The sequence below is a fragment of the Thamnophis elegans genome, chromosome Z, assembly GCF_009769535.1.
Source record: "Thamnophis elegans isolate rThaEle1 chromosome Z, rThaEle1.pri, whole genome shotgun sequence".
Taxonomy (NCBI): Eukaryota; Metazoa; Chordata; class Lepidosauria; order Squamata; family Colubridae; genus Thamnophis; species Thamnophis elegans.
The window spans coordinates 99,750,368-99,872,263 of record NC_045558.1 but is presented as its reverse complement, the minus strand read 5'-3'; the positions used below and the strand labels follow the sequence as shown (position 1 = coordinate 99,872,263).

The window sequence follows — 121,896 nt, the reverse complement described above, 5'->3', positions numbered from 1 at the left end:
AAGAGTTATAAAATCATTTCCAAACAATTTAAAGTCCATCATTCTACAATGAAGACGATTATTCACAAGTGGAAAACATTAAAGACAATGGATATTCCAGCAAATTTACCCGAAGGTCAGACAGTGCACTCTTCAAAAAATTGAAAAAAACCCAAGAGTTACATCTCAGACTCTATAGGCCTCTATTGACATGTTGAAGTTCATGCTACAGTAGTACGGTTTTTAAAAGACTGGTTAAGTATGCCTTGTTTGGAAGGGTTGTCAGGACAAAGCCTCTTCTCTTTAAAAGGAATATAGCACAGCTTAGGTTTGCCAAGTTGCATGTAAAAAAACCACAAGACTTCTGAAACAGAGTCCTTTGGACAGTTGGGACCAATATGGAGTTGTTTGATCATAATGCACAGTGCCGCATTTGGCAAAAACCAAACAGCATATCAGCACAAACATTTCATACCAATTGCCAAGCACGATGGTGGAATGATGATGATTTCAGCTTGTTATGCAGCCACATGACATCTGGGCATATTGCAGTCATTGAGTTCAGCCATGAACTACTCTGTATATCAAAGTATTCTAGAGTCAAATGTAAGACCATCTGTACAACAGTTAAAGCTTGGCCAATATTGGCCAAGTTTTAACTGGACAATGTTCCCAAGCACACCAGCAAATCTTCAACCGAATGGCTGAAAAAGAAATGGTGTTGTAATGGCTCAGTCAAAATCTTGACCTCAACCAATTTAAAATGCTGTGGTGGGACCTCAAGAGAGTCTTGCATAAACAAATCTCTACAAAGTTCACTGAACTGAATGTTATAAATAAAAATGGGGCAAAATTCTTCCACAACAACATGAAAGGCTAATAAAATCATACTTCAAATTATTGCTGGTAAAGGTGGTTCTACAAATTATTGACTCATAAGGTATACTTAGTTTTTCATACATGGCTTCTCAATTTTGGCTTTCTTTTTGTAAAATAAATTATATGATGTAATATGTCAAGTTATCTGAGGCCATATACAGCATACTTAATAACTGCTAAGGATTAGATGATTTTTAATATGTCCTGATAGGTAAACCATAGAACTCATGGCTGCAAAGTTTTCCCTGGCAGTCATGTCTTACTCTTGGGAGAGGGGGTACTCATCCACAACTTACAGCCTGAAAGTATGGTGATTCAGATATTGACTGAAGATGCTTCTGTGGTCATGTGGCTGACATGATTATATGACAAAAATGCATGGAACACTGTTAACTTCCAACAAAGTGGTACCTATTTATCTAGTTGCATTTACATGTTTTGGAACTGCTAGTTTGGCAAAATCCAGAGTCAGTAATGGAAGCTCACTTCATCACATGGTACTTGGCCTCAAACTGCCAACCCTCCAGTCAACAAGCCCAGCATCTTAACTGCTTAGCCACTGCACCCTCATGCATGCATGCATGCATCCATCCATTTGGATTTCCTTTCTTCAGCTGCAATGTGCATTTCTATTTTCCTAGGTTTCTATTTTAATAGAAAATAAGAGTGTGTCCTCTTTGCTCCTGTGCTGTCCAAACCACAATACTATTCCTATTTAATTGCAGGTAGATTACAAGAATGTTTCAATAATATTAAATGTTTAATCAGTTCTGCCTGCAGAAGAATATTAATATGAAGCTTAACAATTCTTTTGGAATGGCCACTATCTATAGACAAATATTAGTGTACCTTCTGTATTTCATTTTCTACTTGAATGATCCAATGAACTTTGTGAGTTTTGTATTTGGTCATCTGAACAGTTTGTACCAACAAATAGTTTGTGAGTGGTCAAACATTCTTTTCCCCATGTAACACCAATAATCTATATATTAAAAATGTGTGTGTGTGTGTGTCTTCCAGCATAACTCTGGAACGCTTCAAGCAATTTCAACCAAACTTGGTACACAGATGTCTTACTTTCTGGAAACAAATACTGTAGGAGTAAGACACCCCTAAGACCCCTCAGGGTGTGTGTTCTGTTACTATACATTCTTCAAATGGCTTCTATTGTAGTGCCATAAAATGGCTTCTACTGTACAGCACAGTAGAGTTGACATGGTAATGGCTTTATAGTACTCCACAAGGGAGCTCCTTCTGATAAGGAGGAAAATTCAACATTAGAAATTATGTTGGGTCTGGACATTTCTCACCTATAAATAAATACTGGGACAATGCTCGATTATCAGCTAGTATTGCAATAAAATTCCAGATGTGCCCACTTGCCAAAATAGTTGGCCATTCCTGGCATAACATTTTTCTCAAGGTCTTATGGGAGCTGAGAAGTGGCCCTTGTTTCCTGTTATTGGTTTATATGTAGCAGACAATTGTTATGAATAAAATAAGAATGTGTCTGTCTGTATATGTGTGTGTGTGTACACATACACATATATACATACATACATACATACATACATACATACATACATACATACATACATACACCGTATATAACCATGTGTGTCTAGAAGGAGACTGGATGTAATCATATTTCTGTGTAGTTATAACAGAATAACTGAGTTGGAAGGAATCTTGGAGGTCTTCTAGTGCATAAGCAGGAGACGCTATACCATTCTGGATAAATGGCTGTTTAATTTGATCTTTCAAACCTTGAGTGATGGAGCAACCACAACTTCTGGAGGGAAGCCACTTACTGGTTAATTGTTCTCATTGTCATGGAAGTTTTTCTAGGTCTAGATTGCTTTTCTCCTTGATTAGCTTCCATCGCTTGTTTATTATCCTGCCTTCTGGTGCTTTGGAGAATAGGTTGACCCCCCTCTTCGTTGTAGCAGCGCCTGAAACACTGCAACTTGTTGCCCCTGGTTCTCCTTTTCACTAGATTAGACGTACCCAATTCCTGCAGCTTTTCTTTATATATTTTAGCTTATATATTTTAGATGACCCCTAATCATCTTTGTTGCTCTTCTTTGCACTAGTTTATGAATGATTTTCACACATGTACTTGATTTTGTAATCCAATCTAAAAATAAAGTTTATTTATATAAAATATTTCTATATCTGTTTAGTATGAATTCTTCCATCTTTTAGAATAATAGAAAATTGAGCTGGTGACTTATTATTTCAAATAATGAAAGTAGTTTAGATTATAGGCCATATTTGGCTGATACACCAATGGTTTCTTGAATAATGGTCTATTCAGTTCATTTTGTGCTGTTGCTTTACATGACACAATGAGACAACATGAACTTTTTAATTCAACATGGTAGACCAAAATATGGCAGAGTCCTCTTGATTTAGTGTGCTTTGTGAATGAAGCCATTATCTCTAAAAATAAACTCAAGCGACAAGGAGTAGTAAATATGGTGCTAATATGAAGCCACTGAGAAATGAAGAGGAAGTACAGAATGTCATGGTAGTCTCTGGTTTGTGTTTGCAACAGATTGACTATAATTCTACCTGTGTTACACAACTGCACACAAAAACTAACAAAGAGAGACAGAACCCTTTATTTCTTAGAGTTTAGCTTGACATCTGATAATTAGTAGTTGGAGATCTGCATAGCTTTCTCCCAACAAAAGATTGGTGTGTCCAATTTTGTGGCTCTAATTGGTGCTATTTTTTAATTGACCTGCAGAGGTCGTTTCAAGGCAAGGAAAATAGATCTTTGGTCTTTTTAGCTTCAAAATAAAACAAATTTAGTTAGCCTACCACACCTTCTACTCTAAAAACTGTTATGCCTCATCTCAGGTACAGAAAATGTTTCGGGGTATTTCCTGGTAACTAAACTATTCTCTCTAAGCAAAAAGTAATATTTATTCTGGTTTAGAACACAGAAGAGACTACAAATAAACATCACCAAATGTATTATACATAAATATAAAATTAATTCAAGACATTTTATGTTTATGTTGCATGTGTATGTGTGTGTGTGTATGTATGTATGTATGTATCTCTATATCTATCTATCTATCTATCTATCTATCTATCTATCTATCTATCTATCTATCTATCTATCTATCATCTATCTTTTCGTAGATATGGGTGTAGGCATGCTGGTCCTGTTGTATTCAGGTCTACAATCTCTTCCCCCCCCCCCTGTGTGTGTGTGTGTGTGTGTGTGTAAAGCAGTTGGTTTCTTTTTTCTTTTTCAGAAAGATATTGACATTATCTAAGTCTTTGGAAAATAATGATGGATTTGGTTAAAATCAGCTGCTAGCCTCATATAACCACAATGCCTGTTCTCTGGGGTAGGTGATGAAATGAAATGCCCCTCCAGATCTTATTAGGAAGAGAGGAGGCCAATGTTGCAAAGATAAAGGCAACTGTGCTTCTGGTTGCTAGGAGATGTAGGTCCCATCATGGCAACAGGGTCCAATCCCAGGAAATAACTAATCAGGGGGATCTGAATAACTGACAGGAGGAACACAGTGCAATGGGACATCTAAACAGTACCTCCGCCTCTTCAATTTTTTCTCTATAGAACAGCACTGACCATTAAGCAATGGCGACAGTTGCCATAGCAACAAACATATTGTTTTAGATGCTTAGCTGTGTAGGACTATAGGGGTACTATGAAAAGGAAGAAGGAAAATGAATGTAATAATACTGGGAGTTTTTAACACCAGAATTTCCTGGTTCCGAATTGGAGTCTATTTACAATATTCTGGTATCTAAACATACCTGTGCACATATTTACAGTGGGACACAACCACACATATGCATACTTGTTTTGAGGTTATTATCTATAGGAAATTGTTGCATATTTGTAGTAATGTTTATGTTTCTTTTTTACAAGTTAAATACTTAACAAACAAGCACAGAATCTATTTCCTTGAGACACTATCAACACATCTAGGATTTAGAACACAAGTTGTATACAATATGTCATTATAAATTCCTTGTAGTCTGATATAAAGCATCTTTTGGTGAGAAAAATATATTTCTAGCCTATCTCTTTTCTGAACCCAGAAAGATTATTTTTGTTTGTTTGTTTGTTTGGTCAGTTGGTTTAGCATAATTTGGTTCCAGTAATCTTGATTTCTCCATAGTTTAAAGATCATTATTTGTTTTGTTCATTCTGATGGTTGCAGTATTAAATATATTTAGAAGCAGTAGAAGGAAAAGATCTCTCCCATTTAAAACTTATTTTTTTTAACTCCAAAAGAAATGAAGAGGTTCATTCACAGCCAAAGAGAATGTTAGATTTAAGACTACACCAGCTCTTTAAGAAACTGTGGAAGGAGCCCCTGTGGACACTAATTGGCCTTGATAATATCTGGCAGACCAAAACTCCCTTGCTTTTTTTTAAAGCACTACACAATCCTTTGAAAAGTGCAATTGAAATCTTTGCAGTGTTTGTCCTAGGTAAGTGTGTTTAGCATCATGATGCCATAGCACTTCAGTAGAAGGTAGAATCAAATAACGTAGGAAGAGATACAGAATTCTTTTAAAAGGATTTTAGAAGGGAACAAGTAGCCCTTTCTAAGGTTTACTAAAATATTTAGCCATACAACTGCATCTCTACATCAGAAGATGTCAAAATGTGATCCAGCATGTCAGTAGGTCTTCTGTCAAGCTTCCTTTGTTAGTGGAATAGAGGCTGATGGGAGTTGTAACTGAACAGATCTTGGCTAGAGACACTATTTTATTCCCCTCCCCTCTAAATATGAAAAGCTAAGTGGGGAGGGCTGTGTGAAAAAGAACATGCAAACATGCTTACACTTTCCCTTCCAAAAAAGGTAACATGCAAATTAGCTAGATTTACAACATAAGTTGTGATTCTCACTGTGCCCCTCTTTCTAACATCATTCTTTAAAAGAATGTGAAGAGAACAGAATAGATAATATCTGATCCATTTTTACGTGCTTTCAAACTGCTAGGTTGGCAGAAGCTGGGACGAATAATGGGAGCTCACTCCGTTACATGGCACTAGGAATTCGAACTGCCAAACTGCCAACCTTTCTGATTGACAAGCACAGGGTCTTAGCCACTGAGACACCGCATTCCGTGTATCTAAAACCTTAGGATAATTTTGATTTGTAGAATTTATCCTTCCAGACAATCTAATTCAAATTCAATAAACCTGCATTTGAGATATTGTACTTGAGGGGGAGGGGTCTCATCACCAATTATTGCTCTATTAAAAAGACCCACAGTCTCCCACAGAAATACTTAAAGAATCTCCTTGTAATGCTTATTTTCTATAAGAAACACAACAGTTTTAAGATGATCATTCAAGATCATTGTATTGTTTCAGTAAAATTTGCCAAATTTAAGATTTAGAATTGGAAAAACAATTCCAGGTATATTTACCATGCAGGGGATTTACTTCTGTTAACATTTACACAATTGACAGGTAAAAGGCGATGGGATCAGATTTTGAAATATGTAGGACTAAGTTGCTAGTTCAGAGACATAACAGCATGTAGTGATTATTTCCTATATTAACTGTTACTTAGTTTAGTTCTATATTATTGTAGGGGCATTTTTCATAGGATAAACCTATTTCCTCATTAAAATATACAAAACTGCTCTTTAAGATTCCTTTTCTCAGTGTTTCTCAGTAAAAGAGCGGGGGATAGTTGTAATATAAGATCTTTCTACCCTGGCTCCATATCTATACAATTCACCAGTAGAACTGAAATTCTGGAGTGTAAGGCAGCGGACGAATTCCTGTTGCATCTGTAACAATATCTGTTCATATGAGCAAGAAAAAATCCCAAAAATAACAGTGCACAAAATGTTTAAATTTCAAATATATATTTTGGCTTTAAGACAATTGCTTTGCATTTGAAACAGACTGTCTAATCATTCTTAGACTGTTTAAACATTTGAAACAACTCTTAAAACACTTCAAAGCTGCTCAAAACCCCTAATGTCAAACATAAGCAACAGTTTCAAACATGAAGAAGTTCACTTTCAAAGTAATTGTATATAGAAATAAAGAATATTACTTACTTATATAAGATTATTTAGAAATAAAGAGTACTAATATGTATTGATTCTACTAGAGGCATAGTTACTGAAATCAGTTGAAAAGTTGGCCAACTTCTTCCTGTCTCCTTGAAATCTGTTCTACGTCACATCTGCAAATTTGGCTGGATTTATAAAGTACATAAAATAGCAGTTACATTCTTATTATACTGTAAGAATTTTACAGTATAGTACAGTATACAAAATAACTCATTCAGTCCAGCAAGGAGCATTCATGGCCTATAAATGTAGTCCAACAATAGATCAGTATTCACAACTCAGAGAGCAAAACAGGAATACAGAAACAAAGATCAGCAATATTCAGAGGGCTCAAAATTCCCATTCTGGACAAACTTTCTTATTTAATTTTGTCAAAATAGTTTGTCTTTTTAAGGAAATGCTTTCTTGCTATTTAGTGAGACCTTAAAGCATTTAATATATGCAACATTTATGTAGTGCTCTTAGAGGATTTACAATCAAATATCTTGTGATGGTTTATGACAACACTAAAAAAGGTGAGTTTTATAATGCTCGTATCATTAATTAGGGGCAGAGGCTGAGAGAAGCAGCAGTTGCCCAGGGCCAGTTAGAATGTGAAGTTAAACTTCAACCTTCTACATCATTGGCACGTTGACATCGGATCAAGTCAGCCCTCTATTTTACTTTAAAAGTGTCTTTTAAAATTGACTGTGCTCAGAGTTTTGTAAAAAAACCTGGACACATTGTTTACTTGATGGTGAACTGTTTTGAATGTTTCTGAAAACAAATCCCACATGAATAAGAACTAAATGTAACAAAAATGAGTTGCAATGAGTCTCATGGAGTGTATCAGAGGGTGATCGAATACTGGCCTGATCAAAGACATTAATGGTTATATGCCAACTCACAAATAGATCTTTTGAAAGTAGATTCATGTGTAGGATTTTGAGCAGGTAGGTTCAGTAAAACAGAGAGTGCCATTATGTTTTCCAAAATGGAGCCACCAGTATAAGTTTTTGGCCTCAGAAACACATTGGTTATATTGTCTTGATGAAAAAGGAAATGCTTTTTGTGTGCCTGTGTGCATTGATTTTATCACAGAACAATCTTAAGGGCAACTACCTTTCTAGAATTATACTCTTGTGTCAGAGAAAATGCAAGCTATCTATATCTCTGGCATCTTTTGTGTTAGAAAAAGCACCCTGGATTTGCAGTTTAAATGTGATGAACTGTCAAAATACATTAGATCCTATGTAGAGGAAAGATTGATGTTTCCTAATTAATTATTCTCTTCTTTCCAGAGTGGAAAAAAGAGGCCAATTTCCCAGAATGACCTCCTCAGCAGATTATCTGTTTTATAATAATTGTGTTCAGGAATTGAAAACCAAAATCAACTATAATTGCCATAAACTTAGAAATCATTTGTATACCCTCACTTGCACCTTTTAACCAAGGAAGAGAGAAAAGAAAAAATAAAAAAGAAAAGAAGGATGAGAAAATAACTTAATAAGAAAAAGCCTTTGGCTCTTACAGCAGACTTGAAAATATGCACACATATGCTCATATAGAATAGATGTAGCAAAAATCTCAGACTGAAGTTTTTTGAGAAAAAGGAAATAGCAAACTCAAGAAATAAATTTGACCAACAAAAAAAATTACCAATTGATATTAATTTGAATCCACTTGGAGAAGTAATTCTACTCTGAAGTGACATGAAGCTTCAGAGGGTGAATTTGAGGTGCTATTCAAGGTGGTAGGGAGGGCATTACTGATTCATAGACCATAATCCATTTGAAATTCTTCCATCCAAACCTCATCAAAATGATTGTTCACTGCTCTAGTGTTATTGTTGTCAACTCACATTAGTTTCAATGAGCCTTGCACTGGTAAATTTCCTGATGGATTATGTGACATGCTAAGTAGAAGAGAGGGGGATTCATTTAGATTTTCACTGCTTTGGATCAGTCCTATGGTCCCTTAATTCACATATATTCAAGAGTTTGAATATGTATGTAACAAGATGCCCATTGGCCAATGATATTAGTCTGAGGAAAATAAATAGAATATGACTGTTCTGATTCTGACAAGACATTCATAACATTACTGCTTTGAAAATATATCTGCAAGATTTCTGAATCAATGGTTGCATAACTGTTATTTATAAGGACCTTGAAAACCAAAATATTTCAGCTGTCAGAATATATAATTTTCCAAAAGGATAACTTTAAAAAAGAAATACGGTAGTAATAATAATATATGCATTTTAAGAAACAGGAAAATTGGTGCTGGTGGCTGTGAAATTTATGCACCAAATATCCTAAAAGAAAAAGTTGTGGCAAAAGGCTCCTTGGCATCAGTGAAAGCTCTCCGCGCTAGAGCGGAAATAAAAGTTTGGTGGTGAACAGCCCTGTCCTGAACAGGTGGGGAAGGAATTTTGGGGGGAAAGAGAGGTGACAGGACAAAACATGGCTGAGCTAGAATGAGCAGTCATATTAACTGTATGTCCAGAGTGATCACCAAGTTCCTTGTCAGCCCGAGGTTGATCTGTGGAACTTACAGAATCACAAGAGGTGGATCCCCTCCTCTCTTGGGGTTCAAAGAATTCCATGTCCTGGGAGGCAGTAGAAGGCAGAGAGCTGGTGAAGGCAGAAAAATCAAGGCTTGAGGATGCTGGTAGGCTGGGGAGCATAGGCAAGGAGGAAGCCAGAAGGCTATGAGGTGGCAGGGAAACTGAGGTCCGAGAAGAAGGCAATCTGCTTACAGGAGACAGGGAAGGCGATGTCTGCTCACAGCTGTGAAGGCAGACTGAGGTAGGGTTGGAAAAAGACTGAGTGGTAAGCTGGCTCTGAAGAAGATTCATGAGATGCTGTAACTCTTGGCTGAGTTGGGAAACTTCCCGATTCAGGTTGTTTATCTGTAGGGAGGCAAGAAAAATAAACAGAAAAGCAACACCACCCAGAATCTTTTTGGGGAATGTCATCAAAGCATTTTTATAATATGATATATTGGAACGATTATTTTATGCAGCACTAGTGGAAGATAAGCAACTAGCCTAAGATCTTTATATATCTAAGGGTAGAACATTAATATTCTTCAATATTAATTACCACAATTCTTCAGTCTATCATGTCCGTCCATGTTCATCTTTTGTATCAAAGAAGGAGGGCTAGTTTCTAGCTGAGCTGCATGATTATGCTGAACACTTTTGGACCTCATTTTCTTCCTTCTTGATTAGTGAAATAGGGCAGGTGCAACTGATATTAGGAGTAAGGTTAGTTACTCAAAAGCTGATAAAAAGTCCCCTGCTTTGATTCTTTTCTGGATGTACAATTTTATTTGTTCTACAGTGACTCTTATAGTGCATCTAGATCTTACCTTCTGTCCTACCTTATTTATCACTGTCAAATATAAGATTTTATTTAAGCATACTTACACATACATAAACTCATATCTCTATATATTCATTTAATAGTATAATACTCAGATTGTAGGATTCTGGTACTGAATTTTACTCCTTTTAAGTCTTTAAGTCCTTTTATTAGTCATTTACTCACTTAGGTTCTATTTTTAATACAATATCCTGCTGTCCATAATTATTGTATTGTACTGCAACAAATGACATATGTACTCCTATTGATGTTGTAGAAATGTTTCAGATCTTAAGGAATTTTACTGTGCTTCTAGATAACGCCAACCTTTCCTCTCTATGTTGTGGCTTTCTGTGCTTTGTTTTTTAATTCTTTTATGATGTTGACAATTTAATTTGACAGTTAGTGACTATTAAAGATAATCATCCATAGAATTTGTTTTTTGTCATCCAACCTTCTTTCTTTTAATAAATTTCAGTGGGCGGCAGTTTTGGTCACTTGTCTACCTTTCTTTCCTCTCGTAATCAAATCCAACCCAGACAGCACCCTTATCTATTTTAGCCAAAGTTCCCATTTTGAAATAAAATAAGGATTAACAGGGTATACAGTAAAGACAAATGCCTCTTAGCATGTATCACTAGAGTATACAGTAAAGCACAAATGCCCTTTCCCTACTCAATCAATCATTCAGTTAACTTCTCTGCAGAGTGGGAGGGTTCTTTCTAAAACTAATGACAAGTTAATCATACATAACTGTTCAAAAATTAAATGCTGCCTTCACTTTATGTTGCTTGATGATATTTGAAGATGGCAGCCTGATCAATTGAGAGGGACAAACTTTAAAGTAACAGCTGATGATATTAAAGCCTTCAATTTACCATAATCAATTCACACAAACCCTCTCACTTTTAGGGATGCTGAATGCATTAAAAATGGTCTCCTTTGTTTTGCCATTTCCACCTGGCCATCCTCTTCAACAGACTCAGCATAAGAAATAGGGAAAGCAACCAGCAGAGAGAAAGAAATGGGGTGTTGTGGGGCAATCAGTGCCAATGATAACTTTCATGTTCAAAGTCGAGTAAAGAAGTCACACATATTTTAAAAGTTATATGATTATTAAATTCTAGACCAGGATTTCTATTCATATCATCCTCTGTCCTGATGCCTGTAAGGCAATTATGGACAAAAGAACCCCCGGGAAGGAACCCTAGAAAGTGAGGCCTGGTGAAGACATGGGGACTCTGGATAATCTGAGTTTTTCCATAGAATGCAGAACACAAAGGCAATTTAGAAAGATAATGGGGGGAAAAAGGAATGGGCAGGCTCTGTTGCTAGGTAATTGTCACCGAATTTAAATTTTAAATTAAATTTTAATTTAAACTCTTACACCCACAGTCAGAAACGCCAACACAGGGGCTGTCTATGAAATTTACAGTCTCATCTTTCTTCATCTTGCCAGGGCAGAAAAAAAATACAACTGATCCAAAAAACAAATGTTGGATACAAGGAGTAATCTTTGGGGAGCATTTATTTTTTCCACAGCTTCAGGCATCAAGTGAGTGGGAAGGAGGAGGAAGGATCTTAGATCAGGGCTAGCTTTGCCATTAGAGAGAAGAGGCAATAGTCTCAGGTGGCAGATGCCAAAAAGCAGCAGTAGCAAAAATTGCTTGGTTTTGCTTAGTTTATTGGTTATCTATCTCTCTTGGAGCACTGATCTATCTACATCTTAAAAATAGGCAAGAAAATGGTAAAAGAAAACCTATCCACTCTAGATGTGTACAAATAACCAAGACCAAATAGATTATATTCCAGAGTTCTGAAGGTGCTGCCAGACATGGTATCAGAACTTCTAAACCATATCTGTTAAGGATCCTGGAGCACCAGAGAACTACCAGACTACTGGAACAGAAGCAAAGTGGTTCCATTCTTTAAAAGGGGGGTGGGGGAACTAGAGCCAGGAAATTACATACCAATCAGCTTGACATCTATACTTGGGAAGACCCTGGAAAAGATAATTAAGCAATGAACTGTGAAACACCTAGAAACAAGCAAAGTTATTACTAGAAGCCAACATAGTTTGTCAAAAACAGATTATGCCAGACAAACTTTTTGCATTCTTTGACAAATTACTGGACCAGTGAAATGTGTGGACATAATTCACTTGGACTTCAGTACAGCATTTGGCAAAGTAGACCACAACCTACTTCTTGGTAAAAATATGTGGGATAGACACATCACCACCAGATAGATTCATAATTGGCTGACCAACAACACTCCACTTGTAATCCTCACTGGAACTACAGCTACATGAAGGAAGCATGCAACGAAGTACCCCAAGATTCTGTCATAGTTCCAGGACTCTCCAACATCTTCATAATCTATTTAGAGGAGGGGATAGAAGGGGAACTCATCAAATCTGTAGATGACACCAAGCTAGAGGGAAGAGCTAACCCTTTAGAAGAAGGATCTTGACAGACTTGAACACTTGAACACTGGATCCTATCCAACAAAATGTAATTGTATTGGTGAGAAAAATAAGATTTTAGTCAAGAAAAATAAATTCACAGGTTATAGTACTTAGCTCAACAGCGGTGCTTGTGAGAGGGATCTAGATGTCCTAGTGAACAACTACTTAAGTATGAGCCAGGAATGTGCTGTAGCTGCTAAAAAAAGCCAATATGGTTCTAGGTTACATCAACAGAAGGACAGTATTAAGATCACATGAAGTGTACCGCTTTTTGCTACTTTGTCTTTATTTATACTTGATACTACTTTGGTAAGACCACATTTGGAATACTGTATCCAGTTTTGGCTATCACAATACAAAAAGATTTTGAGACCCTAGAAAGAGTGCAGAAAAGAACAACAAAGGGGGCTGGAGGCTAAAATATATGATGAATGGTTGCAGGAATTGGATACTTTAACTAAGAGAAGGACTATGAGTGACATGATAATAGTCTTCTAATATTTAAGGGCTGTCACAGAGAAGTGTAGAGGGGCGGGGTGGGGCAGTCAACTTATTCTCCAAAACATCCAAGGGCAGGACAAGAAGTAACAGATGGAAATTTTTGAAGATGAGATATAACTTAGAACTAAGCAGAAATTTCCTGATAGTGAGAACAATTAATCAGTGGAATGACCTGCCTCTAGAATTTGTGGATGCTCTTATCACTGCAGTTTTTAAAGAAGAGTTTAGACAGCCATTTTTCCAGAATGGTATAGGGGTTGTACTAGAAAACCTCTAAAGTCCCTTCCAACTCTGTTATTCTTGCTTGTCTTTTTTATCCAACTGATCTACTGTATTCTAACTGAAAGAACTTGCTCTCATATCACTAGTACTAAACTAAGATTCAACTGGTAATTCAGTTAACTTCTGTAATGTGTAATGCATATATATCAAATTTCTCAGATGGTAAAGTAAATGCACTTTGCACATATGCAGACGTATTTTCATTTCAAATGTAACTTTACACTTTTTACAGCAAAGTTTTGATGCAATGAACAGATTTTAGGATGAAATTCAATTGACTCTGTCCGCAAATTAAGGCTTGTGTCTTACCTCTTGATTCAGCTTTCTGATGTTGTGCTTTACCTCATCACTTTCAGTAGCTAATACGAGATTGGTTGGTCCTGTGAAGAAATCCAGAGAAATGAGGGATGCAATTGTAAATTGTTCACAGGTTGGTTTCTAAGTTATCTCTAATATCAGATTAATACTAAAGTGACTCTTTATGTATGGCTAAATAAGAAAGCCAAAAGACTAGGGTCATATATCATTTATACTGAAATGCAACATCTCTCCCATTGCATTATGTCTCACTTAATTCAAAGAACTGTGCCCCACTGACCAATCTGTTTGCTTTGTTTAACTACCAATAAATAACTTCAAACCTTTTCCTGCTTCTCTTCTGGGCTTGAATTGTGTATATTTCAAAGAGGTCGGCTTTGAACAAAGACCTAAAAGTAATTTATTTTAAAAAAATAAAAATAAAAAAATAATGTCCCAAGAAAACATAAGGCGATAACACAGAAGATAAGCCTGTTTTTTGGGGTGGTGGTGGGTGGCATCATTTTTTTGGGGGGGGGAATGGCATCATTTTTTTGGGGGGGAATAGCATCATGGGAGTTTTGGAGGTGGTTTACAGGAATATACAACATTTAAATCTCTATGCAGGGAAGAGGAAGAGAATGTTACAGAACCAGTTTCATTTCTGATGAAGAATTGATATTTGGGTGGAACACAGATAGAAGAGCTTTCAGTTATGTGAGCCTCCTCCAGCAGCAAAAAATTGGTACAGGCTGGACAGAATGTCAAATATTTGAAAAGAAAAGTTGAATCCCACAATCCATCTATACATTTTTCTATATATTTTATAACTTGTTGCCCAGAGTCACCTTATAAGAAAGATGGGGGGGGGGAGATAAAAATTTAGCAAATAAACAGACACACACACACAGAATAAAAATGTCAAGCAAGTCTAACTGCATGCCTTGATTTCACTTTTTTAATGGAGAAGAGTCAAGATCATGCTGGTACTCTTAGCAACAGAAGAGCAATATATTTAGAGAGCACCATTTAGGGGAAAGCAAATTTAATTTATAGTATTATTATTTATATTCCCTAATTTTTCTGCTAGGAAATGATAGGCTAACTTGGCATTATGTCCTATTTTATAGAGAGTAACCTGCCTGATGACTTCTGTTTCAAGGGCAATTTAATGTAAATCCCATTTAAAGGTAAAAATCGTAGAAATGGAAATCAGGGCTGTTGAAGTTGTTCATCAATAATGAAGACCTAGGCTGAATATGGAGACATGGTGGCTCAGTGGCTAAGATTTTGAGCGTGCTGATCAAAAAGGTCAGCAGTTTGGTGGTTCGAATCCCTAGCATCGTGTAATGGAGTGAACTTCCATTACTTGTCCCAGCTTCTGCCAACTTAGCAATTTGAAAGCATGTAAAAATGCAAGTAGAAAACTAGAGACCATCTTTGGTTGGAAGGTGATAGTGTTCCGTGTGCCTTTGGTGTTTAGTCATGCCGGCCACATGACCATGGAGACATCTTCGGACAGGGCTGGCTCTTTGGCTTTGAAGCAGAGATGAGTACTGCCCCCTAGAGTCAGGAATGACTAGTACATATGTGCGAGGGGAATCTTTACCTTTACCTTTACCTTAGGCTGAATATACACTCATAGATCACATGTTCACAGTTTTCCTTATTATGCACAGTAGTTCAGTTTAAATTATTTCTCATTTCAAATTGGTATATTATTTGGTATTTCCGTATATTTAATTTTGGGGCATTGACTATAACGAATTCAACTATACTAGTCAAGAGTTCTGCAGCATTAGTTTGCAAAATAGTCTCCCTAAAAGAATATAAATAATATCTTCGTGTATAGCCACACTAGACAATTGTGAAACAGATTGCAAACTACTTTATTAGCTATCTTGAAGCCATTGCTCTCCAACCCCCGTTTGAGCATATGAGGTAATCCCTATCAATTAGCATTATCCATCAATGCTCATTTAAACATAAAATCTGCCAGTCTCATTCAGCTATTGAAAAGGCATTGCTCTTGCACTTCAACTAACATATAGTTCTACAAACGTCAATGGTTTATTAGTGCCAATTAGCAAGCAGGCTGCATAACAGCTAGGTCATCTAACAACACTGTCCACTACCATTTTGGTTATTATTTTTCTATTTCATTTAACAATGGTAAGCTAGGAAGCCAAAACAAAATCATCCATTAAAACCTCCTGTTACCAAGATATATAACAATATTATATGAGGTTTTTCCTGGAATGCTTTTTAAATCAAAAGAGCTCATTCGGGGGACAGGACCTTGACATAGGTTTCACAAAGCAACAGATGGCAGGGCAAGATGAAAAGCCAGGGCAATAGTCACACTATGGAAAAATACAGAACTTTCCTGAATAGGGCCCTTCTCTCAGAGTTTTCTCAAAATTGACAAATATACAGTCTACTCTGAGGATTCTTTAGGACAGCACAAACAATCAGAAAATGTTTCCTGATGAGAAACCATAATCAAAAAGAAGATAATAAAAAATAAATTAATATACAATAAAACAAATAATATGCAAACAATAAACACTTTTACATCTATTCCTTAAAATATATAATTTCATCAACCAGATGCCTTTTGATAGGTCTGGTGATGTTTATCAAAACTTTGGTGCTTATATAAAACTAAGCATAGAAACAGAAGTATTATTTTTTTATGAGACTTGACATCTACGAGTTACTGACCAGTATTAGTGAGTTCCATACATATGAAAAGTGGAGAAAGAGAATTATTTTTGGCTATTGCTATTTACAGTGATTATGTTGAAGTCTAATTAATGGGTAAAACTCTATGGAAGTTTGTGACTGTGGAACAGAGAATTGGATTGTGTGATTTTTGTTAAATTTATTTTCTATATAAATAGTTCATTTACAGTGATAATTCATGAAAGCTATTTGACAAAAATAGTTCTCTAATTCACATTTTATATAAGATCCAAAAGGTTTTGGTCACATACGTGCTCCAGTTAGTTTATATTCAATTTCATTTGATTTTTTTTTGTAAGAATATTGACAATTTGTTATCTGGCTTTCTAGTTACCCCTCATTTTTAATATTAAAATTCTTTAACTTGCACTATTGCATTTTTAAATATGATTATAATTTTATTCCCTTTTTGTTGTTCACAATAGCAGCAAACTCAAAGAGCTAGCTTAGTAAGCCAAGTGCAATTGGCTATGGGCTACTGGCTTTTGGTTTCTCCCTTTCCAAACAAACAGAAAATCTTCAATTATTGTTTCCTATTTTATCAGATCTGTACAGCAATGAGGAAAAGATTCAAAATTAGCCAAACTCAGGCAATTTATTTTTCCATTTTTGTTCTCCCTTCCACTCTGCCTTCATGATTACACATCATAATTTGATGACAAATTGCTGGTTTTCAGTAAGTTGATTTTTCATATTTGTTGAGTCTAAATTGAGACTGTGCTCATGGACTTTTAGGGCCATCGTGGATTTTTAGGGCCAAGTATTTCCACCCATACATTTCACCTCTGATATCAATATAAGATCAGTATTATGCTTCCTGAAAACATTGGAGCCAAATTTTAGACAGAAAAAAATGCAAACTAAGTCTCATCCCACTCTAAATGCTCATAGTCATATCAAAGCATGGATGTTTCCAGAATTGGGAATCTTAGCATTGCTAATAAAAATTATCTCTATAGACAATTTCTCTTTTTCTTCTTAGGGGATTGGGAATGGGAGAAGTTAATAAGAAGGATGAGTGAAAAAAATATGAATTTTTAAAAAGAAAAATGATTTATTTTCTAAACTCATTTAAAATTCTATGATTGAGTTAGGACAAAAGAATATTAAAAACCTAGTCAAAAATGTTCCATTTTATATAGATATTTTAATAATTAGGCTTTTTTTTTGAGTTATTAACTGTGGTTTTTCAACTAGTTCAGTTTACTTAATTGAAGAGTTTCTCATGGGTCCTCACCCGAAAAAGAAAATGTCAAAAAAATTATCTGTTCATATCTCAGTTTATATATTTTTTATATTATTAAATATAAATAATATATTTTGTCTAAAATATATACTGCATAACATTTCTTCATTATAATAATATCCTGTCCTTTGCATATAGGTTCATGTATACTATTGCCCATTTTGAGATGCAACATTTTTGCAAAATCTGAGGTATCCCAACATTACACTGAGCCTTGACAAATAAACTACTAAAAGACAGTTGCATAGAATTAGAATGACCAGGGAAGAAATGCATGTTGAAGATGACTCTGAAAAGTGAAGCCAACATTTGCAACTAAGAACTGAGAGCTGGTGAATAGGCTTCAAGTTTTTCTGAATGAAGAGAGATCATGAGATCACCCAAGCTGTGCTCCTTATGGCTGTCTTTTTTGAGGACACTGCAAGGCCTGATCTCCAAAGGATGGGATGAGATAACCAGGAGCAGAGAGAACTTGCCATATTTACTCTAGCCATGAATGTAGCCTTTCAAAGGACTTTAATTTTGCAGTTCTTTTGCTAATCATTTTTTGGAAATTACCTGTTAATTGCTTTAAAGAAGTTATGAACTTACAAAATGATATGTTTGGATACACCAGAGAGTATCTTCCATCCCTAATAAATGTATGAGATGTACCTTTGTAATCTTTAAAAAATTAAAATAAACAGCAAAAAGTAAGACAATGTTTTGTTTCAGAAAATTTTGAAGAATTAAAGGCTCAGAAAACAACAGAATGCTGGATTTTGAATATTAACACTTTGAAATTACTTATAAAGAATAAATACATTTTAGTGGGAAAGAAAAACTTTTTGATATTGGAGACATAAAAAACAAGCAATTTATAATGGAGTGCAGGGAGATTTTTGAGGAACTACATTACGACATTGAATCAATAGTGTTAAAGTGTTATGTCTTCTTGGGAGCAGTCTGTTCCCCAAAGAAAATGCTACAGAGAAAGATATGCAACAAAGTTTTGAGAATAACACAAACAAAAATTTGAACAAGAATTTGTCATTAAACATTTAAAAAAATGAATAAAAATTAAGGAAATAAAATTGACACTCACAGCAATTGTATTTTGCTAGACTGTTTGAAGTTCTGAGGAAATTTGAAACAAAAAATAATAATCATTTGAATGGATTCAAGAGTAACACTGAAGGAATACAAACCTGGTTTACCTGTTCAAGGTTGAAATGGTTATTCTGGGTGAGTGTTTTGATTTGTGGCATGTGGACTATAAAAATATTGTGATTGCTTATAGTTACCATGGTGTTTAAGGTTTTTCCCCTCTAAATTACTTTAAGCATCCTATTCTGACAGCATCTAAAATGGCTTTGTATCTACAGTAACTGTCCTTTCATTTAAAATAAGGAATTTTTGTCAGTTCGTTCTCTTTAAACAGGAAACTATCATTTTTGCCATGTCAAATCTTAGTCTTTTGTTTATACTATGATTTAGGGATTACTTTATGCCTTCTAAATATGGATTTGGTTATAGTTAAGAATTGAGATATAGAATATTTATTTGAATGGACATGTTATTGGGAATGCTTCTCTTTTGACTGCTGATATCTTAAAATAGAAACATGTTGTCTATTGGATTTGCTTACATTAACATGATGTTTAAGCCTATTTCCCTATAGTTTCTTTATCCTAATCTTGTAGCATTTAAATTGGCTTTGATTCTAATTGTTTTTTTATTTGAAGTAAGGGATATTTATGAGCTATGGGTGTGAAGCCTTCTTTGAGCTGCTGAAAGGACTGTGTTTTTAGACTGGAGATAGATGATGTCATATCCCCAGCCCTTTGCTGAGAGAGGGCTCTTTAATTTTGACATAAATGACCTCTTTCAAATAAGTGTTTCTCTCTGTTCAAAATGTGAACTTTATCTTCTGATTTAGATTTAACTTCTGATCTGTAAAGTACTGAAGACCATCTCTTCAGTTGTCAAGGTTACCTGGTAGCATAGGATCCTGCACCAAAGTCTGCTGGGGTTGTTCCACATTAAAACTAAATGTTTGTGTCTCTGATGCTCTTCTGTCATCTTCAATGCCATCAACAATTCTAGAGAGGTGGGAACAGGGAATCAACCAAGAGTTATGGGACAAAAAATAAAGCTCCACATTCAAAAGCTCTTTTTCTATGAATGAGAGTAAAGAACAGGTGCCACCTTTCTCCCTTTCTTCCTGTGTGTCCCCTATGACAACTGGTGTTCTGCCCTTGTGCATAAAACACACAAAATTGATTTGCAAATTCAGATCTGCATTGCTAATGAAATGGATAATATATTATCCAAACCTGCATAATATGTAACCCACTGAGAAAAATTACTCATTCATATGAAGTGGGAAAGCAGACTTTAAATGGGGGCATAGTTATACATATCCACAAGAGATTAAAAAAAAATCTAGGTAATGCTGGCCCAAAATATTTGGCACATGTTGCAGAAAATCAAAATGGTTCAATCACTTTTTCTGGCTAATTAAAGTGGAGCATGACCTAAGCGGGGGTGTCAAACTGGCAGCCTGTGGTCCAGATGAGTCACACATAGGCCATGCCCACCCCTGCTCGGCAGAGGGTGGGAAACATCACGAAACATCACGTGACAGCAATGTGACGTGGTGAATTTGACACCTGTGATCTAAAGGATAATTATTAAAGAATATTACCATAAAGGGCCACCAGATCAGGAATGAGCTCAAAAGGAGTTACACAGGAGCTAATCATTTTTGACTGATTTCAAAAAATGAAGTAAAACCATAAATTGCATTGGAAACCACCAGGGCTGTGGGTTAGATTGGGATGTTGGGGAAAAAAAACATCCTTGAAAAAGTAAGTAGCAAACCCACTTCAATCTTCTTGTCAACAAAAGCACAACAGCATATCCATATTTTTTTTCTTTCTAGCATTTTGCCTACTACCATAGTGCAGGGCCTATATTGGGAGAAGGGGGGTATCAACTGAGCGTTGATCCATTGGTTGCACCAGGAACTGACTGACCTGCTTGTTGGATGAGCCTGGCATTTGGAGCTGAGAGTGATTGCCCAAAATCACCCAGCCAGTTTTCATATCTAAGGCAGGACTAGAATTCACAGTCTCCTCACTTGAATCAAGGAAGTATTTATCTGTACTTTAGAAAATGACATACAAGAGTATGTATGCTATTTGGCCAAATCCCATATTTTGAGAAATAGCTGCATTTTTAATAGGCTCTGTCCAGATCAAACACTGAGTGCTTTCCCTAGTGCTTTGTTAATGATTTAGAAATTTGTACTGGAACAGATCTGAAAAACAATACCGTTTTTTGCCAAGCTGCTCACATAAGGAAAATGTAAAATCAGAAGAGGAAGGATGCAGTAGTAGTATATTTATAACCCTTGAGTAAACTAAGTTATAAAGGAGTTTATGGGGGCTCTCTGACTATTAATTATTAAGTCTACCAGCCTGCAACAAAAGAGTTAAAAGAATATTGCTGCAATCTGTGGGATCCACACCAAATCATTATGACCTATGTTCATATTCTTTAAATCCCATCAATCATGATACATTACTACCTAAAGAAAATAATTATGGATTGTTCATCATAACTTCTCAGTTTCCTATACATTCCCTTCTGAGATTTAATAGGTTCCTATTGAGAAGCATGTCTAATAATTGTTTTGGAATTGGGCAATGCCAAATCAAAACAAATAAACAAATAATATTATTTTCATAACAAACTGCCAACTAAAACCATAGAAATAGAATGTGATAAAACTATCCCTTAAATATATACAATTATATCATAAATAAATGAACAAAGCTCCTGAAATTCTGAAGACTTCTTAGGGCTACTTCTGCCATATTCCATATTTATAAAAATCTTTTCCCCAAGGCATTCTCTTTTGGTAACCCCCTCCTAACAGTAAAACCTGCTTGTTCATAAAGATCTTGAATCTATCAAAATTGAACTTGACAAGCTTGATCCTTGCTGAAGGGGGAAGCTATGCCTGCAAATTTTCCCTACTTTTACTAAACAAATATAGGCAGCATTCATGAAAAAACATACAACAAAACCTAAAGCTCATTCACATATTTAATTGATACTTGGTGTTTTATATCTGGAGTAAATTTCCCTAGAAATTAAAATCAATTTGACCAAACTATTTTTTTAAACCTAGGAAGTAATAGAATCACTTAGATCACGGGTGTGAAACTCATAGCATTACGTTGCCATCACATGACAAATCGTGACATTTTCCCCCTTCACGGAATGGAGTGGGCATGGTCTGTGCATGTCACATCTGGCCCTTGGGCACAACTTTGACACCCCTGACTTAGATTTGCATTTGGGCCAAAATTTCTAAAACTAAAGAAATGTAAGCTGCTAGTTGAGGTTAAAACAGAACATTGTATTTGGATCAAATCTCTTCTACAGTTCAATCCACACTAAGAACAAATGGTGTATTATATTTATATTTCATGAATTAAATCAAGGACCATGATGAGACCCTCTTACCTGGGACTGAGGTCTGGAGGCCCGGAGTGTGTGAGAGAGGGAATGAGAAGTTTGTTAGGCTTCTGGCCAATGAGCTCCTCACTGTCAAAATGACGCTCCTCCTGACGGCTTCGTGGAGAAGGACTGCGGACCCGGTTACAGCGGACTGGAGACCGACAAGTTCTCCTCAGGGCAGAGAACTGACGCAAATCATCTCCCAGAAGACTGCTGAGAGAGCCCCGCCTCACTGGGCTGTTGAGGTTGGGCAACATGATTTTTCGACGTGTGATTGTGGCAGGTGATGGCTGAAAGAAGTCATCAGAGTCCTCACTGTACTCCTGAATGGAGGGTAGGGTCTTCTCGGCAGCAGTAGCACAACTTTGAACATGAGGCTGGCCAGGTGAGAAGAAGAAAAGTAATGGCTCAGGAAGAAGAAGAACTTGTAGACTTGTAGCCTACTTAACTTTAAATTCTTCTCTCATACTAGCTGGGTTCTTAGAGCATGCTCAAACAATTTGCTGATGTTCTAAAGTTTGTGTTGGTTGACTTTGGGTAGCGGTTGAGTGGCTTAACATGCAGTATTATCTAAACATAAGCCAAGTTGGATACTTTTTGATTCAGTATACTATGGAAACCAGAAAATGATTACCTGCTCTGAGTAATCAGAACCCAGCTATTGTGAATATAAAAAGTGGTACAGTACTTAAAATATAAATGATCTCCAGTAAGCAATTTGTGCGTGAAAATGCCCTTGGGTTTCAAATGTTCATTTATCGTTGTAGTCCACTTTTTATACCTTTTAAAGTATAGATATTGATCTTGTAAGGTTAGCCAATTTTTCTTCCCATTTTGTGGCTTTTTGGTAACCAGAATGAAGATAAATAATTGTATGAACAAACTAAGAATAGCACATGAAATAAATTGATATGCCAACCCAATCTTGAAAAAGAAATTTTATGAGAACAAAAGCAATTCTGGCTAAAAATCTGAACTCAAATCCATACCAGTTCGCAATCTAACACAAAAATTCACTTCACCATAAAATGTAGTTCTTTTAATATCAGATTTGTCTTTCAATTTTTTATTTTGGATAGAAAGAATAATTATAGGCAATCAAACTTGAGTCATCATTACAGTACGGTGAAATAGGATGAAAAAGATTCTGTGTCTGAATGCCCTTATCTGTGTAGGTCAGGCTGAGAGGACATTTTCAGGATATCCCTATGTGTTGCTGTTCATCAGTCTGGAAAATCTTCTATATCATTCTTCTGCAGTTGGATACTTTTCAGATGCATTGAAATTTTAATATGGATTTCTACACAGATATGAAGTTAAATGTAAAGGCCTAGATAAGATTGTAAGTACAACTCTCCACAAAGTAAATCCCTCAATTACCCCTTGCCCCCAGAATGACCATTCAGGGCTAAGTAACCCGATAGCCAATGCAACTGAGGACAGGCAAAGGAAATGGAAGAAAAAAGTCATACCATCTCTTCATTCTTTCTGTCACCACAGTTATATACACAGTTATATTTGCAGTTATATATGCCTATGAGGGTTTCACCTCATGTCCCTAGTCCCCCAAAATGTTGCCCCCTCCGTTTCTTTGCTTTCTGCTTCTAGCTGGTGATAGCTGACAAAACCAGATGAGGTGGTACCTATGGTGGCTCTTACATCACTTGTTTCCTCTTACCTACAATATGGGGGCTCCATGAGGGTTATCTCTGCAGTTGATTTGATTTGATTTGATTTAATAAATTTATAGGCCGCCCAATCCTGAAGGACTCCGGGCGGCTTACAGAAAATAAAAATTTAAAAGTAAAGAGTTAAAAACGGAGGAAAACAGATTAAAAAAACCCACATCATGCACCCAGTCTAATCGGGGCTGGACCTTGGTCATGAGGTCAACAGCCCCAGGCCTGCTGGAATAGCCAGGTCTTGATAGCCTTTCGTAAGGCCATGAGAGTGGGCAGGTTCCGGATCTCTGGGGGTAGTTCATTCCATAGGGTCAGAGCGGCTACAGACAAGGCCCTCCCCTGGGGAACCGCCAGCCGACATTGTCTGGCTGACGGCACCTGGAGAAGGCCCACCCTGTGCGATCTTATCGGCCGTTGGGAGGTGTGCGGCAGAAGGGTTTCACTATATTTATGCAAATGTGACTAAATATCAATTCTGTAATTTTATAACTTCCTCTATTCCCAGCCCAGAATTTCATTCATATCCACACTCTCCTCCAAATTCACCATAATCCAATGAAAAAACTTTGCCTACTTTTCATAAACTTTAAGTTACCTGGGATAAACGTGGAGATCTGGAAAACTGGAGAAGCCCCTGGAAGAAAAACAAAGACAAGAACATGAAAAGATTTAGTTAATTACTTTTCACAAACATATTCTTTTCTCCGTCTCTGTGTTGGAGGGGAGGTATGGGGTTTTTTTTTGGCACTAGTGTACTGTGAAATTCTTTGCCCTTGCCTGCTTTCATCTATGTCTGAATCATCAAACGCAACCAGTTTCTTCAACACAAGCTACATCAAAGTCATCAACAAGAAATCAAATAACATACCAATGATCTTCAGAAGAGATCCAGATAATTTCCTGTACTGGTGATGCAACAATTGTGGTAAGAGATACTGTAAACTGAGAGTCAGAGCTCATAGGGCAGAGATGTCACTTATGCCAACAACTAATTGGTTTCAAGGCCAGGAAGCACAAGATAAAGACTCTATTAAACCATGTGAAAGATAGGAAGAAGAAGGGACAGACCCCAGCTCTGTTATCCTATGTGTTATGGTTAAACATCTGTAGGTATAAGATGGGAATAGCAGCCTTTGCAAAAAACAGAATTGCTCTTCCATTTGGCTTTATGTTCTGTGTCATATAAGTCTGAGTTTAATAACCAGATTAAATGATGTGAAGTTAGGGGATTAATATTTATTGTGAGTTTGGCCTAGTGAACCCAATATCTACCAGCTGAACAGAGATGGCATAACTGGCCAACAGTGCAACAATGGGATGCAAGAATATTGCTGCTTCAGGACTAGTATAAGTAACACTTTTCTGGAAGTTGTTTTGATTGTCCTGCTTGCATGGAAATGTCAGATACATATCAAAATATAAGCCAATTATAGCAAACACTAATCTTTGCCTACTAATCCTGCTTTATTTCTTTCCTTTAGGCCAGCAGTCCAAACAAAAAGATTTTTTTAAATTATTCAGTGAAAACAATTGATCACCTAAAATAGTGTCTTATTAGTGAAGGTGGCAAATCAGATGAGAATTCTACTAATCCACACATTCTTTTAGAGTAGAAGCAGCAATTATGTTTTAAACTCTCCCCTTCCAATAGAGGTTCTGTTTGTTCATAATAATGTACTGTACACAGAGAGTTTCTTTGCTTTGTTTAATGAGCCTAGATTGAAGTTGCCATAATGCTAACTCTTCTCTTTCCCCATGTGCATTTATCCTAGCTGAACATATGACTTAACAAGATTTCTCTATTGCTAGTCTGCCCTTTCTTCTTGCAAATAGGTTTTCTCTTCTCTCACCAATTGCATTTATTCCTACCCAACAGCCTAATAGTAACACTTTGCTGTTTGGGAGCACAAACGTGTACCTTGTCATCATACCAGACAGGTGAAGGCAGAGAAGAATGTCCATATGCTATATTAAAATATTAGAATGAGTTAGAAAAAGGATGTTGGTAGTTATGAATTACATTACGTTAGCCCTGTACAACTCGTAGTGTGGGGAGGAGGTCCAACTGATAAATTAAAAATAATCACAGGCTTAAATTCTTGCTACAGAGAGGTCTAAAAATATAACAACTTAGTTTTTGAGAAAGGAAAACTGACCTGACATAAAGCAAACCAAAAGAGGTTAAGTTACTTTTGGTTGATTGACTGGTCCTGGATGAATCTGCCTGCCCATAATCTCCTGGTTGAGAATAGTCCCTTTGAGATGTTACTGGGGAGCATGTTCTCAATAACATACTCCCAAAGGCAAGGACAGAACATGCTAGTACATGGGAGCATACTATTTCTTTGCCTTTCAGAAGGTAATGCAAAATGTTCTCCTCCAACAAGCCCTGGGGGAAGAGGGAGCTGGTGAATTGGTGATAATTGCCCGGGGGGGGGGGAGGAGTAGAATTAGTAGAATTATTAGGTAATGCACTTTTCTACTTTGATGTTAGTAGGATTTCATTATTTCCAATAGAAGCTACCTAGAATCTGTAGAGTAGGTGTCTTATAAGAGAAGGAAAGAAGGAAGGAAGGAAAACATAGATAAGCTAGTTTCCCAAATCAAAATATGCTCATTGACTAAAACAGTTAAAAACTCTATGCCTAGTCATTTTGATGCAGAATAAAGCTATTAAATATTGCTATTTAAGATAACAATAGATTGTCATCAGGACAACAGGCAGCACACCATTTGGAATATCAATATACTGAGAGCAACTGTAAGAAAATTCTATTTACCTGATGTATAGCTTCAAACTATCTGAATATATATTTCCAAATATTCCCAAGTAGTCCATATTTAAAACCCTCTGATTTATTCAGGGTTTTCTGATCATCTGTGTAAGACTTATTCCCATTGATTAGATAAGTGTAAAGTAAATTCTAAAGTAAATTCTACTCTCAGCAAAAGTCTTTTTAGACCATGGGGTACAGAGCTTAGGCAATTCCTAGAAATAAATTCTAAATTCTCTTGCTGCATGAGAAATTTGAGATTTAGATGTTCAGATACAGACCTTGTTTGGATATGTGCAAATGTTTTTGTAGGTAAAACCCTAAATCTTGCATTAAAAGTTAAATTGTCAGATTGATTTGGAAACTCTTATACGAGGAGATTCAGTACTTAAGGACTTCAGGGCTCATTCCTAGATTATCAAGTCTCTCTCTTCCCTCTCTGCTATGATTTAACATAATGTAAAACTATAATTGCAGCTTTAATTAGATGAAATTTGTATAACTGTATGGCTACTTTCAGATATAACAGCAACATCAAATGTAACTATGCCAGCCCTGTGGCATTCTTGCCTCTCAAACAGGAAAAGAAAAGTATACTTAACATTGTTTTTGGAATCCTTGGTTGTAGGTTAACTTCAGTATGCATTTTCTTCCACGTAATGAAGTAATATATTAATATAGGGATGTTCCTAGTCTCTCTGCATCTGATATCTATATCTGTAAATTGTGCATGAGGAAACAGAGTGGGCTATACATCCTTTGCTCTCGATAACATAGCTAGGAGGGAATGAACTTATATACTGTATGTAATTTCTTTCCAACGTTTTGTTGGATTGTGAGAATAGCAACCAAGAATATTAACCAGAGAATTGTGGGTGTGCTGAAGTCCACATATCACAAAGGTTTGGAGGCTGAGAAACGATGGTCTGCATAACTATGGTAACCACACTGGAGTTGATATGGAATAAAATCAAATTCCCCTTTCCTGTTCTACTTCCTGTAAAGACAAAATATAAAAGAAGCAGAGAACTTCCTTTCCCTTATACATAGAAAAGCCCTGTCAGAGTGGAAGCACTAGAAGACTAGTGTCTTGGACAAAGAAAATTTCTGCGAAAGTCAAATGTTCTTCACTTGGAATGACTCACTCTGCCAGAACGAAGAGCTAGAGGCAAAGGGAAATGTCATCCTTATCCACCTACCTCAATCTCACTACCCTCACGTAGGTTGAAAGTGAGGTCCTGCTGGATGTCTGCCATGAATTTGGCAGAATATTCAGGGTACAACTCCAGAACCTCAAAAAGTCCACGTAGGCTGATGTATTGGAGGTCACAGTAGGTCAGTGCCTTAACATCTGCATTGGTCTTGATGACTTGGTCTTTACTGGGCAGGTCAGCACCAATAAGATCTCCTTTACCTACAAAAAGTCAAGGTTTGGGATATGTATGAATGGGTCAGGAGGCAGAGAGGCTATTGCAGCCTCTGCCTTTGTATACTCAAACAATACTTCAAAGTCATAGAATGACTGGCTCACAAGTTATGCAAAGCCATCAAATAATTTGCTTGGTTTTCATTTAGAGTTTTGGGCTATCCTCTATATAATAGGTAAATCATGGTTGATGACTTAATGGAATGTGTGAGTTTGGGCCACTGTTACTAAATCATTCCATAGTTGTAAATAACAGTTTATCTCTAAGTACAAATTCAGACACTGTCTGGACCTTTGGACAAGAATTTTGCCTGCTGAAGATGGATTGTTTTGCTATTCTTTCTTTTTGATTTTTATAATAATTGTAACAGTTCTAAATTGCCTGCTCTCTTAGTTCCTACCACTCTTTTCCATAGCTATGCTAAAACAGATGTACATCTGTGGGAAATATTTATTACAATTTCATTTTTACAAAAAAGAGGAAATAAAAACAAGAAACAAGTTTTACTCAGATTACCTTAATTTTTTGTTCCATGTAGTAGATCCCCAAAGCACTGAAAACTTGGGTGGGAGAATTTGACCTTCTTTTATTGTACAGAAGATTTCCCTAAACATGGCTTCTTCCCCCACCTGGCGATACTGGCTAGCAACTCTGGACATTACTCTCAACATATCTGGAGACTACTGTTGTAAAATAGTTGCAGAGCCACGCTGAATCACACAGGAGAAAACAAACTCCTAGAACGCCATAACATCCTGATAGGGCATAACATAACATTCTGAGATGTGCCTACCATTGACGTCCAGGATTTGACCATATATAGACTGAGCAGTAGATTAGAAATTGTACTTTTGCAGGCTGTATTTACTCACTTGCTATTGCTCCTCCTGCCTTTGTCCTAGCTCAATAAAAGGGGCTCTCAGACCCCCAATCTGGGTTGTTGCTCCATCCCGAGAAAGGTTGTCTCCTGTCTTTTCTCAACATTGGCCTCATGGGCGAACCACCAGACTACTGACACTCTGAATCAGTTTTGAAATTGACCTTTTGCTAGATGGTGAATAAGTTCACACATCATGCCAGCTAGAGCTTCTTTAATCAAGGTGTATTGAATGAGCACCAATGGGATGGATTCACACATTCATTTCTGAAACTACTGCCCAACAAGCCACTCAGATTTGCTCTTTTAAACGACTTTTTTAAAGCTAGACAGATTTCTCAAGCCTTGTTCTGTGAGTTCCTGTACTTGTTAGAGATGTCTAAAATGTATACCCGGCACCCACTTGTTGTTTTGTCAAAGAGCTTATCTGTAGTTTAACCATTTGCTGAACTTCACTTCACAGCAAACCAGGTCAGCATTCAATTACACTTTCTATAAGTCTTTCCAACGGTCATATTAATATGCTTTCTCCTTTCCTTGATTTGGGAGGAAAGTATATTGATATAAATTGTTCTGCCAACACAGCCAACATAGATTACCATAACCATTAACAATAAACAAGATTAGATTAACAATAAACCAAGTAATTTTGCTACTTGGACACAATTTTATGCTGGATATCTCCAAAGCAGTCTCAACTGTGCTCTCCGGTTGTCAGCAGCTAATGGGAAAAACAGCGACCTGTTGTATCCCTGAACATTGGGAATTCAAGCCTTACTTCTTTTCTATTTATCTGCCCTTCATTTTTGTTTTCTACAAAAATATCTGCATTCTTCTGACAGGATTATTAGTCTCATCTTTTGATAGAGAGATCTGATTCCCCCCTCTCTTTATATGGGAATATCATACTCCCATAAGTTCTATATTTTTGTCTGAGAAATGAGAGTCTCCTGTAATGATATCAAACAACATCTCCCAGCCCCAAACCTGCCTGAGTGCCCAGAAGAGCAAATTTGGAGTTCAGAGGAAAGGAGCCCAAAATAGCTCTCAGTGCTATTTTGCTTCTGGATCATCTTTTCCCTCTTGGAATCAATTTCCCCCATTAACCATTTTTTTTGTTAAAAACTCTTCATGCTCTCTTCCCTCTCCATTATCCTATGTTTTTGGAAGTCTGTCACACTTTCCCTTCCTTATGATCTCTGCAGTGCATGCATGGACACCCAGGAATAACTTTATCAGATGTAGCAATAGAAGATTTGCTGGCTGATCTCCAAATAATTCAATATTTCAGTATAAAGAAAAAAGATCAGGTGTCTGGTCTATCTCACTATCAAAGCCAAAAGATTCAACAATTGGATGTGGAGGTGTTTCTGCAGTAGTTTTGTAGGATCAAATGAACATCGGACCTAACAGCATTACCTGCAACTCCCCCCCCCCCAAGGTATTATAGATAATTCACATGGGAGGATTTTGTACTGAAAGAAGTAAGAAAACATTGCTTCTACATTGGAATAATGGAATGGACTTAGTGGATTTACAATGAGGAGGCAATGTCATGAGAAAAATGCCCCTGGAAAAAAGTTTTGTAAAGTGTCTTTTTGCTAAAAAGAAATAAGAACAAGCTCCAAATCAGGACCGTTGTTTAGTCCCCATTGTTCCCCGACCCAAGATCTATCACTCCCTGCCCAAATAGATGCTGTATTGCTTACTCTTCTTCCTAGGTCTTACCCAAAATGGCCAGCACAATGTTGTCCTTAAGGACTTCAAAGGATCCTGAGCATACAAAATAATTTGCTTGCAGGGCATCTCCCTGACGTAATAAATACTCTCCGGGTGCACAGAATGAGGTCTTGATATGCAGGGATAAAGCCCGCAGGCAGCCACGGCTGGCACTTTCAAACAACGGCAATTGCAGGATGTCCTTGTTCAAATGCATAGCAATATCAGCCCGTAGTTCATCTGGGAAATCATGCAGGAGCTACAGAGAAAAGGCGAGAAGGATGCTTTTGTATGGAGTTCCGTGTCAATTACATTTACTGCTAGACCAGTGTTTCTCAACTTTGGTAACTTTAAGATGTGTAAACTTCAATTCCCAAAATTCCCTAGTGAGAGGACTGGGGAATTCTGGAAGTTAGAGTCCACACATCTTAAAGTTGCCAAGAATGAGAAACACTGCTATTCTGTAATCTCCCATATTGCAAAGCTTTAATTTCCATTACTTCCAGCCTGTTTAAACTATCAGTTGCTCTCTCATTGGCTAACTCATCCATTTATCAATTAGATGATTGATAGATTGTCATTTTTGTGGTGGCAGCTGGAATTAGATGCAGGTGATTCCATCAATCTTTTCAGAATATCAGCTAGATCAGGCTCTTTCTTTCATTGAATCATATCTAACTGATGTTGTTTTAAATCACTTTTCCCTTCCTATGTGGCCATTGCTGAGAGTTGAACATACACGCATTGAGGTGGGAAAATATGATACACAAATCATTGCTACTCTTTAAGAATTTATTCTTCACCTTGATGGGTTCTATTTTTCATTTCCTTCCACCTCCCTCCTCCTTTTATTCTGAGAAGGAGCTTTAAAAATATTTGCCTTTAATCCATTTTTCATATGACAAATGGGATTTAAAGTGCTTTAAATAAATGAATAAGGAGCAGCTGATTTTATTCTCCCTTGTGAGGGGTTGATGAAAACTATGAAAGCTGAAGGATAAAGCATAAGAAATGTAAACCTATAGTCCAGAATCCAAGAAATTAGATGGGGAAAACTTGGATGGGATATACATGTTGGAGTCCAGTAATTCATTATGGAAAAAAATGGCAGGAAAACCCTGGGCAAATAGATTAAATTTCTGAAGCCAAGAAGAGAATAATGTCACCCATTCATCTCTTCACTTTGAAAATCTCTTCCTTTTGGAAAGCCAAAATATTCAAAGAGATGTGAAGCAGGAATGATTAGATTTTGATCAGAAGACACTTGGAAGGGTAAAGCAAAGAATTTGGAAAGTTTTGACTCCTCAAAAAATAACTGAAGTGGGGTGCAATATGGGAACAATTATTCTGGAAAAAACCTTTTAATTCTTCTTTTTGCTGTTTTCCTGGTCTAAAATCCCTCTCCCAAAAGTTGCTTTCATTCCAAGTAAAAAACGCAACGTTTCTTCCTCCATTACAATTGCTCTGAGCGAGTGTTTCTCAACCTTACCAGTTTGAAGATGTGTAAACTTCAACTTCTAGAATTCTAGGAGTTGAAATCCACACACTTTCAAACTGAAAGTAAGCTTTTTGTCTTCTACTTTCATTTTCTCTCCAAAAATTTTTAAATTATGCTTACCTCAGACATTTTTAAAAAGCCAAGGTTCAGGTAGTAACATTTTCAAAAAGAAAATGTTTCCATGATCCAGACAGGGTGCCTTTCACAGTTACTATAATGGAAACTGATAGTACAGTCTGGACACATTAAAGGAGGCTAAAGATTGATGTGCTGATGAGGGAAGAAGTTATTTTGTGCAAGCTATATTAAAATAAACCAATGATGGGCAAGATGAGTAGTGCCTTTCTCTGAATTTGTATCATTTCAACAGCAATCCTTTATTTCCTAAAGATTTCACAGTTACGGACTCTTTCAACCCATCAAATCCTATTATACTGACTTGATATTTGAGATTTTGAAACCTGCTCCTTGCAAATAAACAGGTCACAAATTCAGGTTTCCGCTGTCCTCTTTAGCCATTAGACAATGTTCCCTCCCAATCTCCCTCTAGAAAAATCAGTGAATGAGTTGCCCCACCTCATTTGCATCAATGCCATTATTGACAGACCATGTGGTCTGAAAGTATTCCAGCATACGCTGCTTGAGCTGCTGGGGCAGGCGGTGGACACGGATGAAGTCCTTGAGATCCTTCATGCGGGTATGATAGAGAGAGCGTCGTGAATACATGCGTTGTATGATGGCTGTCACATTGCCAAAGACCACGGCGTGCATCAGAGCTGAAGCAAGGAGGAGAAAGGAGGATATTTGGATATGGTGAATGACCCTTCTAATAGGAGCCCTGTTTCCAATAGTTACAAGCCCCTGCTTCAAGGAAATCAGCATGCAAAGATGGCATGGAAGGGAATAGCCTTTCCCTAGAGTTATAAAACATTTTGAATCATAGAGGCTTAATTTAATCATTGAAATGCAACTTAGTAGACCTTCCATTTCTTTTTTTCCTCTTTTTTTTCTCACAACTGCCCCTGCATAGTTGGAAATGTTTTGAGAATTTGGGGAGCCCAAACATCTAAGTTGGGAAAGATGGTTTTAGATGTCAGTGCCAAATTTTCTCCTATTAGGGCAGAAGAGAAGAGAACTATGTCTACACCCAGGATGTACTTACCACCAATGAGCATGGTGCAGATGGAAAAGATTTTCTCAGCATCTGTGTTGGCGCAGACATTGCCAAAGCCTACGCTGGTCAGGCTGCTGAGCGTGAAGTACAGGGAGGCAATATAAGCACTGTGTATGGATGGTCCACCCACAGAGATGTTGACATAGGGGGACTCAATTCGTTTGCCCAATTCATGGAGCCAGCCTGTGGGGCACAATGAGGGGTTAATTCTCTGGGTAGACAATAGTTCAGAGATTGCATGGCTAGGGTCATTTTTAAAATTGAAATGTAATTTGACTATCTTAACATAATATTTTAATTTTTTTGTTTACATCATCAAAGAAAGATTTTGATGATTTTGATGAACTGGTTTAAACATTGTTTTAAGTTCTGGTTTAAGTTTTACCATGTTTTGTAGAGTTACCCATAATAACTGGCTTTACATATTCCAAGTCATTGAGCATGGCTTGTTAGAAAAATTACAATTGCTTGCATTCATACATGGCAAGCTAAACAAACCATACTGATAAAGTCAACATGTGAACACAGCAGGGGTGGGTTCCTGCCAGTTCTAACCTCTTCTATAGAAGAGGTTCCACAAATCTACCATGCCATTTAGAACCGGTTCCAGCTCCTGTCTGCACCACACTTGCCCCGCCCGCTGCTCACTTATTGGCTGGCTCATCAATCGCCCCTCCCGCCTCTAAGAGACCTATTTAAACCTTAAAGTCTTAAAGCTGTCAAGTTTGAACATCCCTGGGGTTTTTTTTCTAAAGGGTTAGGGGTGCAAGGGTCTTGTAACTTGACAGCTTTAAGACTTGCGTGCTTCAAATGCCAGAGTTTCTGAGCCAACATTTTGGTTGCTAAGCAAGAGCATTGTTAAGTGAGTTTCACCACATTTTACAAGTTGGCCATGCCCACCCAGTCACATGACTGGCAAGCCACTACCACTCGGTCATATGGTTGGCAAACCACTCCCACCCGGTCACATGGCCAGCAAGCCACTCCCACAAAGCAGGCCACACCTACAGAAGAGGTTCTAAAAAAATTGAAACCCACCACTGGAACACAGCCAAATGTTTTACAAGGCTATGCTAAATATAATAAGGCACCTTAGGGTAGAACTTGAGATTCATAGGAAGAAACCTCAGAGGTCTGCTCTAAACAATTTTCTTGTCAAAGCAGAAGAGCAAGTTAAATGCCATACTTCAACTGATCAAAATGGGGAGGACCTTTATCATAATAACAATTTTGGCATGTGGCAAATTTTGACACACTCCCTGCAAAGTCCCATTTTACTCAGAGTATAGTAGAGAGTATATCTTGATTCTCCAGATCACCCTTCAAAGACTGTATAGCAATAGCGATTAGACTTATATACCATTTCATAATACTTTACACATCTCTCTAAGCAGCTTACAGAGTCATCCTAATGCCCCCAACATTCTGGGTCTTACCAACCTCAGAAAGATGGAAGGCTGGTTCAACCTGGAGCTGGTAAGGATTGAACTCCTGGCATTGAGCTGAATTAGCTCACTGAATTAGCCTGCAATACCACATTCTAACTATTTTGCCATCACAGCTTTTTTTCCCCATCATCTTTTTTGCATTGATGAGCCTATTTGATTACGAGGCCAATGGTGAGACATACTGTAAATAAGATGAAAAGTCTTCATATGTTGTCCCTATATTCCTTACTCATCTGGTCTATTGCTAGTTATGAATGAGTTACAAACAAGCTACTGGTAGTCTCTGGGTTTAGGAAAGAATGGAAATTTCCTAGTCCTCCCTCCCTGCCTTAAGTGCCTTATGTTCTTTAAAATCTAGTTTTTTAAAGTGAGATTTTTCTATTTTCATTTATTTAATTAATAAATCTAGCTTTTATGTCTAATATAATGACTGTTCATTAGGATTCACTGATAGTTGGCCTAAGCCATTTTCTTTAACAACAGTATATTCCTTGAGATAATGAGCATGGGTTTTTTAGTGGGATATCTTGCTACTTAATTACTCAGTATTCTTTCAATACTCTGCTTAAGTTCAGAAGTCTTCTAACAAAGGCTTCTTTGAACTTAAGTTTGAATCTATGACTTTTGATCAAATAGATGTTTTCTGCCCTAATGATCTCTTAAACCAAGGTTTTGCTTATTTAAGTATTCTGCTCAAGTAATCTTGCAATTCCATATATATTGCCTTCTAGAAGAATAATTGGGAAATAATATTGGGTTAGATGAGCAGCTTTATCATTGATTAACAAACTTTAAATTATAGGTTGATGATTACTATCCGATCTGAAACTGAGATTAAATAATTTTACCAAGGCAAGTAAATTGATTGATGTTAAAAAATAATCTATCATATTTGCTCCCCATTCACAAATAAACACGAAGCCAACTGAATTATCATGTGCTATTGTACCATTTAAAATTATTCAATTCACACTAGTACAAAGACTGGCTAAACAAGAACCTCATAGTTTATATTCAACTTTAGATTACCCGCCATATAAACCACCTGTTCAAGGTTTGCCAGAAAAATAAGGAAACTTGGCCACCAATGCTTCATTTTAGGACCCATTCAGTCATTTAATCATCCAGAATCACAACATGCATATGGGGGAATTTTAAAAGCAAATTGTATAATATTGTTCCAATTCTGCCCAAATATAATTAATCTGGAAATATTGAATTCCAATATTTCTAATACCTCCAATCCCAAAACTATACAATTTGCTTTTGGTGGAAAATAAATATTTATAATTATTACATCAAAAATTATTACATCAAACTTTAATTGGGTTATAATAGCTTATTGTTAATTGTGTTCTAGTAAGGCTGTAGATAATTTTATTTTAGACATTTTATTTAACCATGCTCTAACTTGGCAATATCATTATAAGACAATACTTCTGAAAGTAAAATCTGTTATGAGAGCCTTGCTTCAATATTTTTTACTTAAAATGAAGATTTATTCATGCAACAATACTTGCTTTTAATGCCAATATTGCGCCTCAAACTTTACATGGAACTCCAGTTTGGATCATATTTGCTAATAACAGTATAACACAACTGCAGGTGAATTTTTAAAAATATCTTTTGAGCGTCCTATACTAGGTTTCAAGTGCTGTTTTCTTGGAAACTGGGCAATGCATTTTGATAACAAAGACTTGGTTAGTACTATTAGTTTGGTTACAAATATGTCTTTCTTAAATAAGGAATAATTCTCCAAATGAATTATTTGTAAATATGTGATTTAAACAGGTGGCTCAAAATATTAGTTAGATTGGCATTGATCCTGATAATTTATTCTTCTCTGGTATGCCATCATGGTCAATGAACTGATTATGAGAACAAAGGCTATGGGATCATTCAGTATAGGAATTAATAGGTAAAGCCAGTGCATGGTGTTCACCTGCAATCATTGGAAATAATTATAGATATATATTTTCAACTCCCTAAATATTTGAATAGCTTCTATTTTATAGTAAACACAGAACATTCTTTTCAAAACTAGTTTAAAACAAGTGTTGCCGTCAAATATGCTATATAGTAGATTTTTAAAAATTCCCATCTCTCAAAGATTGTATCCCTGTAATGATGCTGGTCCTGAAATGGTGGAACATTATTTTATTGTATTGTGAATTTTGTAAGAGTCTCCAGCAGGAAGTTATCTGGTTTGTTTAAAATCGGTATATGTAAATTTTTCATTTGCAGATTAAAATATATTTATTTATTATATCTTTATTGCACCTTTATTACTTTTTAAGTATCTTGGTGGTGAACTTGCATAATACTCCTTCTTTTTTCCATTTTCCCCACAACAACAACCCTGTGAAGTAAGTGACTGGCTCAAAGTCATCCAGTCAGTTTTCATGCTAAAGTTGGACCTGGAACTCACAGGCCCCTGATTTTTAGCATTTTATCCATAATACCTAAATGGGTGTAGATTACAGCCTAAGATTACAGGGCAATTACAGATTTTTTTTTTTGCTATAAAAACATGATTTTAGTAATAAATTAATGGCCTGAGGTTTTAAGTGTATAATATATTATTAATTAAATATTTTACTTATTATTCAATGCCAAGTTTAGATTATGTTTCCAATTTGCTTTGGGGGCTTTTGACCATAAATAAATGAATAATAATAAAAGTTGCACCACTGTTCATGGGATTCTATGTGCGAGCATGAAGTGTTTTTGATGTTACTGGCATTAATGTTCTTATGCTCCAAAGTTGCTTTTCCCTAGATTAAACCAAATTGTGTTGCTACTGTTTGGCATAAGCTTGGCAAAGGTGGTGACCTAAAAATTTGAGGTGATACCACAAAGAAGAGGGGGTCAAATTCTACAAAGCACAGAGAACAGGATAAGAAACAATGTTTGGAAACGAACCAAAGAGAAAAGCAACACGGAATTAAGAAGAAACTTCCTAACAGTGAGGACAATTAACCAGTGAGGACAATTGCCTTCAGAAATCGTGGGCGCTCCATCACTGAAGGTTTTTAAGAAGAAACTAGACAGCCACTTTTCTGAAATAGTGTAGGTTCTCCTGCTTGAGCAGGGGGCTGAACTAGAAGACCTCCAAGGTCCCTTCCAGCTCTCTTCTATTCTAAATGTTGCATTTCTTTCCAAATCTTTCAAAAGTTTAGATTCTATCTTGCTGGAATACAGAATGTCCTGATTGTGAATTCTGTGAAGAGATTCTGTTTGGTGCAATGCACCAGGATTTATATGACAACAATCATATCCTAAGCTCACCAATGTCCCAGGTCTCAGGGTCGTTGCTCTCCTGCCGGCCGATGACATACCAAATGCAAGCCATCCAATGAGCCAGCAGGGCAAACATGGACATGAGCAAGGTCAGGACCATGGCACTGTACTGGGAATAGCGGTCCAGTTTCTGGAGCAAGCGGAGCAGGCGCAGGAGACGGACAGTCTTTAACAGGTGTACCAGGTATGTCTGGGAAAGATAGGAAGAGGAAAAACAGATTGACATAAAGCAGCAGGCCACTGGAACATTCAGCCAAACTCCATCTGGTCATAAAACTTAAGTGGTGATCACATTCATGCATAATATTAAACATTAATGTAGTGATTTTGGGTTGATGTATAAACTCAGCTACTATATATTTAATTTATGTTGCTTGTCTAAGAAATCATGGACTTGTGGGATCCAAACACTACTTTTTACAGTTTCCAACCCAATTACATTTTACAATGTGCCCAAGCTCTTCTCAGGAATGGGTAGGTGGGAAAAAATGACTTTATTTCTGGACCATGGCTCTCACAGCAATTCTTAGTGATGTAGCACAAATGGTACCACTGCATTAAAGCCAGGTCACTGTCATCAGAAAGAGAAAGTAAAACTGGCAAGTTCTGATTGGAAAGTAAGATACTGGACATTATTGATCCTCTTTTGCGCTCTTGTGTCGTAAGGTTGGCCAGTAACCTCATTAGCCAAGAGGCTGTATTGAAGGCTTCAAGTGCTTGGTCTTGATGGCATGCATATTTCAACCTGCCCACCAAAGGGTTGTACCAGAGAGACATAAAAGGCAAGAAAGAAAGGTGCATCCAAAGTGAAAGAGCTAGGTGAGATGTGGGATTTGCCAGAAGAAAAGAGTCTAAATGGAATTCATCTAGAATCAGAACAGTATCTAAAGCTGCTCTAATGTTCAGCTAGAGACTGAACTAGTCAACTAGTCAGTTCAATGCTGAATTTCAAAATGTTCAACTTTTCTGATTTTTTTTCAAGGCTTTGAGGAATATATAAAACTTAGGCTGCAATCATGGTGTAGCTGTGTTATTAAAGAAGACAAAGTTTTGCATTACTTTGCTGACTGGTACTTGAGAAATATAAAAAACACTCTAAGAAATTCTTGGATATGTGCCTAAAACTCACTATATTTTCCTGATAGAAACAAGTGAATGTAGATGACTATATATAATATACAGACAGTGATTTGTTCTCCTAAGTACTAATCATTATGTAACCCAGACAGTGCACTTGTGAATAAGATGGAAATGTGAACAATTCAGAGGACTTCAATTATGCAGAAGAATGTTGAACTAAAAGCTGACTAGTTTAATGTGCACGCAACAATAATTGTCCCTTAACAAAATAAAATGGGTCGGCAGGAAGAATGAAGTTTTTTGGAAAAGTGTGTGTGGGTGTGTCCCATTCATTACCACTTGAATCTCATTTCAAGAATCATGTTTACATCTTGTGTTCACTTATGTACTTGTTCTTCTAAATAAAGTACACAGTTCAAAGTATGTCTGCTTCCTGTTCAGATAATGTGCTGAATTAGTATGAAAAGCCTCAGCTCCAATATCTTCTGGAAGCAAAATTACATAAGGTGGATAGGGCTTTAGAAAGAGCAGATACTAGTATTAGAAAAGAGAGGGCTGCCTAGTTAAAATTTAAAATGGAAGCCTGTTGCAAGAGTTATAATTACTGTTTCCAGTAGGATAGCTTCATGTGACAGATTTTATTTTACTTTCTTTCACAATAATCTGTCCCAAAGGCCACTGGACTCAAACATCAAATGGGAGGATAAGGAGGAGCCCAAATCTATACCAAGCCTAAAATATAATTACAAAAAAGCAAGGTTAAAACTAGGGGTGGGTTGCTGCTGGTTTTACTATTGGTTCACAATTTACAGTGAACTGTGCATGCGCAGTCATTAAAAACCAAAATGGCGGCAGCCCAACATTGGCAAGGGAACTGGTTCGGGGACGTGGCAGGCCTGAGTTGCTGCCAGTTCTGCAGCAACTGGCCTGAATTCCACTACTGGGTCAGCCAAACTGGGAGCAACCCACCTCCGGTTAAAACCCAAAATAGTCAGCTGTGACTGAAGGAACAGTGAAATAAAACTTCCTGTCAGCCATTATTCCATCAGGTAGGTCTTACCTTATGGAATGAGAGAAGACTATAATCTCTCATCTCTGCAGAGGTGAGGGATTTTCAGCAGGCCATTTCTGCATCATGCCTAGCTAAGAGAATTCAATTCTGGCAAGATGTTGACAGGTTAGGTCATTTTTCTCCAATCCTTGAGACAGTGGTAAGGCTTTAAATTGGTCTTAATGGCAATAGATTTTTCAGCTGCTTCTAATAGCAAAATAAGCTGATGTATAAAGTTCGTGCCTCCCTCAGAACCTTGCTTCCACATACGCTAGCCACGCTCCTTAAATCTGAGTCTTTAAAATATATATTTATCTGTCACATAAACTAATGATGAACTGATTTTTCAACTTCATTTTGACATGGACAAATTATCATACTAAAAGGGTTGTTGTGGTAAAACCGGTCAACATAGAGATAAATAAATAAATAAAATATTGTTTTATTTAAAACAATAAAATTGTTTTAAAGGGGATATGAAACTTGTCGTATCTAGTGAGGAGAGAATATGCCCAATGAGTATGAAATGCAGTGGGCTGAATGATGGAGGGGGAGAATGAACGAAATGGAGCACACTAAAATAAAAACATGGCAAGCAAACTGAAGGAACACCTGAGTGGGAGCAGCTGTTTGGCTGAAGATTATCCCTGTCGTAAGAGCTAATAACATGATCTGCTCTTCAAGAGCATTGCAATTAATGTCTGTAAGTACACTGTGTTTACTACTGTTGAAACCTTTAACATGTTCAATGGATTTTTTTACTCATGGTTTACTAGATATTAGACACACTAATTCAAACATTAAAAGAATGGATGGTAAAGGTGATGGAGTTGGCGAAGATGCCAAAATTGACTATTTAAATTAAAGAGAGGAATCCACCTAATTTTGTTCCTAGTGAAAAACCACCTCTGGACTTTGTGTTTGAAATTGGAAAAAAAATGAAACTTTAATTTTAGGTTATGATGACTAGATTGACTTTGTTATAGAAATGGGTTGAAATAGTTAGAAATGTAAAACAAAAGGCTAAGGCTGTAACATTTTTTTTGTATTTTACTCCACTGAAAAAAGTTGGACATTCTTTCTTTTTCTTTGCCCCTCTCTTCTTTCTTCTTTATCTTTCCTGATTTTATTATTTACATTTTATCTCATAACAAACTTTAATAAAAATATAAAACATTAAAAAAGTCTTCCTAGATATTGATCCACCCTCCTTTATGTATTAAGGAAAGCAGAGAAGATATTGGCATTTACCATTATCTTGGCACCTTATCATGTGTAGGCCACTTCACAGAAATAACATCTTTGACCTTGTACTATTATAAAGCATCTGCGAGTGGCTTAAAAGCCGGTGCCTCTGAATGGGCTTCTCTTTCTGGAAATTCCCCATTTGGCTGTGGCATTTCTTATGGAGTGCTTTTTCTCATTGCCAGGAGAAGATAAAGCATCACTCACCACTGGAACATTGAAGGCATAGAGGAGGTCAAACGGCAAGGCTGCAATTAAGTCCACGAAGAACCATGTTGCCACATAGTGGAGGCAAATTGAACGTGTATTATAAACCACCTGGCCTGATTCACTAACATACGTGGTCCGAAAGTTCAAAACAATATCTGTCAAAAAAGAAAAGGGGGCACTTACACATTTGCCAATACCAATTCTCCATGACATCATGTTTTACAGGAACATTTGATATGCAGGATAGGAGTACACGGGGCTGAGTAGGATTCCATACCACAAAGGGCTTTGTGGGTAGCTCTTTATACCAGTTGCATTTTTGCCCAGGAACAAATGGATGTTCTACCATATTGCCCAGCTTGGTGTAGGAAACTCATAAACTGTAGAAATTGGAGTTTATGCTTCAGTTTGTAGGAATCACAGCTATATATCTTTGGAATATTAGAATTCAATTCAATAGGGAATACTGAAAACATGGAGAAATTTGATAGTCTGAAGATTCTCTATCAGAAAAACCTCACTAAGTCCAATACCTACTATATATTCTATGGAGAAATCCTGGCTGTTTGGGATAATACTTGAAAGCATTATTCAATGGTCAAACATAATATATTCCTTGGTGCTCTTTGAGCTAGCTTGTTTTCTTGCAGACATTTCATTATCCTTAACTAGGTAAATCACCAGTGCTAGTAAGGACTGCTGTCTGGTGTCAGTTTATATTCTTGTGACATGTCTGTGTGGATTGGGGCAAGTATTGAGATATTGCTTACTTAATTGATGGTCTGACGTTGACCTTGGAGTTAATCTATGCTGATCTGAATGCTGATTACTGGTGGAGAGGAGCTTTTTCTTTTTTTTCAGTTGGCTGATTGTCTCTTTTGCATAGTCTGCAGATGTTGTTAATATCTACGTGTCTATTAATGGCTGATTTGTCAGAGTGCCAGGTTTCTCAAAATTCCCTGGCATTTTTGGATTTGGCCTAGGATTGTCACATTTTCCCAATTGAAACTATGGTTAAGTCTGTTTATATGTTGTGAAATTAAAGAATGTCTTGTGATTGCCAGTTGGTGTTCATGGATGCATTCTGTCAGTCTTCTGTCTGTTTGTCCTACATAGTGGTTGTTGCTATTCTTATATTTTAGATGCCTCCTGTTTTTTTTTTCCTGGGGTTGCTGGGTCTTTTGGATTGCTTAAGATGTTTTGTAGGGCTTTAGATGGCTAGAGAAAAAGACTCCAAACAATATCTCAATATCTGCTCCCACCCACACAGATAGACAAGACACCAGAAAATAAACTGACATAAGACAACATGCCTTACTAGCACTGATGATGTTACCTAGTTAAGGATAATGAAACATCTGGGAGAAAACAAGAAAGCTCAGAGAGCACCAAGGATCCCTCATTTCAACCCTGAGCTACAAATATTCACCTTAATTGATAATATATTCCATTACAATGCAGGTTTAGGGCCAGTGCAAGGCTGTAATAAGTGAATAGCTAGACACTTAACATGTGTTAATAACAGTATTGTTCTGATCAGAGAACAGTGCATAATTTAATGATCTAACTATTGTTATTAAAAAGGTAATAATTATTCAATTACCAATTTGGTTTTTTCTATTATATTCTACACTGAAGGTGCAGGGTGATCAAAAAGTATGGCTTTGGTTCAAAATGAAGTTTGACTGTAACAGTTGGAAAGCACCTTGAAGGTCATTTAGTTCAACCCCCTGCTCATGTAGGAGACCTATACTAGGAATTCTACTGCCAACCTTTCTGATCGACAAGCTCAGTGTCTTAGCCATCTTGTGTCTGGAAAAAAAAACTTATACAGAGGATGAAAAATCTGGGACCTTTTTTTATTCTTCGGTTTTGATAGGTAACATAATTAGAGGCAACTTAATTGTCTTAAATGCTTAGGGCATCCATTCAAACATTTACATTCTCTTTCCAAAATAGATTCCGGCTCTATCTGCTTTTGAAAAGTAGCCTTTGATATACCTCAAAAAGCTTGTTGTGGTCCACTACTGAGAGCTGATAGTTCCTTATTGTAGAACAATGTTTCTATAACTCAGCAATATTAAGCAAAATTAAGTCTTCAATGTCCAGAATTCCCATAGCCAGCAGGTTTTGAGAATTCTGGCAGTTGACCCCTACATTTCAATGTGGTTGAGGTTAAATAATGTTCAAGAACCACATGATTTGATCTCTGCTCTAGGAACATTGTCTGCCCAGGTGTGTCCTTTTCATACCATTGTAAATATACATTTGACTTTCCTCCAACCCAGCCTTACCAACAATGAAAAGCATCTCGACTACAATGTCACTGACGATGGTGCTGCGGGCAGCTGTCAAGCTGTCTTCAGCGTCAGTGAAGCAGACATTGTAGGGAACAGTTACTGCCACATAGAAAGTAGCCAGGAGGATGAGCCAATCCCACAGGGCTTTAAAGATGCTGTAGTGAAGAAGGATGAAGCGCGACTTCTGTACATAGGCCACTTTGTACTCTGGCACTGAGGGCTTGTTTTCAAAGACATCCTGAAGAGGAGAAGAGAGGAAATGCAATTTCAGATACCAACATCATCATAGTTTCTCAGCTCCTGAGAAGCCTCCTGGCGGTCTTACAATAAGCACTAGGCTGAAATCAGCATTTTTTTTCCCTAACCCTGCTGAAAAATAGCCCCAGGAATGGCATTGTGTAATACTGTCATTCTCTGGAGTGGCTGGGGCCAACTCTGCTTGATAAGGTTTTATGTGAGAGGCAAAATAGGAGAGAGAAGAGGAGGAATAGAAGGACAGGATAAAAAATAGAAGGACTCCCTACACACATTGTAGAATGGAGATGTCTAGTCTTCAGCCTCAGTCTTCAGCATCAGCATTCCTTAACATAATTTTTAGAAAGCTTGGAACAACAGCCAGAGTCCCTGCAGAAGCATACCAAACTATAATTTCTATTGTATGAAAAAGTCAAAGTGATATGGTGCATAGAATACAATCCTATTTTCTTTTGTGAATTTTATGTAATATAATTTAAATGAAATGCCATTTTTTGGAGTATAAGATGCTCTGAAATATAAGAAGCACCTAGCTTTTGGGGAGGAAAACAAGAGGGAAAAATCTGCCTCTGCCTTTGCCTCCCAGCAATTTGCCTCCTTGCAGCAAACAGCAAACAGCCCATTACAATTTCCGTTTCAGCACAACCTGATTAACACAAGCAGCTGATTGTGGGTTGGATTGGCCTCCCAACAATCAGCTGTTTCAGGCTGCAGGGATTGCCATAGTCTATTACAGCCTCCACGTGCCCCATTTTAGCCACTGCATCCCATTTTCAGCCTCTGCAACCCCTGTTTTCTGCCTCCATGCCATTTTCTGCCCATTCTGGGCATCGAGGGGTGGAATGGGCGGAAAATGGGGCCTGCAGAGGCAAATTGCTGGGAGGCAGAGGCCAAGGGTGGGTAGGGCTGCATTCAGTGTATAAGATGCACCCAAATTTTCACCCTCTTTTAGGGGGGAAAAGTGTCACACTCTGAAAAATATGGTAATTTTAGTTTTTGTCTTAGATATATCTATTTCTTTGTCTTGTTACCATCTCTTTTATTATTAACATGGTATTCAAAGAGAAAAAAATGGCATTTACTATGAAAACTATCAGACCACGTTTGAAGGATTCCTTCCAAAATCTCAGAACTCTCTTCCTTTTATTGTGACCTGAGTATTTGTAACTCAATAGGCTTACAATTACATATGGACATTCATGAGTCATATTATTAATTTATACATAGTAAATTCCTTCCATGTAAAAGCTGCTAAAGTGAAAAACAATAAAATTCAAAAACTAAGTATGCACACAACTCAGAAGATAAAATGAAACTTGAAATTATTAAAATGTTCCCTGTGTCACCAGAACAAAATTGAAAACATTTTGAGCATGTCAGGAAAGCCCTTGACATTAGTTCCTTGTTTCCTCATTTTTCATTCTAATTGGGTTAGCAGTCCGTGTTGATTGCTAATGACCAGGTACCTTGTTGAAAGACTGACAAAAGTCACTACTAGGGAAAAAAATAGATAAAAATCCCAGGCAGCTCTAACTGAAATGACACTTCATTCTTGTTCTGAATTCATAGATCTAACATATAGGACAAGGAACTATTTATTTCATATTTTTTCTATTAGCAAGTAGTTAGTACCTCCCATCACAGCCATGGAAGTGGAAAAATTGAGTCCAAACAAGCACTGAGATGTTTTTCAAAAATTACTACATTTGATGAACATAGGTCACTACAATATATGCATTCTGAATAAGCTCCAAAATTCTGCTGATGTAGATTTTTCATAAGATTTTAAAATGAGAATTCATTTAATCTGTTAAGGACATCCTGAAGCTAAATGTCAGCTGGGCACAAGAGCATGAACAGAGAGAACACACAACCTCAGCAAAACAAGTTACACTAACATCTTACTGGCAATCTTTGTACAGCTCTGAGCACTGCCAACATCTATGTTTGAAGCACAGCAGTTCTCACACCTGCACACAACTTTGCATCTACATGCTTTTTTTTTACAGGCAAATATACTCACAGTATGCATATGTGCAAATACATGCAAATACACTTCCAACTTCCCCATAGCAATTAGGAAAAAAAAACTCTCTTACTTTCCAGGCAAACAGGCAATAGCATGAAACAATTAGAGCAGTTTTCTCTTCTATGGTCCACTGATCAGAGCATTCCAACTGTGCTGGATGTGGTGTCTATGATGTGCAGCCTCAGAGACAGCACATGCTTTCTGGCTTAGATGAATTAGTGAGTAAGACAAGGAACATCAACATTGGACAAGTGCAAAACAAGAGTGGTAGTGGCTGAATTCTACTGCAACCTAGGTGGTTCATAAACTAACAGAATCTAGATGAGCCACCTGAGGTCTTCATCCAGTAGGAGCATGATATAGATGCTCCTAGAAGAACTGGTAGACATATATCTAAGCAAATCACATGAAGTCTCCTCCCCCTCCTATGCATCTCTCAGATGACATTGTTGTTCAAATAAGCCAACAACTGGCTATGACTTTAACCCAAGTCCATGTGTGTTTGCCTGTGCTTCAGTGGTGGATGAAAAAGACCAGCTCTCAGAAATAAGTCATGAAAGCCCAGCAATGGGAATTTTATCTTAAGAAAGTCAGGTTGTTCCACCAAATCAACATTTAAGTATGAGTGATGGAGTGTCACCCTATTGCCTGCCTTGAAGAAAACTATATACATCATGTAAATATTATTTTTGCCAGTGGTTTACATATCAACAACTGAAAGAACGATTTAAATCAGATAAAGAATTGTGGGTTTGATTTTGCTAAAAATGAATTGGAAATCTTACTGTGTGGTAGTGATGAGCAGATTTATTAAATGTTATTGAAATTGAATTTGGAAAGGGAACATGAAAAACATTGCATGATTCAGTGGAATTTTGGATATAATGTGATGCTTGAACAGTGGGAAAATATGAGGATGAAAGGTTTAAAATGTACCCTAAACTATAATTAAAAAGAAATTTTTTATAAGATAATGTATTGCTGGTATTTAACACCAGATAAGTTATCCAGAAAAACATTTCAAATGAATGTTGGAAGTGTAAAAGTAAAGAAGGAACTTTTTACCATTTAAGGTGGACATGTGAAAAAGCAAAGAAATTTTGGAGTAAGTTTTTTATACAGAAAATTCTTAAACCAAAAATAAAAATGAAACCAGAAACCTTTCTTTTGGGTTTAATGGAAAAAGTCAGAGAAAAAATTTGGAACTTTGATCTTTGATATATGTTGACAGTAGCAAGACTATTATACGCACAAAAATGGAAGGACACTTCGATTCCCACTATGGACGAATGGCTACAGAAGCTGATGGAGTTGGCAGAAATGGCTAAATTGACCATTGGGTTAAAAGAAAGAATATAGGTACCTTTGTTTCCACATGGAGACCGCTTCTGAACTTTGTGCTTGAAGTGGAAAAAAATGAAACTTTGATTTTGGATTTTACTGATTAGAGTGATATGTTTTTTTTTATAGAAATGGCTAGTTTATATTATTATGGAAAAACAAAACGTTGTGATTTGATGCTTCAATGAGTCAATATTTCTTCTTTTCTTTTTCCCGTTTCTTCTCACTCTCCCCCTCCTACTGTGTCTTCCTATTTACTTTTGTATTTTATCTTATAAGCTAATAAAAATGTTAAACTGGAAAACTTTACATTTTGCATTATTAATTGGTAAACAATAGATGTACAATCTGATACATTCATGCCAAGTTTTCTAACTTTGGTATTGGTTACACAAAACAGAAATGGGTCCATCATCCTTGGTTCATTTAGGCGGGACATGTCAAGACTTATAATGCCAATACTTAAGGACACACACACACACACACACGCACACACACACACACATCTTGCTAAATCATCTGTGACCTCTTGTTGCTCAAGCAGTTACATGACAGCTCATTGGATCAGAGGAAAAAGGTTTCAGGACAGATGGAATCCAACTTATCTGGTCTACTATCTCCCTTCACTTCCACAGAAAAGACTCAAGACTTTAGTCCTGAATTAACTATTTAGCAAAATAACCATATGCTTAGGGCATCAAAGGAAGGGGACATCACATAGTTTTTCCTCCTGGCTACTATTTTATCTATAAGAGTGCTTTGTGACGCCTTTCATGCTGGTTAGTAAGACCTTGAGAATGAAACCTCCCAAACCAAGCTATTCCGATAAACAGGTGCTCTTTATAAGCAACATTGCAGAAGATGTTTAAAAAGTGTTAAGAATACACTGCACTCTATTGTCTTGTTTCAAAAATAAGACATTCAAAGCAGTTGATTTAGACATCCCAATTAAAAATAATGACTGAGAATCCACATCAAAGCAGATCTGTTTAACTTTCTGTGCAATCAACCGAAAAAGTTACATTTAATTCTAAAGGGAACTGAAAAAGGAATTAAGATCCAGCTCCTGAATTTAAGCACTGTTGTCAACGAATCTGATTTTTTCTTAAGACTTGGAATATTAATACTAATATAAATACATAAGATTCCTTAACAATAGCCTAACATGCCAATTTCCTCTATTATTCAAGGAACTCACAGGTGAATGGTCCAGAATGTTTAGAACATAGTTCCTTTTTTAAATTGAAGGAGCCATTTATAGAAAATGAAATATATTTGCCCATACCTTGCTAGAAAGAGATGGGTGAGTATCTGCTATAAAGAAATAAAAGACTAGAAAGAGGTTGATAATTACAAGTAACATTTTACTCTGAAAATCTAAACCTTCTAAGTATATCTAGCTGCTTCCTCTCTAGGATATTTGGTGGAGGCAGTATATTTCTTACACAACGAGAGTATGTTATCTGTCTCTTCATTGTTCAGCTTGTATATATGTAAATAAAGTCAAACATTATAAAGTGTCTTAAGGCACCAGAGAACTCCCTTCTTACAAAACAAACTAAGGAAATGATAACCTGAGAGCATTCTGGAAAATTTAAATATTTCAAACTGCATATGTAATATTTTTCTCTCTTACACATTTTGTCCCTTCCATCTGTTTCTCTTACTTTCTCAGTCTCTTGTGATAAATATTTAAAAAGGAAAAAAAATGTAGCTGGCTATATGAGTTTGAAATATTATAATTGCAGGTTATTTTACGGGCTATTCATCAAGATCTGGTTACTGGCCATCACTCATCTATGATGAGAAGGAAAACAAGGATGGGGAAAAAGGAAGGAAGGCATGAAAACCAAGAGGTTACTTTAATAATAATAATAATAATAATAATAATAATAATAATAATAATAATAATATCTGGCTACTTTGTTTTTGTATAGCTACCAATCATCTCACATTACAGCAAGCATCTAAACATGCCACATTTATGAAAAGCAGAAGGAAACAGGATGTTGTTCTCCTACTTTTTCTACTGCCACTATAATACTTTGGGGGCCACTTTCTTTGTAAAAATTCTTTTCCAAAACTCTTCAGTATGTGCACACATGTGCATATGCCCTCACTGTGGATGAGGATCAGGAGCAAAGGTTAGCCACCATTATCAGCTTAGTATAAGTAAATACAGATTTTCTCATGGCAGAGAAGGGAGTTACCCAGCTTGTAGCTGGAATAGATAGCCGGCCTGCACAGCTGCTTAGGCAGTTCTTCAACTAACTCTCCTCCCTCCCCAACATCCAACCACTTCCCTCAAATAGATCAAAGCCTTTTAATCTGCCCTGGTCTTAGATCAGGAGAGAGCAGCTGTCAAGGCCCTCTGAGTAGGAAATGAGAAAAGCAAAAATCTGGGTTGTTAGGTGCACAGGATGGTTTTCTAACAGCTATCAGAATCTATCCCATAACATCCAGATGTATCTGGCTGCACTTCAATTGCATTGCCAGACAGCATTTATCTGTATGCAGTTTAGGACAAGACCTCCGTTCTACAAAACAAGCTCCACTGAAAACAAGAAAGAAGAGCTGTAGAAAGGAAGCTGAAAATGTTGACTTTGCAATTTGCAGAAGACTCTGGAACAAATAGTGCTGAACTCATGCTATTTTATTTCATCTCAATGTAACATGGAATATATGGTATGGGGTACAACTATACCAAAATATCACTTATTCTTCTCTTTCAGCCTGCACACACATACAAACACAGACAACTGCAACTGAAATCGCAGGTGATTTAACTTAGGGGTGTTATGGGAGTTATAATATAGCATATCTATAGGATGTGTGGCTTGAGAAGACTACACCAGTCCATCACTTCTATACAACATGTGATCCTAGTTGGCTAGGAAAATCCATCTTGCTTTGGTGCCATGAAATGACTTTTCAGCACTGCCTTTTAAGGGGAACCCCTGTGAAGTTCCCTTTAATACTGACAAAGATTGTTTCCCTTCAAAATGAATTGCTTTACCTGTACCGGTTGCAACTAAAAGGTGAGCTTTAGCAGAAGTTAAAGCACTTTTTAAAAGTGAGTCAAACTGCTATTAACCACACACAGGCCTTGCGGTTACCCTAATTTATATCTCCCAATTCATATCTATTTGGGGGATTGAGTTTTTGCTCAGAGATCGTATGGGAATGGCCCTACATTAAAAGCTGTTAAGCCTTAAAAGAGAATTGCTCTCCCCATCAAAATATCCTCTGTGTCAGATGATCTATAGTGCTAACATATAATAGAGACTGCAAGCTATACTCTCATGGGCATCAAAATCTGCAAGATGGCAAGGGCTATGTTGTGATCAAAGTCCTGCCCCTTTGTACATTCAGAGCATTCAGAAAAGTGGTGGGGTTTGGGTTGCAATGCCAAACATGCCTTATTGCAGATTTTTGATACTCATTGCTCCATAGACACTGCACTATCCTAGAATTTCCTAGTGTCATTGGGCACTAAACAGATGAACCACAAAGTCCACAAAAAGAGATGATTTTTGAATGTGCTAATGGAAAAACTATATGACTATCATCATGGTTAGTTGAAAAAGCTTGGACCAAGGAAGCCCTAACTTTTCCCTTGCCCAAAAATGAGGGGTAAGAAAGTAGGTGATAACTTTACACTGTTTATCTTCATCTCTGTCCTTTCCTTCTTGTTGAACTGCCTGGTGAGATGGTTCAAAGCAGTTCGCCCTTGTTTCCTGGCCACCCACAAATGAGAGCTCCTTGTCTTCTTGCATTGAGGCTTTTCTGGAAAAAAAGAGAGTAAGACTAGAATCATGGTACCAATTATCAAACAGGAAGAGCATAACCATTCTAACTTGCTTCCTTTTTCAATTAGAGGTACCATTGATCTTACTACCTCATTCTGAAATGCTGATTTCCGAACTTTATCTCTCTGTCTTGTATCTCCTGGCCAGCTCTTCCTATCACTGAGAATTTCCATCAATAAATTTGAGAAGGAACATTAATTTTATGTATTACATACATGTTACATATGAGCTAATTACTATGTTTTTCCTAGTGGAATTCTAAATGCAAAAATAAAATAAATGTGACAGCTGTATGTATGTCTATTAAACACAATGTACTATTGAAAATAGGTATCTTCCTTGAAACTATTTTGGTTAATGCACTCTTGTTGTTAAGGGCCTGTATGCTGATTACTGATGGCTTTACATCTTCCTCTGATATAGGGACTTCTTTGATTTAATCTAATCAAACATTTCCTTGGCTGGCATATTCTAATGGAGTTTCAGTTTTAAAAAAACCAGTTAACCTAGCCTTCCAAATTGTTCTTCTGATTAGCCAATCAAAAATATAGTTTGAATCTAGAATTTTCACTATTGCTTTCACTGGTGAGATGCACATAGTTCAGAACACTTAAGAATTACAGTCTTTGAGAACATTTTTAGAAATGTGTATTTTAATGAAGCACTTGACAGCAGTTTCATGCCTTTTTCTTTAGCTGCAAAATAACAGGGAAATCAAATTAAAGGATTTACTAGCAAAGGTTTGCAAAGGTTACATGAACTGAAAAAAGGCTGATTATTTCATTGCATATTAATTCAGTCCCCTCTCCTTAAGATTGTTGTTTTGTCTCCAAACATCCTTACCTTCCTTTTTTTCATTGAGATGATTCTTCCCACGATTCTTGCTAATATCTTTGAAGGAGAAGAGGAAAAGGACCACTTCACTTTTCTCATTCTTGATAGGGACAATGTCCAGCAGGCACCAAAAGGCTGTTCCTAAACCAAAGAGGGAAAGGAAAAAAAACTTATCTCACACAAGGTCTTTAAGGGTTTTGTACAGTCCACCAACTCTGACAGGATGGGCTGCTCCACGTCTCCTCTGACCAATTGTATCATCTTGCAGGGTTGAGGAAGCATGCCTTCTCTGTTACGGTGCCTGCCCTATAGAACAGGAATTCTCCCTCAATTCAGAAACCTGAATCCTCTTTGACTTCCAGGAAGCAATTAAGATTTGACTGTTGCTTCAGGCAGTAAAGCCAGGAGGTTAAGGGAATCCAATACAAATTTGTTTGTGAAATTGCACTACAGTAATAGGACCTTAACTTTTCTTCCACATGCTGGGTTGTTTCTAATTTGTTTTTGTTTTGTGAACTTATATGATGATATGAATGCCCATCTTATATACTAAAGATTGCTTTGAATTGGGATCATTCAGAGCTATCTTTCGTATATAAGATGGGCATCCGTATTCATATATTTTTCCAAAATTAAAAAAAATATTGTAGTTGCAACTTGATCTTATTTCAAACACTGGAAAGTTAATCCAATAGATAAACAGACATAACAACAACGATAATGATAAATCATTTTCATTTTATTCCTGTATTAGGACAATGGTCATGTCTTTTTAAAACATCTATATGTATGTCATTTTTATTAATGATTTTTTAAAAGGAAGGTTAAAACATAGGTGCATGAGAAGAGCTGGTGGTAGAGGTATATAGAGGTATATGGCTCAGTTATTTACAATTATTAAAAAGAGTTAAAGTAGATGAAAGAATTCATAGACTTGAACACTGTAAGACTGTTTGAAATAGAATAGTGTAAATATGATGAATATGTAATTGCTAAAATTTGAAACAGAAGAACAAGTGGAAGAATATATAATAAAGTGGGCTACAATGTTTGGTTATAATATACAAATACACTGTGTTATCTTAAAGAAAGCTTACATAAAATGATGTACCACTGGTGACAGTGAAATTGTCTAGAATGTATAAAAGCATTTCAAATTTATGTTGGAAATGTGTTGGAAAAGAAGAGACATTTTTCATGTTTGATAGACAAAAAAGCTAGAAAATTTTGGATTGAGAGGATTTTATACAATTGAAACCAGAGGTTTTCCTTTTGGGATTGATAGAAAAATCGTAAATTTTGGAAAAAAAGTCAAAGAATTTTGCTGTTGTACATGATAACTGCAGCTTGATTATTTTATGCACAAAGATAAAAAGATTCAACTTTAAGCACAATGGAAGATTTGGTTGGTAAAGATGATGGAACTTGCTGGTTAAATTGACTTCTTTGAACAGAGAAAAGACAATACTATATGTTTATTGCTAATTGGAAAAAGTTTAACCTATTGCATAAAATGTTATTGCTAACATTTTGGATAAAAATGAACTTATAATTTATGGCATTGATAATTAGTCAGAATGAATTATAGAAAAAGAGATATATGTTGTCGAAGAGAATAAATTTATAATTCTACTTACAACTGCTGAAAATTGGAAACTATTTCTCTGATTCTTTTTTCTTTCTTTTTTCTATTTTTCTATTTTCCTTTGTTGGATTTTTAGCTTTATTTTTTCCTTTTCTTTACTTTGTATTAGTGTGTGTGTGAGGGGGGGAGTTTTAGGTGTCTGGAAACTTGTAGCTACTTAGAAATCTAGTGAGAATCAACCTTTCAGCTGTCTTTTTTATAGGCATTTGATGACCTCATAAAATATAGATTACAAAAGAATGGCTGCCAATAAAACTGAATCTCTGTCTGCCTTTCCAGATGTTTTTTGGACTGTAATTCCTTTTAAACCCAGCCAACACTTTACTGACATGGATGGATTATGGAAGCTGTAGTTAAAACATCTGGAGGGGGGCATCCTGCTGATCTTGCATATATCCTTCAACTCCAAATATAGTACAGAGGTGAAATAATCATTGCTTTTGGCACCAGGATGGATTAAGAACAGCCACACGGAGAATTCATTTCAGAGGTTTGCAAAGCTCAAGCTGCTTAGTGGCTTTGTCATTTAAGAAGCCACAAAACCCATCATCTCAAATTGCCTCTAAAAAATATGGGCATCCTGAGTTTACATTGGAACACTGTTTTGGCATTCCACTGGTAATACTTTGCTTCCTACAGTTGTGGGGAAAACCAATTAATTGTGCATCCTGCATTGCCCTATTATACTCCAGGACACTGTGTATTCTTCAATTTAAATAATCCACTTATAGAGCATCTCTCCAATTCTGTCATCTAAAAGGATTTAGGTTCTACAGAAGCCTCCCAATACCAGTAGAGAGGAGCTTCATCACCAGGGATTTGTCTTCTGGCTTGCATTCCCAGACTCACACATGGAAGCTCCCATCAGCATTAGTCAGGGAGTTGCCCTTTAATGGGATTTTCCAGAAATGGTTATGGTTATGGAGCTCCTGAAAGCAAATCTACTTTAGGCTTATGATCTAATGCAGCTTTGGTGGGAAGGGGAGGGAATTAAATTCAGAAATCCACCCCTCCCAAAAAAAGGAAGACAAAAAAAAATATCTGGAAACCTTATCTCTACCTCAAATTTTGGCAGTCTATGTTCTGCTTTGGATGCACTGTAGTTTCCTTGACAAGCCATCTTTTATGGCAAGCCATCTTTAAATTGCTCTGCCCTTCAATGTTTACAAACCATTTCCCTATCCATCCTCCTTCCCATTCAATAGTTCTACAATTATATTGTTGTTGTTGTTCTTTGTACAGATGTTCAGACTGGATTTGTTGTTGTTCTTATTGTTGTTCTTGTTGTTATATTAATATTTCTGGCAAGTTACCAGCAAAAACAGTATATGGACTGTAAGGCAGACTTACGGACTAAAAACTTTCCCTTTAAAATATGAAGGCTAATATTTTGAGGATCCTGACTTAGGTAACCATTAACTGTTTCTGCAGTTGCAAAATTTATACAGAACAATGTACTGGGTTCTTATTTTACATATAGGACATAAGGAATTCTGCATCCTTGCAATTCATGGCAAATGTGTAGGATTTATCAGATAAAAAACTTTGACCTGATGTCCTCAAGTTCCATCCTGAAACCTACTGTTGTCATATCCTCTGGAGTCACATTGTGAAAGACAGGAGAGCTACCCGAAAGGGCTTTCCAAAACTCACCACTCTTCTTGTAGAAGCAGACTTCTGTCTGGTATTCCTGCTTTCCTTCCAACACTTTTTCAATGCGTTGCAGAACTGCTTCATTGGTCTCACTGCCACAGAGGAAGCGGCAGCTGCAGTTTTTCTGCATGACTTCTGTTCGGGCAAAACCAGTGAGGTCACAGAATCCATCGGAGCAATACACAATGGGGAAGCCACGGTGTACTTGCGCGTTGGCCAGAAGGAAGTTGCTATCTGTGGAAGATATAGAAGAAACAACTTGGCCCTAAATTAATACCGATAAGTCAACTTGCAAATAGTTGAAAGATCAAGTGTTAGTAGGGATTTCGATTCTAAATTGTTTCATGGAATGCTTTCTTCCAATGGAAAGAAACCTAAGGAACACCATTGCCCAACCCCACTGCCATCTGTTGGCTAGAAAAAGACTTCACATTTCATCATAAATATGTCATTTTTGATGCTATTATTTCAAAAGCTACAAAATTTGTGTGACGAGAGAAGATGAAAGACATATATGTGTGCCATGTTCACTGAACCAAATGACTTACGGTACTCCTTCCAGAGCTGGTGTTCTCCAGATGCAGTCAACTTTCTTAATGCTTACCCTGGAGGTCACAATATTGGAAAAGGCTATCTTAAGAACTGCTTCCAACCAGATATTTCATTAAAGTATGTAAAGAAGAAAAATATCTCTGAGCGCAAATTAATGAACTTTGCCAAAGGTTTTCATGGGAAAGAGGCACAGAAATCAAGAGGGTGACCACTAAAGCTTTATCCCTTTTAAAAAAATAAGCATCACATATATAAAAAAATGTGGGGGCAAGGCTTCAGTTGTGTTGGAGTAGGATTGTGACTTTTTGTCCTCCTGCAGATGACCTTGATATTTTTAATTGTGCCCTACCTTGACAAGCATATAATTAAAGAACCCTTTTCCCCCCAACACACAAGGTCAGGTTCTCATCCCACCTTCGTTCTTCTAAAAAGATGCAGAGCTCCGTTCCCCCTAGATAATACAATGAGAACACAGTCCAAATAATATTTGCCAAGTATTGAAACTCACTGCAATTCTATATCAGAAACCTACATGAATAATGTGGCAACATCTTCCCACATTTCATTAGAGAAACTTTTTCAACATTCTGCGTTCTGCATTTTTAAGGCCAGAATGAAGGATAAAGTCTCAGCTGCTATTTCTTTCTTTCTCACAGAATTAGAATTCAGGTTCCTGTTTTTGTGGTGTCACCTGCTTAGTGGCACTCCCAGCCTAGAGAATCTCCTCTGTGCTTGCTGGTCTCTAGAGAGCTTTTGAAAGCTGACTAAATCTCTTTTGTTTACATTGGACATTTTGTCTCTCTGCTACTTGATGATGTTAAGGCTCTGCACTAATACACAGAACATTGCCTATGTCAGGCATAGCTGTTGTATGAAAAATGGCACTATAATCAGTGATGGACAGATGATATTTCCTAAAAGTCACACTTTAACAAGACATTGTGGAAATTAACAAGGTTGCTATTCCAAGATGTTTAGAATGTAGGAGCCTGTAGGAGCCATAGTATAGAAATTAGCTCTGACAAAGTACTTCAGAATATATAAAGATTATACACTGTATGCCTTTACAGAAAAACCTCTCTTGGCATATAGAGATGCGGTCATGTCTAGCACATTTTGTTATTTTGCCTGTCAAACTAGAGTCCATCAGTTCAGGGCTTCTGATCTTGACAGCCTTCCTTAACAAAGAAAGGAACCACGGGGAAAGATTGTCGAGAGTTTGGGTGTGTGATGTCACCAGAACAGAGACAACACCCAGTGCAATTTCTCTCCAAGGGAAAGCTTTAACTTATTGCAAAGGCCACTGGCCTTGATAGAAACTGGTGTTATTACTCTTGTACATTTCAGCTTGCATGCTATAATATGCTTTGATAGTTTAACAGACATGTTTCTCTACCAAAGTGAAACAGGGCACTGTTTAATGATATTAATGGCAGCCCAGTGGCATGGAGATAGATAATCAAATATGGAATCTATCTATAACTATGACAATTCTCTCCTTCTGGGGAAATAGCAATTTCAGAAGGGATCATCATTCTCTGGGATCCTCATAAAAGACTGTTTCTTATTTTCAGGGTGACTTCCTATCTACACCCAGGAAATGTGCTTACACACACACAAACACACACACACACACACACACACACACACAGCTCAAAGGATACATCCTCCCAGGCCTGCCCTGATGTAAGTGTCTTTGAATGTCATGGCTAACTGTACAGTTTGCTTCTGAAAAATTTAGGGATTGCTAGGATCACATACTGGAACTTGTCCCTTCTGGCCATAAGAGGAGATGCACCCACACTTGATCCCTGTCAGGCACTTGAAGAAAAATTGGGATAATAAATGAATTGGTTTGCATGTGGATATATGCATCCAAAGTCAAGGGGAAGATTTGTGCGTGAGGCTTTCCTGTCTTTTTTCTCTCTCCTATCCCTATCCCATCCTACTTTCAAACACAATGCTGAGATGCAGGTTGAATGTTCAAACATTCAAGCAAACCCTTGAAAGTCAGCACATATACTGTACTTATTTAGGGAAACGTGTGTGTCTCAGCAGATTTGTATTATTTAAAAAATGCTATGCAGTCACAGTAAGTTACAATGCAAAGAAAGAGTCACATTCATGGAGGACTAAAGAAAAAAAAGTCATGGTGCATGTTGGCAACAGTTATCTAATTTTTTATGCCCCTGGTAAGAGCATTGCAACCTTGTTGGAATCATGCTGTAGTGGTGTTAAATTGTGTTAGGTTCCGGAATTCATGGTGTTATTGGGAGAAGGGCCTTCCTAAGATGAAACTGGGTGTGGTTTTTTTATTTCAAAAATTAGTAAACCAGCCCACTACATTTATAACCCTACCTGCTCATTCTACTGATTAGGGCCCAAAGCCCTATCTTGATTATCAGTACATTGAAAGCTTCATTAATAAATTGTAGAAGTCAATGTGATTAACTCTCCCCTGGATTATGTGTAAAACTCTCTTGCACTATGGATAAAAATGCAATTGCTTCTAGGTTTGCCAAATTCAAAATATCAAGAAACCTCAGAAGTGGGAATGGAAAGCTGATGACTTTTTTTAATATTTTCACCCAGCATGGCCTGCAGGATGGTTGGTGGAAATAAAGTTTTGAATACAGAAATCACTGCAAAAAGTCTTTAAAATACTATTTTAGTATTTAGTATATAGTAATAAATCACAGCTCCAAATTCAGAGGCACATTACATTACTAAAATCTTGTAGATTGACAAAGAGAATGTTTCAGAAGCCAAGAATAGACACATTTCACTCTAATGGTTAGCAATGCCGATATAGAAAGATCTGTTCTACCACCATTATACTAGTCCTACTTTAATTCTAAAGTAAGACCAAAATCCAGCCCTGTATTCTGTCTCCTATGCTAGTCTCATAATTGCGGGCAAGGAACACTCATAAGAAGGCCAGGGTGTATTCCACACACATTTTCAGCCTTTGCACACCCCCATCCCTCCATAATGGATTAGAGATCTATTTGAAATGATGGGCAGAACTGCCCAATTGAGCAGAACTCAGATGTGTGATTTTTTTCTTCTGCATTGGGCAAAAAGGTTTCCCTCCCCATTCTATGCTAACCCAGTTGGATTTTTACTCGAGGTCACTTCAGGTCAGGGCTTGGATTAACTTGGGAGGGGCAAAGTGTATCTGTGTGTCTGTCAAAACATAGTTTGCATCTGTAGCTAAGTCTAGTATTTGGCTTCCATACTGCAGGATTAGGGGGATGCTTAAATGGTTGCGTATTAAAATATGCACTCTCCATGGTCCTGAACACTATGCTTCCATTCTCTCGCTCTTTCGCTCTCTCTCCACACTGAAAGACTGGCTTCCTGTGTAAGTACAAGAACTGCAGCCAATAAGCTCTGCATTCAAGAGAACCCCAATGAACTTTCAGGCTGAATAACTAACTACTGGAGTTCTCCCAGTGGTCTGGGAAATATTATTTGGGAACAATCAAAAATTATTTTACCATGACGAGTCTGTTCAAGTTCTAATTCTTTGTTCAGTTTGCATTTTCAGCTGTAATAATGAAGTAGGATAGCAAATAAGAAACTGTATTCAGCTTCCTCTCAGGGATGAGATATCACTGCCAGCCCTAAAAACAATAATTCCCACACACTAAAATACTGTTTTATGCTTCGGATTTGTAGAATTGGTAATAGACTTGTACGTTGTTAAGGCGCAAGTTTTTCCCTTTATATTTGATAATCTTGTATCAAAGGAAAGCACAGAAAACTTCTTAGAGTTTATCTATTGGTGAATATTGAATGGAAGAATGAGGATGAGAGATAGGATGGATGAATTTATAAGTGAAATATCTTCATTTTAGTTGGCCTTAGGTCTATGCCTCCCTGTTGAGATCCGGACCCTTACTACCCTCCTGGCCTTCCGCAAAGCCACCAAGTCCTGGCTGTTCCAGCAGGCTTGGCGGGGGGGCCTGAGAAGCATTTACCTCCACGGAAATTGTCAATGTTGGTTTTGTTTTTAATATGTTGTCTTTGTCTCGTTTCCCCCCTTTTCCTTGTCTTTTGTGAGCTGCCCGGAGTCCTCCGGGAGTGGGCGGCATACAAGACAAATAAATAAATAAATAAATAAATAAATAAATAGATAGATAGATAGATAGATAGATAGATAGATAGATAGATAGATAGATAAATAAATAAATAAATAAATAAATAAATAAATAAATTTTCTATATAGAACACAGAGACCAATAATGTTTGGCATACAGGGTGTAATGTTTGAGAAAATGAAAAAAAAACTAGATCAACTAACTTGATTAGAGGAAACTTTCTATATGTGTCAAACTTGATTTTGTTGAGGGCCGCGTCAGGGTTGTGTTTGACCTTGGGGGGCTAGGGGGCAGAGGTCCAAAGGCCAGCTTGACAGTCAGGGGCACGAGAGCTCTGCCAGCGAAACCAGGCTCCTGAGCTCCATTTTTGGCTGTGATGGCTTCCTGCGACCCTCTGTCAGTAAAATGAAGCTTGGGAGGGCCAATCATGGCTCTCATGAGCTCCGTTTTTGGCTGCAACAGCATCCTGCAACCCTCTGCAAGTGAAAATGGATCTCAGGAGCTCCGTTTTTGCTGGCAGAGGCACCACAGGCTGCTGTTTCCAGGGTGGCCCTGCAGGCCAGATCTAAACACTCCGTGGGCCAGATCTGGCCCCAGGCCCTTGAGTGTGACATCCCTGGTCTATATCATACTGATATTCATTATTTCATGAAAAGATAGAACTTTAGATATCTGATTTAGCAATAATACATGTGAAAACGGTGACCTCAGCAGGGTAAAAGAAGACAGAATGTCAAAAGCAGCCCTGCAACAGAAACTCTGTCATTGTGTACATGCAGTGTGACATAATATACATGTATAAAAGGAGTGGAGCATGATGAGAGTAGGAAACTTCTGCAGAAGGTTTCTCGATGATCACAAATTCAACACCAGTGTTTCTCAACCTCATTAAGATGTGTGAGCTTCAACCACCAAAATTCCTCAGCCAGGAAAGAATAGTTGGTGAATTCTGGGAATTGAGGTCTGCACTTCTCAAAGTTGCTGAGATTGAGAAATATTATGCAGAACCTAGCCAAGTAATAATTATGCACAAGTGAGATAATCATGTTTGCACACATTTATAGCAATTTCAGTGTTTTAGAACACAATCTTTTCCAAATATATCTGGAAAGACCATGGTTTGAACCAGGAACATTTTGCATGGAAGTAAATACCCTAATGCTGAGTTATTACCCTTTTCAGATAATCTCCCCACTAGAAGACTTGATCTGCTAAGCTTCAGCAATGGCATCAGAGGGCAGAATGGATGATGTTTTGTCGCGAAATGCAAAATCTTTGGTCAAATGCGTGAGCAATAGCTCCCTTCTCCATGCTTATACTTCTATGGTTCTGAAATCTTTCCATTCTGTGTGATGAAGAGCTTTGTGGAATCTGGATGTTTTTGTTTTTTTATTTGTTTTTCCAACTTTGATAACTCAGATCCAGTATTGTATTTATTTACTTTGCATCTCTTTTTAAGATCCCTGTGGTTTTAATGGACAAACTGAGACAGAGGGAGCTTGCCAAAAACAGGAGTCATATGTATTTAGATACCAGCATAACACTTGTTAGGTCATTAGGACACGGCATTTCTGTGATGGGAGATAATCCAACAACAGCCATTCACGTCGGAGGGAATGAAATTTGTGAATTGAAAATCCTAAGCAATTGAGCCTCAGGATGAATGAATTTCACAGACTCTGTGAAACGAATATTAATCTCTCAATATGCAGCAGCCATGCCTGATCCTTGAAAAAGCTTCCCAATTACAGTGCATGTGAAGAGTCGGTTTAAACAATTTAACCATCCCATCATGTTTTGCTTTAACCAAAATGAATAAGTTGGATATAGGAATGAAGAGTCTTATTCTACCTTTACTCTAATTCATTAAACATTAACCTTTTCATAATCTAAACAGAATACAGGATTCCTGGCTTAGTTCCAAAGTTTAGGACTAACCTTATATAACCAAGAAGCTCTCACTGTAGAAGTATGATGGCAAATATTTTATACTTACCAGCATTACTCTTCATTATTGATTTCTGTGTTCCTAACCATGAAAAGATATTTGCTTAGATCGCCGTCTGAGCTTTTAGTCCCATACTTGTCTGACCCCATTTTCAAATGCAAGAGTCATATGAAAATATATAAAGTGAGTATATTTGAGTACATACGCAACTTTTCTTGCACCATAAGGCAAGAAGGCACACAATAACCTTTCAAAGTGCATTTAGGAACTGACCAAGCTATGAGACTCTCTTTGCACTTTAAAAAAAATTAATATTCTGGCTTTTGTTTGGCAACTCAAGACCCCCTCCCCTACCTTTCCATAATAACCAAGTTGAACTGAGACAGAGTCACTGACAATGTCAGCTTACATATTTGCTCTCATTTTCTTATTTGATAGGAATCTGGGTTCCTCTGAATTTCCCTAATTGTGCAGTACATTTTTGACCAAACATCTGTGACCAGTTCTAGGTATGTTACCATGACGTGCATGCTTTTCTACAAAATTTAATTACAATACCTCTTTTTCACCTATTTGCACCAGATTATTGGGGTTTAGTGAAGAACAAAGAGATGGATTATGATAAAATTCAGGATTTGGTGGTAGGAGTGAGGATATCCAGATACCTTTGCTGAGAGAAGCATTTCCAAGTTAGTCTCCATAATAAAATGCTGAATTAGTTTTCATTGATCTTTTTGAAAGCATTTAAATCCTCCCCTCACACCGCAGCCCAATCCACACCATCAGAATCCTCTTAAGTGAAAATCCTCTAACCACAATATGGCATTTTAGTTGTTTCTTTTAAACCATGCATGATTACTACACCTTTCTTTTCTATTCCCATCTTTCTACCTAGGCAAAGCAGGTTGAAAGGAAGGGAGAGAAAAGACACTAAACTACACTTAATTTAAACCGATGTCCAAAACTAGGAATGCATGGGTATAAAATAAGAAAAGAAGACCATTTATAGAGCATGTAAAATTAAGTTTATTTACTACACCCCACACAAATTTATCTAGAATAATGAGGCAGAACTTTCATGTGACGTAATTTCAATCCTTTCATTTTTATACCTATGGTTTATTTTTTTTAAATTTAGCTTAGTTTTAGTGTAAAACCAGTCTTTGATGTCAGGGATTGCCTAATAATTCCTCATGTTGCATGAAATACAGAGAAATACAGACTGTGTTACTGCTAATGAATGTGAATAAAAATTAGCTTTGCATATAGGCGAGGTGCTATTGATTTATACTTCACTTTTCCCCCCTGCAAAGACTCTGTATGTCCTGGATATGTTACTTCTTATACCACTTATGGAATAAGAAGTTTACTTATTTAGTGGAGGTATAATTCTCCGGATCATTTTTAAGGATAGAGTCTTGGTAAATTGTTTCAGTTAATGAAACTTCATATACATTGATCTAACCAAGCCTTTCCATATAAGCATTTTCTTGGGGTTGTGTTCAAGTACAATAAACTAATTGATGTCAATAATTTATCACTTTGGATATATATTTTCAGGAGAAAAGGGGGAAATACAGTTGCTGGACTGCCTGGAAAATAAAATCTAGAAAACATAGTGTGAGAAAAAGAAAAACTGGAAACAATTCAAACAGAGCATGCTGATTCCAGAAGTGCTGTTATGATAAAGGGTTTACTCTAGTTACTAAAGACATCTTAAAGTAGGTCTATTATATCTGGACTACAGAAATCTGGATCACCACTAGATGGTATGCAAGGAATATGATCCAGATTTGTAACCCAAATATGTTGGCCTAAAATAAGGACCAACATATTATTAAGAGATTGAAGGTCTAAATTCTAATGACACTGTTCTAATGAACCATTCTAATAATTGTAGTGTAAACTGTAATCTTCATACTGTGGACAGTAATTTAAAAGTTTAGTTTTCATTTTCAGAAAGATAATCCCTAAACATAAAGATAGAAAATATGGGTAGCCCAAATAATTCACTGGTATTTAAACTTGGATCATCAAAATTATAAAAGAACTTGCCAGCATTGTATAATCTAATCAAGCAAGCATAAATACATTTAAGAGTTCCATTGAGTTTTATAATTCTTATTTTCATTTAGACTAAAAGGAAAAAGAAGTTTAGTGCACTTATCATCATTAAAAATATTTTTCTAAGAAATAATAATGTACTGAATCATGGATTGAAAGACTGAGGCTGACACAGGAAACAGTGTCCGATAGGAATTGCTTGGATGTAATTATGTATAAATAAATACACTGGGGTTTATTGATACTGTAGTGGAAGAGAAAGCAGCTTCATGCCAAGGATCCTTTATAACATGTATCATGTACCATTTCCTACCTTTAATTCACGTACCAAGTATTTGTTAGTGAGGTCCGAGGTTTTGGAATGCATAATCAGCCTTTTAACTACACACAACATTTCTGGGAAGTTCCATTAGTTAATTTTTTCCTGAAAGCTAGAATCATGCAATGGTTAGACAATCTGGAATCAGAAAAAAAGGGTTCAGATTTTCATGGACTGATGTTCTATATGGATGGCAATTCCTGATCAGTAGATTATATGCATCTTTACTTGTCCCACCAAGGACAGGAAAACAGGTGCAAATCATTTTTCTTGAGGGATGGAAGGATTTCATGAACATGTGGTTTCCATTGATAGACCTTGTTTCCCAGTGGTGGGATTCAAATGATTTAACAACCTGTTCCCTACCCTATAATTTCTTCTAACAACCAGTTCATCAAACTGCTCAGAAAGTTAACAACTGGTTCTCCCGAAGTGATGCAAACTGGCTGAATCCCTGCTTGTTTCTCCACTTATCCATTCCTGCCAATATTTGATACTAATATCAAGATGGAAGTACTTGAGAGAATGCCAGTATGGTCTGGTGTTTAAGGCATCAGGCTAGAAAGTAGGAGATCATGAGTTCAAGTCCTGCATTAGCATGAAAGCCAGGAGGGTGACTTTGGATTGGTTACTCTCTCTCTCTCTTATGCCAGTCTGCCTTACTTATAGAGTTGTTAATATGGGGAAACTAGGAGGAGGGAGATGTTTTGGATATGTTTGCCATCTTGAGTTATTTGTAAAAATAATAAACACAGGGTATAAATAAATAAAAAATAAAAGTGAAAGTGAGAAGGAGGGAGGATCTTTCTATCAATCAACTTTTTTTTTAACAAAAAAGCAGAACCCAATCTTTCAATGCTCCATCCATAAACTAGTAAGTCCAGCCCAACTACTTCCTTGTAAATTAAATCTATTGCCCCTTCTGAAATTATATTGTTTGGGGCAGTGTTGGGATTCAGCCTGTTTGCACCACTTCAGGAGAACAGGTTAACTTTCTGAGCACTTTGGTGAATTGGTTGTTGGAAGAAATCATTAGGGCAGAGAACCGATTGCTACATTATTTGAATCCCACCACTGGTTTGGGAGGGGGGAATCTCCTGATGCTTCCACTGAATGGGATCTGCCACATTCTGTTTTGATGGCATTACAGTATTGCAGCCAAGATATCTGGTGGCTTATTGTGGGCTTGGCACTGTCCTTCAAAGAAATCTATGTCTCAAGGCAAAGGCTGATCAGGGCCAGCCTCGTTTGCTCCCACTCAGCAAAAGAAGCAACCAACTTTCCTCTGTGTAGCCTTACCCCAGTAATGTAAATAAGTGAATAAAATGTCCGTCACCATCTGACACATGACATCCCATATCACTATTAAACCAAAATCTAATAATATCTTACTGCATCCTCATTATGCCACTTTCTTTTAGCAGGAATTGTGCAGCAATACTATAGTGTGAAATGTGACAGAGTTTAGATACAGATTTTGATATGCTTAACAACAACTAGAAACTTCAAATCAGAGTCTCTTGAAATTCAAAGAACAAAAAGTTCTTTAGAGTCAAAAATTACAGAATAATAAGTTGAAAAGTTTTTAAAACAAAAGATGTGTGCAAGTTGTGCTCCCTCATTGGCAGATTGCCCTCTTCCCTCTGCAGCTTTGGACTGTGGTTTCACAATCTATGTGCCAGGTGCTTTATCAAAAAGAGGTGAACGGTCCGTCTGTCTGTGCCTCCAACCCGTTATCTCCCCCCCCCACATCCCAAAGAGAAATTACTATCTAACATATTGCAATGACAGAGAAGGAGGGGGAAAGTATTTTTAATTCCATCATTAGTTGATAGATTGATTGCATCATCTACCAGGAAAGAAAAGCTACTTTGCACATACTCAGAGGCACTCTCCTGCACAGATCCACATTTCCTGGGTTTAAAAAGAGTAGGAGTGACCTCAGAGCAACATTTTGGGGCAGAATCCCTCACTCCATCCCAAACTCAATAAGATGACTTATCCCACTTTGGACTGAATATACCAGCTCCCTTTTTACACCGAATTTTGGAAGTTAGCTCAACTGCTTTACTGAAAGACAGATTTGGAGTGATTCCTCATGGGGTGGGGAAAAAAGATTAAAATGTTCCCTCTCCCCTCCCCAAACTAGGGTTGTCTAAAAAAGACTTTTTTTACCATTATTTCGGTCTCCTTTCACATATCTAAACAAGCATAGTTTAAAGAAGAGCGCAGGTAAATAACTCCTAGTGTTCAATGCTTGACTCCTAAAAATGTCAGTCTGAAAAGCCGAAGGAAGGAGTTCATCAGTTCATCTGAACAGCCAAAATTGGGGGCCAGGGAGGAATTTTTCCTACAGCTGCTGAGACATACCCGCCCCCGAAAATATCGACCTTTTCCCGGGATGGGGGAGGGACGGGAGAGAGTGTCTCAGGTTGCCGCTCGGATAAAGACAAAGAGGGTTTATCGGTTCTTTGTTAACTCGGGAGCGGGGAATCGGGCGGGGGGGAAACGGGCGCAGAAAGAGACGGCGCACAAAGCGGGACGGGAGGGCGCGGGAAGAAACGGCACGGGGAGCCGGTCATTGTTCCTGGGCTTGGGCACATACATCGTACATCCCCCCCCATGATCCTAAAAATCTCTTTCCTCTCCGCGCTCAAAGAGACGGGGCGGGGGAACCTTCAGGTGAGGCGGTCTCGCATCCCCACCTGCCTGCCTCCTTCCTTCTCAAGTGGAGTTTTAACTTTCCAACCAAGTGTAAGGATGGCGTGCCGGCGAGAGAAGGGAGAGGAAGCTATCTGGGTGCGGAGGAAAGGACGGGGACGAGAAATCCAAGAGTTTGCCCCGATACCTCCAGTGAACTCCGTGAGGGACCAGGGCGGTGCCGCAGAGCTCTTCTGCCAACCCTCCAAAATACAACCCTGGCCGACGGGCTCTCTTCCCACTGAAGGGGAGATCCAGAGGTCACTTACGTGTCCCGTCGAACCTGTTGGCGATGTTGTCCAAGAAGGTATTCTGTGGGGCTAGCAAGCCTTTCATCACCGGCATCGCGGCGGGGGCACCACCATCGGCGCCCCGCTACCCCCGCGGGGTCCGCTGGCCAGCGGCGAGAGTCCAAATGCAGCCGCGGAGAAGGAGCGCAAGATGGGGCGGGGAGGACGCGCAATGTCCCGACTGAGCTGGCGCGAAGGGAACGGCGAGGCGAAACAGCTGCCTGGGAGCTCACCGCCTCTCTCACTCCCTCCCGGCTGTCATTTCCCTCCCTTCTAATCCCAGCCGTGCAATTAGCGGGCTGGCGCGGACGACAGGGCTGGGGAGGGATCCAGAGGGATCCCGCCCAGATTTCAGCGCCTACTCTACCTCGCGCGGGTTCCTACGAGCGGCATCTCAAGCGCTTAGTTCAGTGCACAGCGTGCAAACAACGTGGAAACACCTTGGCCGGAATGGCCTTGACTCGCAATTATAAAGAGCGGGTATCATTAATCTAGAAGATTTCTTCTTTCTTGAAAAAAAAACAGAGAAAGTGTTACGGTAAAATAGAAATAAGAGACACATGTATAACAATGGAACCACCGACTATAGTAGACTTAACCTGGCTACTGAATTAATCCTTTTTCTGAGATTTCAAGATAAACTAAAACAAGGGGCTGAATTCACACACTACCAAAAAAAAGAAGTTAAACTTCATGTTGTGACAATATACTTTTTAGGTTTATATGTGACCTATTTGGTCTGTGATCACAACCACATACTCACCCATCACCAATCAAAGAATGTAAGTTAAGTCCCATTCTTACTTGTAATTTCAGGAAACAGAAGGATAATAAGTTCTGGTGCTGAATTTTCACAACCAAAATTGTGCCACAACTAAGAAATGTTTCTCTTTTCTTTTTTCTAAAATTGGAGTCTGGAACTCAGTATGCTACACATGTTACACAGGCGTGTTATATGTTACATACACATTCCATAATATTTTGGTTTTATTTGTTGTGTGAAAATTCAGACTTTGTGATTGGTTTATGCTATAGAAGGAGGGCCTCACTGAATGCTGAAGCCTAAACCCAGTTTAAACACAATCACTGCATCTCTTTTTAACCTAAATCTAATTCTCCTTTAGGAAAACTCAAAACTGACCATTTAGAGGATTTCCTATTTCAAATGTGTCTTTTTCAAGTATTTGCATTCCTCTCTATCCCTCTGGGTTTGGGTTTCCCATCTTCCCTTCATTAAATTAGTCCAAAGACTCTTATCAAATTGGTTGAGAACCCCATGCAAATACAGTATCAAACTGCCAATAGTTCAATTCAACAACAATATAATTGACTGCTTGCCCTAATGAATCTAAGGATTGTGGTGGCTGCTGTCGGCATAGAGGATGCTGTTGGGTTGAAGTGTATTTAATGCTGGCTAGAAACCAACTACTGCTCAATTTGTAAAAAGTGAAAAAGAAAAGAACCTTCTATTATGCTATTCTATCATTCAAAGCAGAACTATTTAGATTACATCAAAGTTAGCTTCATTTGGGCTAGGGTTCTGCACAACAAAAAAGCCCCAAATAAGAAAAGTGTTCTTGAACCAACTTTGTATTAACCACAACCATTTCTTACATAGTTTGAATTATAAATTCCAGATCAGACTGCCGAAACGGTCAATCAAACATCTGTCAGCACACAAAAGAATCTAGCACACAAAGACATTTGGAGTAGCCAAGCTTTCTTTGCCAACACTGCCCTCTGGCTGCCAACAACTGCCAACCCCATGAAATCATAAAAAAGCAACAGATCTCCTGGTCAGGCAGTCTTAGGCAGAAGCAGTTACTGTAGAAATAGATCAGCAGAGTTCAAACAGTTTGGGAGCACAGAGATAACTGCAATTTGCCCTTTTAAGATAGCTTTAAAAACCTTAGCATGAACTACGGCTGGTAGATATTGAGGTGGTTGTTCATGCTGGGTTAACATTTGTGATTAACAAGGAAATCCTGCCTGGATGTTTGGCTTGGTGAAGGTTTATTTGGTAGCTTTATAGGCAATTGGCAGCAATGCATCTCTCTCAGTATTGAAAGATAATATGAGCTTTCCTATTCAGAGGTGGTTGTGGCTCTGAGCAGCAGGAGAGAAAAACGATTTCTAGTCTTGTATATCCTGCTTTCTGTATAAAAGAGTTTGAGACATAGAAAGCTGGTTTTTGGTTGATCCATCAAACGTTCTGGGTTGAATTCACACAGATCTTTGGACAAAGCAGTTATTAAACACAAGAGGCTTTATTTGGAAGAGAATGTGGTGACAGATAAATGAAAGAGCTATTTACAAAATGAACAAACTGCACGGCTGCTATCTTTGGACAGCACCTAGCACCTGGCTGGTGTAAAATAGCAGCCAACAGCAGTGATGAGAGAAAGCAGGAAGGACTCGTGCAAACTCTTGAAAAGGGTTTCCTTATTTGTGATTTCTTTGTAAATGGGATTTACGGCACTGGTCTTCCGGGGAGTCAGGCAGCCCATGACTGGGTCAGGCTCTGCAGCATACGGGGTGGGAGATACTGGGTGCATTCTTATTGAGGGGCAAGGGGAGCAAGGGGAGACCAGTCGCTCTCTTGCCCATTGTGAGAATCCCAGCAGCCTGGTTTTCTGAGCCATGCAAAAGGCGGTAGAGGTGGTTCTGGAAGCCCTTGGTGGTCATGGCACTGCTACGCTTGCCGATGGTCAGGATGCCGGCGGCATGGTTGCCCATCCCATGGAGCAGATCAAAGATGCGGCATGAACAGCTTTTTTGCCAGCAACAGTCTGGCAAGGCTCGTTTGGCCCCAGCAAAGGAGCACAGCAGCAGCAAGAGCAGGAGAACTGAGGTGGCTCTCTGAACCTGTAAAGACATGATCTAAGTGAGCACATTTTAAGGATAGATCAAAGTTAGAGAAAGTGCAATACTCCAGAATTATATGTCCCAGCATGCCTCGCTATTATAAAACCTGATGAAAGATGTAACTTAATATCAGACAAATGGTTAACAAATCAAGGAACTTCCCAGTTTCTGCCTTAAAATATATATCCTGTTGTGTTGATTACATCAGCAAGGTTCTCCTGGAATGACATTCATGAATATAATTAAAAATATAAATTGGGCTCACACTATTTAACCATGGTTTAATTTAAAGTATGTTTTTTTCTGAATAAGTTACAGTGGGTGGGTTCAAACATTACACTGTTAGAAAGAAAGTAGTACATTGTGGCTGGCTACAATGTTTGAACCAAAAAAACTGAAAGGCTATGAATGGGCAGGAATCAATGAACAGGATAGATACCAAAGATTTAAGGAAATTGAATAGAGAGGGTAAGAAAGGCATATTTAGTTTACTAGGTGGGAAGGACTTATTGAACTCTCTTCAAGATAACTTTAAAAAAAAAACACTGCAGAGAGATGTCACATCACAGCCATCAGTTTTAACTGAGCATTGACCCAAGACATTTTGTTGTCCGAAATAGACTTGCTTCTATACCATTAGTTTGAAGCCAGCTGCTGATTTTGTACTAAATAGCAAGTGAGCAAATGGTTATATTATTTTACCATCATTAGAGTTGAATTCAGAGACAGAGAGACAGAGGTGGTATTCAGCAGGTTCTGACCAGTTCTGGAGAACTGGTAGCGGAAATTTTGGGTAGAACCGGTAAATACCACCTCTGACTGGCCCCACCCCCATTTATGTTCTGCCTCCTGAGTCCCAACTAATCAGGAGGAAATGGGGATTTTGCAGTAACTTCCCCTGGAGTGGGGAAGGAATGGAGATTTTACAGTGTCCTTCCCCTGCCACACCTCCCAAACCATGCCCACCAAGCCACACCCACAGAACTGTTAGTAAAAAAATTTGAATCCCACCATTGCAGAGAGAGTGATCTGAGATTTAAGTTTAAAAAGTAACTTGAGTAGTCTGAGATATTATGATCAGCTCTGAATAGCATCTGGGACAGGTCACGGGGCCCCTGAGGCAGAAAAATCCTATATACATCTCTAATAATTCTTTAATAATAAAAGGAATAGCTAGCCATTTGCTTCTTGTTCATGATATTGAAAATGATTGACTACCTCACTCTGCCTAATAGGTAAGATACTGGCCATGAAGAAGAAAATAGTCTGCGGGAGTTTGGAGGTAAGGGGAGAGAATTGGATTTGATGTCTCCTGGATGTATGTTTGTATATATATATATTGATTTGCCAAGTAGTTTCTAAATTAGGGACTCTAGCATGAGCATCCTTGAGCTAAAATGGGGCCCCTGTTGTGTTGATGGCATATTGTCCCAAATAAACAGGAAATATTGTTCTTGTTTTTAGCAGAGAATATTGCAAATGGCATAAATGTAACAAGTCTGCTAGTCTTCTCTTATTAAAAGAAACCTTGTGCAAAACCCTTGATTGATCGATCAAAGCTAGGATTGCATTAAGAGGCCAAGGTACATAGGTCCATCTCATGATTTCCTTTATGAAAAATTGAGATTTAAAACATGGGGAATAAATGAAAAAGAATGTGAATTAGCAAATGAACGAAATAAAAATATATTTGTTGTGTGACTTGTGAGATTAAGAGAAAGAAGAAGATGCAATAGACCCGAATGAAGTCTATTCTCATCATGGAAAAATGGATAAAATACATTTATGGAAGGTAAAATGTGGAGTTAAATTATGAACCAAAGGACTAAAATTATGTCACAAAGCATGAACGGGTGTTTTCTTGACTGTGGATGTGTTTGAAAGTAGGATTTTATAGTTCCATGCTGTACCCCAGAGAATCGGGATAATGAAACCACCAGGGAAGTGTTGAATCTGACCTACAGGAAAATATTTTTCCACTAGGTTATACAAAGTGATAATGTGAAAATGTGAAGAGAGAATGCAGAAAAAGCAATCAAGTCATTTGGAGATCTAGACAGAAATGCCAATGGCCATTCAGAATTGAAAATAATAGTTTTATTATACATAGAACTAAATCTGTAACTAGTCAGATGTGCAAACTATTTTCATTGTAATATGTTACATATCTGATTAAACTCTTGAATGGCCTGAGTGACTAGAAATAAATAAGCTTTTCAAAGCAATTAAATTGTAAATTAAAAATTCAGAATAGGGTTTTTTTTTTAGTGTTATCCAGCTATACAGGTAGTCCTCAACTTACGACCACAATTCAGTCTAAAATTTCTGTTGCTAAGCAAGGCAGTTAAGTTAATTTTGCTCCATTTTATGACCTTTTTGTTACAGTTGTTAAGTGAATCACTGCAGTTAAGTGACTCATTCAGTCATTTAGTGAGCCTGGTTTCCCCATTGACTGCTATATAATCCTGGCGGTGTTGCAGTAACAATCATTAGGTCATATAATGGTCAGAATGTCTGGCATCCTTGCTCTCCTTCCGGATACTCTCATTCATTTTCTCAGAACTCAGTTTCTATCCAATAACACAAACAACCAACTTATACTCACTAACCTTTTGGACCTCAGGGACCACTAAATTCATAATTTTAAAACCCACAGACCACTAATATGATTTTCTTAAAAAGACAAATATTTAATGCAATATAAAAAATGCAAATAAGTTTTCTGCGGACCACCAAAATTTTCGTGCAGACCATCAATGGTCCATGGACCACTGGTTAGTGACCATTGTTCTACTCCACCCACAGTACTTATTTTATTTTTATCTAACTATCAATTTTCAGTATTCTCACTTGCACATCTCTGAGCAACTTAAAATAAAACCACAGAATCATACGAAAGCCATAATATGCCTGGTTTACATTTGTGTTCTTTGAATCATTCTTCTCCATAAACACCATTAGAAAATTTTGCAAGCCTTTGTTTTCCTTTTATGATCCATTTAGGCTATCAAAGAGCAATTATAGCAACTTATTATTAAAGACTTAATAGAAGTTTTAGTCAGGTAGTTAATCTGTTAATCTGTTTTTGTGAGTTCATACAGTCCACTAAATTAGTGCTTCATTAGCTTTAGCAACTTTTAAGATTTGCGGACTTCAGTCCTAGAACTAAATAACTGAACAATCTGGGAATTAAAGTCCATACATTTTGAATTTTCCATGGTTGACAAACATTGCACTTAACCAGACCAAAGTGGTCTGAATTTGTCATTCAGACCAGCTTTGCTGACATAAAAAGACGATTGGCTAGTTTGTGATGCAGTATATTGCATATGAACCCATTCTATGCTAAAGCATACCATTTTCCCCAAGAAGCTGAAATGAATTCTGACAAAGAAATTTAAGAATTCACCAAGGAATCCAGAGAATGCAGGATTGTAATAAGGTTGCCCTCCAGATATGCTGCACTGTAATCCCAGCCAACGTTTCAATTATCCTTACCTTGGTTAAATTAATATGCATTCAGATTGTAACAAAGAGATATTTCTAAATAGGAGGAATTGGGGAGGGGGAGCAGAAAAAATATCTGGATTAATAACTATTTGGGGCTTTTTGTTATTCTAATATTAATGAATTTTAAAAAGGAAGAGACTTTAACTACTTGATATGGGTGTCCTTGCACTAATGACTTCTTTTCAAGCTGCAAGGTATCTCACATAACTTGCTGCTTCCCAATTCTATGATCAGGGTTAGAACAGGTGTATTATGCAAAGGAGCCACTGGGGTTATTTTATGCAGTGTGAACCCAGAGAATTGGGATGATTGAACGAATCATGGGCAGGTTAGCCATAAGTATGTTCTGGGAACTAAGCCATTTTCTTTTGCATTTTATAATGCAGAATAATTGAGGTTTCAAAATGCAGGTGGCAGTAACTAGTCAGAGACATGGGAATATAAACCTTTCCTTCTTGATACTGGGTAGAAATTCCCTATTGAGACTAATTTCATGAATTGGAGCACCATGACCATTTTGTGTAATGGCTAATGAGATGCCTAAAGCCTCAAGCTCATGAGTAGGAGGCGAAAATCTGTAATAACCTCCAGTTTGCATTCTCCAGCACAAAGTGTTTTGAGTCATATCCTTCAGTGACTACATATAAATGGCAACACCAGTGGTTGTCAATAGCCCCCATCGATTTGTGTGATCCCCTCTTTATAGTGATTTAAGCCAGTGGCTAGAAGGAGAAAAAAAGAAACTCTCAGTCATTTCCTGGAATCATGCATAATTTCATCAATTGATGCCATACACATGTAACTTAATCATTTATTTTTTGAAACTAGCAAATCTACTGGTAACTTGTAAACTTTCTCTGCATCAAAGGTGCTTTAACTCACCACTCCATTTTAAACTATTTATATATAATTTTTTAAAAAAAAGAAAGATAAAAACTAATTCAGATGAATATAAAGTAAGAAAAAGAGAAGAAAGGAAATAAAGGTGAGGGTAAAAGTATAAGAAATGAAAAAGTAAAAGAAAAATAGGAAGAAAAAGGAAGAAAAAAGATATACAGAAATAGGTTCCAATCTTCTTTACAACAGTTATACATACAGTCAAAAATGTACCGGTTTCTCTTACAACATAAATCTCTTCTTTCTACAATATATCCTAATTGTCAAAACCATAAATTATAACTTCATCTTTTTTTCTATTTTACACAAAAAGTTCATAAGGTGTTTGCAGTCATTTACTTGCAGCTTCTTTTTCAGATGGCTTCATGTAAAATCTGATATTGAATGTACCAGCGGTACTTAAATTATTCAGTACCTTCTTCTAATCCAGATATATATTTTTGCCCAGATCAAGAAAGACTATTCTTACGGTTGCTTTTTCCATCTTCCATCTCTTACTTACCCTATTCAAACATATTTGCTGCTGTCCCTTTGGTTGTTTTCTCAGCACTGTTTCTTCACGTAGGACAATTTCAATTTTTCTGCTCCCCAGCGAATTCCCAATCAAGGTTGTTGTCCCCCATAATGTCTTTGCTGATTGATTCGGCTTCCTCATCCATTTAATCCAAGGTTAACATCAACATCTTCAACCTGCATTTATCCATTGTGGACATTTCTTCTATCTAAGCTCTCTAAATTAATCTGAACAGCGATAATATTATTGCTTTTCTTTCCCATACTCTTCTTAGTGCTCTGATGCAATCCAGAAATGAGAGCTTGATAGAAATCAAGAGCCACAAAGAGAAATTGGCTACTTCTAAGCATAGTACAAGTTTAATATTCTCCACTGTATCAATTTTAAATTGATTCAAACACTTGAGTCTTCTAGATTCTTCTGTTTACTGCACATTCTATACAATCAGCAAGACTGCAATCTCCCATATAAGCCTAAACCTACTGAAGAAAGTATTTTCAACATAAAGATTTAATTTCAAGTTGTATAGTAACATCAGATTGGTCAATTATTTTCCATTCCTTTCTAAATTAACCCTCTTTGAAAGGTTTTTCAGTTTGCATCTCTCTTCAATTGCTTTTTTAAAGCCAACACAAAGCTCTCCTTGTACATTTTGGCCAATTAGAAAGAGGCACAACCGTTACCTTAATATTGCGGTTCGTCATAGTCTTGGTTTCTTCAAGGCCACAAGAGGGCTTCTGATGTAACCTTCCAGGACAAAGCTCTAATCAAATGCTGGAAGAAGATGCCGTTTTATAAGCTCAGGTTATGTGCAACCACATTGTTCCCATTTATGTCCTCTCCCCCTCCCATTCCCAAAGTAAAATCTTCCCAACCGTTCATCAAGATAGGGGTCAAGGGGGGGGGGAAGAAGCTAAATAACCTTTTTGTCTATGGTCTCTTAGAGACAAGGGGAGACATCTACCTGCTTTGTCATTTTTCCTCAACCAACAAAACCTACAACTGTCTGCAGAACCAAGCAACCACTTAGAAACCTACAAAAGAAGCTGTAGGCTAGCCAGAGATAATGAGACAGGCTGCATTCGTAAGCATGGCCCCATTAGACTAATTGCCTCAAAAACACAGACCAAGAAGCTAGTCATGCCCTTTCCTTTTTCCCAGTCTGACACGTGGCATCAGCATACTTCCACAGAGGCACATGGTTCTTCAGAGAACTGAGAGACCCCAGAATTACTTTGGGGAGAATGCATCACCCAAGAGTCTTACAGTTTTCAACTTCAAATGGATATTAAGAATGAAATAGTCAAATCCCCCTAACAAAAATAGGAATCTTAAAAGCATACATCTCTTTATGCATTGTGATAAGCCATAATAGGGTTCATTTGATTCTGGCTTAATATGTTTTATATGTTTATAACACCAGTCGCTGTATATTGTAAATTATGGCTGAACACACATGAACTCAGAAAACTGTAATTTATTAAACCACCGTTAAACAAATCAAGGCTTAATTCACCAAAATCATCAGTTTCTCTAGCTTCAACTTTTTAAATGAGAAAAAGCAACCCTGATACCAAAAATTAGATCCTGAAAGAGTTGCATTCATGTGATATTCAAAACTATAAATGGGTTACAAACCATAGCCTACCTGGAACATAAAAAAGGCCAGGATTTTTATTTTTACTTTGTCACAAGTAGTTACACTCAAACTGCAGTATACTCTGCCCAGGATTTACTTCTCCATGGAACTTCTTCTCAATGTTTCTGTTGTAATTATATTTCAAAGTTCCTGTTCATATATTTCATCCAAATTCACTTTTATTGTGAACAAATTCACTATTGTGGACAGCTGCTTGATTGTTTTTTTTTTAGTAAAATAGTTATTGCATAAATCAGATGAATAGTTTTGCAAAAGTACTATTAAAACTGAGAAATTGTATAGTGAGAGGAAGGATTCAGCTTTTGTGACTCTCTTCTCAAAGTTTTTATTTCCTTTCATCTCTGTGAAATTCATTCTCACAAAAAAAGAAAATCTATTTGTATTTATTCTATATATATATATATATATATATATATATATATATATATATATATATATATATATATATATATATATATATATATATATATATATTGGGAATTTTCGATTCCCAAAAAAAACTTGGGTATGGCTATATATATATATAAAACTAATTGATTTTCAGAAAAAAATAAAAAGTTAAAAGAGTAATAAACAGAAAAAAGATTTGAAAAAAAGAAAAAGCTCAAGAAAGAAAAAAAGTGTAAGTGCAAGCAAGAAAGAGGAAAATGAGAAAAGGAATGACTTCCAACTTTTTTTGGTGTGTATGTATTTTTGAGGTGCAGGACATAGCGAGCGTGGTCATCTCATGGCTGCTGCTGTATCGCAATATTTTTGGAGAGGGTTTATTTTAGTGCATGTGGTCAAAAGCTTGATTGGGCTTACTATGTATGTGTGTGTATGCATTAAACTCATATATATGAGTGGTTAGTGGTTAACACATCTGCCTAATATGTAATACAGCCCAGGTTCAAATCCCAGTAAGGGTATGGCTAGCTGATGAGAGCTAAATAGCTTGAAATAGATCTATACCAGTCTTCCTTTATTTATTTATCAGCACAAATACAACACAAATGTAACAAAGGCAACAGTAAAAATATTGGGTTTCTGTCTGGATGGTCTCTTGCGACGAGCCGAAGGACAGAGAATGGAAGTAGTGATCTTCCTCCCATATTTGGGCATACCAGGGGTTGTAAAAAAATCTAATAGATACCTTTCACCCTGGCTTCGCTGATAACGGATAAGAGCCTGTGGCCTAATGGCTAAGATCTCTGCCTAGTATGTAATATAGCCCAGGTTCAAATCCCAGTAAGGGTATGGTTAGCTGATGAGAGCTAAATAGCTTGAAATAGAGCTATACTAGTCTCCCTTTATGTGTGTGTGTGTATACACACACACACACACACACACACACATACACATTAATACATGAACAGTGTGGCATCTGGATGTCATTTATTTTGATACAAATAACAATAATGATATTAATAATATTTGTCCATTATTCAAACTTATGTAATCCTAGTGTTAATACACATGTTTGTACTAAGATATAATCTTTTATTATTGTTCAGTGTTTTGATGTGCCATTCTAATGCCAATCACAATATTGTTTGAACGTACATAGTAGTGCAATCTTTCAACCTCTAATCTTTCCACCTAGCTAATGCTTTTATTCTATTATATAAAAGTATTTATACTAATATTCCCCCTATTTCTTATTTCTACCTCTATTCAAGCTTTTAGTCAGGCCACCAATACTATTCATTTATTTTATTTATTTATTAGTTTGTCAAACATATACAAGAAAGCAGGTATACATATGAACATGGACATGAACAAAGGAAATGAATACAAATAAATGGGGATAGTAGGACAGGGATGGTAGGCACGCTGGTTCTCTTATGCATGCCTCCTTTATGGACCTCTTAGAAAAGGGGTGAGGTTCATGGTAGACAGTTTAAGGTTGAAGCTGTGAGGGTCCTAGTCCAAGTATTGATACATGTGTTTGTATTGACATATAATACTTCATTATTTAGTTGTTCAATGTTACAATATACCATTCTAATGCCAATCACAATATTACTTAAACATATATAATAATACCATCTTTTAACCTCTAATCTTTCCACCTAGCTAATGCTTTTATTCTATTATATAAAAGTGTGCATTCTTATTTCTACCTCTATTCTAGCTTTTAGTCAGACCACCATTACATTAAAAGGTATAACTTTCTATCCATCATCTCTTGTTCATTTTAATACTTCAATTCTTATTTGTTTTTGTTTTTTTGGCTTGCCTCCCATACTTCTAGAGATTGTTGTCTCTATCTACACCTTTACTATTCAGTCTAGATTTTTCTCAAGAATTTTAAAATGTATTTCCAAAACAACACATACCCAGTTCAAAAGTCGAATTTTCTGTTTTAAAAGTTTTTCTCTTTTATCTCCTTAGTTCCTTTCTTTTGGGTCTGGGATTTTTCTTTAAGTAATTGTTCATTGCTTTAACAGATAATTCTAAGAGGTTCTTTTCTTAGATTTTCCCCCCTTTTAGGGTTGGGTTCTAGGTAAAAAATAAATAATCTCACACAGTTCATCTATACCACTCCTGCACTTTTTTTGTTGCCTTAGCTGTCCCAGCTTCATGGCAGTCATGATGTCTGCCTCTTCTCCTCATTGTGCATGGTCGGGAAGAAGTGGGAGAGTGGGGCCAAGTGGGAGAGTTGTGACTCTCCGTGACCTGCAAAGCACTCCTCTTTTCTTCGCCACCCCTATAGAGTGGCTTTAGCTCCTTTTAGTGCCCTCCAATGGGGAGAACTTGGTGCGGATCCATGGAGACCTGCTACTTGCATCCGATCTTGCTGCAATGTCAACTGGATGTTTGAATTAAATGCTTTAAGATTAACATTTGTCTATATTATTTCTATCCACTCAAGCAATTCTAAGCAACAAATCCCAAAATCAAGTTTTCATTTCTTTCAGTTTCTCACAGAAAGTCCAAAAATGGGTTTCCCAGTAGAAATTAAATTTGTCAAAATCTTTTCATTCATCAAGACTTTCCTGTCTCTGCCTATTCCACCAGCTTCACTTCCATTGTAGGCATTTGTAAATCTTTCCACCTTCCATTTGTGTTTATTCTTGCAGAACTCTCGCCATACAAACCTGCTCTTTTCTTCCATCTTTTTTCACATGTTGCCTTTAGTGGAAAGTTATAGTGGAAAGTTTAGTGGAAAGTTATAGTCTGAGAACTCTACCCAAGAACTCAATTCTTAAACTTTCTGCTAGTACTATACTAGAACTTCTTCACCTTCTAATGCTTTCCTTGTGATGTATTGGGAATTCGCTCCCAACTACCCCTAGTTGAGAGCAGAAATAAATGCAAAGCACCAACATCTAGTGGCTATCCAGTCTTTTGCACACTGGAACTGATGGCTCCAGAGGACAAGAAAGAACACAATACCACCATCCCAAGAAGGTTTAAAGTGTCCTTTTGAAGAAGTGGGCAAGGTTGAAAGAGGAAAGCTCTCACAATAGAGGAATAATTGGTGAAGATGATGGAATTTGTGGAGATGGTAAATTAACTTCTTTGATCAGAGAACAAAACAGTATCGACATTTATGACTGACTGGAAGGCTTTTAGAGATTTTTTTGCATGAAATGGGAAAATGCATTTATTTGCGGCTTTGATAAATAGATAACTAGCTAGTGAAAAGATTTTTGTAATTCTTTTTCTAATCAGATTGAGAGATAATTTTGTAATTATGCTTATGCTATATTTGTTGCATAGATCTGAAGCTTCTTTCTGTTTCACTTTATTTTTTCTTTTCACATTTTTTTTCTTTTTCTTTTCTTTGCTTCTTTTACTTTCTACTATTTATGTCAGCTTTTATGTTCTTTGTATCTAAAAAACATTGACAGGAGAAATCCCACGTGTGTTATATACTCATGACACTCTAATCCTGAGTTTAGTTAACCACAGTTTATTGAATTAACCCAATGATCTGGATTTGCAAAACACACTGGATCATTCACTAATAGTTCAGTTTGTGCAACATGTTTGTTTAATGGGATTGGCTGTGCAAATGCAGCCAATGAAACTGTAGGAATCCCCCCTCCCCAGAGTAAAATATTATTTATTCTTCATATTAAAAAGAGGCATAATAGAATATTTCCTCCGAAAGAGGAGAGCCATTTTCTTTTTCTTTTTTATATAAAGTTTTTTATTTTTTTCATTTTCATAACATATAACCACATGTATACTATTACATAACCAACATTGTATTATATTATTAAATGTTTACATCAATTCGTCTTACCATCAACTCCCCAAAAAACAATTATTGGCTCTTCTGCTCTCCATACACTTTATTTGTACCTTATCCATCACTTTCTTCTCCCTCTCTCCTCCCCTCCCTATCTCCTTTCTTCCCTCTGTCATCCGTCTCTTCTCTACTTCCCCTTCTCCTTCTCCTCCTTCCCCTTACCATTCCTCATTTCTCTTCTCCTCTTTCCCTCCCTTACCTTCTCTCCTATATCTCTCTTCTTCCCTTATCTCAGAGGAGAGCCATTTTCAAAGGCAGAAAGCAGCCTCAATCTTCCTGCTATAGAAAAACAGTCTCAAGCTGAAGCATGAAGAGACTAGTCTTTTCGAATGGATTTTTTGTATCCATTTAGAAAAACTGGGCCACTCTATTCATAAGCAAAGAGCAACCAGAAACTCCAAATAAGCAACACAATAGGCCAGGAGCCAAAGCTGACAAGATTAGTTCAGACAAACAAAACACCTAGGATGTACATTTCTCCTTTTGCCTGTAGAGCCAGCCATGACCCCTACATGACCCTATAGGGATCTGGCAATAGCCATTAAAATATTAAAGGACACATTCTTGTACATGATCACAAAGCCCCAAAGAATGTATAAAAGCCCACCTACTCTCAATACCATTTTGTCAGTTACCCCAGAAACATTCTGCTGTCACTGACATTTCTGGCTACCAAATAAACAGAGACCTTTTTTCCTGCAGCCTGCCTCCATTTAATTTCAGCATCTTTCTCCTGGATTGGAACTGGACCTTATTTTAATTCCAACACAACTAAGAAATAAAATTGAAAAGAAAACTAAGATCTAATAAACCATTGAGGAAGAAATGTTATCTTTTCTCCACTTAGCTGTAGCATTTCTAGCTTGTTGCAATCCTAAGCACATCTAGTTTGGAACCTGGGAAATGGGGAAAATAGAGTAATATCTAGGAAAGTTAACCAATTATCCCCTATATTCTATGCAACCGTTTGCACTTCGTTTTAGTTTTCAAGGTAGGGCTGCCATATCTGGACTGCAAAATTTAGATATCCAGTACTCCTCCTCTTCCTGTTCTCCTCCTCCTCTCCCTCTCTTTTATTTCTCCTTCTTCTGTATCTAGATATAACTCTAGATATAACATCTTCTTTGCTTTGTCATTATTGGTACATGTTTCTGAGAGTAGCCAACATATCAGCAGATGAGCAAGGCTCTAGATCTCTTTACATTCACTTAACGAATTTCATTGTATTTATTTTGTACAATGACACTAAAGATTATACTTATAGTGTGCTGTTATCCGGTAAGAGCTTTCACTTCAGCATATTCGTTTTACATTGAGGCATTCCAACTGTCAACCTGTTGAGGGTCCTCCAAGTAGTATAAGGAACACCGGCGCCTTCAGCCATATCCTCCTTTAATGTTATTCCTGTTGTTGGTATTACATTTACAAAAGAACAGTCTGGATCTTCTAAATCAGTGATGGCTAACCTTTTTGGTGATGAGTGCTCAAAGCACAAGCGAACCCCCAAAATGCAATATGAGCATCCCTGTGCACACACACACACCCATTTTGACTTCCAGGTTGGTGCATGAGGCTTTCCAGCCCCAAAATGGGGCATAAGGGATAGTGCGTGCACATGTGCAACCCCCAAAATGAGAATGCCCCCTGCACATGCAGGGCATGGAGGAAGATGTGTCCTATTTTTGCTTCCCAGGCCCAAAATGGGGCACAGGGGGTTGTCCACACACATTTGTGAACCCCAAAAATACAATGTGAGTGCCCCCTGCACATGCGCCCCACCTCCCGCACATGAGACCCAAAGACCAGCTGACTGGTGGGAGGCGCACGTGCATGCACGGTGGAGCTGGGTTGGGGTGACAGCTGGTGTGCCCGTAGAGAGGGTTCTGCATCCCCCCTGTGGCACGCATGCCATAGTTTTGCCATCACAGTTCTAAGTGATTCATTCAGTATTATATGTTCATTCATATATAACTAATGCATTTGCATAGAATTTACTTTCAGGATTCTTCAACATACAGATTATTAACAAGTTTATTCCAGGTGAACAGAAACAGAAAATGATCAGTCTAGGAAGTGTAGGGGCATCACAGTATATCAAAAGGGACCACCTGACCTTCACAGCTGGTCTCTACATTAGTGGCTGGTGAAAGTTGAGAATTGGGACCAAGTAAATTGCCTTACAAATGTCTAGCAGTTAAAGGTTCCTAAATAAAGCAATAGCTTTTATAGAATGCCCTTTGATGCCTACTGAGATAGATTTACTATAGCTGTGCTAATGTTATTAAGTCCCCTAAGAATTGCTTAAAGAGGAGGAAAAAGCATCTAAAATGATAACTGCAGCTAAGTATTGAATGACCATGGGAAGAGTCATGACAATATTGGCCACAACAGAAGGATAAGGAACAATGATATAGCCACCAGATAACTCTTTTGATGTTGAAGGAGGCAACTAGAGATTTGTCCCAATTGGGAAGAAACAAGAGTACATCCCCTTCTGAGACAATGGTGTAGAGCACACACACCTTTGCAACTGGCATATATTTATGGCTCTCCTGGAGTCATGTGAGATCACCAATTGTAACCTTCTCAGTTGGTTTCTGACAAGCAAAGTCAATGGGAGAAGATAGATCTGTTTAATGACTGCATGATTCATTCAACTGCATTCACATAATTCATTCATTCTATGGCAAAAAAAGTCACAAAATGGGGCAAAATTTACTTAGCAACTGCTTTGCTTAGCAACATAAAGGTTGGGATCATTTGGGGTTGTAAATCAAGGACTATCTGTAATTGGACCTGGTGCAAAGCTAGAGGGAGTATTTAACCTGGATGCCAAAGAGTCAATTCTCTAAATATAGAAAATATTGTGTAATACTGCCTGGTGAAACAATTATTTGGTTTGATGGCCTACTTTGACCACAGGAAGAAATTCCCGTTAGCTGAAGTGTACAGAATGTTGAGTACCGTGTGGAATATTCAAATATCACTTGTGTATTTTGATGTCATTACAATGAGCCATCCATTTGTCCAGGAGGCATTTGCCATCACTCATGTAGAAGATTTTGATTTGTCACCCATCAAAGCAGACAAAAACAGGACAAAATTAAAGGGGATAAGAAGACTCTCGGAGAATTACATATCTACATTTCTTCCATGAAAGAAATATTTTACAGGTTCTTCAGGCTGAGCCACATAAAAGCTTAACCTGTGAAACTTGTTATAAAGCACAAATATAGAACACTGCGGACAGTCCGGAAGCAAATTAGCAAGAGAGATAGGACAACATTTCTTGCAGACTTTTCCAGAAATGAAGGCAAGAAGTGCTTTTATATAGAATTTTATGGCTTATGTATAGTTGTTGAACTTACAAAGATCAAAAGAATATCGAGAAGGGAATATAAATTTCTAAAAAAAGAAGCCACAGTAGGAGGATTACTTTTTACAGGTTCCATAATACCTTTTCATAGTGATTTCTTTTCTTTCTCAGAATGCTTGGATTGGATTGAAACACCATGGCAAGTAATTTCACACTGATGTTGTTAGGACCAGAAAAGACTGTGGAAAGCATTTATTGGTCTATTAAGTTCTTGCAAGGAAGTAACAGGAGACATCAAATGTATGTCGAAGGAAGGATCTGTACCTATCACTCTGGAATCAAAGATATTGTTTCTATCTCTGATTCAAAGAGTAGAATTCCAGATCTTGGGGTTGAGACAGAATATATGTAGCATAGCCACTGCCACATATATGCATGAATGGGTTACCATTAGATTAGATGACACCAAATGGAACGAAACTACATCTTTACTGAGGGTGGAATGTATTTCTGAAATCAATACAATAGAATGAAGTGCTCCCTCACGTAATAAGACAATAAGGTGAGAAGATCTATTCTGCCTTTCCTATTTAATAAGTTGTTGTCAATGAGAACAAACATCCAAAGTATTTCTTCTTCCAAACAACAAAGGCAAAGAGTGTTATGCTCCTAAGACAGCAATTTAATGCTCAATTTTATGTGCTTGTGGAATGTTGCTCTAATGAGCTTAAACTAGAAGGCCAAAATGAAAGGCTAAGCCTCCATAATTCCTACGCCAAGCATCTCAAGAAGTGTTAAGTTTTGTTTGTGCCTCACTGTAGACTTTTGAAATATAAGGAAATGTACAACAATAAAAAGAGAAGAAATGTGCTGAAGGAGAACTGAAGGGAAAGGTAGAACTTGCTTTGCACACATGTAGTAGATGATGGTCTTAGAATAGAGTAACAGAGTTGGAAGGGACCTTGGAGGTCTTTTAGTCCAACCCCCTGCTTAGGCAGGAAAACTACACCACTTCAGACAAATGGTTATCTAATCTTTTCTTTAAAACTTCCAGTGTTGGAGCACTTAAACCTTCTGGAGGCAAGTTGTTCCGAACTGTCAGGAAATTTCTCCTTAGTTCCAAGTTGTTTCTCTCCTTGATTAGTTTCCACCCATTGCTTTTTGTTTTACCCTCTTGGAGAATAGTTTGACTCCCTCTTTTTTGTGGCAGACCCTGAGATATTGGAACACTGCTATCATGTCTCCCCTAGTCGTTCTTTTCATTAAACTAGACATATCCAGTTCCAGCAACTGTTCTTTAAACTTTAACTATTCTTCTTTACTTCTGTTTCAGGTGTTGAGGGAGATACAAAGTTCTGGTTCTTGCTCTTCTGGCAGCGTCAATCACAGCTAACTAATGCTGTTGTAGTATCTCTTTGATGTTATCTCTCCATCTGGTTATCCCCTAAGTGTTCTGTTTTAGAATGTTCCAATATGGGCTCTATACAGGTGCTTAACCAATATACCTGAATGTTTAACACAGAAGTACCATGTTTATAATTCCTTGTCTAAGGAGCCACGCAGTGGCTATTATTAATAAACTACTTTTGATTCTGTTATGTTAGTGTAGGGTTCTAACATCAAGGATGACCCATTAATACAAGGAACAGAACAGCCAAAAGAGAAGCTCAGGGTTTATTGTCAACAAAATCCAGCCCATTAATTCCAGAACAAATCTTCTACGGTGGGCAAAAAAAAAAAAAAAAAAGTAATGCAACTTTAACTCCTCCTTCCAAGCCCCAAAGAAAAATGTAAAGTAGAGACCAAGATACACAACCAAAATCCTGCTTTTCAGAAAGGCAATTTTCATCTCTACAATTTCCAAATCTTGAAAAACCTTGAAAAATATTCAAATTTAAAGAGTTGTGTATCATTTCTCAAAATAAACGTTAAGCATTAGCTTCTTTTAATTGAATTTTCTACAGAAAATGATGTGACTGCAATGAGAATACAATTGAAGAAACAGTGGTTTGGTGTTTATCATTTGGATTTTATCTCCATACTGATTTATGATCAACATAAATCTTTGCAAGATTAACTGGTTTCATTTTCCCAGTCTGATTACCTCAGTTTTCCTCCTTTTTTCCCCTTGATTTTTTGGAGGGGAAATGAAAATGGCAACCCTAAACTTCCCATTAGGACAACAACCGAATTCAAATCAGAAAACCTTAAGAATTCTCCACCACCATTCACCCCACACCCTTCATTTCAGCCCTGCAGGAGGGAAACAAAACAAAACGAAAGCAAGGAAGACCAGTGGCTCTCTCTCTCGCCTCTCTGTGATGTTGTTAGACTGCATTTCCATTATCCTCAGCCACCCTAACCAGTGTTCATGGATTGTGGGAGATGTAGCCCAACATCATTGGACATTGGAACCACTCCTATTTCAGCTGCTAAACTGTTTTGAGGAAAACTACAAATAACACTTCAGGGAGGTTGGAGTGGACCAGAAAGATAAATTGTTATTATTGCCATCTCAAGAAGATCCAAATAGAAGCCCTTTCTCTCTCTCATTCATTAGAGGATTTGCAAGAACTCATAACCAGTAAGGCTCATGTTTTCAATAGATCTTCAACCAAGGATCCTTGAACAATATTAGACAGGAATTCCCGCCTGGCCAGTACCATCAGAGTCTATCACTATCCTTGCTAGGAGACTCAAGCAAGCAACTCCAGAACATGCCAGCTCCTTACACCCAAAACTTTCTTCAAAGGATCTGCATCAGGCCTACTTGCTGCTGTCCCACGTCATTGGGAGATATTTTTTTGTTAGCTGTTGGCTCCTGAAACTCTGCTGAAATCACACAGAGGTTTCTGTTAATTTCAGTGTGTCAAAAAATAAGTCAAAAATCTCTAGCTTTCACATATGCTATTTCCCAGGTAAAAACCATATTTTCTGTCACCTAATTTTTTTTCTTTTGGGGGTGTTTTTTAAATCTTGCAATAAGGGAGCCCTACCTGTTGTTCTAGACACAAATGCTTGCAAATTGATTGACATTTTCTCATTTGCCTTCCCAGGGTTAAAGACAACTCTTACTCCATGTAAGCACCTGCCACATTGTCTATACATGGCAATCTGTGTCCACAAATCCCACAGGTTCCCAAAGTCTTAGCCCTTTCCAGTCAGGAAGATCCTGGCTCGCAGGCTCCTTCAGCTTCTGGGATGGGGTCAAGAGCAGCTCGGTTGCGGAAGAGGTCAGGAGAGGCAGCTCCATTCCGTCCAATGCCACACGACTGGGCTGCATTGTGGATTTGCCATAGTGTATCTAGAGCCTCAGCCTTGGAGTGCTTGAGCAAATCAGCCTGGCCCTAAGGAGGGGAGCGGGGGAGAAAGGTATGAGAAAATAACAATGGTTAAAATGATTAGGAAAGAAAATGTGAAGTTAAAAAACCCAGAGCACTGTATTTTTAATAATACAGTGTATTATTTACATTTACATTTTTAGTCTGGTAACTTGAGACCTCATCAAGAACAGCAGCAGCAGGAAATGAATGAGAAATACTTATGGTAGGGAATGGAACATTGCTCATATATAATTTTGCTCAATGCAAGTGCTCCCCAGGTTCAAATCATTGAGTTCTAGTCCCGCTTTAGGCATAAAAACCAACGGAGTGAACCTTGGACCAGTCATTCTCTCTTAACCCAACTCACCTCATAGCAGTGGTGGGTTGCAGGCGGTATGCCTTGGTACGGGTGTACCGGAGCCTGCCCAGTTCATTGTATACCATTCCAGTACGGTGCTCCAGAGGGCCCACCCACCCGCCTGAGCTCCTTACCAGTTTTTTCAATCTTCTGCGCTTCTGCGCACGGCACGTACAGCGCCTGAGTGATGCTCCACTGAGCGGCTGGAGTGTCACAGAGGCGCTAAGATGCATGCGCGTGGTACACGCGTCCATGTGACACCACCAGGCCCATTTCAACCATACCAGTTGTAACAGGATCCTGAACCCACCACTGCCTTATAGGGTTGTTGTTGAGGGGAAATTCGGAGAATTAAATATGTTCATTGCTTTGAGTAGGATATAAATTAAATAGAGCCGAGGTGGCACAGTGGTTAGACTGCAGTACTACTTCAGCTGACTGCTAGGTAAAGTTTGGCAGTTCAAATCTCACCGTCTCAAGGTTGATTCAGCCTTCCATCCTTCTGAGGTGGATAAAATAAGGACTCAGATTGTTGGGGGCAATATGCTGACTTTGTAAACCACTTAGAGAGGACTGTAAAAGCACTATGAAGCGGCATATGTTAAAGTGCATTTGCTATTGCTAAATGAATGAATAAATAAATATGCACATAGTGGACAACATTTGTATACTTTGTTAAAGAAGAAAGAGGAAGTACTGCAAGGGGTAATTCTCAGGTACGTCTGCATTTATAATAAAGAGAATACTTCAGGCCATATGAAGAATGTTCTTCTGTGTATAAGATAGACAAAAGATTATCTATATTAGCATTTTAAGTTTAAAGCTTGCATTTCATTACAGACATACAGACTTATCAGCAAGTTAAATACTGCTTTAGCTTTTCACTTTGCCTCTGTTACCTGCTGTAAATGATTTGCTTAATAGAAGTGCTTAAAAGAATTAACCTACAAATGTACTTTTAAAACTTAACTTCAGACTTGCATATTTAACAACCTGGATAGAATTTAAATTGCAAACCTGTTATGTGCATTGGGGACAAATATTATGTAAGGGGCATCAAAAATACTGACAAACAGAAGTATTCAAGGCTATGAAAATTGACACCGAAATAATTAAACATGTCTTATGAAATCATGACACAAGATCCATTGCATTATTGCGTATACATACTGTATATAAAGGGAAAACTTTTAATTGCAATATATTAATCACTTCCACCACCATCTGTCCATATCCCATGTATGCCCTTCTCAATCATAATAACTTATTTATCTTTTAAGTAATATTTGTTGCTATCTCCATCATGAAAATAATTCTAGGCAACATATATATTATATTTCTAAAAACTGTTGAACATGTTTTTCAACCTTCAGCCCTGAAGATAAAGTGGTAGACTTAGATTCAGTACAGCAAGCCTGTTTCTCACCTGCTTTCAATACAATATTTTTACACTGAAATAAAAATCTCAATTATGTGTAGTGAATGCTGTTAGAAAATGCAAAAAGAAAAAACTCAATCAATAACCCTCTCTCTGATAGAGAATTCCATGCAGTACAATAATAAAAAATGTGAGGAGTACAATGCCTGTTGAAGAAAACTATTGATTTATCTCAATGTTGATTTGTTCCTTCCTTTTTGACTCGAACATTTGCCATAGGTGAATTTTGTCCTATTTTGATAGTGCATGTTATTCAGTTAGCACTACAAAATTATTCCAAACTATCCATTTTTTATTTAATTAGTGTGTTACATCCACTTTTAGCATAAATACAGTTAAAACATAATTATCTTTATTACTTTAAATCTTGGCCCATATTTTAGATAGCACTAGAAATGGAAAAAAAAAACAGCTGGCAACAACAATTAAGTATTGCCAAACATATATTAAAGATTTATTAAAATGACATTAAAGATTTGCTACTTGGTTTTTGAAAATTAAAATGAAAAAATAATCAAAACATATAATGATGACAAACCTTTTACATTGGTTGGAATTGCATGGAATAGCAATTCTATACAAAAACGAACAACTCCCTACTACTATAATGCTTGACATTTGGTTTAGATTCTCTTCATACACTTCTAAAGAAACATGCATTGTCTTCTCCTCACTTTGAGTTTAAAAAGCAATTTTAATCTGGTTGTTGGGGAAAAAAATAAAAGATTCCAGTGGGAAACATATTTTAAACATCTACTTCTTACATTAAAAATGTGACCCACAGAACAAAAACAGTACTCAATGAGTAGTCCTTAATGGTACTACATCCACATGGAGGGAAACAAGCAGTGGGGTACCACAAGGCTCCATCTTAGGCCCAGTTCTCTTCAATATCTTCATAAATGACTTAAATGAGGAAATAGAAGGAGAACTCATGAAATTTACAGATGGCATTAAACTGGCAGGAATAGCCCAGAAGACAAGCCCAGGATCCAAAAAGACCAAACAAAATGAATTTTAATGTGGAGAAAAGCAAAGTTTTACATTTAGGCAGGAAAAATCAAAGGTATAAGTACAGATTAGGTGAGACCTGGCTCAAAAACAGTAACTCTGAGAGGGACCTTGGAGTCCTAGTGGATGATCACTTGAATATGAGCCAGCAGTATGCACCCGCTGCCAAAACAGCTAATAAAATCCTGGGTTGTATAAACAGAGGCATAAAATAAAGATCATGTGAAGTATTAGTATCACTTTATAAAACCCTAATAAGACTACACCTGGAATACTGCAACCAATTTTGGTCACCATAGTATAAAAAAGATGTTGAGACTGTGGAAAAACTTCAGGAAGAGCAACTAAGATGATCAAAGGCCTGGAGATTAAAACACATGAACGGCTGCAGGATCTGGGTTTGGCTAGTCTAAAGAAAAGAAAAATTAGGGGTGACATAACAGTATTCCAGTATTTGAGGGACTCCCACAAAGAAGAGGAGGTCAAATTATTTTCCAAAGTACCAGAAGGCAAGAAGAAACAATGGTTGGAAACTAATCAAAGAGAAAAGCAACCTGAAATTAAGGAGAAATTGTACAACAGTGAGGACAATTAACCAGGGGAACAATTTGCCTTCAAAAATCGTGGGTGGTCCATCACTAAAGGTTTTTAATGAGAGACTAGACAGTCACTTATCTGAAATGGTATAGTTTCTTCTGCTTGAGCATGGGGCTGGACTAGAAGACCTCCCAGGTCCCTTCCAGCTCTATTCTATTCTGTTCCATTTCATTCTAGTTTTCTTCCTCAAATGAGTACATAAATATCCAGTGACCATAAGATGGCAGTATGTGCCAATTTTGATTCTAGGAAAAGCAGCTTGCAGGAGAGAGATTGCAATATTTGAATGCATTTAAAATGTTTGTTGTTATCTTTCTAAAGGACAACCACAGGAGGCCCAATTAAAATCAAGGCATGACAAAGGAGGATTAGTCTTTTCCAGGCTTGTGTAAGTCTATAAAAAATCCCCCTCCTAATCCTATGAATCTCACCACCACTATCAAAAAACAACTTCTCCCTAGGTGAGCAGAATTTTCCTGTCAGTTTGCCTTTCTTTTTAATCAAGTCCATGCTACATCTATAGTTAACAATGCAGTTGCCTCTTCTTGTGTCACCACTCTTATTATTTAAACTCATTATTTATTACTATTTATTTTTTAAAAAATATATATGGATGATCATATTACAATACATAAGCAATCTTAGGTGGGTAACAATCAATGCTTCTGGATCAATAAAAGTTTCCGGATGACATTCAAGAGCAGCCTCCTATTGCAGCAGGTTGCAATAGTGTAAATGGAAAGGGATTAAGGCATGGGTGACCATGTACAGAGTTTTCCAGTTTGGGAATGGGTGCAACTGGCACACAAGATGAATTTGTACAAAATAACTCCAAAGCTAAAACTGCCGTCTGCTTCTTAAGCGGGAGCTGTGAGTCCAGGAGAACGCCCAGATTGTGTACCAACTCTATCCAAGGGAGTGCTACCTCTACCCAAGGGAGTGCCCAAGAGTTAGAATGAGCAACTCTCCATATTCAGACGATCCCAAAACTCAGAGACTCTTCATCTTGAGTCCTACCTGAGTCTTCCCAATTCAGAACCTCAAACACTCTAGGCCAGCTTTGTTGGTTGTGGAATTCTGGGAGTTGAAGTCCACCAGGCTTAAAGTGGCCACGGTTGGAGACCCCTGCTCTAGGCGCTGGGTAAGAATAGCATCATTTGTTTGGCCTGGGAAAGAGATGTAAAACTGTATTTACACCCTTTGCTGTAGAATGACCTTACCCAATGTTTTCCTGCAGATTACAGATAGGAGGGATATCCTGAGCAAGATTTGGGAGGATCATCTAGGAATGTGTTCTTAAATCTTTTCTAGATTTTGGTAGGCATGTTCTGGAAAGCATGCTAGTTATGCAGCTTGCTAATCATGCCAAGAATTAACAGAGTACTCTTATGGATATATGATTTCTAGACATAGCTGAAAAAGGCTCCCAGAGCTATGTCATCCCAGTCCAATGCTTCATCTACCTGGAGAGTAGTGCAGATCCATGCCCATAATTAGTACACAAAACCATTTACCATGTTGTCATTGATTCATAAAAGTTCCATTGCTCTTCTAACAGCTGTGAGGCACATCATGAATGGCAAAATTCCATGCAATTTTGCAAAATATTATGGCCAGAATGGGGATGGTTTGCAAAGCAGACCATATTCAACATCCCTGTTATAATATACATCCCTGTAATATTTAAGTCACCCAATTTATTTTACCCCAGTGGATTATGTTCTGACTTCTTTTTAGTTAGGAATGTTTCCTATTTTGCCAACATTCTGTGGAGTGTACTTCACTTCAGATATTTTGTGCAGTCCTGGAAATGTTTGTTCCTCTGCTTTATTTCTCATGACTGAAGTCTCAATGGTGGAATTACAAAGGGCTACAACTTCACATTACCTTGAGAACGGTGATGTTCCAGGCAAAACTTTCCAGAGCTTTTTGTAATTTCCGTCCTTTCAGACCTTCCTTTGCCTCCAAACGGTGCAATTCTTTATGAAAGCCCACCCCTTGAGAAATACAAGAGCAGCACAAGGAATGAAGGAGAGACAAAGCAGACAGTGTCAGAGGCTGCGACCATCTCCTAATCGTATGATACATTTCTGGTTTAAGTTTGAAATTTTCTTGTTCCAAGAATGCTAACAGCAGAATAAAAGTCAACATTGCCCAGCTATGTATTCTCACCTTGCTATAGGCCTATATAGGCTCTGTATTATTATTTTGTAGTATTTTTTTTAAAAAAATCATGCTTTTTGACCAATGTAAATGGAATACTATATTACACTGTACTTTGTGGTTAGTTGCAAAGTTGTGTCTGATCCATTGTGACCCCATAGACAATGTTCCTCCAGGCCTTCCTGTCCTCTACCATCCTCTGGAGTCCATTTAAGCTCATGCCTACTGCTTCGGTGACTCCATCCAGCCACCTCATTCTCTGTCGTCCCATTCTTCTTTTGCCCTCAATCTTTCCCAGCATTAGGCTCTTCTCCAGTGAGTCTATACTATACTATAAAGTGAAATGTGTCTTTTCATTAAGCATTATGGATACTCTTCCACTCATTTAAATTTTACTGATTGTTTTTCTTTATTTGGCCATAGACAAATCTGTCCCCTACATACAAATTGATTAATGAAATTTGAGCTGGTTATTCAAAACAAAGTTGGAGTAAAATCATACGTACTGTAGAGGTTTCATTTAACAACTATTATGCTCAATGACTGTGTTGCCAGTTCCATCTATGGCTGTTAAATAAGGACTATCCATAAAACATCATAGGTTCCATCTTTAAGGTAGAAATACTTCCTTAATATTATTTGCCATCAAGTTGATGCTGACTTTTAGCAATCAGAGAGATAGACTTTCTTCAGGATGTTATTATTGCTACCTCTATTCTCAAACTACCAGGAAGGGGGCAGTGATGAAATATGCAGTATGACCTTACAACACAAACTCCATGGCTTATACACTTGTGCGCAATGCCGCAAAACAAGTGCAACAGAAATAGAACTTGTGTTGCCGTGCCATGGTGCATTTTCCCACATTTTCATAGTTTTGGAGCTAGCTGTAGACATTTATGCCATCAACAAAAAATTCACATAGAAAAAAATAATGCACATAATACATAATAACATTGCTTTAAAAAGTATACTCAAAGTACACAAAGGAGAAAAGTTTAAAAAATAGATACCCAGATTTAATTCAGTTCAACATATTGATTATAAAGCAGCTGTCAGCCTCTGTTTTGCTGCTTGCTTGATGCTGCTATTGAAACGGGGAGGGAGGGCATGGTAATTGGGTGGGGGAAATAATCTGTACAGGAGGACTGTTATTTGGGAGTTGTTCTCACCATTCGTTTGCTCATGTGGAAGGAGGGGAGTTTCCCGCCAAGGCCAACTGTCCAGCATTCCAACCTGATATGATTTTTGAAGATGTCTCCCACCTGACAGCTGGGGTGATATACGATTGGACTATGGACTGGGGTACCAAGGGGAGAGGAATGAATCATGCATTGATATCTAATGCTTTCACGCTCTTTTGCTCAGATCCAATTTTGCTTAGCTTCTCGTCACTTATAATCAGTAAAAGTACACTTAATTCTGAAACATGGAGTCAAGTGGGTTCTTTCTTGGTTATTAAGTGAAGGAGCTGTGACAGCAGCAATGTTACCAGGTGGAATTTTCTAAACACCTTTCATTCAAAGATAATCAGTTCACATGATGAATGAAACAAATGATGAAACAAAGAGATAAACCACAATATATCAACATGTGAAACTGACCATAATCTAACATATAATTGAACCACAGTGGCTACGGAATCAAGCAAATGTGATGCAATTCTATACTTATATTCTCTGAAGGTAATGCTAAAATTACACTCTATAGAAGTGTGGGAACAGATGTGATAAACCAGAGATTCTTAAAACATTAGAAAACATGAAACCAAGGAGGTCTTATTTACTTAAATATTATGCCATCACTTACCTGCTTGTTGTACCTGAATAATCTTGGAATGAACAGCATCAGCTGATTCAATTAATGTCCGGCTGGTTTGGATCATCTGGAGATTTAAATGTGGGAGAAAGAGATAATGTCTGATAGTTGGATGGGTTTAGAACAGTCCATAAAGTGTCCCAACCTCTCAAGAGGCCTTTGGATCATCCTTCCCCTTACATTTTAGCATTATAACAAGATACACAGCATAATTTTTTTAACTATTTCACTATCCCTCTGAATCAGTGTTTCTCAACCTTAACAGCCTGAAGATGTGTGGACATCAATTCCCAGAATTCCTGAAGTTGTGGAATTCTGGAAGTTAAAGTCCACATATCTTCAGTTGCCAAGATTGAGAAACAATTCTGTTACTTGGAGCCCTGATTCTCCAAGAGAAGATAAATGTGGAATTCAACTGTACCATTCACTGGGAGTTAAATGGCTCCTCCATAACCACACTCCCAACGATCTCCTTCCATGAACTATCTCTGTTTACGCAAGTTAGTCTCTTTATTAATTGCCTCTTTATTGTTGTTTTGGGATTGAGGGTTATTGTTACAGTTAGTTTTTTGGTTTTTTTGTATTTTGGTAGTTTGAAGAAATGTTCTGTCATATCAACCCATTCTTTATGGACTGTGTTAGTAATCCCAAATTTGAGCTTGCCACATGTCAAATGTCAATTGAAATACAAGCATACCCCTTCATAATTTTTTAAACACCTCAAACACAAGATTAACTCCCCAGCTATGGTTTTCCAAATGTGCTGGAGAATTATTACCAACATTTCCAGCCTAGACTGCTGAGAATGATGGAAAATGTAGCCCAGAAAAGGTTGGATTCACATAGCATACCATATCACATTTTGTTAAACATGCCACATTGACTTGGGTTCTCTCACAATAGTAAAGCATAGATGGTAGTTCACAATTTCTGGCTTCAAACAGATATTACTATGAGTTAACATAATATGTAAAAGTATCTAATGTATAAGGATCCAAGAATAGGAACTATGGTTTTAAAAGTTCTGATTCTGGACTAGAAACCAGAAGATGGTGAATTCTGGCATCCCTTACATATGAAAGCTGGATGGATGGCTTTTGAGTCAGTCACCTTCTCTCAGCCCAATCATATCAATTAGTTCAGAATTATTGTGGGAAAAGTAGAAGGTGACAGCATTATATACGTTGCCTCGAATAATAGAAAATAAGCATGGGAGGGGAATAGCATAGTTTTTGAAGCTTGTAAGAATGTGACCTCTCTCCCACACACTTGAAACTATACCTATTTTTACATACATAATTTAGTGTCCTATTCATAACTTAGCACCATTTTTCCAAAACTATCATACATATTTCCCCATTCTATCCCCCCTTTTTTACATTTACAACATCCATTGAGAGAGATCAGGATAAGAAAGAAAGACTAGGCCAAGATCATCCATTGACTTACACAAGTGGTCTAGCCAGGGGTGGGTTTCTGCCAGTTCCAAGAGGTTCCACAAATCTACTGTACCGTTTAGAACTGGTTCCAGCTCCCTCCCCCTGCCTGCTGCTCACTGATTGGCTGGCTCACTAATCGCCCCGCTCATCTCTAAGAGTTCTATCTAAACCTTAAAGTCTTAAAGCTGTCAAGTTTGAACATCCCTGGGTATTTTTTCCTAAAGGGTGCAAGGGTCTTGTGACTTGACAGCTTTAAGACTTGAGTGCTTCAAATGCCAGTTTCTGAGCCAACATTTTGGTTGCTAAGCAACAGCATTGTTAAGAGAGTTTCACCACATTTTACAAGTTGGCCACGCCCACCCAGTCACATGGCTGGCCAGCCACTCCCACTCGGTCACATAGTCAGCAAACCACTCCCACAAAGCAAGCCATGCCTACAGAAGAGATTCTAAAAAAATTTGAAACCCACCACTGGATCCAGCCCTCTTCCAAAGCTAGTTGTCCTCTTCCGATATTTGTCTGCTTAATTCCCAATGTCATTCATTAGATGCTTTCAAACATTTTCCAACAGGAAAAATAATTTCTGCCTCCCACTCTGCAAAAAAGAATGCTGTGCCCAACTGCCAACTAGGTTCTCCAAAGGCATTATGGGTAACAAATGGAACTCAAGAATGGGAAGAGACAAATGTGCTGCTTTTTCTAATCTGGGAAGAGACTTTTTTTTTCTGGGCTAGATTTGGAGAGTTGTGCACATTTTAAACTCCCAATGAATGTTTGACAAGTATCTGGAGCTGCTCAAAAAGAGCAGTCTCACGCTCCATTCTTGTGCTAGATTAATGTTCTAAAAGACCAGTGTTTCATGCTTACGTGGGTCTACTACAAAATGACGTCTATTACGAAGGTGAATTTGCCATGTAGGCAGATTAGGCAAATTCAGGCCAAGTTATCAGAATAGAGCACAATTCACCAAAGAGCAGCAGCCAGCACTCACTGCAGTGGCCAGGAGGACATCTGCACAATCACCAGTTGCACTCACAGTGTCATAGGCAGCAAGTACTTTTCTCAAGAGTTCAGGAACAGGCCCCTGGGTCTCCATGGAAGGATACTCTTCACCCAGGTTGAGGGTGACCGTGGGCGGATTGTCCTTCTCGCTGGGCTGAAGCCACGTGGCCAGTTTCAAGATGCACTGTTTGATGTTGGCAGCTGGTGTTAGGCCACAGAGTTCTTTGAAGGAGACCAAGGCATTCTAGGAAAAGAAAAGAGGATGAGGAGAAACGCCAACTCGGAAGAACATCACTTTGCCCTTTTCATTTCTGTTTACTCTTTTCTACTGCAACTTATAATGCCTCCATCCCCAAGGATTTAGAAATATGAAGGTCTTGATCTTACCCCTCTTTTGGGGGAGAAATTTCTAATGCGTATCGAACATCAGAGTCATTCTGAACAATTTTGAAGATGGGAGTTCTTTTTCAGCATAGTCACACCTATCACCAAAGCAGTGAGGGGTGGGGGTGGGAGACAGGCATCTAATATTTTATTTTAAACCTACACAAACAGTGGGGTACAATGAATTGAGACCACAGATAGATCAACAGAACTGAAACTGGCTTTTTACTTCATTTCTCCCAGTCTATAAAGTGAAAGTTACAGGTGGTCCTCAGTTAATAACTACTCATTCAGCGACTGTTCAAACTTGCAACAATGCTAAATGAGTGGTACTTACAATCTGATCTCAGAGATGTGGCTATTGCAGTGGTCCACAGTCACATGGATGTCTACTGTGGCCTATTTTGCTAGTTTCTGACAAGCAACTTAAATGGGGAAACAGGCAGGCCATCACAAATGGCAACCAATGATGTCCTCACTTAATGACCTGCAGCGATTCACTTAACAATGGCATCCATATCAGAATTGCTATTGCTAAGTGCTGCAGTAACATGACACCACACTTTGTGGCTGTGTTGGTTAGCAATGGACATTCTGGTCCCAATTGCCATCATTAATTGAGGACTAGTACAGGTGGTAGAATCTGTTGCAGGGGCAACAGAGAAACTACTAAGTATTAAATAGAATTAAAGAAAGGGAGAATTACTGAGATTCATTTTTAATTACAGAGCAGGATCACTGATTTCAAGTATGGCAAAATTTAAATCTGGCACAATTTTTTAATGAACTTTCCTGTGTGTTTGTGTTTATACACGTACATTTGCCTGCATTTTTATTATTTAACATATTTCTATACCACAAAGAACTTAATACTAAGGTCATTGATAACTATATACATTTTATTCAATTGTTATTGTGTAACAGTTTAGTAATTTATCAAGTAATTTAATTTACTGGAAAAAGTCTCATAAACTTCTCTATAGGTTTTAAAATTTCTGTGATAATCTGTAAAAAATGGGGTTGCATTTGTAGCTTGAATTCTTTTAAATATCTGGGAATAATTATTCTCAAAAATGTTCTTTGTGGATGAAAATACATCAATATTTTAATCTCTGATGAAAAAATGAACCAATAGTTAAAACCTAGTTATGGAAAAAGAAAAAAAATTACTGTTATTCAAAATTTATGTATTTACTTAGAGGTATTCATCTGCTGATAGCTGCGAGTTATTTTAGGCAGATTGATAAGATATTTTGAATTTTTTCTATGACAAGGACAAACACATTTAATTAATGGCTATTGTGTGATGACGGGGAGCTGAATCTTAAGTTTTCTGACCTTCAGTTTTCTGACTGAGCATGTATTTTGATTCCAATCTCTCCATGGAACATAAATGATGTTAAAAAAAATGTGATGGGCAAGATTAGAAAGTTATTGTTATGACCCTTCTGATATCATAGCAGGGGTTTCCTTCCACATTCAGCAATAGCAGTGTAGTATTTTAGGGCTCTGCTAGAGGCTTCAAGACACATTTGGAAGCTATTGTGAGTCAAGCATAATGCCAGTCCTTATTTGCATGACAAATGTAGACTCTGAAATCACCCCGGTTTTAAAATTGTAAATAAACCATTTATTGTTGCTTCCCAAAATCATGAGTATTTAGGGATATGGATACTCTGGCTCAGCTTACTGACAATCAATTTTTAAATGATATGCATTATTGCAAGAAAAATCTGTATTGTTTACAGCGGCATAATGGGTGATTATTCAATTAAAATATTTCTTGATTTCATAAATCCATCCAAATGAATTTTGTCTCAGCAATATTTAAAGCTCCCAAAGTAATGTTAGTAGGAAAATGTGTTTGATTGATTTGTAGCATTTTAAAACAAACAATTAAAGAGTATTACTGAGGTCAGTATTAGTTATTTGCAAGAACTCTGGAATAAACATTCAGAATATCCCAAATGAGCAAATCAATGTTTTAAAGAATATTAAATATGTTCCTTATGATTTTAAGACAAGATAATTCAACAAAAGATTTTCTTTCATATTTGCCAGACACTCCAAATAATGTTTAAGAAGGTGGTTCATGTCATTTTTATTATATTGGAAGAATAAAATGGATGAAAGAATATTTACTCTTATGATTAGGGCTTGTCACACTATTTCACCTTTTGGTTTTATGTCAATAAGTTCATTAATATAATATAACGAACCAATGTTTAAAAATATGAATGCAGTTTATGTGCTGGAGAGGCTGATCAATATTCTTCTATGTCATCAAGTTTTAATGTGCTTAAAATGGGCTAAGTAGCTTTTTATATGCAATATGATGTTTGTGCAAGTTTTTAAAAAAAATTATTAATTTTTTTCCTTTTTTTACATTAAAGAAATTAGAGTACTTTTTGCAAAAAAAACAAAAAAACAAAACCCAGATCTATCTGCAAAAGATTTCCCCCAAACCCCCCCCCCAAAAATGTCAGTCTCCATCATCTTTATGCAGACCAAGAGAAAAGAGCGGTCTTGTCTTTAAGTCATTTTCCTAAAGTAAATTCATTTTTTAAATTATTTTTCATTTTCATGTGTTTCATCTTTATAATTTTGAAATGTTTCAGAATACAAACATGGTACAGGAAATAGATTACTAGATGGTTTTCCAGAAAAGTTCAAAATCCAGGGGGCACATTTTGCTCTTTTCCAAACTTTTGCAAACCAAACTCAGGAGCCCAAGTTATTGTATCCCACTATCTGGATACCTGCATGTTCTCCCGCAGGTCTGTTGCTTCCCGCAGTGGCTGAGTAGCTGTGCGAAACACTTCGTCAATGGCCTTGATTCCTGTGGCCTTCGTGGATGTGTATTCCCGCATGTGCCGTCCCTTACGCCCTGAGAGCCCCCGTCGGTGTGCTCTGCCTCCTCCACGCCGGTTGGTGATGGCCACATGCACGAACAAAGTAGCGTTGGGGAGTGGCTCACCAACCACAGATTGAAGAGGCACATGGCGGTAGCCTGTTTGGAGACACTCAAAGGGGATGGTATATTGAGCAATGAACTCATCCCCAATATAATCATCATCAAGCACCATGAACCGGAGAATTGCTAGCTCAGGGAGATTAACCTGAAACTCCAGGGTCTCCTCAAAAATAGGGTTATCTCCACTCTGCAGCACGGTTTTGGTGCGTTTTTCTGCACAGTCAGCAGGAATGCCATGTATCTCAACACAGACATATGGCTCTACCACATCTCCCTTGGCTCCAGATCCTTTGGGTTTAGGCAGATTCTGACCACTAATGACTTTGAGATGCAGTAATTGGGCTGAAATGCCAGGTAAGGTGTCCTTGGTGTTTGCACTGAAGTAAGAGATCTCCTCTCGCATAATTGCTGGGCGGAGCACATAGCCACAACCCCCATTCTGGCGGAACCAGCCGGCATTCAGATCTATCATGAGACCAGGTGTCTGATAGTTCATGGCCACCATCTGGCAGCCACATTTCCAGAAGTCCTGAGGGTTCATGTTGCTAGCGTCAATGCGCATGGGGCTGGGATAAACACGTGACAGGAAGCGCTTGTTGTAGGCCACAAAGTCCTCCGGCTCCTCATTGGTATAACGTCCAGCTTCCACCTCACTGAAAGAGCACACCTCCCAGTAACACTGGCTCCGCCGAGAAGTCTCAAAGCTTTGGAAAGACACAGTCTGGCACAGGCTGACGAGATCTGAAAGTTCACGGCACAAGATGCATTGGGACCGGGGATGCTCTCTGTCCCGTTCAGAAAGTGGGAGGCCTAGCTCTGAGGCCTCATCATCATCAGATACATCTCCCTCACTTGAATGACAGTTTGGAAGAAGCTTCCGGCTTTTTATGAGGATGTATCCCTTGAGTGTTTCTGGAGATGGCAAATAGGTTTCATTTGGGTTTGGAGGTGTCAAGTACAGCTTATCCCCCAAAGACTTCCTCAGATACCCAGCCACGAGCCTCTGCTGGGCAACACAGCAGCGCACTGAGAGACACAGGATAAGTGGAAACTTGGAGGACTCAAAGGCATGTTCAGCAACAGCAGCCACTACCCTGGAGAAGGCCAAACGGCTCCCTGCACCAACCACAGGCTCACCAGATGAACCATCACAAACGACAAGTTCCAAGCTACGGCAACCAGCCTTAAGGGCTGCCACATAACCCCCAATGTCTGAGGTGGAGCCTCCCCAGAAGCAACTGTCCTCAGCCAAGCATGCTCCATGTGCAGAGCTAATGAAGTAATGGGAAAGTGGCTGAGACATGTCCTGGCACACCTTCCGGTGCTGTGGGTCAAATATGTCACAATCAGCTGAAAGGAGGTAGCGAGTGAAGCCATCAATGGCCAAGTAGCCCCTTTCCCGACCCTCCTTGGATGGCTCGTATTTGGCAATGATCTCCATGCACATCTCTTCGGTTACTTCTTCCATACCCTGCTCTGCCTCTAAGAAACTCATCAAATCCCTCAGACCCATGTATTCTTTATTGCTGGAAAACTGAACCAAGAGGAAAAATACCTCAGGCCTGGTGCATAGCTCACAGTACGCCTTTATGAAGATTTGGCAGTTCACCTCCTCTCCAAGTGGCTCATTGGCTGCTTTCTGGAGCTCTTTGAACTTCAACTCAATTGTTGAGGCCTTCATGCCAGGGTTGAGAGCACGAATGAGCTGCACAGCACGAGAAACTGGGATTTGACCCTCTTTTTCTAGATCTGCAATGTCAAAGACAGAATAGATCCAGGAGGTGCGGGGATTTGGGTAACCAGTCTCAGGAGCGTCATCCGGAGTGTGCTTCCCATATGAGGCCAAATATCGCAGGCCCATCACCCATGCATTCACCACATCAGCAGAGCTTGCCACAAGGTCAAGGGATTCATAGTTCTCTCCATAGATTATGGAGAACGCGCATTCATCTGGGAACTGATCTGAGAGGCCATTGGAACGCAACACAGGAGTCTTTTTTCCAACTCGCACTTCCCTGACTGACTTGATTTCGATTTTGGCTTTGTCGGAGTCCTTCTTGGAAGGTTCCCAGTGCATGAAACGTAGGTCTGGGTCCAGCACAAAGAATCGGCTGTACATGCGAGAGTTAGAGCGCACTTTCTTCATCTCACAGCCCTCCAGCATGAAAGAGATGCAGGCAGCTGTGCTGTTCAGCTTGCGATTACTAGGCATGGTGCTGAAGGAGACTGTCTTCTTCTTCTGGGGCTGCATACGGCGCTGTCGGGATCCATCCTGCAAGAATAGGAAGGAGAACAGATAAATCAGGAAATGCAATGGAGGGGTAATGCCTCATTTTTAAAAAAAAGGGGGCAAAACAATAAAGAAGATGAGTAAGAAAGGGAGAAATGTTTGACTTCATTCTGAATTACATCTTCCTCTATGGCTTCCTATTATAGCAATGTTCAAGTCTATCAAGATCTTTTTTGGATCCTGAGCTTGTTAACACCCCATAAGGCAAGCTCAGGATCCAAAAAGATCTTGACAGACTTGAACAATGGGCTTTATCCAACAAAACTGAATTTAATGTGGAGAAAAGCAAGGCTTTACACCTGGGCAAGAAAAACCAAAGGAACAAGTACAGATTAGGCGAAACCTGGCTCAAAAACAGTAACTGTGAGGGGGACCTTGGAGTCCTAGTGGATGATCACTTAAACATGAGTCAACAGTGTGTGGCAGCAGCCAAAAAAGCTAATACAATCCTTTGTTGTATAAACAGAGACACAGAATCAAAATAATTTGAAGTATTAGTTACTGCTTTATAAAGCCTTCATAAGACCACAACTGGATGAATGCAACATCCAGTTTTGGTCACCATACTACAAAAAAGATGTTGAGACTTTGGAAAAACTACAAAGAGCAACTAAGATGATTAAAGGCCTGGTGACTAAAACACATGAAGAACGGCTGCAGGATCCTGGTTTGGCTTGTCTAAAGAAAAGAAAAATTAGGGGTGACATGATAACAGTTTTCCAATATTTGAGGGGCTGCCACAAAGAAGAGGGGGGGGTCAACCTATTCTCCAAAGCACCAGAGGGCAGGACAAGACCAATGGATGGAAACTAATCAAGGAGAGAAGCAACCTGCAATTAATGAGAAACTTCCTAACAGTGAGAACAATTAACCAATGGAACAGCTTGCCTTCAGAAGTTGTAGATGCTTCATCATTGGAAGTTTTTAAGAAGAGACTAGACAGTCACTTGTCTGAAATGGTATAGGATCTCCCAGGGTGCTGGACTAGAAGACCTCCAAGGTCCCTTCCACTCTATTCTGATTTAATGTGACTTGGAAGGCAGAAAAAGGCCTTAAGACAGAGTGAAGAGATTACCTCAAGGAAAACAATACAGAGCATGCAAACCATAGAAGATGTAGAAACAAGGAGATTGTGAATGGTTTTTAAAACTCTGTTTGTATCTACATTACAAATGAAGACAAAATGCTTGGTAATATTTTTTTGTTGCTGCTTCGTTCAGGTTGAGAGGACTATGGAGGAGACCCATTAGGCAGGAAAGCAGAAGCAGCCTTTCCCCCAATGTGATCATGTTTAACCTTACCTCATTAGATAAGGCCCACTCCCAAGATACAGGGGCCAAATAGAGCCCATTCCTGGTGCTAAATATACCTACATCCGACCATTCTGCTCTTTCCTTCCCCTCTTCCTTCCTGATGGTTCAACCGGAAGACCAGTTTGGGGGTGGTGGGGGTGGTGGCTGGAATTGACAGAATGGAGTGGAAAATAAAAGCCAGGATGGAAGAAGAAGAGGAGACAGATGACAAATCTGAGTGTTGATTTCTCAAAAAAAGATCCTGAGTTAAGAATTCTACTAAGGCTTAAATCCTAAATATTATATTGTGTTATACAATAATGTGGTCAGAACCACACCAATCTTGATTTTGGATCTACTTTACTGTGAAGATTTTTTAATTCATAACTGAGTTGCTTGATATATTATTAGCCTTATACATTAAATTAGCATTATCATATAATATTACATTATTACTGGACAGCAATTTTTTTCAGTTTTGCTTCCTGAAGACCTTTTAGTGACTATCATAGACCCCTTCAAATTAAATACAAATATAATTTCAGAATGTTTGTGAAACATGGGAATCTTGAGAAATATGAAATTAACTTTTAATGACTCTAATGTATTTAATCACATAATGTTTCTGACATGCTGCGTGAGTTCAACGGAGCTAAAAGTGTTTTGCTGCTGGTTTGCATTTATATTCAATGTCTGATGAATTTTGCTGCTGTGTCCAATAAGAGTCAGCCAGCACTGATAGATTGTTCTGATATAGTTTTTCCATTGTGGCAGTGTCCTGGTAAAACCTATGTTCATTACTGACTGCACCTAGATTTTAGGAAAGAAATCCAGTGTGGATGCAGAAAATGAATCTTCAGTGAATGCTGCACTTCATGAACTTGTATGCTATAGGAAGTCTGTCAACCAGCTAAGTGTGGTTTGGTGCTCTGTTGTTGCCCAGAAAGTTCTCAACATCCTTGAATGCTTTCCAGGCAATTTTCTCTGGTCCCACTAATAGATCATCAAACTGCTTGTCATTAATGAGGTATCTGATCTGTGGATCAACAAAAATGTATTTCTTAATCTTGGCATCAGTTATTCTTGGAAACACAGGAAACAACATTTTTCATCAGTTTGAGTTTAATATGAAACAGAGGCAAAAAATATCTTTGTCAGGTCAACAAGCGATTTATGTTCCATGTTTTTCTGTCCTGGAACCAATTTTTTTTTCATTTCTTTTTATTGTAATGCAACTTTTTTTGCATGGCTGTCCCATTTGCTTATGTAACTTCAGTACTTGGTATATCCAAGTTGCATTCTAAGCAGCAGAGCCACTATCTTTAGATCTCCACAAACATTTCAGTTGTACTTGATGTACTGGATGTATTTTAACAGCAGTTCCATGTCTTTGTATGTTCTTTCCCATGTAGCCAACAGGTACTGAAGGATGTACATTGCTATTGTGTAAAAGCAGAAAATTTCTATAAAACAGTATGTGATAGGTTAAATTACAGATTATTTTCATGATTAGCAGCCAGAAAACTGTAAGATATACCCCAAAGTGTTCAGGAAGCATAATCTTTGTTGTCCAATACTATATTATTATAGTACTTTATTGTGATTTTTTTTTACCAGTTTTGAACTTTTTAAAAAGAAACCACAGGTATATTTTAATTATCATTAAACAATTTCTCCCCATGTAGCTTCAAGCTACTTGTTGATGCTCTTCTCAGAAAACACTGTCCACTTGTCAGAAATATTCCTGGCTCATGTTTTGAACTCTTCACCAAACACTGCGAAGAGAGTAACAGAACATGACAGAATTGGAGGGGGTGTGTGAGGGTCTTTTTTGTCATTTTTGCTAATGTTATTTCTTTAAATGCTATAGACATTGTTTGCATGACACCCTAATATTTTTTTTTCATTCCACTCTTCAGCCATCAGAAGAAAAACCAGCATAAAATCAACTGTCCCACTGTTAGTCTCTGTCTTGCCATTGTAACTGCAGTTCTTGTGGTTTATTCTTATTTTAGGTTTCCAGAGTGTATTAAACAGACCTATTGGTTAAATCCTCTGGCTTAGCTGTGAGCCACTTTTCTGAATATGACCAGTTGGGGGAAACCATCCACAATCACACTGTTGTGATTGGCAAATAGTTTTGAGAGATGTCCAGACCTGCATGCTTTAGCATCTGTGAAAGCCAAGGACCTTTGCAAGCCCACATATCAGATAAGGAGTGGGATGGGGAGCTATGCCTGATAAAGTGGGAATGCACAGACCTCCATGGATCAGTTATTTGGAGGGTTGCTTTGAACACGGGCTTAGTGTTAAATTAAAATTGCACACAGATAAACAAACCATGAGCCAGTTCTTTCAAATCCAGGGAAAGATTTTAACTCTCCCTCCCAATTTCCCCATATAATGAATCAACAGAGTGCACTGAGTTGCCAGAGAAGGAGAACCAGAACCAAGGGGGGCAGAAACCTATAAGCATCAGCCTGAAGTGACTGATAAGTGACAGACTCATCTCATACCTCACATTGACTGTACCACTACAAAGTTTGGCAGATTGTACACACTATAAACTGCCAGATGCTATCAAGGGGAAAACAGTAGTTTAACTCTAGTAAAGCTTACCGGGCTTAAAGCTGCTCATATCATGGGCACATGGAAAAATAAAAATATTGCCAGAGAATGTTTATAGTATCATAAGGTAGAAATGGGAAAGACTTTAAGCTACATTTAGCATTAATTAGGGTGGGAAATAAATCTGCCATTCATTGCCCAAATCAATCAAGTTATCTACTGAGTCATTGGATTTTGCTCCTTCATTGTGGAGACCAGATATTCCAGCAACCTGAGCCCATGACAGTCCAATGGGTTCAGAACCACCGTGTGTGTGTGTGTGTGTGTGTGTGTGTGTGTGTGTGTGTGTGTGTGTGTAGAGGTGTTTTTATCTTTTTCCTCTTCTTTTTTTCTCCAAATAAACTGAGCCTCTAGGAAGTGAAAAATGTAAGTGAAGCTACAGAAGAAGTGATACATAAGCAATTTCCATTTGCAGTCACTTTGACTCCCCTTTATATCCCTTTATATCTCATAGACATTACATTTTTATTTTATATTCTAAAATGAAAGCTAGAGTATAACAGCAAGTCAGGCAGAAAAAAAAATGTTGTAGAATCAACTAAATATATGTTTAATAGTAAATTTAAAAGATAACTTTTTTTTTTAAACTGCTCCAAATCTGGTGGGAGACAAACTCCTTTTGCAAAAGGAAAATACAACAAATCAACACATTTCAAGGACAGAGATCAGCTGTTCAAATAATTCAGTCCAAGGAATTGTGATTTAGTCACCAACTAGACCAGTCGGAGATGGATGGGTTTAAAAGGAACAATCAACTGTTGCACATTATTCTGTGTTTGTATATATATCGTATTACACACACACATACAAAACACATTCACACATACATACATACATACTTTTCTGTCCATGCACTCCATATTTTCCTTCCAACCTTTCTTAAGGTTGTTGAGCTTGCTCCCCATTTTCCAAATTATTCTGTTTTCTGACCCACTCCGAAGATCTTCAAGAAACTATTCAAATGTGCAAAGGTCACAGAGGAGCACTAATCCAAACAGTGGATTTGTTTGTGTAGAGGATAGTGTCTCCTTTACACACAATGTAGTAAAGTGATCACAGTCTTGCAAAGAATTGCAATAAATATCACAGTGCTGAGGGCTGGGATAATGGAATGTAAGAAAGAAGCAATCATTCCCAGCCATTTCAATCTGAATCTTTTGTGAGCATTCACTCCACACACTCATGCCTTGGTCAGCAGAGAGGGAAAATAAATCCTATTTACTTTAGAGTTAAATTGACGCTAAAAAGCCATTGTTGAATCCAAGATTTGTACACCCATCAAGGCAAAAACAGCTTTTGACCACTATGTCAAACCTAACTGGGCATCTTTACACTGAACTGCAAAAACTCTGACCTGAAGCTTACAAAAGCTGTTAACAGTCAGTGTTGCTTTGCTAGATGGATTTATTTTATTTATTAATTCAATTTCTAAGGCTGCCCAGTTGCAAAATGATTCAAGGCAGTTCAAGGATTCAAGGCAGTACACAACTAGGAAATGATGAAACAACTATTCAAAGGGATGAAAAATACAACAATTTGCCAACATAAGATCTGGATATCTTAAAATTAATGATATTTTTCTTCTGTTATATTTTTGACTGCTGGGCATCAGTTTCTGACTGTGTAATATCATTGTCGGCAAAATGGGAACACTTCTAAATTCAAATCAAGGTTTTGGTGATGGTTTATAAAGCCCTACATGGCCTAGGGCTGGAATATTTGAGAGACTGCTTCACTCTTATTTCATATACCCATCCCCTCAATACAGTAGGGAAAAAATGTTATGGATCAACATGTTCCTGATGGGACCCAGGAAAAGAGTCTTTTCTATCACCTCCCCTGACGTGAGACTGGCCCCAACTTTGCTGACTTTTTGGAAGAACCTGAAGACATGGCTTTGCCAAATAACTTTGGGATCTGGTGGCATTACCAGAGAGCCAGCTAAATTGCTGCCATTTGGGAAAATGAATGCGTTCTTCCACAGGTTACATTTTTAATTGTTTTAAGAGTTGTATTGCTTTTAATAATACAATAATTCTTGTATGGTTTTGTGAGTGTTTCAACTTTGAAAGACTTATGGCTATTTAATGGGTGTCTATATAAATTTAAATATATAAAGGAATGCAATGGCTGAGTGGCTAAGACGCTGAGCTTGTCGATCAGAAAGGTCGGTAGTTCGGAGGTTCAAATCCCTAGTGCCGTGTAACGGAGTGAGCTCCTGTTATTTTTCCCAGCTTCTGCCAACCTAGCAGTTCGAAAGCATGTAAAAAATGCAAGTAGAAAAATAGGGACCACCTTTGGTGGGAAGGTAACAGCGCTCCATGCGCCTTTGAAGTTTAGTCATGCTGGCCACATGACCACGGAGACGTCTTCGGACAGCGCTGGCTCTTTGGCTTTTAAACAGAGATGAGCACTGCCCCCAGAGTCAGGAACGACTAGCACATATCTGCGAGGGGAACCTTTATCTTTTAAAAAAAATATAAATGTAATAAACAAACATTGTGATACACCCATGCCACAGGACTTGCACAAAGGCCAACTTAATAAAATATTTTAAACTGATTAAAAATGCTCTATGAATGAAGCTTTTCTTCTCCATACACACAGCATATGGAGCCAATGTTCAACTATGATTAATAAGCAAAAGGACAAAACTGGCTGCTCTCCCAGATTGCAATTGGCTGCTGAGAGGGGAAATTTATTAACAGGAAACCAGAGAGCCAGTGCTGAGGGCCACCAGAAGTAATACCCACCTTCTTTGCTAAAGCTGCCACCTGCCCGCATTTTCTCAAGTCACTGTGATTGCAGCCACCAAACCCACCAAACCTGTTCTAACTGTTTGCAGCCAGACACCAGCGATGTCAATGAGGCAGAAAGCCAAGGTGATTCTTTTTTAGATGACATTTCACTTTGCCATCCTGGGAAAGCAGCACATGAATATGCTAGTAATGGGTTCCCAGGATCAGAAGGGACACCTGAAATTTTCAGAGAAAAATGACAGCTATCTCTAGAAGTGGGAAAGGCACTTTGGATCTATTGTTTGATGTCCTAGACTGAAGAGATGTAGGTTCAAAATGTCCATTCAGCAATTTAGTTCACCTACTAATTTAGTTCACCTAGGCAATTGTCACCCAATCTTTCTTTCTTAGCTTAACTTGCCCCACATGATTGTTCTTAAGGGTAAAATGGGGACAAATGGAAATGTAGAGTTCCTGAAAGAAAGGATGTAAATACATAATAAATAATAAGGTGTTTCTGGATGAGAGCCAGTTTGTTGTAGTGGTTAAAACACCCAGTTAGAAACTGGGAGACCATGAGTTCTAGTCTTGTTTTAAGCACAAAGCCAACTGGGTAACCTTAGGATAGCTTCCCTCTCCCTCCCCCCTCCCCTTCTCTCCTCCTCCCCTCTTTCCCTCCCTCCCTCGCCTAGGAAGGAGGCATTGTAAACTTCTAAATGGTCTTCCTAAAAACCTTGTTAAGGCAGTCACTAGGAATCAACAGTAACTATAAGGTGCTTGTGTACATGCATACTTTTACACACAACACACACACAGACACCAATCTAGACAGCCTGTGCCCTAAGATCAAATCTATAAATCTTGGTGATGACATAAGTGTAGCCATATTTTATTGTAGCTTTTGTATGTCTTTTGTAATTAGCTTTTAGGTTTGTAAAAGTAAGTTTACAAATTACTTTAGGCTTGCCACTTTCTAACTGTTGAAAGGGGGGTTACAGTCATTTCTTTCCATGGGAACAGAGATTCCTGCAACTGGAGGAAGGTGGAGTTTGGAGCCACCAGATTGTTGGGACTGAGAAATTGATTAGAGATTGTGAATCAGGGGGGATATTTCCGTCTTTTGCTTTTTATTGGGTGTAATTCCAGATCCAGAACTCCAGAGTCAGAATTGCACTAAGTCCTTGCCAATTTGATATATTCGTAATAAATAGACTTTAATGGAAAATTGATGCCTTGAATTTCATTTCATGGGACCTGTTACTTGAAAGCTTGACATTATTCCAACTCTGCTAAAAGAAAAGTTTTTTCTCCGATTCCTCACTGAAGATCCTGAGCCCTGGCTGCTTAGCCAATCAGGAAGCAGAAGAGACTCAGGAAAGATGAAGAAGAAATGGAAGCCTAAGGAAGGCACCTGAGAATGGAAACTTTGTGGAGGACCTTGTGTGAAGCTGCCATCCTCACAGAGACCCTGCAAGTAACGGCTGTGGTAGAGGACATTGCATGCCAGGTGGACATCTGTCCCAAGACCTAAGCTGACTGGGGAGCCACAAGGGGGATCCAGCTGATGGAGAGGGACCTGCTTGGACAAGCAACACTTCCAGATCTTCTGGCAGATCACTCCCTCACCATGTTCAGAGAGTTCAGAGCTATCATCCTGGAATGGAGGCCCACCAGAGCAATTGATCTAAGCAAGACCGGCAGTATCAAAATGCAATGCGTAGTCAGATGTTCAAGGGACTACCCAACCAATTCGAGCAGCTGAATATTGGATGGGAAACCTGAGACCAACCAGCACTGTCTGCCTGAAGGGACCGATCTACCTGAGCTTTGAGTCCATCAACCCTGGGTTTAACAAAACTGATTGGAGAAAGAAGCCCTCCCTTCCAGGAGAGCCTGGTCTACCGTCGCCAAAGCTTGAGCAGCCAGCTCTCCTGTACCAGGGTTGACCGATACCAGGCAAAGAAGCCAGCAGATACACCTTCGAGAAGCCAGCCCTTTTCCACAGTTCCCGCCAACCAAATTCCCCCTGGATGGGCATATTACCTCAACCAAAGATGGGTGTGAGAGCAGTTGCAACCTAATTACCGGCGCCATTGCCACCACCACCACCTGCTTCTAGGGTGAATGCCCTGCCCCCCTTTAAACCAGTTTTCGATGGGGCCGCTAGCAAGCTAGCTTACTTCCTGAATTGAGCCTGGTCTTACATCGATCGTCAGGGGGATGAGTTCTACAATGACAGTGAGATTATCTCCAACTTGTGTGACAATTTAGAAGACGAAGCATCCAAGTGGTTTACCCAACTCCATTATGAAGGTGCCCTAGAGTTGGATAATGTGGATGTCTTCCTGCAAGAGCTTGGGCCCTCTTCAAGGACTCCTCTCGAACCCAGGAAGCAGAAGCTGGAATTAAAATGATGAAGCTAAGGGGTCGGCCACAAAGGAAATTGTGCAAGAATTCCACCATTTTACTGGGAGAAACTGGTCCGAACAAATTCTCGTGTATTACTTCAAAGAATACCTTGATGAGGAACTATTAAAAATATGCTCATGCCGAGGGCAGAGAGATCAGATCCATGAGTGGTATCAGGTGGCCATCACCATGGACAATGAAATAAGACAAACATTGCTTCCAGCAACCACAATTCGGAGTGGGGAATAAAGTTTATCTATCTACAAAATATTTGAAGCTACAGTGGCCTTCTAGAACATTAGGGCCAAAGTTCTTAGGCCCTTTTGAAAGTACTAAGGTAATAATCCCAGTTACGTGAAACTCCCTGTTGTGCTAGGGAAAGTGTATCCAGTTTCCCACAGCAGTTTGTTAAAACTGGCTGTGAGTTCCCTTCTGAGGCCAGTAGATCGGGCCTCACCTAACCTGCACTGATTGTGGGTCATGAACATTATGAAGTTAAATGGATTTTAGATTCCTGTATATATAGGGGGTAATTACAGTATTTAATACATTGGAAAATATCTAATTGCAGATGCAACCTGGGTAAAAAGCTGGAAGGTGGATGCAGATAGGTTGATCAAACCTTTCCTTGAGAAGAGTTCTCATAAGCCAAAGGGGGTTCCTGGAGATGGCAGGAGAGGTTAGCGTTTAATTATTTTTTATGGTTGTGTCTTTGCAGGAAGTTCTCTTAGCTTGTAGGGGGGAAGCCTGCCAACCCTGAAAATTGCATCATAAGTGTAGCTATATTTTATTATAGCCTTTGCATGTCTTTTAAAATCTGCTTTTAGTTTTGTAAGTAAACTAATTTAATAATACTTCAGGCTCACCATTTTTAAACTGTTGAAAGGGAGTTTATAAAGATAAAGGTGGAATGTTATGTCTAGATGGCAACAGAGAAGATGCATGCAGCTGGACAAAGGTGGAGTTTGGGGTCACCAGACTATTGGACTGAGGATTGATTGGAGATTGTTACTCAAGGGGGATGTTTCATACCTTTGCTTTTATTGGGTGTAATTCTGGATTACACCAAGCCCTTGCCAATTTAATGTGTACCTTTAAATAGACTTTGAAAGGAAGATGGATGCCTTGGACCTTATTTTTTGGGACAAGTTACTTGGAGGTTTGACAGGTTGGTCTTTAAGGTACAGAATTGGTGTCCAATATACCCTCTTTTCTCACCACATCATAAGCCTTTATTGTATTGGATCGGTTTACTTCCTCCCTCTCTCGTGTACTGTGATTGTGACTGCATTTCCAAACATATCAACCCAACAATCTGAGTTCATGAATGCACAGTCATTGCTGCCTCATCTGAAATCACATGTCCAAACAGTTACAAAGTTGGCTTGTTCATTGTAGTGCACATCTAGCAATGAACTCTCCTTTTAATTAGCCTTTACACAGTTTTAAAAGTAGGCTTCCAAGTGTGAAGCTTTCCCCAGTTTGGTATAATGCAAAATGGTAACATACAGTTCCTATCATCCTGACTGATAGTGATGGGAAGAGCAATATAATACATTAGTGTGTGCTTCTGTGCCTGTGTGTGTGTGTGTGTGTGTGTGTGTGTAAAACATCGGGCTTGTCAAGCTTCCAAGTAACATAGCCCATGAAATAAAATCCAAGGCATCCATTTTCCATTAGAGTCTATTTATTGGGAACATATCAAATTGGCAAGGACTTGGCGCAATTCCGACTCTGACCTGGATCTGGAATTACACCCAATAAAAAGCAAAAGACAGAAACATCCCCCGAGTCACATTCTCCAATCAATTCTCGGTCCAACCGTCCAGTGGTTCCCAACTCCACCTTCCTCCAGTTACAGGCTGTTTCCATGTTCCAATGGAAAGGAATGGCACCTAGAAATAACACTCCCCCTTTATCTGTATAATCCCACTCTCAACAGTTAAGAGAGTGGCGAGCCTAAAGTAATACTAAATTCCTTTACTAGCAAACCTAAAAGCTAAGAAAAGAATAGACAATAAAAATGGCTACATATATGCGATCTCCAGGGTCTACAGGGCTAGAGAAGCCTGCTGTAAGTCTAAGCATTCCTATATACAAACTTATAAGTAGTACTTCTTGTCTCTGCAGTTAGATATGGAAATAGATAGCTAGCAAAATAAATAGAGAAATGTGAGGAAGCAAGCATCATTTCCTCTTTAATATTATATCCACTGCAGAGGTATTTTCTAATATGTTCAAATGGAGAAAATAACTCTATAGGTGGCCACATGTAACACAGTGAGTCCAAAACAAATACATACTGCTGAATCTAGTTAACACAGAACACAGGTCCCTCAGATAAAGTGGCGATTCTGGAACTTCAGAATTGACGATTCAGTCAATGGCAATAAGAACTGTGAAAAGCAGAAGAAGTAGGCAAGAGTATAATTTGAGAAAGAAAGAAAGAAGAAAGAGCTGGATTGTCTCCTTGACCCGCAACTGGAATGAGGCCAACCTAAGGGCTTTCCCAGCCACCTGGAGATGTTTATGAATCCCATATCTTAGGAGGGGAAAATGGTACCATCCTGGGAAAGGGAAAGACAAAATTGAGAGAGAGGGGGAGGAGGAGATGAGTCAGGCATCATAACAGTTGCATAACATGTCATCTCTACGGTTACCACAGGAAGGAGGAAAAATTGATGGTTTCTAAATTGACAGAGATCAATGGGGGAAGGGAGATGCTATTTCCACCTTATCAACTTTTGGCAGTAATAATGGGAAAGAGAAAGGGATTTGACTCTCAATGTACAGATGAATATTTCTGGAGCTATTTGGCTCCCACACATTAAAAAAAAACATTGACTACAGAACCCTCTTTGAAGTGAAGATCGCATTTTTGGGGAATGATGAGAGTTGTACTCCAATCATAGATGGAATTTTTTTAAATTATTTGATAAGAAAAATCTGTTCATGAGGCCTAATTTTGTTTGTTCTAACTGTAGTGGCTCTCCAAGTCCTCTGATAGAGGTTATTTAAATCTTTGATACCACATAATTTTTCTTTTAAACCAAGAGTTGCATCTAGAGTGAATTTAACTCTGAAAGTTTGAATATTCAAATAGAAACCACAAAGAATAATTGAGTTGAAACGCCAGGACATGAATTCAAGATCATCATTTAATTCATTGCCTTTTGTCTCAAACAAAGTTATGGAAACTTACCACAGTCTTCTACAATGTAGTATCTTCCAGAAGGGATTAGGACTGCACCTGCCAGAGTTTTAAACCGAAGGAGCTATAATATCCTGAAGAGCATTAGGTTAGCAAAAGAACACCTCACACAAAGGGATGTTGAGGATTTTGAAAATGGGGAGCAGAGCAGCATACTCAGTGCATACTTAATTCTCTCCTTATTCACATCTCCCTTTACTGCTGCATCTTTCAAATTTGTCAACTTTAAGATGCATGAACTTCAGCTTCCAAAATTTCCCAGCTAGCATTCTGGATGGAGAATTCTGGGAATTGAACTGCATATATCTTAAACTTTCCAAGTTTAAAAAGCATTGCTCTACTCTTTTTTGTCCTAGTTAAATACATTTCTTAAAAAATTAATTTACTTATTATATATTTATTGGACCACCAACCTCATTATCACAATCTGGGTAGCTAGCAGTAATATAAAACAAAAGCAACAATTTGTTGTTTTACAATAAGTAAAGTACAGTAGCTGATTTTTATTTTACAATAACAATCAGCTACTATAAAAGCTCTGTAAAAACAAACCAAAAGGTTTAATACCCTCTGCTTTCAAGAAACAGAATTTAAGAATTTGCGATAATTTTTAATCTTACATAATCTTTATGAGATGTGGTCTTACTTCCTCCTCTTACCATTATCATCATCATCATCATCATCATCATGGCATGTTTCAGGCCTGTCCATTAAACAGTTTCATCTGACAGGACATAAGTGGTATGCTTTTTTGTCAAGGCACTCATATACTGGAACTTATTCCCTTTAAGATCTCATATCTCCGAACATGCCTGTTGTTTTTTTTAAAGCTTTTGAAGATCTGGTTCTTCTCATAAGCAATGCCATAACGTCCTTGAGTTGGACTGTTCTATAAATTTGTGACAATTTCTTTCTTGTTAAGCTGTTTTTATTCAATTTTTATTCTGTTTTAATTTGCTGTGCATTTTTAAAATCTTATTTAAAGTACTCAAAGTTATTTTAAAAAATGGGAAAATAAGTATTTTTTTCCTGCATATGATGGAGGCAACTGTCTTGGCAAAACATACCCATTTTTTTTTAGATTAGAAATGACAGATATTTAGATCAGCAATTCTCAAAGTGGGGGCTGGGAACTTCTGGGTGCCCCAGGTCTTTTCAGGTGGCCTAGGAAGTCAAATAAATATTTCAAAATTTATCAGATTTAGTTTCTAATACAGTAAATAATAGATATAACTATAAATAAGAGTAGATAAAGGTTCTTTCGGGTCCTTAGTTGTTTTTAAAAATGCAAAGGGTTTCCAAGATCCTGTTTGACAAGCTAATTTAAATGATATTTCCAACTCATCATCTGTATCTTCACCCTCGCCATTACCATTATTATCTAAAAGTAAAGGTAAAGGTTTCCATCATTGTTGTCTGACTCTAAGGGGAGCCGCTCATCTCCATTTCTTGGCTGAGGGAGCCAGTGTTGCCTGGAGACATTTCCGTGATCATGTGGCCTGGATGACAATATATCAATGCACCAGTGGTGGATTCCTACCAGTTCGGACTCGTTCAGCCTAACTGGTAGTAGTTTGGTGGCCTGCGACACTGAAACCAGTAGTGACCCAGGCCTGCCATGCCCCCAAACTGGTTCTCCTGGCAGTGCCATAAGCACCGTCATCTTGTTTTTGGCTTCTGCGCATGCGCAGAACAATTTTTATTGTATTGTGTGCCCATGAGCGAACCGGCAGTAGTGGCTGCTGGAACCCACCCCTGCAATGCACACTGAACGCTGTTACTTTCCCACTGAAGTGGTACCTATTCATTTATTTACATTTGCATTCTTTCAAATTGCTAGGTTTTCATTATTATCCATTTTTTTCTAAAAAAACCACCAGAGCTTGACTCTCAGGGCCAATTGTTAATGGACTGAGATAAGATTACAATGAATCTTAATCCCTTCCTTGCCATTTTTGTTATCATAATACATTTTTATTAGGTTATAAAGTAATATAAAATGCAAAATACGAAAGTAAATAAAAGTGCAGTGAGAGGGGAGGGGAAAGAGAAGTGAGGAAAGATAGGGAAAAGAAAAGAATTAAAAACATTGACTTCCAACTCTCTCTGTTGCAGTAGAATAGGGCATTAATATCGAGTCGCAGCTTTTTTGTTTTTCCATAATATAAACAAGTCATTTCTATTAAGATCTATTAATCTAATCTATAAAACCCCAAGTCCAAGTTACATTCTTTTCCACATCAAGCACGAAATTCAGAAGTGATTTCCATGTGAAAACAAAAGTCAGAGTAGTCAGTTTTGCCATTTCAGCCAACTCGATCAACTTCGGCATCCATTATTTGATGGCGGGTATCAAAGGGTCTTTCCATTTTTGCACCTACAATAATCTTGCTGCTGTCAACATATGTAATAATAAGAGTTTCAATTTTTTTCTCCAATTCTTTTTCCGCTACCTTGCCATTTTTGTTAAATTAAAGTCATTTTTAATATTTATTATTTTATTTAATATTTTCACTTGGTTGTCAGCTCTTGGTGAGATGGGCTGGGTATAAATTTAATAAATGAACAACAAACTGCTGGGCTGAAGGACTTGGCAAAGCTTTCTAGCAGAGAATTGAGGATTGCTTCTTCCTTCCCATCTCCCTGGCTGTTTTTTGGACTCTGGTTCAAGTTTCAGCTTCTCTACTTAAAAAGAATCCCTGGAAACTTTGTTTCTACATTTCTCAAATTGTGCAGAAGTACCAAATGGAATTATAATGTCCATTTGTTGACAATTATTTCTCCAATTCACTAATTAAATCCTATCTCTATCTTATTTCTGGGTTAAGATAAAGCTTAAGTCACAGAATGTTTATTTTTTTCCTATTCTTCCTTCCCATTTTGATCTCCTTAGTGCCATAATTCAGTCTTGCAATTTCCATCTTTTTTTGGCTAATGCACTTTCTCTCTAAAGAGCTTGAAACTCTGTTGCATAATACCCCAAATTATGTTTAGCATTAAGAAGACACCTATCCCATACACTGTCAAGTTAACTACTGAGGGACTGAATCCCACCTCCTTTAATGCAGAGATCACATACCCCAGCAATCTTCAAACTAATGGCACTTCTAGTGTTCTCTCCCTTAAAAATTATTGCAAAATTATTGACAAGATCACTAACATCTACTTGAGTTCACATTGTCTGCAAGTTAGTCTGTGCTAATCCTTTCCCTAATCCTTGTTTTCCCAAAAGAAATCCACATTAGATAGCAAGAAATAAAAATAATCTGGTTTGGCTGCAAAGAGGTCTTAATTTTGCAGTTTATTTTTAACTTCAAATGGTTGTTATTAAAGTATCCTGGGCTGCTTAATCATAACCTAGCTATTAATCTGGTCTCAGACTACATGTTGAACAAGATTAAAGCAAGTAAGTAATGTAAAGTCTTCTTTGAATGGAGTTCAATGCCTGGTGATTAGGCTATTCATGCGGTTTTCTTGGAAACAATACAGAGAAGGTTTGCCATCGCCCTCTGCCAAGATTTTTTTTCTTTTTTTTAGTTTTCCACACCAGCCTACAGCCCTGATATTCTCTAGATGTCTACTCTCCATTTGGACCCTGATCTGTTTAGTTCTCAAGCCCAAAGTAAGGTCAGCCAAGTGATATCCTGTGCAAAAGCTGTAATAAACTTGTTATTATTTTTAACGAGTCCATATCACACAAATGACACATTAAACCAAGTCACAATACAGTATGGCTTAGCATGTCATGCAAACAATCTAGGAAACATATTTGAACCTCTCTTGGAGAGAAGGCAGAATCCTACCCTAGCCAGAGATGCTACATTATGCTGCTTTGTTAAAATCCAAGCTCCTTCTCAATCTTGCAGTAAGCAGAGAATTGTTGGGGATGAGAAAACATCAGCTTCGTCACTTCCTAAAGGGAGACCTCTTCCTATACATTTTTTTCACGAACAAGCCCAGCTGAAAGGTTAGATACAGACTTCCTCAGGAAGTTTGTGCAAGAGAAATAACTTTTCCTGTCTTTAAAATCAGAACAGGTGTTTTAGCTTGAAGTGTGGTAATAAAGCAGTGGAGAAGGAACACAAAATAAAGTAAAATTAGAGCCAGGAAGGCATGACTCCCAATAAAAATGACCAGACAGACAAATAACTTGCTTGGCAAGGGCTTAATTTAGAACTGATCTCACTGGAATCTGGATTTTTATTTATCTTGGCACTAGTAAGTTAATAACCAAGAAAACCCCCATGCTGGGCATACAAAGCGAAGAGAAGACCATCATTTGGGTATCCAACTTGTGGTGTTCTAATAGGGACATGGCTTGGCTACTCACTGAGAAAAGTATTGGACTAAAAGCAGCACTGCTCTGGTCTAGCCTAACAATTCTTATGTAAGTGTCTTCCTCACCATTTGTGTACTCTTGGTTGCAGCTGTTGCATCAGACTTACAACAGCAGGAGTGATGGAACATGAAGGCTGCAACATTATCTCAGCTAAAAAGCAACCTCCATCAAGCATCCCCTTCTATCAATCGTCATCTCGTACTAATCTTCCAGAAGCCAGAACAGGGGAGATGGAAAGCAAATGTATGTATGTATGTATGTATGTATGTATGTATGTATGTATGTATGTATGAATGTATATATATATATATACATACATATATATACATACACATACACATACATACAAACATACATAATACATATCTACATACATAGATATATATGTACATACATACATATGTATGTGTGTGTATGTATGTATGTACGTATGTATTTGTATATATGTATATCTGTTTGTCTCTTTCTCACTGTGTGTGTGTGTGTGTGTGTGTGTTCCAGCATAACTCTGAAACACCTCAAGCAATTTCAACCAAACTTGGTACATAGGTAACTTACTCTCTGGAAGCAAATATTGTGGGGGTAAGACACTCCTAACACCACTCGAGGGGTGGTGGTGTTCCGTTAAGATATAGCATGTTGTGCCATAAAATGGCTTCTACCGTACAGCCCAGTGGAGTTGCCATGGTAATGGCTTCACAGTACTCTACAGGGAGGCTCACTCTGGTAAGGAGGAAAATCCAACATTAGAAATTATGTTTGGTCCGGAGATTTTCAACATGGCTTTGATTATCTTTGAGGAAAAATGTATGGCCATGATCAATAAAAACATTACTGGGGCATGGGGAAAACATTTGTAACTAATTTAATTGTCACCAAAATCAGGGCTTTTCCTGTCTAATACAGGATTAGGATAAATAAATACCAGGGCAATGCCGGGTTATCAGCCAGTCTGCTCTAAAAAGATGTAACAACACTGGACTCATGCTTCTACATACTACAGCCAACGGACACCAATGGAAAGTTTTAGAAAGAGATGAGTGCTACAGCGATGCAAGACATGTCATGAACATGGATTGGATGTCGCTTTTTGGTGACAGCACTATCTTTCTTCCCCTTATCTCTTGTATGGGAGCTTTTTTAAGAGCTTAGACTATAGGTTTCATGTGTTTAGCTCCTCTGAATGGTGACAAACTGCGCTACCATGCCATCATTTTTTAAATAGTTTTGCCACAAAATTTTAGCGATTCAGAGGCTCTCGAGGCTGGAAAAAGGTGAGAGCATCACAGGCCTTTAACTAAAGCTTTTGTTGTAACTAAGATCTAAAGTTAGGGTGGTGGTGGTTGTTTGTCCTTTCCATGCCTGATCTTTTAGACTGTAAGCCTAATGAGTGATCTCTGTAAGCTACTGGGGCATCTTTTTTGGCTAAAAATCGTAAATGTTTCAAATAAGTAAGTACCAGGTACACAATATTCTTCTTGAAATCTAAACATCTAGCTTGTAACAGTTTCCCCAATGCACTGCCCCAGAGCCGAGGTGGCGCAGTGGTTAAATGCAGCACTGCAGGCTACTTCAGCTGACTGCAGTTCTGCAGTTCGGCTGTTCAAATCTCACCGGCTCAGGGTTGACTCAGCCTTCCATCCTTCCGAGGTGGGTAAAATGAGGACCCGGATTGTTGTTGGGGGCAATATGCTGACTCTGTAAACTGCTCAGAGAGGGCTGAAAGCCCTATAAAGCGGTATATAAGTCTAACTGCTATTGCTAGTGCTATTGCTAGTGCTACTGACATTACTCAATAATTGCCAATACTT

General features: G+C 37.9%; 2 protein-coding genes across 2 annotated transcripts; both read right to left on the bottom strand.

Moving 5' to 3' along the window:
* Positions 1-9,280: 9,280 nt before the first annotated feature.
* KCNH4 (potassium voltage-gated channel subfamily H member 4) lies at positions 9,281-67,724 on the bottom strand. The gene is made up of 16 exons (XM_032237602.1): positions 67,649-67,724; positions 55,694-55,927; positions 52,405-52,536; positions 51,411-51,538; positions 44,122-44,365; positions 41,825-41,982; positions 38,230-38,431; positions 33,482-33,676; positions 32,896-33,095; positions 30,831-31,080; positions 27,998-28,212; positions 24,620-24,658; positions 22,349-22,719; positions 19,808-19,914; positions 13,855-13,925; positions 9,281-9,841 (listed from the first exon to the last, which is right to left on the bottom strand). Exons 1-16 carry the CDS (start codon positions 67,722-67,724, stop codon positions 9,281-9,283), a joined length of 3,183 nt encoding a protein of 1,060 aa, XP_032093493.1.
* Positions 67,725-86,349: 18,625 nt separating this feature from the next.
* On the bottom strand, positions 86,350-103,450 carry LOC116520434 (inactive phospholipase C-like protein 2). The gene is made up of 5 exons (XM_032234625.1): positions 100,964-103,450; positions 97,855-98,064; positions 95,371-95,446; positions 93,286-93,395; positions 86,350-88,018 (listed from the first exon to the last, which is right to left on the bottom strand). The coding sequence occupies exons 1-5, from the start codon at positions 103,427-103,429 to the stop codon at positions 87,833-87,835; spliced, it is 3,048 nt and encodes a 1,015-aa protein (XP_032090516.1). The 5' UTR covers positions 103,430-103,450; the 3' UTR covers positions 86,350-87,832.
* Between the last annotated feature and the right edge of the window lie 18,446 nt (positions 103,451-121,896).

Bases quoted from the DNA above. Each gene is read 5' to 3' on its own strand.
- KCNH4 (XM_032237602.1), bottom strand. From the start codon at position 67,724: ATGCCGGTGATGAAAGGCTTGCTAGCCCCACAGAATACCTTCTTGGAC. The intron at 28,213-30,830 runs GTAAGACCTAGG...GACTTTTTGTAG, and splicing joins CATTGTGCTGGCCATTTTGG to GTAAAGGAGATCTTATTGGT. The intron at 19,915-22,348 runs GTAAGAGGGTCT...CCACCTCTCTAG, and splicing joins CCTCCAGACCTCAGTCCCAG to AATTGTTGATGGCATTGAAG.
- LOC116520434 (XM_032234625.1), bottom strand. From the start codon at position 103,429: ATGCAGCCCCAGAAGAAGAAGACAGTCTCCTTCAGCACCATGCCTAGT. The intron at 98,065-100,963 runs GTATCCAGATAG...TTCTTTTCCTAG, and splicing joins ACCTGCGGGAGAACATGCAG to AATGCCTTGGTCTCCTTCAA. The intron at 88,019-93,285 runs GTAATGTGAAGT...TCCCCTCCTTAG, and splicing joins GGAACATCACCGTTCTCAAG to GGCCAGGCTGATTTGCTCAA.